Here is a 126,636-nt window from a genome sequence, read left to right as displayed (position 1 = left end):
GTTTCCACATGTTTGCCACCATTAGTTAAAAAAAATAGAGTCCGTGTAATCCTAACATAATATGTACATTAGACCATCCTCCATACGGTGGGACTTAGAAATGTGTCAAGATTCTTGACTGTAATGTAATAGCATCTGTCATCTATGGAAGTTAATGGAGAGTGACAGGGAAGAAGAAAATGTTATTCTTTTCACTATTCCACACAACAGAGAGAATATTTGTGAGAATAATGGAGTAGATTTCTGAGTGATTTGTACCACACACACTGGTACACAATGTACTGCATTGATCTCTCACTCATCTGTGCTGTGAACTTCTTTCCCAAATTTAGTGCTGTAAAACAGATTGCTATGGAAAAAGGGATTAGCATTTTCTTGTTCATGTTTAGGGCACTAAATTCCTACTAAGATGGTTATTGATTGCAATTGCAGTCTTCTGTCATATCCTGCATGGTACAGGAAAATGCTTGACACTTGGACAAATCATACTGTAGACTGAAATTGAAACAAAACATGTCAGATTGATGTGTTTTTTTCCCAAGTGTTCTGTGTCCTTTTTTTCATGCACCTTTATATACACAGCTGCCTCTTAGCTTGTTCATCAATAACTGCAAGCAAAATTCACTTCTAACTACACCTTCATTCACAGGTACTCACACTGTTTTGAGTACAAACCCATTTTCACTTAGACTTTTCTAACAACTGATCTCTAAATATCACAGTTTTTCAACTACACCGCCTATATGCATGCACAACTTAACTGCCACTAGAAATGTCATGCCAGTATCACTATAAATTCAGTTCTCTTAGGACCATCAATGTTCCAAGACTGGCACATTTCCTAAATCCATTCAGAACAGCTTACTAGCCATACTACAGGGTAATTAAGAACCCCTCTTCAGCTTCTGTTCCCAGAAAGTGGAAAGTGACATCCTGTGAGCACCTGTGGTCTCAAAAAAGATAATCCACAAAACATAAAAATAATCCAATAAAAATTCTCTATCCAGACAGTCTTAAAAATGAGCATTCAGCAAGCATATAGGAGGAGGAAAACTTCTAATTACTGTAGATTATTTTTTAAAGAGCAAAATAATATGATGTCTGACTAATAAAATTTATCTTGCAACTCTAGAAGTCTCCTGCCTTCCTTTGCATTTTATAGAAGCTACACTCCTTATCTCCACTGCTGGAGGCATTATGGAACAGAAATGCAAAGAACAGTGTAAGAATGTCTTACAAAGCAATCTTAACTTTTACAGATATCACTCACTGTCAGGTACTTCAGATGCGGCTTCTAGAACTCTGATAGAGCCTTAGGTCTCTTAACATGAGCTAATGTAGCATTTACAAAGGGCATTCATATAAGACCTCCAGCAGTGAGCTCAGCCAACTGTTAGATGAGTGGTTTCTTGTGACAAGTGGGAAAAGCAATTCACATTTCTTGCCCGAAGTCATAAGCAAGATGATGCCAGAGATAAACCTTGATTTTGCAAGTCCAAAAATAGTGCCCTTGCCTCATTCAAATAATTCCCACTGCCTCCAAGAAATGCCTATGTTTTAGTAAGAATCAAGTGGCTGCAGTTTTTCTTTTACAAGGGGGAACAATGTTATTGCAGATGATGAAAAGCTGAAGTACTGTTGGTTTTGAACAGTGATTACGGGCTACAGATCTCTAGCACACCTCTCAAAATCAGCTGACAGTAAAAGGTAGCTTTCAATTGATAGGAAAGGGCTACAGGTTCAGCATCTGTAAAGAATGAAAGTATCTTTTTCAATACATCCTAAAAATCATGTCACTCCATTTGCCAAAATGGTAGGCAACTTTATACAATAAAATACACAGAATAAATAGGAGAATTGTCAAAGTAATCTTTGAGGTGTCCATGAATCAGGCAAAGTTTTTGGGGACAACAGTGGAGAAAGAGGAAGCCAATCAGCACTGCTGAGCTCCACAGGATTGTTCAGCACTGCTATGGAATCACAAGTGGCAGCTATTCCACAGCTGCTTCCCCCACTGAAACAGATCCTGGTAAATACAATCAGAGGCTAATCACTTCTACCCCAGGGACTTTGTGGCTGAACCTTTTTTCATTTGAGGCAGGGTCGGTTGAGCCTGAGCTTGGTTAGTCTCTAATGGAAGCTCTTCTGATAGGTGATTAGCTCTCCTCCAGGAAGTGACTTGGTGTTTGGGCTTCTTGCAAACCCCAGGGTTAGCAGAGGTCAGGGGATGCTGCACTTTCTCCAAGTGCCTCCATGAAAATAGCCACACACACTTTCCATTTACAGCTGATCACCTCCATTATCCCCAAGCTAGAAGGAGATGATCAGCAATTGTTAAGTGCTTGAATCAGACTAATAGCTCACTGCTAATTCCACCAGTAATGGGAATCTAAATTCCTGGTAAACAAACGGACTGCTTTTCACACGCAGGGATGAATGCCAAAAGCCTAATATTAGAGCTCTGGAACTAAAGCTTTTAGAGCAATCCTGTCCACTAGAAGATGTTTAATGACATTATGTACTAAATAATTAGAAAATGAAGGCCCGCTTGGAATCAATGGGTTATTGTCTAATTAAGATGACAAAGGGGCTCTACCCTTTTTTAAACAAGTTTATACTAAAATGGTGTACCTGATAAATGGTTCTGATAACTATGTCTTTACCTTTGGGCAGAACAAGCAGACATTAGGCTAGCACAAAATAATTGTGTGATTTTTGGCTCATCTTTCTTCCCATTGCTCTCACCTATTTTCCTGTAAGGCATGTGATTCAGCTGTTCCTCCCCCATCACATGACAAAATTTATTAAGCAACACTCAGATCACTTGTCCTGATGTAGAGAAAATAATCTTTGCCTTTGCTTTACGGTATGGCCAGAATCACAGAGTTCATACCATGAGATGCCTGAAGAGCTAAGAGGTATGGACTGGACCCTCTAGAAGCACTTTGCAAGAAGAATTGCTAGTGAGCCTGAGAACGCAAGAGAAGATTATTTATATACAGAGATAACTGCAAAAAGACTGAGAAATGTTCTACTGATAATATGGTTGAATCAAAATTGATTAGTAAATCACATAACATCCTTATCTCCAAATTGAAGAGATAAAGGTTTGAAGGGTGGACAAATTGGTGGATAAGGAATTGGCTGGATGGATGCAACCAGAGAGTTGTGGTCAATGCCTCTATGTCCACACAGGCTGAGCAAAGTGTCACTGTACTCTCCTACCTTTCACCTTTTTTTCCCCCCACCAGTCTAGTACTTAAATGACTTTATCTTCAATACAAGTTTGCCCATTAGATACTGATATTATAGGTCACTGAGCTTCACTGCAAGAAACTGGAATTTCTTTAACCATCTGCACACAGTTACTTGTTCTCCAGCTTTCCAAAACATCAGCTTCTTTTTTTTTCCCTCTCCCCAAAGAATCTTTTGATTAACTGAAGTCAATTTTGCTAAGTGCTAGTGGCTCTAAGAAGCTTGTTTTGTCAGTGATTCCCAGAGCTCCATTATGTTTTCAGGGCTACAAAGCAGGAATTGCTCAGTCTTTCTGTAGAAATGTGAGATTAGCAGCTAATTCTTCCAGCCACAAGCTCTTTGGATTTCACACCCATAATTCCAAATCAGAGTATGTGATATGATATGCTATGATAGTTCTGGCAGAAATCAGCTAAGAGATTTCCCATCTTTTTTTCTCAACTTAAATCCATTCTTGTGCAAAAAAATCCAGTTCCACCAATACACTACACAACTAATTGCTATTCTACTCCCCACACTGAGAGCTGCAGAGGTATCACAACAGAAGCTCTGTTGTGCAATGAACACATCATTTTTAATAAGCAAATACAAATCACAATGTAAGTGGAACTAATACAGAACTACAAATCACAGTGAAAATGTCAGTTTTATATACATTTTGAACACAGAAAGGCCCTGAGAGAAAGACTGTGACTTGTCATTAAGCAATTTACTGAAATATGTGGAGTAATATCTGAGCTGTTTTATTCATACTATGCAGGACATAATAGTCCCTCTACAAGCTTGAAATGCTAACACTAAGAGCTCAAGGTTGGCCTGTCTTCTCAAGCATCACTGAGTTACATCTTCCACCTGATAAATCAGACACAATAAAATAGCAATGAAATGGACAAGATGATGAGTTGATTGATTTACTAGTCTATTTTTCATTTGTTTTAGACTGATCTCAGTTAGCAGATATCACCAGGAGTCTTGCTATTACTCATGATAGCATAGTATTGCTCAGGTAGCTACCCAAGTCTGTCTTTAATTCACATTTTCAAGCATGAACTTTTCAATTCAGATTCCAATTGCCTATGTAAGGTATTTTCAAGCCTGAGTCTAATGCCCTGTTTTAATTTTTCTTCCTCAGATGTCATAAGAGAGATGCTCCAGTTCCCACAGCAAGAGAGAGCAGCTTCCTGCAGCACCTGTCACTGGGTTTGAAGCTTCTACAAAGGTAAAAGTATGAGAGAATCCTGACTTCACATAATTTTTCCTGAGACTCCCAACCTTCTCCTAAAGAAAAATGGGCAAACACCTATGTGGCAACAGCACACATAATGAACCCAAACAGCTGCTCAGATGAACTCCTCCAAACTAGTGTCTTTAACTTATTAAATGATCTAAAAAAACATGTATTTTATTTTTTTCATATGTTGATATCAAAGTTTCCCAAACTGAAAAAGAACTGGTGGTTTGTAATTTTGGCGACATGGTTTCATAAGCAGCTTGCCTATTCCAACCTAGCAATGTTTTTAGCTTGATTTAAGTCCCTTACATCTCAGCTGTTTCATAACCTAAACCATACAAAATGACCCATTATCCTCAGGTCTTCATAGCCCATCTTTATCTCAATTTACACCTTTCTTGGCAGCCTCAAATCAGTCAAAGGAGCTAATAGTCCATGGGGAAAGAAGGTGTAGAAAAACACCCAGTCAGTGAACCAGCTCTGGACAGACTTCCCAGCAGCACACGCCCTGGAAAAACAGGCAGAAATGGAGACAGCAGAAAGATAAACTTGCTTTACAAGTTATTTAAAAGGAAAGTCAATCCTTTAGATGGTCTATTTTGCACAGACTGACCTAATCTGGGCAAAATATAACAGAAGGACACATTTCATAACACAAACAAGTGGACAGCTTCAAGCAGGGGGCTCTTACTCAGCCTAATGCAGATGTCAGTTAATTAGAGTAGAAGGTTATATCATTAGCAGCCAAATCAATATAAAAGGAATTAAGAGCTTGAAAAGCAAGCTTTCCTGCTTTCCAGCACAGCACCCGGGGCTGTATTTAGCTAAAATTCAATACACATTAGTAGACAATCAGTGTAGTCTTGTATGGGGATGTCTTCTTGAAATATTTTAATTGGACTCTCTAGCATTATCAGTGCTAAACAAGATGTCAGATTAATGTAGATGCCTTCCCAAATGGGACTGGCAGCCCACAGGCTGGACAAGCACATTTACTTCTACTAAAACCTCACTGTTTTTCCAACACATATTAATAGTATTATTTTCACAGCTACCTTAAGAGTGGCTGAAAAGCATCTTTACATACAGCTGCTCCATCCTGTAAAACTCAGCAGCCCCCATACTGGCAACAGCAGATTCATCCCTTTTTGCCATGTTGGTGCCAGGCTTCATTACTCAAGAGCCCATCAGTCATACCAGACCGACAGTTTTTACTCTGTATTTAACACCTCTGCAGAGAATGCAAATCTAAATTGAAATCAGCAAATGTAAAATACTCAACTGAGAACTCCTGTAACTGCTATGAGATTTGACATGGCAACATTACATGTTTCAGCATACACGTCTCATGACAAAAATTGAAACACTTCCCATTCTGCAGCAACACTATCTTGGTCCCCTAACCAGGAAGTTATTTTTACTGTGTTGACTTTTATCTTTAAAGGCAGCATACAGCAGCCACACTACAAATTTTCTGCACCGTAGAACAGATGTTGCAAATTTGAAAGTCACATCTTTCCTCTGAAATATTCTATGTAACAAGATCAGAAAGAAATAGATCTACAGAAGGATAGTACTCAGCTTAGCAAAAATTCTTAAGTTTATATCAATGAAATCTGTATAGATGTAAAATGTCATATCACTTTCATTCTGTGTCTTGGAAAAAACATGAAGCCATTATTTCTCCCCAGTAAAAAATCATCTAAGCAATCTAGTACTTTCTGTAATGGAAGAGCTATACACTGTATCTTCCATTACCTTCCAGTTTAAACATTCCTTGAATAAATGTGCTTACACTCTTGTGACATGCTACCAGTGCTTCTCCATTTATAAACTGGCTGGATTCAGTCCAGTCATCCCTGCTTATTGTACCTGTCACTCACTGAAAACTCCAGACTCAGTCCTCTTGGACCCTTCTTTGCTAGTTACTGATTTGATATGGGTGTAGAACTGAATTGGTCATACGACCTAGGTACCAACATACCTCCTGTAGCTCACTTCTTTGGAGTGGCCAAGAGGCTGAAGGAGGACAGGACATCAACATTTTTGAAGTGAAACTACTAGAAGAAATTCAATTTATAAGCAGCAACACAGGCACCTGATTTAGATTCAGTTTTCAGTTAAGCAGAAAGCATTGATTCAGTGAGCATGAGAAGCCTCCTTTTTGCCTTTGAATACAGAATCTTCTTACTCATCTCCTTTAACAGTGCAACAGCAGTGTGAGACTTCTGACAAATACTGAGTAATTTTAAAACATGAGTATCCTTCAAATGGCTATACATTTCTAGCCCACTGAAAAACCATGGTGATGTAAGCTAACCTGCTTTGCCTTTAGTGATAACAGATGAGAGGAGAATTTATGTTCAGCTGCCTTCCTTCAGCAGATGAAGGGATATCTTTCAGAGAGGATGTAGTAGCAGTAGTAGTACTAGTAGTAGTGTAAATCACTATTAACTTAATGATATCAGTCATCTGACCAAATGACACTATGCAACCTTGGAAGAGATGGCCTCAAGTGCCATAGAAGTTACTTCAGATCATGTCAACACAGAATGAGGATAAGCAGTAAATCATGTGCCACTGGGAGCAAACCTACATAAAGTGGTATTTTTCTTTCCTGAACCAAAGCAGTGACCAGGAATTGCTGTAATGTTGTATTTTGATATATGCTTATGGTTACTGGGATTCATCCTAACTTTTAACGGTGGTAAAAATGTAATCTCCTTTTATAAAAAAACATCACTACAAATTCCCTTATATTGCATCTCCATTATGGAGATGCAGTCGAGTGAGCTTTGTGGGGATTTTACATTTCCTGCTCTTAAAAGGGAGGGGAAAAGTCATAATTCCATACACATGTTTACCTGGACATCTAGACAAAATTCACAAAACTTTCTCAGAAATAGTTTAAAGCATGAATTGCAGAAAAGAAATACTTTGATGGCTAGAGGTAGCACAGAACATATCAATGTCAAACTGGAAGTCTCTATTACCTCAATTTCTGTTGACTTGTGGAAAATTCATAGGAAGCAATCTGTCACTGAAGTGGCTTTTGGGTTTTTTACACTCTCTAATCCATCATAATGCAGCTAGATATACTAAATTATGTTTCAGAACAGCATCACCCTCAAATAAAGAAAATAAAGTCAATTATGTGAAGAACATACTTTAGAAACACTTAATGTAATTTTCCTCAGGATGACTCGTATCTCATATGATACACTAATACACCAAAGAAATAAATTTTGTGCTTGTATTGGATCCAGTGACAACAGAAAATACTTCTGCAGCAGCTTATCAACATGGTCGAAGTCTACATGTGCACTACTTTATCTTCCATCCAATTTAGTACACTCAGGTAACAAGCTAGCAAATTTAATCTAATTAGCACAGGTTAAAAAAGCCTTGTAATCTAGCACTGCTGGTTACTTGGATACTCACAATGTCCTCAAAAATTCTTCACTTGAGCAAGGCTTGCAAACCATTATGTTCCAAAAGAACTGGTGAAATTCCAGGAGTCATCACAACTATCATGAAAAGTTTACTGAAATTAATGTTATCATCACAACAGTAGAAAATAACTGGCTAAAAACCATTTTAAACTTCATTCTAACAACAGACCTATGAAGCAGAAAGAAAATTACTTACTTAATACATGTACCAATTTATGCTGGGGGCCACCCAGTGGGGAAGCTGTGGCAGCAGCAGCTCTCTGGCCACAGAGAGCAACAGACAACTTTTCCAGGCACTGTCCTGGGGAAGGCTGTGAGAAGATCAGAGAAAAGAATGATAAACAATTGTTATAGTCACTTGCTGCACCCGTTGTTGTTAACATGTGGAATGTGTTACGGAGATTTGTTTACCAAAGGGTGGTTTCTTAACTGGCCAATGGTGACAGTGTTTGGATTCAAGGACCAATTGGGTCCCCTGCATTGTGACTGTCTTTAAGGGTGATGGGTTTCTTAATAAGTATAGTATAATACTTACTGATTGATCAGCCTTCTGAGAATCATGGAGTCAATGCTAATTATTGCCCCTTTGGGGATGCCTGGTTACAACAGGAAGCTGCTTTGCAGGAAAGGATTCTGATCCTGGAGGCACCAGGCTGCACACAAGCCAGGAGTGCCCTTGCTGCAGATGGAGTGGGATGTATTAGGAAGAGCACTGTCAGCAGGTCGAGGGAGGTGATCCTGTCCCTCTGCTCAGCACTGCTGAAGCCACACCTGGAGTGCTGTGTCTAGTTTTGGTCTCCCTGACAGGAGAGACACAGACCTACTGCAAAGAGTCCCACAAAGGGCCACAAAGATGATGAACCAGAAATATTTCACAAATGAAGAATGTTTTTGTAGTAGTCCAAAAAGCCTTCTAAGATACCATGTTTTATACAAGTTTCTTCCTATCACATACTAGTTTTTTCCTGTAGGAGTAAAGGACAACACACAACCCAAGAGCTCTGTTTCATAATCTCTTAAACTGTATCACTCTTGGTATTCATGTAAAAACTGAACATCCTTAAATTAAAACCAGCAGAGAACCACAGAATCATCTAGATTGGATAAGATCATTGAGTCCAACTAATGGACTCAAACAAAAACCAAATACAATGTTTAGGAGCATAGAACTCTAACAGCTGATCCCTCCATAGGGAGAACATAAAAGAGATGGTAAGTACAACACAATGCCTAACATATACCTCATTCTCTCCCTCTTTGCCCCATCCCAGAACACATGTGAAAAGAGCCTCCGATGCTTTTTCTGATGATAAATTTTTGTTCTCATTATGAAGCAAGTCTTAAGCAATTGAATTATTGAACTCAGCCAACGCGAACTTTCCTTCCACCCTCTTCTTGCTGCTTCGAGAGCGCAAAGCGCCATCTTCTGCTGAGCAGCTGGAACCACAAATACTGATTCCGGCAGCAAGAGCGAAATACGTTTTCTCACTGAACAGCTCAGGATGTCACAGCTGCCAGAAACGCTGTTCTTCGAGAGGAGCAGTCATATGAAAAGCTGGATCACAGCTGCCCAGGGCTCACACACACGAACGTGACACAAAGGGTATTTTGTCTAGATTTCAGCAAGAAGTAGCACTTTGTGCATTTTTGCAGCAGGTTCAGTATTTTGTATTGAAATCTCACTTCAAACATATTGTCACAGTTTCCATTGGGAAAACAGCACATAATACCCAGTGGCCCCAAAACTGAAGATAAACAGACCTTAATAAAATTACTTCATAGAGCTGACACACACATACAAATTTCTTTAAATATCACTTTTGGTATTCATGTAAAAACTGAACATCCTTAAATTAAAACCAGCAGAGAACCACAGAATCATCAAGATTGGATAAGATCATTGAGTCCAACTAATGGACTCAAACAAAAACCAAATACAATGTTTAGGAGCATAGAACACTAACAGCTGATCCCTCCATAGGGAGAACATAAAAGAGATGGTAAGTACAACAAAAATTTATCATCAGAAAAAGCATCTGAGGCTCTTTTCACATGTGTTCTGGGATGGGGCAAAGAGAGAGAGAATGAGGTATATGTTAGGCATTGTGTTGGCTAGACCCATCTGTGTAGTAACAACAATAACAAAGAAGTTTTTATTTACGTTTTGGATATATGGGCTGGCAGAGTAATAGTATTAAGTATTTTCTGTCAAAGCTACAATTAATCTAAAATTAAGAGCTAAAGTTAAAATTAAGAGAGGGAAAGACCCCCGTAACACTAAAATTATACTTCAAATAATGGTCTAATTTGCACTGTCTATATGAAAACCCATTGAAAAGTATAAATAACTCATCATTTCCCACTTTAACGACAAACTGGGCATTTCCTATCTCTGTAAACCTTTGTAGAACAATCTTAATTTCAGCAGGTGGCTCCAGATGAAACAGTTCCAGATTAACACAACTTGAAATTTTCATAGTAGTCATCAACAAAGTGAAGGCCAGTGGTAGTCTTAGACTCTATACTGGAGTCTGTGTAAGAATTAGAGTAATTCACAGCTTATCAAAAAACCAAAAATCTTTTCTTACGATAGTAACAAATCAAGTACAATGACAGTGACTCAGCAGTGACGCTCTTTTCATCACCAGTGAACTTGCTGCCAGTTCAAACACTGGGTCCTCTGGCTCAAGTAGTTTCTGCAATAAGAGTGATTAAGAAGGACACTTTCCTACTATAGAATATTTATTGTCCTTATCATCAGAAGAAAAAAATCAAAAAGTGTAACTTGTAAATGACATACGAAATGAGATTTTACAGTATTCTTTCTTCACTTCTGTTTTAAAAGTGATAATTAAAGTTGACATTCTGGCCCTAGAATGAGCACACAGGTATATTGTTAGTTTTCCAGAAAAGCTTAAAAAGTTGTGGAGTACAACCATCCCAAGAAAAGTACTTCAATCTCTGTACTGTTAAAATCAAACACAGACTTACTCTACTTAATGTTTTTAAATTATGTTTTTAGCACAGGAAGTAGCGGTATGTGAGTAAAAATTTTGAAATGATAATAAATGAGGAGGTGTTATCAATACACAGCCAAATTGAAATACCTCCTTAAGAAACAATCAACGGATCTTGAAGACTAGAACCTGAGGGCAGGGTAGCACATAACGAGTATTTCCCCTGCCAGATAAGTCCTAAACGAGAAATCGGGAAGCCTCGGTGTTCCTGGGCGTGGGAGTGCAAGGCCCGAGCACCCCACAACCGCGGCCGGAGCGCGCGCCCGCCGCAACCGGCCAATCAGGCGGCACGGCTCCGGCGCGCGCCCGCCGCAACCGGCCAATCAGGCGGCACGGCTCCGGGGCGCGCCTGGGATTGGTCACGAGACCTCTCGCACTCGTCCAAGCAGACGACTCCGTATAGGGGCGGGGGAACGCAGTGCGCGAGGCTTTGATTGGCCGGGGCGGAGGGCTGGCACGTAGTGTACGGGGCTATGATTGGTCAGACCGGCAGACGGGGCTGTGATTGGCCGGACCTGCGGGCGGGCGCGCAGTGTACGGAACTGTGATTGGCCGGGCCGGCGGGCGGGGCTGTGATTGGCCGGGCCGGCGCGATGGCGGCGGCGGCAATGGTGGCGGCATCGGGCGGCGCCGACTTCTCGGATCTGCGGGAGATCAAGAAGCAGCTGCTGAGCGTGGCGGAGCGGAGCCGTGAGCGCGGGCTGCAGCACAGCGGGAAGTGGTGAGCGGGGCCGAGCACAGCTAGCCGGGCCCCAGCTCGGCGGACCCCGGGCTAACATGTTCTGTGCCGGGAGGGAGGATGGGACGGAGCTAGGTTTGTTTAGTCTCGAGAAGAGGAGTCTCGTGGGTACCTCATAATTTTTTACAACTCCCTGAAAAGAGTTTGCAGTGAGGTGGCAGCCAGTCTCTTCTGCTGCTCCTGCGGGGAGGGGACCAGAGGAAATGGCCTTAAGTTGAGACAGGGGAGATTCAGTAAGATATTGGAAAATGTTTTTGAATTGTTCATGTGGTCAGGCACTGGAATAGGTTTCCCAGGGAGGTGGTGGAGTCACTATCCCTGGAGGTTCTTAAGAGGTGTCTGCATTTGGCGCTAGGTGATGTGGTTTAGGGATTACAGTGGTAGTGCTGGGCTGACGATTGGACTTCATGATCTTACAGGTCTCCTCCAACCTTGATGATTCAATGATTCTAATGCTCTCTTTCCCTCAGGGCTGCTGAACTTGCATTCGCCCTGGAGCCACTGCCACTGAGCGAGCTGCCGCCTCCCCCCGTGCTCACCGAGGTACGGGCCCAGGCTGTGCTTGGGAGAAAGTGGCTGTGAGCTCTAGGAGAAGGTGCTGCAGCTCATGGGGGTGGGCTGTTTAATCTTAACTATGAAGGAAAATACTGATTGCAATCTCCCAAATCCCACGGGTGGGAGTCTGCGCTGGGCTCCAATCCTGCCATAATGCTGGGAAGATCCTTTCCCTGGTGTGTTCAACAGGGCGAGAGAGCTGAACCTGCTTTCCCAGATGAAAGCATTATCTGTTGCTGTGTCCTAAATAAAACACTCTGTAAGCCAAATTTGAAATCACATGCATGCTACTTTATTTTTATTCCTCTTTACTGAGGTCAAAATTTATTTTAATACAAATTATATTTTGCCACTAAACTTGTGCTTGTTAGGACACAAGAGAAACAAGTTGTGTCTCCATCCCCACCTCTGTAGGAATACAGTAGAACTCATAGGTATGTGCCTGTCCTGGTGTATTATAGAAGTATAACATGTCATAAATGTATTTCAAGGTATAATTACCAAGGAAGTGTTCACTTGTATGTTAGCAGATTAATATTCCCTTATGTGGAATTCCTGAGCAGGTTTCTTGTTTATGGTTTTTCATACTAATTGAACAGCTAAGCCTTGCCTTCTGGCAGCTTGCCACAATTTGTTTCTGAAATCTCACCATTTATTTAAAATGTTCTTAAATAGTCTGTACTCATTATTGGAGAACTCTAGAACTGGATCATATGAGGGAGTGGAGGAACTTTTCTAATAGTACTCAAACCATCTATAAAGATGGACAAACTGCATTTTGAGCTTTTGGAGCAACTTCATTGCTGTGTTTGTAACCATGATTTTCCTAAAGTATGTCAGAGCTTCTTGGGTCTTAAAACTCATGTGTGTCCCTGCAGGAGGATGCTCGTGATCTGGATGCCTACACGTTGGCCAAGTCTTACTTTGATCTCAAGGAATATGACAGGGCTGCCTACTTTTTACAGGGCTGCAAGAGCCAGAAAGCTTACTTCTTGTACATGTACTCCAGATACCTGGTAAGGTAGAAAAAAAGGTTGCCTCCTAGCGCTGAACTCCTCTGCTTCCAACCCCTCCCTGGCATATTTTATTTTTTTGCTTATTCTTTTTCTTGGTTCCTGATGACCACCTTGAAGTCCAAATTCTGTGTTGGGGTAAAGAAAGATAGGGCTGTTCTTTTCAGAACTGTGTTGTCTGTGAAAACTCAGTTTACACGCTGCTGCAAGTGCTGCAGCAAACATAGGAAATATACTATTATAATGTAATCTTGGATTTTCTTTCTTTTCCACAGTCAGGGGAAAAGAAAAAGGATGATGAGACAGTTGATAGTTTGGGTAAGTCTCTGGTGTCAAGAAATGCATGATGAGATAATGAAGCTTTCGCCGTTGACTCTTCATGTAATTCATCTTGGGTCTATGGCTTTCCCCTCAATTTTTTGGATAATAGGTACTGTAACATGATTTCTTTCATTCTCTTTCGATTCATTGGCTTAATTACAGGTTGCAGATTTTCATCTATTAGGTCGTATTTTAAACTGGGTGACCAGACTAAGCGATTTTCTTTAAAATGGGGAACATACACACAGGCTGGGAAACCGTCATGTCATGTCAGTGATAATTCTGATTGTACCCTGGACTTGGCATTGCTGTGGTGAGACTCCTTATTGAAAAACTTTCCTTACTGAAACCTAGCTGTGTGACTTTCTCTTCTGGTAGGACCTCTGGAAAAAGGACAGGTGAAAAATGAAGCTCTACGAGAACTGAGAGTTGAGCTCAGCAAGAAACACAAGGCACAGGAACTGGATGGATTTGGCCTTTATCTGTAAGTGTTTGTGTGTATTTCTTATGTATTTGTGTGGATATGCAGAATTGCATGATTCTTATCAACCTGACACATTTTTTTACAGATATGGTGTTGTGCTGCGGAAACTGGACCTGGTGAAAGAAGCAATAGATGTGTTTGTTGAAGCTGCTCATGTCCTGCCTTTGCACTGGGGAGCCTGGCTGGAACTTTGCAACTTGATTACAGATAAAGAGATGGTAAAACTTTGGAGATACTAAGATGTGGTAACAAATCTCAAGAGTTTAGCCTGATTCAGTGACCAGTGTTTCTGTTTCCACAAGACTGATGTTGCCCACTGCTTCATTCCATGAGACACTGTCAGGCAAGGCAATCCACAACTGTAAATTATATTGTAAAATCCTCTTTATCTTCAATTGCTTGCCATGCTGAATCTTGAGAATCTTTATACAGGCACGGCTAATTTCTTATCATTCCCCCACAAAGTGGTTTAAGAAATTTCCAATTCATGTATTTTGGAAGCAGTTGTCACCGGGGTGATCATCTTGTCACATGAAGGAGATCCTCCTAAGAGATGTCCCTTTTTTAGTTTTTCTTAATCTGGTTCTAATTTCTCAGTTATTGAGGACTTCTGTTAGCTTGAAAGGATATACAGAATCACTACGTTCAAAACTGAAAAGATAATGTACAAAGCCACATAGGACGTGAATTGTATCAGAGAAACAAACTTCATATATAAAACCAAAATAGGTTATTTTTCTTTCTGCATGGAGTTTGAGACTACTTCTAGAATTCTTCAGTAAATTCTGGATGATGGAGTATTTAAAACTACTTTTAAAAAAAGTTTAAAAAAGTGATGCAGAAGAGAGTGATACCAATTTGTGGAAAAAGGGAAGTGCATTTTTTATTACATAATTTTGAGTCTGCTTACATAGTTCATTGAAATTAGTGTTATGATATTGATATTCAAACATAGGAGGAAAGTGCAGTCTGAATTCAGTGGCTGAAGCAAGAGCCAGGTGATGTCATATTTGAAGACAATTTCTTCCCCGATTGACCAAATGGGTTTAAGAAAGCGACTGCAGGATAGCCTCCTACCTCAGGACCATCTACTAAGTCATGGGAGGGAAGATAATGGATTCTTTGCCATGTGTAGCTTGTAGAATACTTCTGATTGTCATCTCTTCATCCTCTTCTTGCTAGCTGAAGTTCCTGTCCTTGCCAGATACATGGATGAAAGAGTTCTTTCTTGCACACATTTATACAGAGCTGCAGCTGATAGAGGAAGCTCTCCAGAAGTATCAGTCTCTCATTGATGCAGGATTTTCCAAAAGCACTTATATCATCTCTCAGATTGCAGTTGCCTACCACAATATAAGAGGTCAGTGACACTGAGTAGGAATGACCCCCTTAATGCAAACTTGGCATTTATAGTTGTTGGTGTCCCATATGCTGTTCTTTCTTCAGATATTGACAAAGCTTTATCCATTTTTAATGAGCTGAGGAAACAAGATCCTTACAGGATAGAAAACATGGACACTTTCTCCAACTTGCTCTATGTAAGGGTAAGCATTCTTCCTGTGGCCTGTCCATAGTGATGGTTTTTGTTGGAGGTATGTTAAACACTGGCAAAGCAGCTGATGCTGTCTGGCCTCTCTGAATACAGGCTTTCCTCTTCCCAACTCCGTGGAAGAGAGGCACGGTATGCATTGCTAATTGCTTATTGCGGTTTCTTTCAAAGCATAATGTACTCTCTCTCTCTCATCACTTTAATCTTTTATTCCACTAGAGCATGAAGCCTGAATTGAGCTACCTGGCTCATAATCTCTGTGAGATAGACAAGTACCGTGTTGAGACCTGCTGTGTAATTGGTGAGAGCCAATTCTTTTACATGTTATTTTTACATCTTATTTTGCTGTCTGTAGGCTGTGTGAGAGGATCTTGGAAACACTTCTGGAAGTGAAAAACCGGCAAGGCAATCAAAATCACCACTTGTTGAATGTGGATTCAGGCAGCCTGAAAAGCAGACTAAATGACGGAGTACCCTTTTCCTTCATTTCTCTCTGAAAGCTGCTGTAATAGTACTAGGGTAGAAAGTAGACAAATGTACCTAAAAATACCTTTATAGTCTTCCAACTCCAGTGGAAATAGTTGTGTGTCAGGAGCAGGAAATTGATTTGTTAGATCATGACACTCCACGGCGATGGAATCATAAATTGATTGGTACAGCTGGAAAAGGATTGACCAGAATACTGGTGAACAGAGTGCAGTTGGGTCTCTTGAGGTTTGAATCAGTTCTGTCTTTATTAGGACTCTTTAGAATTTATTAGGAGGTAATAATACACATTACATCATTTTTTCTACTTCTCTATTGGTATAGACTTTTTTTTTTTGGTTGGTTGGTTGTGGGTTTTTAAAATTTATTTAAATATTATGCCTTTTACTTCAGGAAATTATTATAGCTTGCGTTCCCAGCATGAAAAAGCAGCACTCTATTTCCAGAGGGCCTTGAAACTGAATCCTCGTTATTTAGGAGCCTGGACACTTATGGGACATGAGTATATGGAAATGAAGAACACATCTGCAGCTATCCAGGCTTATAGGTACCGCTCATGTACTGCACAAAATGGTGTTTGCTTCTGAAGTAGTATTTTCTATTTTTTCTCAGTGTTTTGCTGGATTTGGTTTTGATCCTGGCTTTCTGTCTAGCTCATCTCCTTTTCATTGACAGGCATGCAATAGAGGTGAACAAAAGGGACTACAGAGCATGGTATGGCTTGGGGCAAACCTATGAAATCCTCAAAATGCCATTTTACTGTCTCTACTACTACCGACGGGCCCACCAGCTCAGGTAGAGTTGAGAATGGAGCCGTGTTTATTGGTCTTCATTCTGATGTGGTTGATACTGGCTAAGGAATTTACATGCAAGAACTAAGCTGGGGAAGGAAAAAAAAACACTGCTGCGTTGTCAGTTAAGTGTTGAGGATGACTGGTCAGGAGTAAGAGTGATGCTTTATGCAAAAGGATGACAGACTGCCAGGTGTAGATTACTTTTTTCCCTTGACCACCCCCCCATCTTCCCCTCACCCTGAGATCAGCTGGCAGTCCATTAAACTACCTGAAGAATTGCTCTTTTACAGACCAAATGATTCTCGTATGCTGGTTGCTCTAGGAGAATGCTATGAGAAACTCAATCAGTTGGTGGAAGCTAAGAAGGTGAGAACTGATGTGTAAGACTTTCAGGCGTCTCCCAGAACACTGGGTGAAATTGCAGCAAAATTATGTAGCTAGTGCTACCTAAACTCATTGGCAGTTACAGTTGGGAAGTACTGCTGCAATATAACTAGAGCAGCTGATAAATAAGGATTTACCTACAGGTACATGCTTTTTTTGCTGACCATTCCTGTAGTTTTTTGTTTCTGATTTGCATGCTGGAGTCATGGGCTGGACTAATTTTTGTGGCATGCTTGACTGACTTTCCTTCTTTGACAGTGCTATTGGAGAGCTTATGCTGTGGGAGATGTGGAGAAAATGGCACTTGTGAAACTCGCCAAGTGAGTATGTGCCCTCACTGAACCGTCAGAGTTGTGTTAAATGCAAGTCACACTTTGATACCTAATGATAAAATACAGAATGTAAACAAGTGGAATTGCTGTTAGCTAGTATTACTTCTGGAGCTGTATAAGAATTGGTATCTTTAGGGCTGTAGTGACTGCAAATTTTGGTGTCCAGCTTTATCTTTGTTTCCATCAGGATAACTAGAGAGGATGATAGCATTATGTCGGTTGCAAAGGACTTCTTAATCCTGCAGTGTTTTGAGCATGCAGTACTAGCAATTGTATTTCTCATATTGCAACTTAAAAGCAGCCCACGATGGTAGGTGATGTACAAAATTGTAGTTTGATTTTATTTTTCCTTTCTAGTATATGGCTGTGACATTGAAAGAGGTCTAATGTGAATACTGTGACATCAGCATTAATTTTTTTTGCTGGGGATAAAGTAATATAAAGTGGGAAAAGCGAAGAGGGGAAAAAAGGGCAAATGAAAAGCGAAACTGTTGTACAAATTTGGGTTGTAGCAGGGGAAGAAGGAGGACAGGAGGAAATAGTAAGTAGAATGGCAAAGGTCTGTTTAAAGGTTTAAAATGCAACAGAATATACAAAGGTCCCTGCTTTGGTTGTCACTGCTTCTAGCTGTCTAGTCACTATCTGACTGCTTCTGTGTCTGTCACCATGAATGCAAACTGGATTATCTCTTTCCACGAGGGGCAGTACATGTTGCATGTCCTGCAAATTCTGAAGGAAAGGACCTGGCTTTAGTCCAGGTCAGGGTGAGCAAGTACGTTCTCATAGACCAAGAAGGTTTTCAACAGTGCAGTCTTGTTCCAATGACCCACTTTTCTCCTTTTGTAGGTTGCATGAACAGCTGAACGAATCTGAACAGGCAGCTCAATGCTACATCAAATACATCCAGGATATCTATTCCTGTGGGGTAAGATGATAGCTTGGGAATAGAAGGAGAAGTAAACATGCTGTAGAACTACTTTGGAAGGCACTTGCAAATGATGTTTTTTACCCCACTCACTGTAGGAGGTAGTGGAGCACCTGGAGGTCAGCACTGCATTTCGTTACCTGGCCCAGTACTACTTCAAATGTAAGCTTTGGGATGAAGCCTCAGCATGTGCTCAGAAATGCTGTGCCTTCAATGATGTGAGTACCTGTGCAGTCTTTGGTGCTTCTTTCTTAAGGGATCTATGACCTTGATCTTGGCTCCCCCTCAGAGTAGAAGGAGTTTTTTATGAAGGAATGAGGGCTGTCTGCCATACAGGTCACAATCCTGAATGGTGGTTGTCATGTATACCTGATCAGTTATGCTGAGTATGGTTGATAAAAGTCATGGAATGTGGTGTAGATAGTGAAATTGAATCATATCTCTTTGGTATTCACTAAGTAGAATAATTTGAAGCTTCACGTGGCAGTCTTAAGGCTGCTAAAAATCTTGGTGTTGAGGAGGTAGTTGAATGGTCACAAACTCCCACACACTGTGTAATGGCAGTACTTCTAAAACTTTTTTTTCCTCATCTTCTTTGTGTGGACAGTGCAGAGAATATAACAGTACTTGGGTTTTGTGTGCAGCTCCATAATCTGTGATGTTATGTATCTGTAAGTGGGCAGTTTGAGATTTTGAATTTCAGCCTAGTGGTAGACACTAACCAATGAGTGCAGGGTTGACCTATCCATGGCAAAGCTGCCTGGAGCTCTCTACAATCTGAATTCACCTTATTCGAAGTTTTCCCAATCTATTTCTTGCTGGAATATTTAGACAGCTTCAGTGGTTGATGGTTCTGTTCTCTGAAATACCCAAGCAACACACCAATCAGGAGTAAAAGGAGGAAAGACTAAAATGAAAAAAAGTGACTTACCTTAACATTTCTAAGGAGCTGAAGAAAAAAGAATTGAGAATAACTTTTACAGCTTCTAGCCTTACAGAATGACATGGTACTTTAAGTTACACTGCTTACATACTGAATTTGACCCAGAAACCATCCATTCATAGTTGTATTGTTCTGTTTTCTACAAATTAATTTCAGACTAGAGAAGAAGGAAAGGCCCTGCTGCGCCAGATCTTACAGCTTCGCAACCAAGGAGAAACATCATCCACAGATGTTGCTGCTCCCTTTTTTCTTCCTGCATCCTTGTCAGCCAACAACACTCCCACACGTCGTGTCTCCCCTCTCAATCTGTCTTCTGTAACACCATGAACAATTCCGATACTTGTAACTTGTGCATTGGATGTGACATTGCAGATGGGACATGCAACCACTTACTTCTTTCTAGGGAAATTCCTCCTTTTGTTGTTGCCCTCACATGAAGGGAAGGAGTTAGCAGAGTCCACAGCTGAAGACAGACGGGTCCCAACAGGGAAAGGGGAGCCTGATGTGAAAGTGCCTGTGCTGCACTGTGAGAGGCTACTCTACTTCTCACCAAGTCATTCCAGTCAGAGGGCGGACATGTCCGACTACACAGGACTGCTCCTAAGTGAGGCATTGGGAAGAGCTTGTCTGCTTGAGTTAAAATACATTTTAAGTTTGATTCTGCCAAGTTACCTCTAGTCTTTACTGCACTTCTTTGGAGGACCTCTTAGTGGTATCACTGCTGTCCTCATCAGAAACTGTTACCTACCTGTCTACGTAATGACTTTTGCTTGTCTTGAACTACACAGGAGATGTTTCACTAAAGCAGTAAAATAGGTACTTAGAGACAGGTCCCATGGGTATGTTAAAGGATTGGCAAATGTCAGAGGAATCCCAAGTAGCTACAGGTGGCAGCTGTCTGAGTTCTCACTGTAGGTCTGATGGATAGTTTTGGCTTTCAGTAGAAAAGCAGTTGGGATAGCACAATTAAAAAAATAATGAAATTACAGTTCTTGGGCTTCTTTATGGTGCAGCTTCCATGTGGACTGTAGCAATGGAATCAAATGAACTATAATGGATCATTTTGTTAAGGAGTCAGGAAGATAATTATGCCTTTGTTTCAGAATTAGTGTCCTTGTTCACCCCTATAAATTTACAGCCACATCCCTATGTCTGTGGCATGACTAAATCATGAACAAAGCGTTTTAAAAACCCTTCCCATTTAGCCATAGCTTCCTGTGTTTCATGAGACCAATTGTACAGGTGGGCACATCAGGAAACCTGCAGGTCACAGCCCTGGGCCCTCTGTACAATGCATTTGCAACATGTCCATGGACCAGAGGGAACCCATGTTCTTAGTTCTGGGCATCTCTAGAAATTCTTGTTTTATGTCCCATAATATCCATTCAACAACCATTTCTACTGCAGATGGTTTTAAACAGTAAAACTGGAACTTGATGTATTTTGCAAGAACTCTCCTAATTCCATGCAAACCTGAGGATATCAATGAGACCATTTATAAAATTGTTGTCACTAGGGGCAAATTGCGCTTGATAAACTTGGTACTGGCTCTCTACATGGGGGTCAATGTGCTGGTGGATAAGCGAAGAGTGACTCGTCATTTACTTGCGCTTGTGCAAAGCATTTGATACTGTTGCTTCCTCACAGTGTCCTTGTCTCTGTGCTGGAAAGACTTGGATTGGCTAGGCGGAGCCCAGGGTGACGAAGGTCACACTCCCAAATATTGTGGCCATTGACGTGCTGTCCAAATGGAGACTGGCGATGAGGTGTGTCCCTCGGAAGTCGCAAGGCCTGGGGCGAGCTCCAGCTTGAGGCCACGGGGACTCCGGACGCCTCGAGTGACCTGTGGTCCGGGGGCTGCGGCCCTTCGCCCTCAGAGGCCGGCTTCAGACCCCGCCGGCAGGGACTCCCGTCGGAGCCGTGCGCTCCGGGGCGCCGCGAGCACTCCTGGGCCGGATCGGCCCGCGCTCCCCGCGGCGCTGCCGGGGCACAGCTGCGGCGGGGCGGGCGGGGCTGCCGCAGCCCCGGACCGGCAGCGCAGCCTCGGCCACGGGGCGGCGGCGGCGGCGGGGCGGGCGCGCGCCCTCAGCGCCGGCGCGCAGGAGGCGGCGGGGCCGGTGCGGGCGCTGGAGCCGCCGCGGCGGCAGGAAGATGGATGCGCCGTGCTCAACCCTCGCCGCTCGGCGTCTTTCCCTGGCGGCACGGTGAGCAGCGGCGGCGGCGGCCGAGAGGGTCGCCCGGTGCCCGCGGCGGTAGAACAATGACCGGCCGGCTGCGAGGGGCCGGGGCGGCGGCGCGGAGAGGGAGAGGAAGCGATGGAGGTGATGGACGGGAGGGGAGAGCGAGCGGGAGCCGGCGCTGGTGATGGAGAAGAGATGGCGGGAGAGGTGTGGCAGGCGCAGCCCGCAGCCGCCTCAGCCTCCCGCCGGCCTTGCACCATTGTATGCCCGCCGGTCATTGTCCGCCCGAAGCGGGCGCGGCGCGCTGGGCGCGGCGACTGGTGCAGGGAAGGGAAGGGATGCTCCGGGGCTGGGGGCGTTCGGCGGAGCCCGGGCTGGGCCTCGTTGCCGCGGGGGAGCCCGAGCGGAGCGAGGCCAGCGCGGCCCTGCAGGCGCTCCCTGCGCTCGTTTCCACTCGGGGCGCATCTGTGCCCGCTCCACCGCTCCCAGGGCGATACACAAGGCTTCCTGCCCAGCAGAATGTTCATAATTGCACCTGTACGTGTCCTGGGCTGTCAGGGCTGGCGTGTCTATGTGTGAGAAGGCATTCTGTCTTGCAAACCCAGACCCCGCAGAATGCATCTCTTTGTACATGCAACGCATGCCTTTTTCACAGCCACTGATGGAGGAAACCTGCCTCTTCGACTGGTGTGCAATTTATGCTTAAATTACTGGATTGCCATTCTTCAGTTTCATTTGGCCACTTACCATGCATCTGGATCCTACATTTGAGTTACCTTATGACACTGAATACTCATTCATAGGCTGTTTCTGGTTTTTGCTGAGAATGCAAATATTTAAAAGATGCTGCTCTTACCTTATATGTTGGGAACATAGAAACTTACATATTTTAAAAATTTAATTTGACCTCTTGTAAGAAAAAAAAAAAAAAACAACCAGAGGTGCATTTTTAAAAAGCATTTGCATTCTGATGCTGTCCTGTGCCTCACTGTAAAGTGACATGTTGGACTCCCATTCTCAACATCTCTGATTTGCTGGGTCAGATTCTGCTGTGGTGCAGATATCATGCTTGGTCTAAGCATCAAGGTAGCCTATCAGGAGAATGTTTTGTTCCTTTTCAGGTAATAATGTGAGGTTTATTGCTTCTGCTCTGACTCAGGTTTTGTTTCTATTGATCTGGCCTACTGCTCTGCATAGGAATTTTAAACCCAGGGCTGCTGTGCTGTAAATGGTACTCAACCTGGCTCAAACAGAACACCTGGTGATTTTAAAAGGTTTTCTAGGAATGGGTACGATTTTGGTGAAATCTGTGAGTGGTGAGACAGTCATTGTTGAAGAGGGCACAAGACACAAGTACTCTATCAGTAGTTCTGTGTCAATCAAAAGATGCCATGGGCACTTTGATACAAGGACATCAAACTATTGAGAGTGGATCCAGAGCAGGGTGACCAAGATGGGGGAAGGTCTTGAGGACAAGGATTAGGAGGAGCAGCTGATGACATTTGCTTTGTTCAGCTTGGAGAAAAGGCTGAGGGGTGACCTCATCACAGTCTACAGCTTCCTCAAGGGAGTCAGCAGATGTGGAGGTGCTGATCTCTCTCTGGTGACCAGCAGTAGGACACATGGAAATGGAAGGAAGCTGCATCAGGGGAGGTTCAGACTGGACAGCAGGAAAATCTGCTTCATTGAGAGGGTGGCTGAGTACTGGAGCAGACTTTCCAGGGAAGTGGTCAGGGCACTGAACCTATCAGAGTTCAAAGACTATCTGAATGATGCTCTTAGTCATGTGGTTTAGTATTAAGTGGTCCTGTGAGAAACAGGGAGTTGGACTCAGTGGTCTTATGGGTACCTTCCAACTTGAGATACTCTGTGATTCTAATCAAGTTGTGTGATTGGAGCCAGTTCCACCCTTACTTCCACAGGAAGCAAAATGCCAAGGAGAAGCCTCAGGGAGGAAAGGCTGGAAAGTTTTTGCTGGGATTTCCATAGGAGTTACCCAGTGGAGGTGGCTGCCAGGAGCTGTTGATGGATTGCCCCTTTTACTTTGTCTCTTTTCCAGAACTGTGGCAATTTGGTGGTCTGCTGGGATTCCCTGCTTGTCAGCAGAACTCCTAGCAGAAAGGAGTAGACTGTCAGTGACATACTGCAACCTTTCCAACTTCCTGCTCTCTGACTGACTGTTTTGGTAGTGCCTAAGGTAGAGAAATATGGCTCTCACCTTGGAGATGGTTTTGAGCCAGGTATTTCCAGTGTCCTCTCCAAGCCTAAGTTCAAGCTCTGTGATACTGCTAATGCATTGACTCAGCCTTCCTTCTGAGCACAGTGCCCCTGTCACCTTTCAGTGGCTTTTGATAATCCTTCTGCTTTCAGAGGCCATTCCCAGCTAAATAATCTCCTGTGTGAGAACTTTGGTATCCTGCATGTTAAGAATTGAACATAAGGTGGGGCTTATGTTTATATGGTTACGCATGGTTGTGTATGGTTGTATTTTAAGGAGGTGATTGGCTATTTTAATTTGTAAATATATGCTAGGTTCTGGTAGACTTTTTAATTTCAAGACTTCAGTGTAGCTGGAAAGATGCTGCATAAGTTCTCTGTCATTACAAAGCATAAGTGACCTCAGGGTATTCAAGTCAGGAAAATGCTGTGAAGTGTAACTGTAGAACGATGCCCAGAATAATTTTCAATTTTGATCTCTATGAATTCATTAAATAGTTGATATTGTGGTTTAGAAAGTTACAAAAATAGTCCCCCTACTGTAACAAAGGTGTGGGGATGGATTCCACTGCTGTAAGGCTGGTATAACTCAGATGTAGCTTGAGCAGTTGAAATCCAAGTAGTTTGTTAATTATAACCTCTGGGGTTTTCCCCTCTTCTTTTCAACCAAACTGTGTAAGCCTGAAGATGCTTTCACTACTCAGTCATGGTAATTTTTAATAGTGGTAAATATTTTGCTTTCCATTGGCTTTGTGAAGTTGTGAGGCAGCAAAATAGCCCTTGCCAGATGCCCGAATTTTGAGTCATTTTCCACTGATGTTGTATCTTCTACGTCCATCAGATTTCTCTTTAATCTTTGTGCATGGCAATGCAATATTTGAACTACAAGACTGCAAACCAAATGTTTTTGTTTTAAAAACAAAATTTAGAAAATATTAATATTATTTACTTGAATTTATAATTACATGTTTGCATTATGTGTTTTGAATAGCCTCCAAGCAGGTAACACCTTCAAAGTCGGGTCTTCATCAGATTATAGCAAATTTATCTTCCCATCTTCAGATATGGATTCTCTGCTACCTTCTCTTTATAGGTCTGTGCAGAGCATCTGTACAGTTCTCTGTCATCAGCTCTCAAAATCCAGAATCTATGAGGGTAGAAAAATGTAATTTTGGTAGTACTTCTAGTTTCTGTATCTTTTAAAGTCTGTTTGAATTTCTCCTTTAAAATATGAGGACTAGAAGGTTGCTCTAGGAGGTAAGGCTCTAAATAGAAGATTAACAGCATGCTAGAAGAACCATGAGAAAGCTCTATGGTGTGACCACACTGAACACTGTCAGGTCAAATGAGCGTAAACACAGCTTCTTTGGAAACGACACAACAGTGTGGATCATAGTCTGCAGTTTGGACTCTGAAACATCCAATGAACTTGAAAGGAAAAATAATACATGCAAGTATTTTCAGGAATATGGGCTTTCAGTTCTTCTCGCTAGAACTGATGATGCTGTATGGTTTGCTTGCCATGCATTTGGATCACTGGTGGGTTGCTGAGAAACCATCACTCATCCTGTAAACTTTAGGATCTGCGCTTTCTCTAGAAGATCATATTTGGACATCACATTTCCCTATGCTGAACAGTGTGCATCAGCCATGGTCACAAAAGAAGCAAAGTGAACTGATATATATGACCATCCACACAGTGGAATTTCACAAGAAAGAGGCACACAAGTGCAGCGCACACTTTAGTACACAGCTGCACAGTGAAACCTTCTTAGTTAACAGTTTTACAAATACCAACAAATAAGGAATGTAAATGAAGATCAGATAGACTACAGTTCCTTTTCCTAACTTTGGATGAAATGTACTCCAGTGAATAATAAAGGAGACTCATGTACTTGAGAAAATTGTTAGGATAGAAGAGCTAGTATGGTATGGCAGATCTTCTTTTATGTTAAAAATGATAATGCAAAGTATAACAGCAACTCAGATTATTTTATAAAAATAATGAATTTTTTTAATTAATTGAGAGCAGCTGATGCTAAAATGCATGTTGGCTCATATTTTCATTTTATGCATTCCTTCCATCTCCATCCAGAAAGTGATAGCTTCACCCCATACTCCATTTCTCAAGCTATTAATTTATTTTTTTTTTAATTCCTTAAAGTGCTTAAGGGAAAGACCTGTTAAACCTTACATTGCATGGACTGTAAACAAGGGGCCTAAATGGAAATTAAAACTGAAAAGAAGAAAAAACAGTTATTGAAAATTGCCTTGAGGTGCTAGGTGGTTTAGGGTAACCAGTAATGAGTGAGCATATAAAGTTGTGAGAAATGGTGGAGTCGGGGCTCTTGGACTTTTTTCCTCTGTATGTGCACTGGTTTGCTAATATTCACTAAGCTGATTTTTTTAATGGGTGCAAAAATACTTTTAATTTTTCATTTCTATAATGTAAGCAAAATCCTAAGAACTCTTAATGTTACAAGTGATAGAAATTAATTAGAATCAATACTGTACTGTTTGGCATGTATTTGGGGTAGGCGTGGTGTACAAAAGTTATAAAAAGACTCGTAATGATGTTAATACATAACATGCACTTGGATTTTCATGAACATGAATGTGATTTTTGATTTATGTTCTGTGATTTGTAGGTAAGTCCTTGAGTTTTTTTTCACTCTATTTATTCGTACTTAATATTTAAGGTTCTGTAAGATGCTCTATTCCATCTCTGTGCATTGATGAGGAACAAAATGAGGTGCAGTCATTTTTTTGAGAATCTGCCTTATTTAATATAGCTCTTAATAATGTCCCCTTTTCATGTCGCCTCACTGACAGGAAATTGTCATCAGTTACAATAAGTCTTAGGTGAACAAAGAGTATGTGGGGACTGTTGCCCTGGAAAAAGATTGGATTATTTACATCTGAAAGAACAATTGTGCTGGTTACTGTTTGGTAGCTTATAACTTAAGGAAAGACTGCGTAATTAATTTGGAAGCGCATTCAAGAACAGACCTGTAAGTTTAGTGTGTGTCCAGTACCTGTTTCAGAGGCACGGTGGAAAGCTGAAAAAATATCTGTGCCTTTGCTGTGATTGGATGACTGCCCCAGCCACGTCCAGCAAGGCTGCTTGCAGATCCCTTCTGCATTATGTCACGGATTTTTGTGGGTTGCAACGTGACCTACATGTTGCTGTTTTCTTGGAATATGCGGTGAATGTCTGTGACCAACATGGTAGCCTATGTTAGGTGAACTCAATGAGGATTTAAGCATTGTCCTTGGAAATTTATGTGAAATTACATACAATAGCTTAATGCTTATTCAAATCTCTCTGAAATTACCATAGAATATTTTTCTGGTTTCGGCCTTAATGAAAAACCGCACATTCTCCTGAATGCCTTATAATTGAAACCTCTTAATTTTTTTGTGCTTTGTCATACCATGTATGAGCCTGTATCTCAGCTGCATCTAGTGGGTGGTGTTTTATGCTTACACCTTCTCCAGCTGAGAAATCAGCTCATCACCTGCTTATATGGGAGGAGAATGCTGCTGCCCTGGTCATCATAATAAAAATGGAAGCTGCTGCTTTCATTTATAAAGCAGCAGAGTTCAGCTAAATATCAGCCTGTAAATTTTCAGGGGTACTTTTTAAATAGTAAATTGTGAGGATAAATTCTACATTTAACATGAGTTTCACTTTATTCTGGTTGTTTATTTGTCAAGTTCTGTTCTTCCCATTTTGAGCAGAGCTACTTAAGTCAGCACGTGTGGTGCTACATGGTATGTTTTCATTTGGTTTGTTTTGTTGGGAAACACAGGCAAAGCATGACGGGTACTTGTTTCTCAGCTGAGCTGTGACACTGGTGGAAAAGATTTCTGTTGTTTCGGACCATTCTTAAAGAGTTCACAGCCTGTAGGGATGACAAAGGAATCTATCTTTCCTCATATGATAGAAGGGTAAGATTCACAACAAGTTGCAAATGAAAAAACCTGTAATTTTTTTTTTGGTAATGTTTTTATTTTTAGAGGTATTTTAAGTCTAAAAGATGTCTAGAAATGACTAATGTAAAAGATGTGTTTACATTTCTGCTAGAAAGTTAATGTGAAGAGATAAACTGCTAGCTTTGATTTTGCGGAACTTCCCTGGTAATGGGAACACCCATATTCTTTTCACAGAAAATGGAAGGAAAAGGCAAGAGGGATACAGGACACGTGAAATTAGAGCAATGTGTACATGAGGTTCTTTAAGGCATTGATGGCAATAGAGTGGGAGAAGAAAATACATTTTTTGAAGCTATATTGAACTGCAAGTTGATAGGAAACTGCGAGAAGGTAATAGTCTGGTTGGAAGTGAGGTATTAAAAAAAAGAAAACAGTTCATTGTAGAGATCTGTGTTGTTAAAAGTGAATGTGGGAGGCCAGAGTACAGATTTTTTTTTTTCTCTTCTGAAACCAATGTCTGTGTTTGTTGGCTGTATCAGGAGCTGAGCTAAAAATGGCAAAAACTTCCAAAGTTAACCTTATTCCTTTAAGTAGAGAAACTACTTAAATATCTGACAATTTTTAGTAGTGAATGTAAGATACCTTCCTCTGGTATCTGTAAGACAAGAGGTGATCATTCATATAGCCTTAGAAGGAAAAGGAAGGGTTTTCAGGAGAAGGATCTGGGGTATGAACTTTCCCACTCTGTTGTTTTCTTGTTTATATGCATTTCAATTAAATAAAAGAGGGTTTTGTTGGGTTGTTAAAATCAAATAGAGGGAGAGCCTGATAGGATAAACTCCATGAATTGCAGTGTTTCTCTTCTAGATGGTGCATGAAATAATGCACAAAGTACAAAACCACTAAAATGTTTTGTTAGGCCCCCAACTTGCAGTGAGCTGAGCAGGTTGTTAGAGCTTGTCCTTGTTCTGACAATCCTGCCATTCCTGAATAGAGCCTCCAGTCAGTATCCATTTGCATCTTATGCTGAAAAGTACTGATTCTGGAAAATGTCCACTTGCTTTTGGGATAGGGCAAGATTTTCTTTATCACGGTTAGTGTTCTCAGTGTGCATTGTGTTATGCCAACTTCTAGGAAAATAACTGTGAGAAAGAGACAGGTGGTATTTTAGCCACAAAATACTAGAATATTGTTTTAACAAATCTGCTTAGCTTTGCTGTGGGTAACAATAATGCTTCTGTACCCTTTTTACTGTTTCCATGGAGTCACCAGCTTGGATAGGGTTTTTTTGGTTCATGTTTTAGAGCAAGGGCCAATGGTAATTTTAGCATGAGCAGCCTAGCAGCACCAGATTCACCCCGTATTCCTTTTGTAGAGCCTCATATCCAAGGCATATTGTGAGCTCAGTTCAGAAGGTATTTTAATATTCCTGAAAATTATTATGGTATTGATTAGAAATCTAACTACAATACAGTGATTTTTGTTCAGTGAAAATCAGAGGGTGGTTAGGATTTGTCCTGAAGAGCTGTTTGTCAAGTCTGGGCTGAGTTTTTGGGTTGATGTTGACATGCTGAATTATGATGTAATACTAAAATAATGTAACTTGTGCTTTTAATCACAATTTTCATTAGTTATGTATTTTGTTACATGTCATAACACACACAGGATGGTATGCAATAATTAGGGGTTGAATTTTATTCTGAAAAAATGCAAAACACAGATGAAACCTGGTAAATAAAATCCAAAGCAAAGACTTAATTTAGGATTCATTCAAATCCCACTAGGCAGATGAGACAGATTTTGGAGGCACATGGAGTTGTATATGGCCAGAGTTCCCATTGTAGCTAACAGAGTGGTGCAGTAATGGGAATTAGCTTATGTGGAAATACTATTTCCTTAAAGTATCGCCTAAGACCGGATCAATGAACAAGCATGAATCCAGTCTGACTACTGGAATTTCCAGCATGTAAGCACTCTTAACTGCTCCTCTAGTTCCAAGGGATTTTCACCATTTTGTGGGAATAGAAAATGCTTCTCTCAGAATTGTTGCAGATTGTTGGCAGAGATGGTGAAGCTCAGAAAGGTCATGAGGATTTGTCAAGGATGAAGAAACTTCTCATAATATTCTCATCATGCTTGCCACGTTCTGAAGTTCTGGTTCTAGAGTCAGGATTGGGATCTAGAGCCGGGGTGCTTGGATCAGCAGTTGTGATTTGGAGCACCCCCTCATGTTAGGGTTACCTAACCTGAATCACAGCACTTTTTTCTCGTGGAGAGTTGGGTCAGCGGGGTTCCAATTTACATGTTAATCATTGTCTTGGCAAGAGCTGAAATGCTGGCTCTGGGCTCAGAGAAAAACAAGTTTAGATAAGAGTTTTTGCTTGTTCACATAGGTAAAACCACTTCACAGTGGAGCCACTCCTTGAGCAGAACCAAGTGTCTGAGAGCAGGGTGTTGGGAGGAACACATGAATGAGTTAGGGTTTCTATCTGCTCTTGCCCTCAGAAAGCAGAAAATTATAACTGAAATTAAAGTATGACCCTTGGTGTAAGCTCAGATGGAGGCAGAGCTTTCCTGTAGGCAAGAAAAATAAAAGTCTCTTTCTTTTAATTGCAACTTTAGCTATACACACCTTGTTCATTGGCAATAAAATTATTTGATCATGTGGCAAGTTCCTCTTTAGTAGAACATAAATGATCACACAAATACACAATTCAAAAATTTCTGATAGTCCCTCCCTAATACTTTAGGTGTTGTTTTATTCCTGTAAACTTCCTCCTGGGTCTGCAGATTTTGGAGGAGTCAGTAAGAGATGCTCTGAGGTGATCAGTTGATCCTTGAAATTGACATACAGGTGCTTGTACTAGCATCCTTCCTGAAGTATGTTCTTCCCTGTAATAGGGACTTCTGTGGAAGAGGACTATCAAATACTGGGTGTAAGTAAGCAAACTTGGCATGTGCCCTGTTTCTCATTGTTGATAGAACAGGTTATATGTATTAGTTCACTGGGCTGTTAACTTCTACACACTGGTAAGAAATGATTGCCAGTTGGGCAGAACTGCATAGTTTGCTCAGTTTTATGTTGTCTGAAACTGCCTCCCTGCTCTGGAAGATTTGAGACCATTGATGCTTTGTTCTTTCTGATAAGTCTCACAGAATCAAGTGTACTAGTATGAACGGTGAGCAGATTTACTTTGTGCACCTTACTCTGTTGCTACAAGGGGAACATTAGCGCTTTACAGAAAGGCCAGTGGGGTCTGGAACCCCAGCTGAGGTTCAGTCAGGTCACAAAATCCAAACCTGGCTAGGGACTGGATAGACAATAACTAAGAGAGGCAGAGTCTTTTCCAGAGTTAGCGTGCAGTGATGACGTGGTTATAAATGTATGTTTGGCAATGCTGACCAACAGAATCCATTCTGACAAGGGTTTGCAGCTTCTTTAGGCTGCTTTCCTTTATCATGAGCAGCAAGTTTGACTTGCAATTGTGTAGGTCAGTTTGAGAATGAATGTAGGGGAAGAGTAGCTGCTATTGATTATGATCTTTTCCTTTATGCTGTAAAATCATTCCTACCAGACAGCCAGTTGATGTCAGTTTTAGTAAATGAATCTTGACAAAACTCACAGGTGGTGTGAACTGAAGCAATAGTTTGGCTGCCATTTTCAACAGTGTTTAATTCGTGAATGGTTTGAAGGAGTTGTTTGGTTTTGACACAGCTGTTTCATTTTTAAGTGTGACAACATATAAATCAAAATAATATTCTCAGCAATGATGGATTGATTTCTCAATATCAGGGCATTTTAATAAGGCACTTCCAATATTTCCAAAAGAAAAATATCAAGGTTTCAATTTATTTTCTGTTAGGCAGGAAAATTCTTAACTTACAAGATTTTTCACACTACACAAATTATGACTTTTATTAAACCAGCTCTAGATTTGGAGACTGTATTGAAATCTACTTAGATTCTACCTCTTTTCTTCCTTCCCCTAGACTGCAGCACTTTCTAATTTTTTTAATGCTGAGAAAGGAAGAGATTTAGAAATTACACAGAACAGATTTGTCTTACAGTCTTAATTATGATCTGGTGTATAATATGATGCGTTCAGACTCAGTAGGGCCAGTACAATTTTAGGAAGAGATGCAACCCTCTGGTTAGTAGGGTGATATTGTGAATATACGGGGCTCTGTGAAAACCTTCATGTGTTGTGCAGATAATTGTCTTTTCTTTATTGATGACACCAAAGTCTTTGGGAGGGAATAAAGAAGTAAATAATATTGATTAGGAAAATAAAGTAAAATGTTGTTAGATTTGGGAACAAAAATACAAGCCTGATCTTTCCCTTTTCCTTGGTAGACTTTCATCCCACAAACAAACATTTCTCAAATATAAAGTTCAGCCATTGTATAGCAGCCTACATGTATTCAGCCAAGGTACACTTCACTTAGTGTGGGCAACATTTATTTCCCTTTCTCTGCTTTGACTCAAAAGGTACTCCATTAATCTCTTAGCTCAGACACCTGCTTCTTGTTTGGAAAAAGAAAGACTGCTGAGTCTGTTCTTGATTGTCACAATAACCCGAGGTGTTCTAGAGACCTGTGCCTGGGTCTGGTAAATCACCACTTTGAACTGTCATCAGGCAACATCTGTCAGTGAATATTTTCTATTCTTCTCTCCAGCTTGTCCTCCACAGTCTTGTCTACTGTAGTCCAAGTTACTTCCATTTGAATCTCAGTCTAGTATGTCACATACCTATGATTACAGTATGTGTCTTTTAACATCCAAGTCTGTGTTAAAGAGTGCTGGAGTGACACTGAAAAGAGCCCAAGCATCCAAACCAAAGAGGTTACTCAGCAGAGATGAGAGTTGGGTACTTGTGCCCATCTTCAGCAAACACCTAGAGTAGATAGCACCTATGCAACAAAGGGAACTGTTCAGTTATGCTTTACTTTAAACTTCATTTCATATTTAAAAGTTAATTGGGCTAAATGGTGCTTCTCTGGATCTTTCTTGGGAAAGAAAATTAAGATGTGTTATTATGAATAGTCTGGATGCTGCTTAACACTGTTGAAGTGTTCTTAGTCAGATCAGAGCTATGAATTCTCAGCCCATCCTAAATACCCATCACTGCAGCATTCTTGTACAATTATGGGGCATTGTTAAAAGCAAGAAGAAGCATGTGTACATTCATTTATTCATTCATCAAGATGACAGGCAGTATGGCTGATTAAGATTCTAAGAGTTAATGGAATTCTGTTTCCTTCTTTTTTTCTGAATCCGCAGGCTCATTTCTAAGTATGTTTTATGGATTTGAGTACCATGGCAAGCATATTGGTCTCCTGTTTCTGCTCCTGTTCCAGTCAACGGCAAAGTTCCCTTTCACTTTAGCACTGTACAGACTGGTAAAGTGGTTTTCAGCTGCAGGCATTTTTTCATATTTCAAGTATGATTTTTTAAAACTGTACTTGGGTTGGCAATTGGATACCTATTCTATAAGATTGGAACTTCTTATTATGAGGCTGGAACCAGTTTTGCAGTGGTTCTCCTGTAAAGTTATTTCACACAAATGTTTCTATGAGTTTTGCTATTTCAGATGCCTCTTGCATTTGGTGGTTCTCATATTGGGCAGCTGTTGCATAATTAGCAGTCTTTCTACTTGGTATAAATGTACAGCTATATGCATATTTTTCTGTAATGAGGCCTGCTGAGAGATGCATTAAGAGTAAAGGACTGTGATGGCTGTGGTACAGAAGCATGGTATGCAGTCAAAATGGACAGCAGCATCTGGTGTTAGAAAAGGGACAGGTTTCTCTGTGTTTTGGAAAGTACTTGGTTCACAGTAAGTGAATTGGATATTTGAACAAGTTGTAAGATTGTTGGGGCAGAGACTACATCTAAAAGTTTTGCTCATACCTCTATGGTATGTAATAACTAACTGGGACAACCTTAATTTTGAGAACTTTTTAGTGTGTGAGATTGCTCCTCTGACTTTGAATGGAAATACTATTGTTGAAACAGAACCTTTTGTTCTGAAAGGCATCTGAGTTTCCCTACTGACTGTATCACCATACATAACAGGAGATTTGTTACTGTACTTTGCCTGCTTTGTGATACTGATGGCAAATCCCATAGGCTTTTCTGCCTAAACAAGGTTTGTGGATGCTCTCGGTTGTACAAACAGCACTGCACAGCTGGAACATGACAGGGAAAGTGGCCTACAGCTCGCAAGTGATCTTTCTCTATCAGCCTTAGTATTAAGCGGCTGTAAAAATGTCCTGATGCTGCCATTGTAGCGCTCTAAAGAAGAACAGGGGCGAGTAAAGTGCTGCAGGAAATGCCTTCAGATGACCATTTAGTTGGATTTACTGAAATAGCCTCAAAATTCCCTCTTGGAACACAGGGACTTAAAGTACTTTTCTTGTCCTTCCTTCTACTGATGAGTGCAAGTTTTTTTTTGAGTTAAAGAGTCTTTCATATTTGGAGGTCTCTTTACTTCTGTTTTAACATGGGTGATTATAATTCTATTTATGTTTTGTACCTAAAGCGAGTAAAATATAAAAAATTAATGTGCAACCTGAAAATAACGGTGGAAAGCTTGCTCGGACTCTAGCACTGGAGCACTAATCATTATTGCTGGAAAGTTTAACCACTACCACTACACTGTGCTCTGTCCTGTTCTTTACAGTCTTAATGTTTCAGTGCTTTGCCCATCTCCAAACTGATATACCAGATCTCCAAACATTCTCTCATCTAGTGGCAACAAAAGGGAATAATAATGCTATAAAATTAAAATGATTACAGGGGCAATGATGATGTTTGTCCAGAATTTTATTTTATACTGTTAATAACCAGATGTTAAAACCCCAGTTGGTAGATTACAGTGTGATATTGTCATTTCTTGCCTCATTTGTAAATTAGGATCTTAATCCTCCAAAAGGCATAGGCACTCATTTCTCACTCCATGCGGACAATTTCTAGTCTGAACAGGCCCTTGCATGTTATTCGTTTTCTGCTTCCTCAGAGACCTTGAATGCTGGTTGAGGACTTCACTTGCCTTTTCCTCTTGTGGCAGATGGTAGCAGTGTTGTGGAGAGTCTTTGAGTTTGGCACAGGATCTTGAAGAGGATCAGGGGTTGGGAAGGGGATGAGAATGATATTTTTGGTAGATCCTTGAGACTAAAGCATCTGGTTTGTGGTTACCTCAGACTGCAAGGATTGGAGTAAATCACCTGTCCCTTCCAATCCCATACTCTCAATAGCACTGATCTTTATGGTAAATGAACACCTGTCTTCAATGCATAGCGCCCCTTTCTGAGAACAGAAAAGGGCAAGCATGGAATTCCCACAAGTATGCCAGGCTGGTGTTCAGAAGCATAATTGTGCTGGGATCTGACTTGTAGATTTTCAGACAAAGATTGCAGTGTTTTGGAGATGGGAGTGCTCTGTTGTGTTCTGTAAGTATGTGAGCTGTCCAGATGCAGTGTCCACTGACAGATAATAGTATGTCTTATTTCTCACAGGGCTTCCAAAGCAGCTGAGTCTAGGACCTTAAGGAATGTCACGCAGTAGTTGCTGAACTAACTGATACTGAAAGGAACAGAAAAAGATGGCAATCCATATTTGAAATAAACACGTGGACTCTCAGATAAAAAACCATGTCAAAAAAAGGACGGAGCAAGGGCGAAAAGCCTGAGGCGCTGATTGTTGCCCTACAGGCTGCCAATGAGGAACTCAGGACTAAGCTAACAGACATTCAAATTGAGCTGCATCAGGAGAAATCTAAGGTGAGAGAGAGTTTGGTTTTAAATAAAAGTGTCTGCTGAAAAAGACAAACATGTGGAAAAAATAGTAGCACAGAATTCAACAGAGGCCAAACAACCTAAAACATGGGTCTGATTCTTTCCCAACTTACAACATTTGCTTATGTCTTATGGCTTCTGTGGAAAAGACTCCATTTTACTGAACTACAAGTTGGAGAAATCTCTGGCCCTCAAATGGAGCAGTATGTGAAAGTTATAGGAATTTTGATTTTTCTGAGACTTCCAATTTTCTGGTGAATTTGCTGGGTTAAAAAACTTTTAGACAAATGCACACATATATACGGAGTCTTATTTTGTAAGGAAATATTAAAAGTACATGTAACATCATTGTGTGAGGCAGGACACCTGGAGAAGAAAGGGGTTTTTTTGAGTAAAGACAGTGCAATCTACGTGAATACCTCAGCAGCTGCCCTATATTTTGTTTTAGGAGTATGGAGGATTGTCTGGGGTCTCAGCGGGATTTTTTCTCAATTTGACATGGATGTGTCTGGGTGGGCTTGTTTTGATAATGTTACATTGGCAGCAGATGACTTTCATTTTGTCTCAATGTAGGTTGCTAAACTCGAAAGAGAAAAGACTCAAGAAACGAAGCGTATCCGCGAAGTGGAGCAACGCAAGCAGACCGTGCAGATCACAGAGCTAAAAGCCAAACTCCATGAGGAAAAAATGAAGGAGCTGCAGGCTGTGAGGGAGAACCTCATCAAGCAGCATGAGCAGGAGATGACGAGAATGGTGAAAGTCCGAGACAGTGAAATCCAGCGCCTGAAGTCGGCACTGTGCGCACTGCGGGATGGGAGCAGTGACAAAGTACGGACAGCGCTGACTATTGAGGCTCGGGAAGAGGCCAGGAAACAGTTTGACTCTGAGCGCCTTAAGCTTCTGCAGGAAATTACTGAACTGAAGTCTGCCAAAAAGCAGGTAGATGAGGCCCTTAACAATATGATCCAGGCTGACAAGATCAAGGCAGGCGATCTTCGGAGTGAGCATCAGTCCCACCAAGAGGCCATTTCCAAAATCAAATGGGAGAGTGAAAGGGATATTCGACGCCTGGTCAGTAATCAAAACAGTTTGTGTGTTCTCTTAGGCTGCACTGAGTTTGCCTTTTGTGTCTCTTAGCTTTTTCTGCGTAACAGATCTCTGCAATGCAACTCACTTTGAAAAAGTATTACAGATTTCTCACTGTCATTTATCAGGAATAAATAGATCACAGTGAGTCAGCTATAACACTGTTACGGCAGTTAACAGCTTAAATTAGGAGAGTGATTGGCCTAATCCATAAGGATTTGGTTCTCTGATTTGTTAATACATGCAAGGTGCAAAGGGTTAGATAAAGAGCATTTGCATCTGCACTTGCAGTTTTTTGGTTTCTCCAGCCTGTGTTATGGTATCCTAAACACAATAAACCATGGCAGGAGAGGAGATATCTTTTGGGTTGGCCTTGGTGGAGCCTTCAGTAATTACTGTGGAAAATGGACAAAAAGAAGCCCACACCAGAAAAGGTGCCAGTTGCTTTGTTTCCCTGTGTCGTGGTTTAGAAACTTCCCGATTTTGCTCCCACTTAGACTTTCCAAACCATACTGGCACTTGCTCACTCCCCATTCCCTCAGTGGGCTGGAGAGGAGAATTGGAGGCGCAAAAGGTAAAGATGAGATCATGAATTGAAGCAAGACCGCTTGACTGGAAACAGCAATGAGATATGTACTTGAGAGAGGAGAGCGGCTTACATGCACAATGCTCACCATGGAGCCTGTGACCTGACCACAGCCATGCTACCCTCACCCAGAAGGGAGCCCTTCCCCCATCCCCAGAAAATGACATGAGATGATATAGAATAACCTCTGGCTATTGCAAAAATTAACCTTGTCCTGGCCAGAACCAGGTCACACTGTCATGTGGAGAGCTGGACCTGCTTGTAATGGGAGAAAGTTTAGCTTGAAAACTGGAATTCAAGAATTTGCAATTAAGTAAAATAAATGGGAATTTAAACTGTCAAGAGTGATACCCCCTACCCCCACCTCTAGTTCACAGTCTTCATCCTAGAGGTGTATTCTTGTGTTGCCAAAATGCTCAATGAACGTGCTCCTGTGCCAAATTATGGGTATGACTCAGACTGTGTTGTTTTACAGGCCTGGTACAGTATGGTAGAGCAGATTTGAGGGGTGATCACTGCTCTTAAGTAGATCATACAATACAAACTGGAGAAGTGCTGTTGCCTTCACACAGTAATATTGTTCTGGTGTTTCTTTCATTCAGATGGATGAGATCAAGGCTAAAGACAGGATCATATTTTCATTGGAGAAAGAACTGGAGACACAGACAGGCTATGTGCAGAAGCTGCAGCTGCAAAAGGAAGCTCTGGATGAACAGCTGTTTTTGGTGAAGGAGGCAGAGTGTAACATGAGCAGTCCCAAGAGAGAGATCCCAGGAAGAGCTGGAGATGGTTCGGAGCACTGCAGCAGCCCTGTATGCAGGTTTTACCCATCCCTGCAAAACAGTAGCATGGATGTGTGTTTCTTGCTGACATACCTTCTCAGGCCCTAGGAAAACATTCCCACTCATTCACTGCAGACAAGTTAATGTCCACAGAGTCTTCAGAGGGCATGCTAGTTGGACAAAACTTTGTACTGCTGGTTTTCATCAGTTGTTCTAGTCACAAATATAGCACATCCTAAATAATCAGTGACTCTTTGAAAGAATAATTGATGAACCTAACTACCTGGATAACATACATCCTCAAAACCTTATAGAATTACAAGGATGAGCAGGGAGGGGCAAGGAAAACACTGGGTGTGGAGAATCTGTGAGACCCTTAGGAGATCCTCCTCTTTGTTTCCCACAGACAGCCCTTGGGTGTCATTCACAAAGCACACAAGTCACCCATTGTGTGACTAAACGGAAGATGTATACACAAGCAGTGCATATTTAAAAGCATGTTTACATATATACAAATGAGAAATAAGAAAGTAAATGTAATTGATACAGAAAGGGTTGTCCTGACTTTTTCACCTGAGGTAGTGGCTCAGCAAATAGAAGCAATCTACAGGAAAAGGCAATAAAAATTAGAATCTTTTAGCTTTTTTATCTCTGTCATAAAAAATTGTCATCTGTTTGGTTGTTTTATCCTAATTTTTTAAAATGGCTTAAAATTTTCAATTAAAGTATCCCCAAACCAGATACTTCCTCCTAAAAATATAGATATATATATATGTATATATATATATTTGCCAACATATTCAGTACTGTAAAAGTCCCTAAAGATAATTTATTGATGATGACATAACTGTGTGACATTGCTGCCCATGCACAGGACTTGCGCAGAAACCAGAAGAGGATAGCAGAGCTGAATGCCACCATACGGAAGCTGGAAGACCGGAACACGTTGCTTGTTGATGAACGAAATGAGCTGGTATGTGAGCTTTTGCACTGGCAGACAGAGGAGGTTGAGAGCCATGGGGAAGGGCAAAGAGGGGGAGGATCCAAGGATAAAGCTGGTGATGAATATGCCTTGTCCATCCATCAGGCCCATCACTCAGGAGGCTGAGGAGGACTTCTTATCCTAGAATAAAACAGTAATTTCATTGAAATTACCTGAGTACAAAATCACAGCAGAGGTCGAGGCAGCAAGGCTTGTAGGATTCTGTGTGAATGCTTCTGTTCCCTCCTTTTAAGCAACATGTGCTTGGTGACTTACCTTGTGCATGGTGAGACTTACCTTGTAAATGAAGTAATGTCTGTTAGGTCTGTAGTCCAGTATTTGACCAGGTTGAAAATAGTGAAGTACTGAGTCTAGGAAGAATTGACAACTGTGAATTGGTCCCTTTATCTGATTATCTACTCTGTGGTGATATCTGTGTGTTGAATCAGGACCCTGGCTATTTAACCTGTTTATATTCCTACTTCTCTGCTTAAGGATGAGGGTCATAAATTGAACTCTTGATAGTCTTTTTTATTCCTGAGTTAGAAATCTTAATGCACTGCTTTCATATCAGTTTAGCCAGCTTCAGTGTTCTTTATGTCATAATTACAAAACAGATGTCAAGATTGTAAATTACAAGTATATTCACGTGTCTTTCATGACAATTATTAATTGCTATTATAATCCAGTTGAAGCGTGTCCGAGAAGCTGAGAAACAATGTAAACCTCTTCTGGAAAAGAACAAGTGCCTCACGAAGAGAAATGATGAACTTATGCAGTCTTTGCAGCGCATGGAAGATAAACTCAAAGCAGTCACAAAAGAAAATATAGAAATGGTTGGTACTGAACAGCAAAATGAGTATTACTGGAGGATCTGTGTGTTAGTGGCCACATCTGCATAGTGCATGAGTATATGAATAGAGAATATGCATTGTATATAATGTGTAATACTATTGCTAAGATACAGCCATAATTTGGTCTGTATTATAGATTTACGTACCATAACATTGTGTATTATGCATACACGGGCAATATATTTACATGAATGTGTAATCACAGTCTTTAATTTTATTTTCAAATTTGTTTCAAAAAAAAAGAAAGAGGAAAATGCTGTATCATTGATGCATGTACTACTGGGCTATTTTTTATCTGGAACTCAAAAAGGAAGCTGTTAAGAGTGAATTTTTCAGCCAGAATTATGTTCTTGCATCATGTACACTTTCCTTTTAGAGCTGATGATGACAAAGTAAACTTCTGGTAAGGCACTAAGCACATAGAATCTTTCCATAAAACATACGCATGGTAGGTGGATATGGGAAAGGGAGAATGGTGGTGTTTAAATTTGGTTAGGACTATACATTTCCCATGTCAGGGCCATATGAACTGGGGTCAAAACAGTTATGTCTGTATATCCTTCAGATGGAATTGCCTTGATTATCAGTCTGCTTCCAGGCCTTATGTTCCTACACATGCACTGATGTGGCTTTGGCATTAATGAAAAAGGAGGTGGTTGTTCCGGGTTGCCAGATGTAAGCTGGCAGACTGAGATGACTTCCCCTGCTAAAGGTGTTCATGGACCTTGCCCTGACCTGTAATAGCCACTCCTGAGCAGGCTAAGTGCCCTACAATGGGAGCAGCTTTCCTGCTGATTAGGCAGAGGCAATCAGATTCACTTTTCTGTCCCACAGAAAAAGGACTTTAGTGTTACACAGTTAATCCACTTAAAGACTCTGCAATTTACCCACACCTAGAAGACAGATAAACTTATTGCAGGTGTCAGGGGTCAGAATTATTCTTCCACAGCTGTGGTAGTGCAGATCACAGTCCCTTAGAGTCTCCCACATCCAAGAGAAAGGACTCGGGAATCTGCGTGCATTAGGCATCAGTGGGCAGCACCACTGGTGCATATCTGTGGACACAGTGTCCATGTGCTCAGTTAGCTCCCTGACATCTGCTCTTCACACATTATGGATGCCCAAATCACAAAAGTTGACAAGGTGTCAGTGGCTAGAGCAATTCTCACAGGTTTTAGCCATCTCCTTTCCCACATATGCTCAGGAGCAAGCAGGATATTGACCTGTGGTTAAAATAGATCTGTTACCACAGTTTTTGCCTTTCCTCCTGGTGTGACTTGGATGCATGTTTTTCATGTGAGTAAAGTATGTCCATTGCCTCACTGTGTATGGTCCTACACTGAATATCAGTAAGGACATGGGGTTGTGAGAGTAGATACTATTTGCCTACCCACTGGACAGGTTCAACTCTATTTGCCGCATGTGGGAGCATCTTGATGCATGGCCAAGGAAGAACTGTGGTATGTGACCTTTAATGACTGTAGAGGCTGTATTTTCACATGGTAACTAATTAGATAAAGCTTTGTTGTTCTGGTTGAAGAACTCAGCCTTGCTCTGCTATTTTATTGTTAAGAAGTGCTGATGGACATGAATAAAAAAATTGTGTAGATGAAGCATATTTAAAGATCTGTATAGCTTAAATGAAAGGTGATGCTTAGTTTTTAACTGAAAGGTGGTCTTTTAATTGCTGAATCTTATTTTATCTCTTTTATCTTTTCTTTTTATCACAGAGAGAAAAAATAACATCACATCCTCCTCTAAAGAAATTAAGATCTCTCAATGACCTGGATCAGGCTAATGAGGAACAAGAAACTGAATTTTTAAAGCTTCAAGTTATAGAACAGCAGAACATAATTGATGAGTTAACAAGGGTATGTCCAAAGCATAAGGAAATTAGGAATGATTGCTGTGTACAGTTTACCACTGACAGTATCTCTTATAACTAGAGGTCTGAGCATTAATACCTTACCTGCTTTTAACATCTGCAGATGTTTAGCTGTAGGTGTGCATGTGTGCAGTTTACTGAATTTCTAGTGGAGCATCAGCCCCCTACAGCTCAAACCAATACACTGTGAATTGAGCTCCAGAAAGGAATACAGACTAGGAGCTGTGGAGCTTGGGAAGGTACCTACATGTTCACAAGGTGGGGCTGTGCCGAGGTGTGTTACCATTATAACCAAGTCATGCTTAAAAAGCTCTCATGCTTTTTAAGAGCCCCTTAACAAGAGGCTGGCCCACAGTGCCATATCTTGTGCTGGAAAAGCATGTACAGCTAGACAGTGTGTTTCCAGTTCTTCTGTCATTTAATGCTGACAATTCCTTTGTCAGTGAACTTTGTATTATGATACTGAGGAGAAGGAGAAAGATTCCAAAACAGGCTGTTGTCTCTTCTGAGATATCATTGCTAGGAATGGTGAGATCAACACTCCCATCATTTAATGATTTTGAGACAGCATCTCCTCATCAGGGAAGGCAGACAGCCCCTTGTACAGTGCCCAAACCCACGCACCAGGCCTCCCAGTGATTTTAGAGGGCAATCCATCAGCTCCTGTTGTTTGACAGCTGCTCAAGGCAAATGCACAAGGGCTTTTTTCAGGTGGTTTTCAGCTGACACACATACAGATTTGGAGATTAATCCTCCCTTCTACCTGGAATCAGATTCCTGTTTGAACATAAGGAGAGAGTCACTGGAACTTCTGTTATTTATTTCCTCCGTATATTTGGCCATCTGTCAGCTGCAAAGAAGAGAAGAGAGAGTAACTTTTAAATCTTACTTTCTAGGACAGGGAGAAACTCATTCGTCGGAGAAAGCATAAAAGGAGCTCAAAACCAATCAAGGTAAGATGAAAAATTGTTTCTTATTTACAGTGTTCAAGTAGGCTGTGTAGGAAAACACACTTTAGCAATCTGATTAAAGAGAGCTTTGTGGATTATAACAATCTGCTTTAGTGATCAGGTTTATAAATTCCTTAGTTACTTTGGGAGAGCTTTTTAAATCCACTTTGAAATTCTGTTAAGGGTGTGCAGCTATTTTATTTTCAGCAAAATGGGGCTCCTGTCCTACCAGTCGTCCTTCCCACAGCCCCCCTGCCTCAGCCCCACCCCCCTACCCCACCCAGTGGTAATAATTGTCCTTCCATTTGGTTTCTATAGGTATTGGTCTCAGGGTCTGTTATGCTGAGACGTATTTACATTATCAGAGACCTTCCCATTTTTTTTCCTGCAATCTATTTTTCACAGTACATAGGGGCTAAAGCCAAATCCTTGTGCATCTCTATTCTTCAGGCGGAAATTTCTGCCTGAGATACTGTGTCATTCCTGCTTAGTTCCACGTGCCTTTTACTAACCTTTGAATCACCCTGAATTGGGTTAAGTCCAAACCTGGTATAATTTACAACAATTTTAGAGCTGAGTAGTCAGGACTAGTTTGCACAGCTCCTTAATCAGCTAGATGTGAAGCATGAGTTTGCAGCATTCACGTCCCATCTCCAAAAAGTGGAAATATGGGTTACTTGGTTGCACTCAGTCCTCCAAGGACATCCCTTAGTGCATCAGCCATGTTCTGTGGAAATCACACAGCACTGTCTACACACTGGAATTTCAGTAAATCCTAGCTGTGTCATCACATTGTTTCTATGTGGGTCATGAAGTGGTGTTCAGCAGACACAACAAGGACCAAATAGTATTTTCATCAGTAAATTTTATTTCTAAACCAGAGACTATAACATTGGAGAATATGGCAATTGTTTTCACTTGACAACACAATGAGCAAAAATTTTAATATATGCAAAAGCTAATTGGCACCTTTGGTACATGTTTTTTGTGTGCTTCAAAGTCCAGGATTAGAAGGTTTTAACCTGTCAACAAAGTGAAAGATGTTGCTAAGAAGAAGTGTGTCTTAATTGCTCATTGATCAATTTGTCTTCAGAATTACCCATAAGCCGAGTATTTAAATGCTCAAATCTGTACCCTGAAACCAAGGCTGCAGGGTCAAGCATCTGTGTCTTCACAGGACATGTCTCAGAGTTTTCATTTGATTTAATTCAGCTACGAAATTGGCAATAGTGACGTGTCAGGCATACAACCAAACTGTGGAGCATAAGCAATTGTTTATAAGGTGTGCCAGTTACTGTAGTCCTGGAGAGGTTCAATAAAAGTTCCTTCACGTTAGTTTTGGATTAGCATTATGGATTAGCTTTCACTCATATGGTCCAACAGCAATATCAGCAAGAGAAGCACCCAGACATTAAAAGTATCAGCAGTATCTGTGAGAGAAGAAGGAGGGCTGCCTATTCTACACGTGTTCCCAGCTCCTTATGGCGTAACCTTTGCACACTACACTACACTTTGCATTTTCATTTATGTCTTCTGAAGAGCTTCATGGTTAACAAACAATTCTCCTGCCTTCCTGCAAGGGCAAAGACTTTTCCTCTGGCATGTTGCTGCTCACAATATGTTTTCCAATTAGACTGAGACAGACCCTCAGAAAAATTATTCAGAAAACTTATTTTCTACCAGCACAAGACCTGATCTTCAGTGGGTTTCCTTTGAGTTTGTTTGAAGATGGTAATTGCAGGGGTAGCCCACTCTTCACTTTCCACACCTCATCTTTTAAGTAACTAGCAACTCGCCCCTCTGCTGCTCTCTAGAACACATGCTACAAGTTTACATGAAGGTTCAGAAATCATGCTTTTCCTTCTATAGAGACATGTGGTGGATACAGTTTTTGGATATGATGATGATTCTATGGACTCTGAAACATCCTCTGTGGCCTCATATAGAACAGACAGGACACCAGCAACCCCAGATGATGATCTGGATGAGGTAAGATCTGACTCTTTCCACAGACAAGTTACAGGTTTTCAAGAGATGACTTTGAAAACAAGTGGTCAGGCTCTCAAGAACACTTAGGTTTTTATAGTGCATACTGAGTCATAAATACTTTTTAAGTTTGACCTTAATTTTGGTTACTCATATGCTAAAATGCTGAGAGTTTCTTCCACAATATAGTCCGTAGAGTCTATGGGTATGACTGCCCTGCAATTTGATGTGTGTTTTTTTTTTCCTCTCCTCTTTCAAGGAAACAAACCAATCACATTTCTTGTAGTTTAAAGACATATCAAAGAGTTACAGTGAATGGGATGACATCATACTGGTGACCAGTCATTAGTGGGGTTTTGCAGGGCTCCATCTGAAGCCCTGTGCTCTCCAATTTCATCATAAATTACTTGGACACGGGACTGGAAGGGATACTGAGTATGTTCTTAGCTGATGCAAAACAGGGAGGTGCTGTTGACTCCATCAAAGACAGGGAGGCCCTGCAGAGAGACCTCAACGAATCAGAGGGGTAGGCCATCACCAACCAGATTAAGTTCAACAAGGGAAAGTGCCAGATTCTGCACCTGAGATGAGGCAATCCTGGATCTACAGACAGAATGGGGAATGAGACGCTGGAAAGCAGTGCCTGGAAAGGGACCCAGAGGTTATCAGAAAGTTGAATATGAGTCAGCAGTGCCCTGGCAGCCAAGGGGGCCACCCATGTCCTGGGGTTCATCAGGCACAGCATTGCCAGCCAGTCAAGGGAGGGGATTGTCCCGTTGTCCTGCTCTGCTCTGTGGTAGTCTCACCTTGAATATTGTGTGCAGTTTTGGGTGCCACAATATAAGAAAAATACTAAATTGCTAGAGAGTGTTCAGAGGAGAGCAACAAAGATGGTGAAGGGCTTTGAGGGGAAGCTGTATAAGGAGCAACTGAGGTCACTTGGTCTATTCAGCCTGGAGAAGAGACTGAGGGGAGACCTCATTGCAGTCTACAACTTCCTCATGAGGGGAGGAGGAGGGACAGACACTGATCTCTTCTCTGTGGTGACCAGTGGCAGGGCCCGAGGGAATGGCCTGAAGTTGTCTCAGGGGAGGTTTAGGTTAAATATTAGAAAAAAGTTCTTCACCCAAAGCGTGGCTGGGAATTGGAATGGTCTTCCCAGGGAAGTGGTCACAGCACCAAGCTTGATAGAGTTCAAGAAGTGTTTAGACAACACACTCGGTGATTCTTGGGGATGGTGCTTTATAGAGCCAGGAGTTGGACTCAATGATCCTTGTAGGTCCCTTCCAACTCATCTGATACTGTGATATAAATGCTGCATAATCTCCCCCCTTTTTTTTTTTAATTTCAGATCACAGCAAGCTCACTGTGATCCAAAACGCTATTCAAATCAAGACCTGTAAACCAACTACTGTGCTTAACAAATCACTTTTGCATTCTTTGCTTTGACAGTGCTTTGCTCTCCGTGGCTTAGACATGTCCCTTCTTATTCTTCAGGGTTTAGCAGCAGAAGAGTCAGAGCTGCGGTTTCGACAGCTGACAAAGGAGTACCAGGCCCTGCAGAGAGCATATGCACTGCTGCAGGAACAGACAGGAGGGGTCATAGATGCTGAAAGAGAAGCCAGGGTCAGTATTTGTTTGAGAGTAACAGTATTTCATTGCTGGCAGGACAAGAAACCCCTCAAAGGGACATACAATGGAATGGTGCTACATACAGCATCCATAACACTGAGAAATGTCTGTTCACTCATTTACTGAGTACATTTTGAAAGAGAATGACCATTGAGAATGGACACAATCACTCAGTTTACAGGAAGCTGTCGTCCACCTGAACCTGAAAACTCTGCAGTCAGGCAGGCATGCCAGAGCAGACAACTCTGCAGCCTGACACAGAATCACAAGAGTTTTCTCATCATTTGTCTAGGTGTGATGGGGGTTGGGTTTTACAGGCAAGTGAAGGCCTGTGGGTTTTCTCAAAGGCACACATTGCACCAACTTCAGGAACATCTGAATGTTTCTAATAGATAAATGCAAATTACATTTAAATTTTAATGTGATGCAGGCTACAGTAAACCTTCCAAGGCTAAAAATGTCCCTCTAATAAAATTATAGAATCATTCAGGCTGGAAGGAACCTCAGGCAGTCTCCAGCCCAAATTCTTGCTCAAAGCAGTTAGCTGTGAGATCATATCAGTTTGTTTAGTATTTAGTTGAGTCAGCTCTTGAAGAACCCCCTAGCAGTTAAATTTGCCTCTTCCCACTACCTGTTGCCACTCTGATCTGCTAAGCACTTTTTTTTGTAATTTAGGGATTGCCCCTTATGAGGGTCTTGGAGCAGAGCACCCCAAGTACCTGAGCTTGTGTTTTGCTGCTCCAATGCAATCCATGGTGGAACAGGCTTGGGTGGGGAGTTGGGGCTGATCCACCGCTCTGTTCCCTTGTGTCATCTGTGTGCCAGTCTAAGGGGTGACACAAAACATCACCAAGTCAGAATCTTTCTAATGGTTGCTCGCTCAGTGGAACTGACAGCACGAACCTAGGCTCTGCTGGTTTTGTTTTCCTTTTAATACCAGTCACATTGTGGATTTTGTTACTCTTTAATGTGGTGCTTGATTTCAACAGGCTCAGGAACAACTTCAAGCTGAAGTCCAGAGGTATAAAGCCAAAATAGAAGATTTGGAAAAAACTTTGGCTCAGAAAGGGCAGGTAAGTAATTTTTGTGTGTTTTTTTCCCTATTTTGTATCTTACCTGCTCTGCTTACAAAATACCAAGCACAATTTCAGTATAAACTTCCATGAGATGTAATGTCGCCAGTCAGTAAAGAGGCAGATCTGGCAAGTTCAGAAGCCTTACTACACCTTGGTAAACTTAAAATGTTGTTGTTCTGTAAAAGACAGCTTGTTCCTGTAGGATGTTAAAGCCTGAAAATTGTGGCTTTAATTTTCAATAAATGTGCACAGCCTTATAGAATTTGATTATTCTGTAATACTACTGCTTCATCCAACAGGACTCACACTGGGTGGAAGACAAGCAACTTTTTATTAAGAGGAACCAAGAGCTTTTAGACAAGGTGCGTTCCGAAGGTTTGCATGTTCACTCTGAAGGGTTATCTGGATCCTGTGAAACATCTTAAGGGTTTAGATTTTGCACAGCCTATGCTACCTCAACTACTACTCACCAAATTCTTCATGGTTCTTGTAACAGTCACACAGGTCATGATTTTACATGTTTCTGTTAGATAGAGAAAACGGAAGCAGAAAACAACCGTCTGCACCAGGAGCTGCAGGATGCGCGAGACCAGAACGAGCTGCTGGAGTTCCGCAACCTTGAGCTGGAGGTGATGGATGCGCTTCTTACAGTAGAGCTGGTAGAAAATTAAATGACTGCACTTGCACTGGACACCAGCTTTAATCAAGGATTTACACAAGTGTTGTAGCAATAAAACAGTCACAAATCAGGCCCAGCATTTTTAATTGTGAGCTAGAGTATATCAGCTCTAATATCCTGGAAATAGTAAGCACCATACCCACCTGGTTCACTTCAGCCTGAGCCAGGTGCACAGTGTGCACAGGTAAGCTTAGCTGATTAACATGAGTGTGCCTCTTAGCTGCCACACCTGTGGGCATGACTTGGAGACACCTGTCTGCCGATGTGCAGGTGCTGTTCCTTTTGCAGGCACTGGACACATTCCCTGTTGAACAGCTCTCCTGTGACCTGCAGTGGGTGCAAAATGTCTCAGGTGACACTGGACATTGATGCAGGAGCTTCAGAAGCCTCTGCAGGACCTCAAGCTCCCTCTTCCCAGACTGCCTCTAGTTACAGACTCTTCTTTGGAGTGCCAGCCAGCCAAAACTTCACCGGCTCTCTTCCCCAGTATAAGATGGTTTATTTTACATTTGTTCTTTTCAGTTGCTGTCCAAGGGCAAATACTGCCACACATAGCCTTTTCTGGTTCTCACAACTTAATGCTGTGTCAGACTTGCCCCTTATTCATAGAACTGTCCCACAGTTTTGCCTAACAGCTGTGTTTTCATATGGCAGGGAGCTGAACTGATCAAATGAATTACATGTTCATAAACCAAAAATGTGTGTGAAAGTGAAGTTTAATCTTTACTTCTGTGCTTGCCTGAATACCTGAAAGGAAAGAGAAATAGCATCTTCAATTTTTTTTCTTGTCTCTGGTCCTTTAAAATTGGACAAATATTTGAAAATTTTAATCAATAAAGGCCTATAAATAGCTAAGTTGATCAGTTTTTTGAACATATGATTTTCCACAGATGTTAGAATGTACAGCATACCAGGATGAGGAAAATGTGTAATCTGAGTCTCCCAATAGTCTGAAGTCAACACCTGTTTCTAAAGGGAGTATTTACAACAGTGTAGAGTTGTTCAACACTTAATAAAACAAATCACTTGAATCTTAGCTAGGTGACAGCCTTTCCACAGCCAGTTTGCAAATTGACATCATTTATCTAATAATATCCTGTTAAACAGTTACCTTGGATTTAGCATCCTATCCCACTTGGCTCACTTTTTCAGACTAGGTCTACATGTTTCTTTCCTTGGCTTGTAGAATGAAGAGCTTGGCTTTGCAAGCCAAGCATGATATAAACAGCAGCTATGGCATTCTCTATGTGCATCTCCTTCATTCTAATAGATTCTCTAGCATATTTTCAATTAATTTGCAGGAAAGAGAGAGACGGTCCCCACCATTTAATCTCCAGATTCACCCATTCTCAGATGGTGTGAGTGCTCTACAGATCTACTGCATGAAGGAAGGGGTTAAGGTAGGTCAGTTGTATACAGCAGTGCTTTTCCCTAGAGGAGTGGTGAGTGCTGCCCCTATAATCCATTATGAATAACTCCACTAGACTTCAGGTATTTAAACTTGGTGTAATGTAAGAGTGTGGTGACAGACACAGTTCAATTAAACTCAAAATTCTCTCCATAATGATAAAATCTGGTTCAAAGGCAACTGAAGTCAATGTGTGAGGCATTTCCAGAGGATAAAACAAAATGGCTGACTTCCATGTGGTTCATAGGATAGATGGATATTGCAGCCATGATAAAAGGTGGATGCCATGCCTTTACCTTACTCTCTCTTTGCAGGATGTCAGCATCCCAGACCTTATAAAACAGTTAGACATCCTAGGTGATAATGGGGTAAGTTGAAATGGAAGATACTTTGTCTTTACAAGCTGCACTTTTTACAGTGCAGTAAGTGTTATGTATAGTTATGACTGTTTTCAAAGATACTTGTTAAATTATGCATCTGTTACATATGGTTTAGCAGACTGGGAAGAGTGTCCAAAGACCACCAATATTTGGGGCTGGTCCTGACTGCACCCTATTCACTCAGGAAAACACATGAAAGAGTTTGGCAGTCTAAGTAAACCACTCTTCATCAGGTCTAGGATTATTTCTAGCAGTTTCATAAATAGGCAAGAGTTATCAAATTCCCTGTGGCTTTCTAAGAGGGCATAGCTGCCCATGTAAAAGAGATGCTGGATGTCTAGCCAACATTAGATATGTCTTAAAAAAGTTTATAAGAAATAAAAACAAAGGATCATGTGCTTATGTAGATCAGCACTATTTTTACAAAAGCTTTAATGGAAATTCAGCTTTGTAAAACTAGCATGAAGACAAACAAATGGGTGTAATTTTAGTCTACATTTCTCTTAAGGAATGAATGATACAGTTAATCCATATAATGTAGAAAGGCAAAACTAGTCGTCTTCTTAATATGTGAACAGACTCTGAATATTTCAGTGGAAACTGAATACTCAGTACTACAGAGATACTCTGAAAACTGTGGACCTGGTTTGTAGGCTGGATTATCTTTGTTCATGAAGGAAACTTCTGCCAATTTTCCTCTTTCCTGTCTTTCTCTTCACAGAATTTAAGGAATGAAGAACAAGTGGCCATAATTCAGGCTTCCACGGTGTTGTCCTTGGCAGAGAAGGTAAATTGTGTGCTAGCTTTTCTCACGTGTTATCTAAAGCCTCATCTAACACATTTTCTGCCCTGTTGTTGTCATCAGTATCATTAAACTTTCTACTGTTGGGAGTATTCCCCAAATAAAATAAACTGTGCCAGCACAGTCCCAAACACCTTGCTGAAGCAGCAAAAATAACAAACTGACCTGGCCCAAGCTGTGCAGTAGAAAAAACTACAAATACAAAAATAATATGAAACAAATCTTGCAACTGAAAAGTGAATGAGAAATCATCAGAAATTTAAGCTGTAATTAGATAAAGTTTGGGATTTACAGTCCTGAGATTTCTAAAGCTTCCAAAAGCATCTGTATGCCAAAATTTCACTGAAAGTATGTGTCTACATTTCTTGTTTCAAAAATTAAGAAGAAAGTAGGGGTTGGTTAAAACTGCTTTCTAAGGCTCAAATGCAGCACAGTGATTTTTCAACATGATGGCTTCCAAGGACTCTGCACAACAATGCCTCTGCTTCAAACACAACTGCCATAAAGCCAACTAAGCTATATTTGAGATGCTATAGCCCCACTGTGGGCCTTTATCCGTGGGATGAAATGGGTTCCTTGTCCATCCAAGGGTGTCTGCTTTTCCATCTTCCGGTGACCCAGCAGTGGTAATCCTCTTTCTTGCTTCCCTGCCAAGTGCTACCTGCAGACATCATGGCCTCTGTCACAAACAGCCTCAAGATGAGCCCAGCAGCAATAGGCTGCTAAAAACAGACTAACAAGATGCTGTACATATCCCACTTGCCACTGCTTGTGTGCTAGAAAACAGAGCAGGTTACAGGTCTCATTGTCTTCTCTCCAGTGGATCCAGCAGATTGAGGGAGCTGAAGCTGCTCTGCATCAGAAGATGATGGAACTGGAAAGTGATATGGTAAGAAAACTTTCCTTATTACATGTTTTAGGGACACTGATTGTGTCACACTTACTTGATGTGCCAAAGAATAACTAGAAAAGTGTATTGACAAATGAACTAAGCAGCATTTCTCTGATTATTGGTGAATCCATAAAATTGTTCCTGATCCAGTTCACGTGCAACAGCAGAATAACAGTAACAGAAATAGTAAAAGTTTAAAAAATTCCTCTCTCTTTCTACGAGGATGACTATTTATTAACAAGTACAGAGGGTTCAAAGGTTTCTCAATAATTTTCAGAGATGCATGCATTACTTGTCTCATAAGATTCACAGCCTAAACATAAGCTGTTGTATTGCATTTTAGTCAGGACCAGCATGTGAGAAACTGTTGAACTGAATAATAACACTGTTGGCTTTCATTACCTACTAAGTAAAGTTAGTACCTTACCCTGTTCTTACTCTAGTTAATGGCAGTAGCCTACAAGATGAACAAACATAACTACAAGAATTAGACAGCTGTAGTGGCTTGTGTTTTGTTCCTGTGGTATGTCTGTACTAAAGTCTGTTCAGCTTAAGGTGGAGTGATGAGATAAAGCACAGCAGGTGCCCCCAAGGAATGTGAATGTGAATGTATAGTTAGTTCCTGTTTAGTTCGGTCCACTTATACATCTCCTCCAAAATAAGAGAAGGCACAAAAAGAGTGATTCCTGATGCCAGAGGAAGTATCTCTAGAAAAATCACACAGAACACCCTAAATTTCACTACTGAAATGCCAAGCAATACCACTGAAGCCAACAGAGAGGATGGATTTAGTTCCATGTACATCAGATGTATTCGCCTGCAAGAGCAATCTACAGCTATTTGCCCTTCCTTCTTTTCTAGTTGAGTCAGATACTAATAACTCTGCTGAGTATCAGTTGAAAACCAGTCTCCTCATCCTGCTGAATCAGTAAATTATTTGATAAAACTTCCTAAAGTATTTGGAGTAACTAATTTGTTTTTCTGTCCAAACGATCCTTCATTGTAGGAGCAATTTTGCAAAATAAAAGGTTATTTGGAGGAAGAATTGGACTACAGAAAGCAAGCTCTTGACCAAGCGTACATGGTATGTACGAAGGAAATTCGGCAGCACGTACTGGCCAACTCTGCAATAGCAAATAGACTTTTGTAGAATCAGGAGGAGAGATTTTTGCTTTTTTGTTAGGATTGGTTTTTTTTTAATTTGTTCTTTCCTTATTCTTCTGATGTACTAGCATGCAATCTGCACAGCTTCAACGCAATATCTCACCTTTGCATGTTATAAAATGGCACATCTCCTGAAGTCTGAAGTGCTTTGTCAGTTTAAGGCAGATATTGCTTATTAATATTGGCTTGTCCAGCTGGAGTTATTTAGCACAACAGGAGGAAGTTTTAGAATTGGTGAAATAATTTACACTTCAGATAGGAACATTCCATCCAACTCTAACTCCATAAAAAAGATTAGAAGTGAAGGATTTCAGTGAAAGTTAATATTAAAATATTTTTAAAATAAAAGTTCCTATCCTTTTTTCAGAACATAGAACCATTTTCTGAGTTCAGTTTTTCACCTTTTTGCACACTTAAGCACAGGGACTGCCTCTCATGCAGGGGTCTGAATCTGCCACCAATCCCCAGTTTCCAATGTGGTTTAAACCATGTTTCATCTCTAACTGACTTTTGGTATTGCATCAACCAGAGGATCCAGGAGCTTGAAGCCACCTTGTACAATGCTTTGCAGCAAGAAACAGTGATAAAGTTTGGGGAACTACTCACTGAAAAACAGCAGGAAGAGCTGAGGACAGCAGTAGAAAAGCTAAGACGTCAGATGCTGAGGAAAAGCAGAGAATATGATTGCCAGATTCTTCAGGAGAGAATGGAGCTGCTGCAGCAGGCTCATCAGGTAAGAAGAAGAAACCACACACATGTGATACCTACTAAGCCTTTCTGTGTAAGAACACAATCTGGGCTCAAATCTAGGCAAGCTGCAGGCCGTGAGGAAGTCTGGCATCTGGCTTTTTGAATTGTCTCATACTTTGTCTTTTCTGTGCATGCAAGCACACGTGATACTAGTTTGTGCAAGATTGTTTTGGCATATTTTGAGTTTTAAAATTCTAGCCTAAAGTTTTCATCCAGAATTCTGTCTGCATAGTTCTATCTTTGTAGCAAAAATGCTAATCCCCAGTTACTGGACTGGGCACAAGAGAACAGAGTAAATGCTGCTGGCTCGTATGGCACAGGAGAGCTGTCTGTTTTTCCAGATACTACTTGTCCCTCCCAAGTGGGCATTTGTACTTTTCACTGCTGAGATAAGGTACTGCATTTCACCTTAAAAGACTGATGTTTGCTGCTCTGCAAGCTGTGAGATCCCAGAGCAAAATGGCAAATGTCACAGCACATTGAATAACATGAAAGCTGCACCTTGAAACAGATCTGACTCAGATATTTATGGGAGTAAGACAAGAAGCACATCCCCAGTGGTTAGGGGGATTTGGTTCACAGAAAGGCTCTCTTCTCACAGTCTTGCCTGATTCTGAGTTGGGCACTTGAGACTGGGTCACCCTTACCTTTTGTTGTCAGGCCTTTGCTGCATGAGAAGCTTGGTTTTAAACATGACAGCTGCCCCGAGGGACACTGCTCTGAGGGACGCTGCCACAGCAGTTTCGGCTTCTCAGAATGATTCTGAGCCAGCTTCATTTGCAGGCATGGTTGGAAGTGGCTGAGAGGCAAAGGAAGGAGGAGGTAGCCAAGCAATAGGACAGGAGGCTGTGGGCAGAAACTGTTGTACAAGAGGTTCCACCTGAACATGAAAAAGAATTTCTTCATTGTGTGAGTAACCAAGCACTGAACAGATTACCCAGGGAGGATGTGTAGTTTCCCTCCCTGGAGATACTCCAAGGCCATCTGGATGCAATCCTGTGCCATGTACTCTAGGACGACGCTGCTTGAGCAGGGAGGTGGGACCAGGTGAACTGCTGCGGTCCCTTCCAACCTGACTCATTCTGTGATTTTGCGGTTCCATAGAATTTGAATTTGCTGCCATAAGCTAGTCATCTCATCTCCAGACATTGAGAAAGACAGTCACAGGCCACCTCTTCCCAGGTACTCAGGCCTTCAGGTGTTTCCTGCTTTGCCTCTTTGGATTTCTGCCATTTGCTGGACAGCTGTTTTATGACCTGACTTAATTTTAAAAAAGATATTGAGATTCAAGGCTTCATTTCTTACACTTAGAAGTTCTGTTCTGGGGGATCTCTCCTGCCAAGCAGGCAAAAGTTTGTCATGGTACATAATTTTTCTTAAAGCACCTAGCTCTGCTAAAAATACACACCTTGTGTATAAGTTACATGTATGTCAGTCACCACAGAATCAATACATTCATAGTATTGTATACATTCATAATTTTGGACATAATAATAACACTTTAATCCTCTTTCAACACACCAAACTGTGAAAAATATTAAAGAATCCTGATAGAATTCTAAAGATTATAACCATGATCTTATACTTTTGATCTGTTTAACACAGGATTACTAAATAGATAATGTGAAGACACATCAATCATTGATACTAATTTCCAGCATTTAAGGATCCAGTTACATATATGCAGGATCATATTTTGAGCAGTTGCACACATGGTAAAGCTGTGGTTTGGCGGGATGAGTGGATGGAGTCGCAGTATGACACAAGATTGTCCCTGCCACAGAAATGGATTTGTTGATTTCTAGGCTTTTGGCACTTGGAATATTAAGCTACTTGTTCAGCGGGATAGATTTACTGAGAATTTAGTGTATATGCTTTCTTTTCTGATTTCCAGAGGATCCGAGATTTAGAAGATAAAACTGACATACAAAAGAGACAAATTAAGGATCTGGAGGAAAAGGTTGGTTCTGTTATCCTTTGAAGCACACTGATTAACTTTGTTTTGAAAGTAGTGATCCAGTTCTCTTGAACTATATGACCTTTCTGTTCTGCTCAGTCAGCTGCACCTTTTGGTGGTGGTCCACTGTCCTTTCTTCTCAGTTTGTGTCAGTAGACACAGACTTTAATCTTAAAATAGTACATTACATTATTAAACATGTAATGGTGAGTGTTTGATATGGGTGTGTCTAGGTGCCTACAAATATACATGTGTGCACATATATATATTTATGTATTTATATATCCAGGCTATTTCTAGCATGGATTGCAGCCACTGTCTTTTAACACGCTTAAAAATACTACGCATGCTATTTTTGTTATCCAGCTTTATGACTTGTCAACCCATGGGGTATCACGATGTGACAGTTACACCTCAGGCTTTCAATATGGTGCCAATTTTAATCCCTCACCAAAATTATTTGGATCTATTTTCTAAGTCTGGGAGGTGGTGTGGTACTTACAGAAGTAATGAGGGAAATAACAGTGTTTTCTGAATGAATACATATTCTAACTGTTCTACAGAGTGCAAAAATAATTATGATGCTTACAATGCCATTACCTTTCATTTTTACACAGTCTTATTTTTCTTCTGCAGTTTCTATTTCTGTTCTTGTTCTTCTCTCTTGCCTTTATTCTTTGGCCTTGATGTCAATGTGCCTCTTGGAAAGGTAAGACTGTTTTATTTATTTCCTCAAAGCTAGCACTTGCACAGAGTGGAGGATCACATCCTTGTGTGTTCTTGTGGATGGTTGGAGTCAGCAAATGCAGCAGGTTGTTGTGGCTAGCCACTTCCAGAACAAGGATGCTGGGCTAGGACAATTTTTCTTTTGATCCAGGATAACAAAAGTAGAACATATCATAGAAAACATAATGTTAAAGTCTCAAGAACATGTAATGACAGCATAATTTTCTGATCTGGGGACAGACCCATACCATTACATTTCTCAGTCTCTCTTGGCTCTGGCTTCAGCTGTGTCAATGAATAATTCCTCTGCTCTCTACTTGAGACAAGCTGAGATACAGCTGTGGGAAAGATGTTGTGGCATGCCCTTCCATCATTTGTACCAGCTCATTCTTTATTTCCAGATACAGTTCAAGGTATTGATTATAATTAAGTGGCATGGATCCCGTTTGGTGGGTTTTCCTTTTCCCTTTAAGGAAAAGCCCCTTCTTGTGTTTCATTTCAGCTAGATCAAAGCTTTCAGTTTTGTGCTGATGCAGAGACAACTCTCAGAATTATCCACATCAACTGGAATCCATTGTGTCCTTTTTTGGCCAGACCTCAAATTGAACGTTTCTATGGGCTGAGGCAGCAATATACATGGAGGTTGGCTTGAATGGGAAACAACCCATAGAGAAGAATTAGGAGATATGTGGACAGATCAGTGATCACAGCTCTTGTGAACAAGAGTCAGTATTATTATCAAGTTGCTGCTGTTTAAAACATACTGCCTTGATCCAGTGATTATGAAACACATTAAGTTATGACTGCATACTTAATTGTGTTGCTACTGCAGAATTTCTGAGAACAGCATGGTATAGCTGTGAGATGTTTTAGGTGGCTCTGACTGGTGAAAGTTTGACCTCACATTTTCTTACTTATTCCTAATGGAGAAAAAAAGTCATAAATTCTTCTGAAGTGACCAAATTATGGACAGAATAATTTTAAGAAGCCAAGATTTTCACAGTATGCAGTAGTAGCAAATAACTTTATATGACTCTGTCTTTTACTGTACCACAGAATCGTGAGTTTAGAATAAGCAGTCAGCCTAGAGGGAGATTCTAAATAAAAAAAAATAAATTGGATTTTTAAGGTGTACCTTGAAAAATCACAGGAACTGGTAGTGACAGTTGTGAGAATCTGCCTGCATGATTTTTTTCCATTTGCCTGTACTGTTGTCCTTTTTCCATTCCTATCACAACTAAAATAATGTCCTTGTGCAGCATATGAGAAAAACTTGGGCAATAAGAGGTTCAGAGTTTTCTATATATACAGTTTGCACCTACATTTCCCACCAGTGATTGTATGGCATTGGTTCTCTAGTGAGTATTTGCCTCTTCTAGTACAGCTACAGAATTGGTAAGAAGCTTATATGTCCTAGTATTGCCAATACCAATCTCCTAATACCATTTGCTGATAACACTTACATCCTTTTGGCCTAATTTGAGGGCAGGTATTGGCTGGTTAGGAAAGCTAACGAGTTGCTTAAGGTCAGAACTCCATATTTTTCCTAAGTTCTAGGAGGCTTGCTATTTTTCACTTGGAGTCATCCTGCCTCCATGGGCTGCTGGGTCCTGTTCAGTTCTCGCTCTTCACGGAGCTGATGCACACCTTGCTGTTGTGTTCATTGAACAGGACTAATAGTCAAAACAACATAAACATTTCTGTGCTGTCTTTAGGGCTGACATGACTGTCCCAACTGCACAATTGACTGATGTCATTGCAGGGGAATTTACATGGATCCCTTAGGGCCTGTGTCAGGAATTCACTTCCCTTGCCACACCCCTTCTCTCCCCACCCTCCACCCCCATTCTGGTCCAATCTCCTTCAATGGATTTTCCTCTTGTTTTACATAACATCTAAGGTTTAGCAGGTGTAAATCCCTTGGAAATCACTTTGTTGAGCCCAGGAATGCTGCTCTAACTACAATGCCAAGATGAGTTTCACTCACTGAAGTCACTCTTGCTCCATAAAGGCTGGTCCCTGGAGCACACAGGGGTCTAGTTCCCCATAGAGAAGATGAGAAGCATCAGCAGGAGCTGAAATGTGGGTTACAGCCCCATAAAGCCTGCTAGGCAGTTGTGGCACTCCTACGACCACCCAGGAGATGAAGGGTTCTTTTGCCTTTCCCATCCTGCTTTTACAAATTTGGCTTTATGAACATCAGGTAGGGATCAACAAGATGGATTACGGTGAGCTGAGTGACAGAGGAAAGAGCCATGACAGTGGCGGAGATACAGTGATTTAGAGAATCGACATTGACTATGAAGGTGGAAAAATCTTACGGGTGAGGTGTGTGTGGGGGATATATAAACTCAATGCTTTTCCAGAGGATCTGCGCTGCTGTGAACTCCCTTGAACTGTAAAGACAGCTGCAGCAGGCCCAGCATCACAGCACGCATGATACCTGTAGAGTGTTTTACCAAGGCCAGTCACTCCACAGGTGCAAAGCATCAAGTCTTGTAGCAGTTCCTCAAAAACAAGGTAATGGTAAGCTCCTCATCCCCTGCCTTCACCCCTGCATTTTCCTCTATGGGATCCTCTCCCCTCAACACCTGAGGGGAAATCTCCAGACACAAGCAATTTGGGAATGGTGTTGGCAAGATGGAGAGGGATTTTAGCAAACTCATATTTTCCAAGGCTGGAATACATGGAATTGGAAAGAATAACTAACATTGATTTGTGTTGCCCATTCGTGTTAAAAAACACCTGCCTACCCAGGTGATTTAATTCAGCAAAGGTGAGCATGGCATGGGGAGTGTGCCATCAACATTTCTTCTTACAACTACTGAGCTGTATATTTTGTAAAATTGTTTACTTCCACTGGATGCAAGTGAACTGTCTTAGCCTTGTCATAAGGGACTTCATACAGATCCCTGACAAAACAAATAAAAAGCCCAGCTCATCCTAGGGAACCACTTGATGGTGAAAAATCTTTGGTTTTGTTCATGCGTTGGTGCAGTTTATCCTTTACCGATCTTTTAACCAGGAGAGAGAAACCCACAGTGTCGTCACAGATGATACTTTCTGGTTTCCTTCTCACCCAGAGTGAACACTTGACTCACTGCTGTACTCAAATAACAAAGGACAAGAATGTGCAAATGAAGGAAGCCATGTGCAGCAGATACAGTATCCAGACCAGAAGCTCTCTAATTCCTGTTTATATGGGATTTTCCTACCTGCATTTTCTCTGTGCTTGTGAACATACATATTCACTTGTTTGTGATCACATAAGGAGGTGTGGTCTGTGTGGATTTTGCACCTAGTGATTTTTACTATGTAGGCTTGAATGCTGAGATAACAAAAACAAAATATGCCCTTTTTTCCCTGGTCTCAAACCTGAGAACCAAAGTTATTTTCCATAGGTAGGGTAGGCTTTCTTAGGACAGCAGCAGCTTCTGTTTGCTTCAGTGCTGCATTAGCCAAAATTCCGGGCTTGCTCTGACACCTCAAGGATATTGCCTGCTGCCATGGCTCTTGTTACAGGTGAATGTAGGCAGCTTTGGTTCAAGAGTCATTGAAACTTATGCATACTACTCATGTGAACATGCCCGTGGGGACTTTTATGCACCACAGGGTTGAACTTTGTGGGGTTTAAATGGACAAGCTTATCAAAATACACAGAATTCTCACAAGTGCTTTTCATACAGACAGAACAAGTTTCACACTGATAGCTATAAGTACTAGCCTTTTCAGCTTCCTGACTGATTGTATCTTGGCAAATCTGGGATGGGTGGGTAGAGGAACAAACTTACACCTTATCTGATACAGATGTTCTTTTTTATTTTTTTTTTTTTTTTAACATTTAGAGTGCCCGACCACACAGATAAGTCCTTATAAAGGCAAAAGCTTCCACCCCTTGATGAAGAGAATATTGTTTACACCTATTTTCAAAAGTATAAAAATGAACAACCTGTAGCCAAGACTGCAGCCATCTTGTATTTTGAAGCCATCACTCAAAATTTGTTACCTGACAATTCCTGTCTAAAACTATTATATATGCTGCATCTAATGAAATCCTGTATGTTGAAATTACAAAAGGGGAAGAAAAATAAACTGACAACCTACATCATCTAGGAAGAACGTAAAGGGAAGGAACCACTTTCAGCTGATAAAGCCAGTGTGTTTTGGGCATGGAACCAAAGTTACAATAGAAAAATCTATTCCTGCTGTGCAGGGCAATCATTTAAATGTCACCCTGTCATCTGACAAATGGATCAAAAATGAGCAGATCAGAGTAGGAGAAACTCAAGAGATGCTGACAACAAAGTGCTCAATTTGAAGTGTGTGGCTTTCTTGCTGCAGGGACTCCTGCTCTCCCTCTTTGGTTTTAACCTCAGGAACAAATGACAGCTGCAGTATGGAAGAAAGGAAAAAAAAAAGCCAGTCTGCACTATTGCAGGATGGGCAGGACAGGTCACCATGTTTGGTGCTTGAGATCGTTACACAGCACCACCTGCCTTGGCCAAGGAATGGAAGAAGAGGGTGAATGGCATAAGGAGGGTTTCCAGTGGAGTTGAAGCCATATCTCTCTTCACCATCCCTCCATGAAGAACAGCCTGTCTATTATCAGATACTTTTCATATTCTTTAAAGACTGCCATTGAGGTAATAATGATTATACTTGGTTTCACTATAGAGTAACCACTGAGGATCACTGAATTGGACCTACAGAGTAGCTTCTGAGAAAGAGAAGAAATGTTGGAAGACAGGGCACGGAGGAATGCTTATCCCCTTATCCATGTGACATGATTCATAAAGCATCAGCTTCCAACTGTTTTGTCCCAGCTTGGAAAAAATGTTTTGGTTCAGCTTGTCAGCTGACTTTGTTAGTTGGCTTCCTGATCAATGATACATAGACCGAAAATGGGGAAAAACATTGTGAACACAACCTTATTACAAATAAGAAATACTGCTAGTCTGTTTAGATTTTTCCACAGGTAAGAGTAGCTAAAGGTAGTTTTCATTTGAAAGCATTACTTACCTCTGTAATCACAAAGCCTGGAACCCAGCTGTGCTGCCTCCCTGGGGTCATAGGTCCATGCATGCAGTACTTTGTCAGAAATGCAGGTGCATGCACCCTAGTACTCTTTCAGAAGAGTACTCCCTGAGGAACATAATGCCTGCAGCAATCACTGTGAGGGTCCTGTGCTGAGGGAAGCAGTGCAGCTAGCTGCACCCACCCTCCCTTTCTCACTGATGGGCTGACAGTACACTTCTCAGTGCCTCTGGTTTAATTTCCTGGGGAATGGAGTCTTGCCTGTGCAGACTTTGGATTCCTGTGGCAAGGCACTGTCTTCTGCGATGGAGCCTTAATTTTAACTGAAGAAATGGATTTCTGTACTAGAAACTAGAAAATTAAGGACCAGAATACAGCTTGTGCATTACTTACACCTTCAAAGCAGGGATCACATGTACCAACATCTTAAACACATCAGAAGCTTCTAAGGAGCTTTTGAAGAGTTTTTCGAAGAGCTTCTCCTTCATATGCATGCAGGTATTGCATCCCCAAGGGTTCAGGGTGGGATGGGTGCTGGTAGTCTGACTGCAGCAGACCCAGGTCTGCAAACTTTTCAAAGATTGTTCTTCCCTCCAGGGAGCTGAACCACCGCTGCTTTACTCTCCTTGCAGCGTAACACATGCCATGCCTAAAACACACATGCTGATGTGAGTTAATACAAACTTTCTGCTATCAGCTAGATCAAAATGAGTTTCATGTCTGTGTATATATATATATACACACATGTATCTGTCTGTATATGTACATATATATACATATATGTGCATATCCTTACCAATTCCCTATTGTATATAGAAATTATTGCTGTAGCTTATGAAAGTATACTTCAATCTAGGCATGGGGAACTGAATCAAGATTGTTTAGCTGCCACAGCTGGTACATTCTTCCAGATTTAGTTTCATGTGTCATGGGCAGCTGATTTTTTGATTCTTTTTTTCTGGACCCTCCGCTCTCGTAGGACTGTTAATCCTGGGCTTTCTGCTGGTCCTGATGTTCATTGAAGCAAAGGTTTGAGAATCCTCCCTCAGATTAGTCACTGCAGCCAACCTCCCCTCCCCAGAACCAACAAGAAAAATGAAAATCAATTTACTGCAGCCTTTGAGGACAGTGAATACAGCCCTGGATCCTTCCCATGCATCCCTTCAAGGCTGTTTAGGAGTAGCAGCACTCCAGGCTATCCATCCTGCCAAAGCAGGAGGTGAGCCACAGAAGGTAGTACAAATCAGCTTGACCACAATTTGACTTGCTTTTTTTCCCCCAATGACCAAGTTATGATACTTTGAAGACTATTTTTTGAATTTAAGCACTTCAGATGAGGGCCTGGTTACATGAGATGAATTTAGGCAGTTGGGGTTGCAGTAAGGAAATGGTACTTCTTGCAGTGTTACCAGCTTGGCTCACAGGTCCATCCTCTCTTACTGATGTGCCTGGAGGACAGTGGAGAATTTCTTTTAGGTGTTGTTCACCTTCCAACCGCTTACCTTTATCTCAGTGGGAAACATCCTCTGAAAGGCAAAGCTTTCAGTTCTGTGGCATCCCATGAGGAGTGTCCAGGCCAGGCTCTCCTGACATGAGCAGGGCTCAGAGAACAAACTGCTGGTGATCCAAAGGGTTTTCTCTTCCCCTGCCCTCTCTCACATCAGCACCTCTGTGGTTTTATATATACTTTTTTGTTCCAGATTTTTTTGGTGTCTATTCCAGAACAAAATTGTAAATTACTTGGCAGAATGACCCTTTGATAAACACTGGACATGTACCTGTACTATATGTATTAACGTGTAGGAGAGAATCCTTAATGTATGTAAAGTTTTATGAATGGTTATTTTTTAATTTATGTATTTAATATAGGATTCAATGACCTCTGGTGTTTTAGTTTGTATAAAGAAAATAAAACAGCAGCATTTTTAAAAAAAAACAACAAACCAAGACTTTACATTCACAGAGATATTCAGCATTATCTGGAGCCTGTTCAGAGTAATCACGTTCAAGCTGAGCTACGGAGGCACATGCTGGGGCGCGGGGGGCTGGGACACAGCGAGGGCTTGAGGGGGTTACGTTGGGGTGGGGAGTACACCGATTAAATAGTGATCGACATCCTGGCGTGATCACTGGGAAAAGGGACGGCAGGTAGCGGTCCCAGCGGGGGCCAAGGGTGAATTTACTGCTGTTTGCCAGCCCTGTGCAGAAACCGAAACTTAACAGCAAGGTGCTGCCTTTCTGGAGCCCGCGGCGCAAGGTCTGGGAGCTCTCGAAGGCTCTTGCCGCAGTTTTAAATACAAAAACCGCTGCCCCCCGGCTTCCGCTGGGGCCGGGCCCGGGGCCGAGGCGGGGCGGGGGTTTGTGCCGAGGCGCGGCCGAGGCTGAGGCGTGGCAAGGGCCGGGGCCGAGGCGGGGCCGGGGCTTGGGCCGAGGCTGAGGCGGGGCCGGGGCCGAGGCTGAGGCGGGGCCGGGGCCGAGGCTGAGGCGTGGCAGGGGCCGGGGCAGAGGCGGGGCAGGGGCTTGGGCCGGGGCAGAGGCGGGGCCGGGGCTTGGGCCGGGGCTGAGGCGGGGCCGGGGCTTGGGCCGAGGCTGAGGCGGGGCCGGGGCCGAGGCTGAGGCGGGGCCGGGGCAGAGGCTGAGGCGTGGCAGGGGCCGGGGCTGAGGCGGGGCCGGGGCCGGGGCCGAGGCTGAGGCGGGGCCGGGGGCCGCTCTCCGCGCGTGCCGCCAGAGGGCAGCGCGGGGACACCGGGCCCGGGGCGGACAGAGCGGCTTGGAACGTCTCAGTAGAAGCGCCAGGGATGTGAGCGTAACTCTCTGAAGTGACCGTAACCCCAGAGCCGTAACGGCGGTGACCGGCTGTAGGGCCGCAGCTGGCTCGCTTCTGTTTCACTGCGGGGTTCAGCACCACACCTTCGGCCCTTTACAGCCTCAGATTCTGGAATTGCCTCCCTCCCCATCAAATCTTTGCAATTTCTCTGCCTAAAATGAATTTTAAATCATAGAATAATTTCATTTTGAGGAGTGGGTCAGCAGTGCACAGCGGCAATCGTTGTCAAAGAGACAAAATGCTCGGCACCTCCAGTCCGAGGGCACAGGGAGCTGTGTGCGCTGCCAAACAGCCCTTTGGGATGAAAATTGTCAAGAAAATCTTAGAAAGTAAATGGGAAGAACATTTGGAAGTGCAAACTTGAAGCCAGGTATTTATACCTCTCTCGTCCTTTTTGCACTCAAGAAATCTAAGCTAGAGACTATCAGATTGTTACAGAATAGCCCAGCACATTATTGTATTTACTAAAAAAACCCCCAAACATTATCTTTTCCAAGATCCAGTCCCCAAGAACTGCAGTTCATATCTTTAAAGTGCTCTTAGAAGACTGAAACACATGAAGTGGGTCCGAAACACAGAAATTTGGATCTAGATTTAGTTATCTACTATTAGAGAGTTCAAATATATTCATTTCCCTTGCACAATAATCTTCAAACAATGAGTGAATCAAAGAACTTGAGCCAAGCAGTCTTGTTTCCATTGACTGGAAAAAAAATGGAAGGAGCATTTAATAATAAAATACACTAATTTAGAATTAAAGATAATAGATATGCAATATAAAATATATGTGTGCTACAGAGCCTGTGGAATGAGCTCAGCTCAGAAGGACTTTGAGGATCCTCTCTGGATAAGGCTGTGGGGTACAGCTCATTTGCCTATAGAAACATCCCTTACACCAAATGATGTGCAACACAGTAGTTGCTCAGTGACCAGACCAGGAGGCATTCACTTTTCTAAAAATCTTTAATAAAATTAGAAATGTATTTCAGGGAAACTGCTGGTAATGGGAGTTGGATCAGTAGGGATGTAGAAAAGCTCCTGCATGAACTCCCAGCCTGAACACCTGCTGGAGTAAACCAGGAGTACTTTGTGATGGAATGAAGCTACAGTGCAAGAAAACCTGCATCCTGTACAGATACAGCCCAGAATGGTAAGCCTAGGTGTTGTAACATCTGTTATGTCTGATTCTGCTATCTCCTGTGTACACATGGAAGCATGGCCATCCAAGGGATCCGTTTTATGACAATAACAATAACTCTGCACCAGATTTTGGGTCCAGAATGCTGGGTGTTTCTCTGGGACAGCTGCAAGGTATCTTCAGCAACAAGACAATAAAATGATGGGAAAATGCAAGGGAGTTGCAGACTGTCCTGGGACAAGCCATGGGCAGGCCTGGTGTGAATCTGTCCCTGGTACATGACAACACATCAGCCTGCCCCAGGCAGGGTGTATGGTGATCATAGGAGGCCCAGGTTGCAGCTGTGTGGGCCATCCTTGAGGCATCTCCATTTTGTCTGGTATTTGATCATAAAACACTTTGGCAAGCAAGGGACTAAGCCCTGTCCCAGACTGAACTTTTGCCAGAGCAGGCACAGTGAGTGCTCATGGCTAGAGTGAAGTCTGACTATGCATTGGAAGATCTCTGGGTTGTCTCTGTAGCCCCTTTGGATGGCAACAGTTTTCCATTGTTTGGGATATTATCTAAACATAGTAAAAACCCTAAAAACTGGCAATGTGCCATCTGCTTTGTGTTGAGGGGGGCTAAGTCTGAATATAACCAAAATATACATTTCAAAGCCCTGTTCCTGCTTGGGCAGAGATGCATCCCATAGCTTGTGCTAAACTGACAAGAGGCCATTGTGCTACATCTGCTCCAATGACTGGACAGCAAGTGCCAGCCATGAACAAGCTGCTTTGCACGACAAAGAAAATCCTGTGAAAACCATTTTATAAGCCTGAAACAGGACTGAGACTAGAGATATAATGATTTCAGTGTGTACAACAGATGGAGACTTTAGAGCACAGAGCCACTAATCTATGGATTACAGACTCCTTAATTATAGACTAACATTACCATTTATGAGAGGCACTTCTGCCAAGGGAGGGATCTTGCAGGTCAGTGCTCAACAACTGAATGCCATTTTAGCGATACCTAGGGAAAGCACGGAGATTGGAAAATGTCACTGTACCATTTTCATGGTCATTTGTATCTTCAAATGCTGCATGGAGTTCTGGTCCACTGCAGATCTTGAAACTGGAACACGCCCGGTGGGCTTGATGTGCACTCAAAGACAGGACCCCCAGCTGCAGGAAACAGGCTCCTCCACACCAGGCACTCCCTTGGGGATGGATTGGTTGTCAGGGAGTCACATTTCTCAATATAAAGAGGGAGCCTCCAAGAACCACTAACAAATCTTCAGCACCTCCAAATACAATCCTGAACATTGACCATAATACTAATCCCTGTATGGTCTCATCTTACTGAGTTCTGGCCTTGGAGCAGATGAAAAAACTATTCTCACTCATTTGTGCCTAATTCCCACTCATTTGTGCCTAATTGTTCCCAGTCAGTTATATAACAAACAATATAGTGAGAGGTACAGAGCCCACACAACTAGCACTACACTCTACTGATACCTGTGAGCCCTGGGACACAAGAACTAAAAGCAATCAGCAACCAAACAGGTGACCCCATTGTCATGGGCCAAACAAGGGTCATCTATTAACTGAGGTCAACAACTCTTTTACTCCAGATCCCTAACCCTAAAAATCCTAATCCCCACTGTCATTTTATCCCTGTGTCATTTATTGTTTCCAGACCTAGCTACATGATAATGACTGGGAGAGAAAACAGCTTTGGCATTGATGAACCTGGAGCGCCTGGCTGGAGCCAGCAGGGCTTTGAGTCCAGAGCCCTAACTGAGACCCTGTCACCAACCCTGCTTCCTGTTGTACCTAAATTAATGATAACTCTTTGGTTTACTTCTGACTTTACTCTACACTACTTGTACAATGCAGAAGTTAACCTAATGCTATAAATTGCCCATATTCCCCAACTGCCTCAGACACAGGAAAACCATGCATATTTAAGCCACGTATGGCACAATCAGAGAAACAAAGCCACTCAGTAAAGTTTCGAGTCCCCAAGCAAGCGAGACAAACTCTCTCATGTGCTGGGATATCAGCTGCTAACTCAAGTGCTTTAAATGCTCTGGTCTTGAGCAGACCATTTCCTTTAACAACAAACTGTGATAAAAATGCAGTAAGGATCATCTTCAGCAAGATCCTTCTGCAGTAAGAATCAGTGACTCATTAATTCTGATTTCTTTACAATAGCCATGGTTATGTGCATTCAGAGATTTGAATGGAACTGGCAGTCTTTTGTTTGTACATTCTTTGTATCCCAGAAGTTAAGTCATGTTAACGTGACACAAAACATACTTTATCAAACAAGATTATTATTCTGCTTTGCATGGTCCAGGGGAAACATAATGAGCTTCACTTCCTCAGATAAAGGAGACAGATAAAGGAGACAGATAAAGGAGGTCTGAGACCTGGCAGAAGACAACATATTTCAACAGCAGTTTCCAAGTTAGTGATCTGAACTCCTGTCCAGGCATGCAGAGAATACAAGTGGATGGTTTTTAGGATTAATGGAGAGACTACACTGAAAAAGAAGGTGGGAAAATGGCAAATTTGGAAGTGCTCAGCACACAGGAAAATCAGTGTGTTTTCATTAGTCATCTAAAATAGTTTTTTATGAATGGAAGCCAAGGAAATTCTACATGATCATTTTGACAAGTAGCACTGGATGCAGTTATATTTTAGGTCCCGAGTTTGCAAGCTGTGATACTCTCCTTAATTTAAATCCAGAGAAATATTCAAAACTACAAAAATATCATTAGTCATCAGTGTAGAATGTGTGAAACAGTTTTTCATGAGGAGAACCTGTCATGGTTTAACCCCAGCTAGCAACAAAGTACCACGCAGCTGCTTGCTCACTCCTCCACCAGCAGGATGGGGGGAAGAGAGTCAGAAGGGTAAAAGATAGAGAACTCATGGGTTGAGATAAAGACACTTTAATAGGTAAAGCAAAAGCTGCACACACAAGCAAAACAAACCAAGGAATTAACTCACTGTTTCCTAATGGCAGGCAGGTGTTCAGCTACCTTTAGGAGAGCAGCACCTCATCCCATGCAGTGGTTACTTGAGAAGACAAATGCCATCATTCTAAATGTCCCCCCTTCCTCCTTCTTCCCCCCATGTTAGACACTGAGCATGGCACCATATAGTATGGAATATCCCTTTGGTCATTTTCGGTCACCTGTCCTGCCTATATCTCCTCCCAGCTTCCCATGCACCCCCAATTTCCTTGCTGTTGTGGCCATACAAAAAGAAGAAAAGGCTTTGGCTCTGTGTAAGCCCTGTTCAGCAATAACAAGAACTCTATATTATCAACTCTGTGTTCAGCACAAATCCAAAACATAGCCCCGTTCTAGCCGTTCCCGGCAATGCTTCCTCAGTTGCATACCACTCATGGATGCCTGCACTGTCCCCAGCACTCCAGTTTGGGTTGTTCCATAGCTGCCCTTGTCGTTAGAGCTCTGCCAGGAAAATCTGGTCCTTTCTTTATTGTTGTGGAAATTGGTAGTGATACTCAAAGGAAAAACATGAATGCATTAGAAACTATTACTAAGCAAGTTTCAAACAAAGTTAATTACAGAAAAATTACAGAAAAGGTACACACTCCTTAACACAATTAATGCATACGTATTACATGTCTATAAGACAAGCCAGAGGAGAGCAGTGGGCAGCTGTATGAGCTGGAGGTCAGACCCCCTGCAGCATTAGGAGTTCCAGAGGTGATGCTGGGAAAGGCCTCTGTGTAAACCTCTTAATTCAGAACCAAGACACTCTCTCAAAATAGACTCTTGATTTTGAATACAGATAGAAAGCATTTGTGTTAAACTTTCACTTCTGAGAATTAAGAAGAGAGAAGAACAGCAAAATCAACCAAGTATTATAGTAAAAACCTACAGAAGTTTGGGCTTTTTTGTAGATGAAACAGAGAACTTTTTAAGTGGCCAGTTCCCCCAAGATCCTTCTTTAAAAGCCTCAGGTAAGTCAGCCAGTACTTACAATTGCTTAACTGATAGGGGCTGTGAGAAGAATTCAAGAATTCCAGCTTGGCAGGAAAGACAAACCTCTGTTTTTACATTCTCAGCACAGACACTTCAGAAGTTACTGTGGTATCTCTTACTTGGATTTTTATCAGCTAGCCTAGTCACTGAATGAAGGATTTGAATATTCTGAGCAACAGCCACTTAGTCTAAACCTGTAAGAACAAACAATGGATATGGTACCTAACACTGTTCAACCTGCACCTAACCTGCACAAATGTGTGGGTGACACACACAGGTTCCCACTTCTGCATCAACATATACATCAAAAATAATAGAAAGGTAAATCACTAACAGTGAATCAGAAGGGGCACAATGCAAAAGTAACCTGCCAGGTTCTTAGCCATGTTCTATCAAGAGAAATCTCTTGCTCCATAGCAATGGAACAAGTACAGGGAAAGGGAAAAGGATTTTAGCTTCACAGAATGTGAGTGGTTCATTTGGCAGTTATGGGTCTGAAATTCTTAGAATTAAGTATGTTTTATGGATGTATAAAAGCTGCATTGCAGGTAAGGCATTAGCACATCTGGGATGCAGATTGATTTCAGTCTCAGGCATTCAAAGCTTATCATAACAGATGCAACATTTATATGCATGCATAGGGAAATGACTAACAAACTGCCTTTCACATTTTCCCAGTCCAAAACACCTTACTGTGATTTGAAAGTTCACAGCAATTGATGCTGATAGCTCACCCATGCTCTGGAAAGGACCAACATCAAAATGCTGCAATTTGACCTTGGGTTCCAGCCTCTCCATCAAGAAAGCATCTGGCTCACTATCTGTTCTCTCTTTGGTCTTAATTTTTTCATACTTAGTAAAATTCATAAAGCAGTGACACTCAGCACAATGGAATTTTGTGATGCACAATTCCCTATTAGACAGCCTGCAGTCTGATGAGTCATCTCAGCTCTTTCCACCACTGTCTGCCCAAGGTGTGGCACTCACTGTCCACTGGTTTAGAAGTAAAAAGCAGCTGAGATGAAAGAACCAAGTCAGAAGTTAGGAAGTTAGGAAAAGCAAGGAGCAAAGGTGGCTATGAGCACAAAGACAAAACCTTGATTTTAATTTAATGTCTGTGCAACACAGTAATCCCATAAGGTAAGGTAAGGATTTCCCTGGGAAATAACAATGAAAGGTAGTCTGAAACTGGCACAACCTGCTCTTCTCGGCCTTTGGGTCTGTCACGGGCTGACACTGACCTTGATGTAGCAGGCTTTATTTGGAATTAAGTTTCCCTTTTTCATGTGATTTCTTCCAGGTGTGTTTGATGCAGCTGAGATTGGGTTCTGGCCTTCAGACAGTCTTGAGTTTCACATAAGAATCTGAAAAAGAGTTGAAGGAACAACCAGTCCCAAGACTGCTTGCAAAAGAGTAGTCTTACAAAGGAGTGGAGGGCAGGCTGTGTTGGGGTGATGGATTTTGGTAGTATAGAAGTCTTTTTATTCTATTCCCAGAAAAAGGGGGACTGTAAGCTGTGCCTGCTTTTCCCTAGGACATACTTAGTGAGCAACATAGATGGACATTAACTATTTTAACATCTGTGTGGAAGGGATAGCCCACCAGTCCTTAATGGTAGGACAGCTTAACACTGATTTCAAAGAAGAATTTGGTGGGACAGTGAATACAGACCAAACACAATTTCTAACATAACTAGATCAGCTGGAGGTATGAAAATTAAGTGAAAAATTAAGAAGTAGTCCCAGCCGTGGCAAACACAGGTTCTAGCTCCTGCATAGCATCAGTCACTCCAGTTTACAGAATCCTCCAAGCAGCAGCAAATAGACTGACAGGCAAACAGACTAGGATCTTCACTCACAGCCTGGTTCCTGCAGTACTTAGAGAGCTTCTTTCGTGCATTATCCAGGTTGTGCAGGGCCATGACAAAAAATGCACAAATGGCAGCTCTGTTTCCTTCACCAGCCTAGCCAAAGTATATTTGACTGCTTGCTTCCTCACAGTCACAAGAAGCCATATAAACAAACAAGCAAACATAGTAGCTTTAAATCCACTGTAATTCTACTCTGCTGACATCTAATTATTCGTTATAGGCTTGTAATCACTGGCACATAATCACTAATTATCTCTAGATACACCACCTGTTTTTGCATCAGTGTGTTCCCCTGAAGCCACAGGTTGAAGGAGAGAGAGGTTGAAAGAAAGGACACTTTAGGTCTGCAATGGTTGATTAGGTCAAGTGCAACACCATGGAAACAAGGAAATCTCAGCTTAGTCCTCCAAATCATTTCTGGGAATAAAAGCAGGCATGGAGGAGAGTAGCTGGTGATCCCTAAAATAAGCTAGAATGAGAGTAGTCACAATAGCAGATATGCTTGGAAGCAAGTCAGCATTTGCCATCACAACAGAGGCCAAACACCTGTGAGACCAGCCAAGCCAGGATTCACAGCTTAGGGAAGATGCTGGACGATGCCATACAAGAAGCAGGGAAGAAACAGGACCAGGTGGAAAGAGACTGATTTTGAGAGGTAAAACATGAACTCAGAGGAAGTGGGCTGACTGCTCTTGAAGTGATTCTGGTGGCACACATCTGGCAGGATATCCTGGGCTTCAAACTTACACGGAATGCATGTTTTCTTATGTACATCCATCTCATCCAGGTCCTAACGGTCCATGCCATACCAAGCCAGACAGCTGTTACAGTGGCTAAAATCTCACTATTCCTGAAACTGTGATCCTGAAGGTACCCACTGACATGCAAACAACAGAAGATGTCTACAAGTTTACTTGGCTATTACTAGAAATCTGGAGTGACATCTCTGGGTGTGTCCATCTTAATAAAAGGTGGCTGGAGCTCATCTGATGTGCAGAATCTCCTGGGTCACCACCCATTCCTCCTTGTTAGTTCTGGTGGGCCCAGCACACTTCAGCCAGGTTGGAATATTTGGGGTTTCATACTGATGCCAGATCTGTGCTTCTGACCCTCTTGGAAACGTTACTTATCTCTGGTGCCTTATGTCCCAAACAACTTTGTAATTGACTCAGTCTGCATCTGACTGCGAGGCCTGCAGTGCCATGGGAGTCCTTTGACACTGAGAAGATAGTAGTCCTTCCTTGGAGGAGCCAGTGAGGGAGAAGGAGAGTCCAGATTCCCCACAGAAAAAATTTCAGAACTCTTTTTCCACAATTACTATTTCTTAATGTTTTGGCTACCAGCTCATTTTAGGAGGAAAAAATACCCTATGTGTTGAAATACTAGAATGTTCCATAGGGTTTTGCTCAGCACTGAACAAATCTGGGAGCAAAAAGCATTACTGCATTTCAGAAATATTCTTGGAATAACCAAGCACAGAAGATTATAACTTCCAGCTGCTTATCAGATTTGTGGTCTCTGTTAGTATGACAGACTGACAGCATGCTGAAGTCAGGCTCTGTGTGTTGCTTCAAGTTACTCCCTCCAACAATACAATAGCATTCTGCAGTAGAAATTACCACACTATTAACCCACTCTCCCTGTGGTTTTGGCATGAAATACTGAACAAGCTTTTGACAGAGTCAAATGCTTTGCCATTCTGACTCTGCAGTGGTTTGGCTTTGGTAAAGGATTTCACCAAGTACAACACCCTGTGCACAGCAGTTCCCCAGGGACTGACATGCAGAGCAGCCTGGAGGATCACAAAGGTCTGTCTCATCTTCTAACATGCCTATCTCTGAAAATTTAGAAACTGGAGTGTGGTGATGCAGGCATCAGCCACTGGCCCTCCCCAGCTGATTGAGATATCAGGCTCATCAGTCACCTGCCCTTCATAAACATGCCTTTTCTGAGTGAACAAAGAAGCCCACCCATCTCTGACCTCTGCTTCTAAATGTAAGTGGGACAATCAGATTTTCTTGACTCTTTCACTGTTTCTTCTGCATTTATACTTAGCCTGACTTTCCCTGAGACATGTGAAAGGCAGTGCCAGGGCTGTCCTGACTTTGCTGCAAGAATAGTAGTAGAACAACCCTGTTTATCTGTCAGCCTCCAAAAACAGGACATGCTTGTAAATCATGACTGCAGAGTGTGAGAAGGCAGCTCTAACTTTGCATGAAACAAGACAACTAGGACTTACTTCATCATTGCAACTTATAATGCATGTAATAAAGGGATGCAGCTTTATCAAATCCTGTAGGAATCAGAAGAAATCAATGTTAACCTGCTACTACCACTAGTCCTGCTGCTTCTCCAGATGAACCCACAGACATTAGGAGAAAACAAGCTATGAAAGCTGATGTGCATTTATCCTGCTCACAATGTTATGCAGTCATTACATCACATCCTTTTCGCATGCAATTAAAGACTGCTGCCTCCAAACTCACAGGAAAATCAGTGTAAGACCATTCTGTATGGATCTGACATCAAGGAAGGAAATGTTCTCACTCAGGACATGGCTCAAGCTTGTCAGCATTGGTGAAGGAAGGGGTCAAATCCCACCTAATGTCAACAGTCTATTTCCTTCAAATAACACAATATTCTCTGAGTCTAATAAGCATTGTAGTGACAGCTATGGAACCTGAGATGCTTCCTGGTGTAATGAGCAACTTCCAGTGACACAGGCAGCATTACGTGAACAACATGTCACAATCTGGGACAAGCTTCACTCTTTTAAACCATTTTCTATTTTTATTACAGATAGAATGATGTTGCACAAACCATCCGGGAGCTGGGAACCAGCACGGAAGTTTGCCAGCAGAGGATGTGGAGTTTTTCCATTTGAGAAACTGCCCACTGCCCTGACATATGGAAAATAAATTAGCAAAGTCATCAGAAAATGCCTATTGGAGGACAACAGTGTCTTGGCAGTGGCAGGCAAAATGACCTAATTTGACTTCTCTGTCAATACCTTTGCTATTTGAATGATTCAGTTGGCAATTTGAATTCCTCTTCAAACATTTAAAAGATCACAGTAAGTTTGATGGCCTCATGAAGAAAATGCTTGAGAAAGTTACACGATAGGTTGTGCCTCTCAGTGGATACTCTCAGGCTCGGGAGTTTAGAGCCTGTGATTCCCTGCACACGCTCTGACAGGAACCCCAACCGGTGCTTTGGCAGCAGTCAATAAGGACAAAGAAAAAAACAGCACTGGGGTTTTGAGAGCACAGAACAAGAAAATGCGCACCCCAGATGGGGTGATTATGTCCCATCTTATTAACTAATCCTTTTGCAGAAAGGGATTTGCTTAAAGATGACTTCCCAGAAGGCCGCACCATTCCCCCATTCATAACCAGTGCGGTTCACCTTGTAACATGACTGGTTTCCATTTCTCAGTGTGCCTTAAACAGTTCTTACTCAACTAGAAAGACATGAATTAGAAGCTTGCCATTACAGAATTTCCCATAAAATAAATGCTGTTCACTAGATCAGAAGAGCAGCCTATTTCTATTCCTTCATGAAACAGCCAGTGGTGCCCATCTGTCAGGCTCAGCTCAGATGCCTGACCCACGAGGACCAGCAATTCTGTTTTGGGGTCAGGATGTGAACCCGGCCCTTGAACTAAGGAAACCCTTGCAGGATTGATGGTTGGCTCTAGTGGGTCCCGTGGCAGCACAAAGCACGTGAGCTCACATGCCTACCATCTCCATCCTCCCTGGGCTCAGGCAGGGGAAGCAGCCTTCCCACTGGATCTCCTCCCTGATTTCTATCTTCAATCTACTTTGTACAGAGAAGTGAGAGGAGAGCTGCTTTGCCAGCAGGGTTTGAGGTTGCACCACTCATGACTGTTTGCCTGACAAACATTTTTGTCCATGAGCATATAAACATGTGATTTAAAGAAGAGAAAATTTACTTAACTACAGGAGGCAGACATTTTGTCATTGTATAATTAAAAGCTTAATGTCTGATCCAAGACATACATATACAGAAATATAAATAATGCCTTCTGCAGGGCTCAAAAGCAACTGTGCTGTGAACACACACTGAATACAAACTTCTATTTTTGTGGTATTCTTGAACTAGCAGCCTTACAACACCTAACAAAAAAGATCTTAGAAGTGAATGGCAATTTGAAAAGTATAAATCAAGAACTATCTTTTATACAGGGAAGGATTTTCATTAGAAGTCATATTTTAAAGCCTTCACTCCCCAGAAGAGCCCCATACTCCTTTACTGGTGCAGATAATTTCAGTGCAACCATCTACGCAGCAAGGCACTAGGAAAGATAAACATTGGAATCAGGATTTAAATAAATATTGCTATTAAAGTACAATGCTGAAATTTTTGCATGTTTGCCGAATCAGACAAAGGCCAGGCCCTGTTCCAGAGAATTTTAATTCCCCATAAAGTTGCACAGCTATACGGACATGTCCCAGCCAAAACAAGGGATTCACTCTAACTCCACGGTGGTTAGTGCACACAGGCACGGGGCAGGGCCACGCTGTCCCTCTCAGGAGAGGCTCACTCCTCGTGCTACTGCTTGGCCCTGAGGAGCTCACTGTGTGAAACATGCCAGCCGCCAGCTCCACGATCAGCACATCCCACTCACCAGGGGCAGAAGCTGTCTGAGAGGGGGTTTCATCTTCTACTCAGTGGATCCCACTTGCAGCAGGAGGATTATTTCCTTTATGCTAAGGCAGTCCCTTAGGAACATAAAGACCTGGTGGGCAGCCACTTTGTGTGCATTTGCTTGGCCAGTACTGCTGGTCTTGCTGCTAAGCATCCAGTTACAGAGGAGGAGCATTTGCCTGGAGAATAGGAGTAGAAAAAACTCCGAAACAAACGCTTTCTGGCTGTTTGAAGGGATACTTCCTTCTCTAGCTGCCCGACACTGCTGCTGCCCCTGCATCTGAAACGTGACAGTGCTGGGCTCTTCTGGCACATCCTGGTCAGGTGGCAGTGGGGCTCTGGTGCGGGCATGACACTCATGGTGCTGATGCATCATGAAGCCACAATGCTGGGGCAGCTGCATATTAAAGTTCATGTAAGAGCCCAAGAACAGCCAAATGCAACCCTCTCTGGTGCTGTTTTAGAGAAAGTAAAGGCAGACACTGACCAGTATTTCACTGTGCTCTGTAACTCAAGGCTTTTAAAGTAGCTCTTCCAAGTTTACAGACACAGCCTGTATATATTTAGTCCATCCTCTCTTCTCCTAACCCTTTAGACCTGAATAATTGTTCAGAAGTTCAAGTTACTGTAGATTATTCCACTTCGATGGAGAAAAAAATGGATTCCGTTAATGACACTGGTACAAGTCCAGTTACAAAAGCAGACTGCTTCCCAGTGTGCAAAAGGAGGGAAATTATCCCAAACCATTTCCTCCCACACAGCCTCAAGCCTCAGTCAGCCAGTGCCCCCAGACTGCCTCTCCAGGCTTAATCACAGGGTCATTTTTCTGACCCATGATGGGTCAGGCTCCATGTGGATTTTCCTTAAGAACCACCAGTCCTCGGAGGACTGGCAGAGATAATGGCACTGTTTTGTTTTTGCAGAAAAGGTTGAAAAAAGCATGACTGACAATATAACACAAAAATGTGGTGTGAGGAATCACTTGACAAGATGTAGAGTGCAGGTACTGTGCACGCTTGTTCTAGGTAAAGAAATGAGCACTTGGCAAAATGATTTTAGTCAATTCTCCAGTTTTGGTGCTTACAATAGATTTCACAGGTTACTACTGTTATACAGCCATTAGCATTTGTAAAACCCAGTCTTGGCTGTCTTTCTGTCCTTCGGGCCTCCAGTACTTTTGAAATGAAGTCGCAATGGAGCTCTCAAAGCAACACATTAAACCAGCCAACACATGGAGCTTGTTTGTGCGGCCAGTCAGGAGCACCCGTGGTCGCGTTTGGGAGCAGAGAAGCCTTTGTGCAGGGGACATTGCTCGTGTCTGGCTGTAGCGTCCACCTAACCGCAGTGCATCTGCAGGGACCACGGCCCAAGCGGAATGAGGTACGGCCCCGGGCCCGTGAGCAAACGCTGGTTTGTGGGCTGCACCACGTGCCGGCGGGGGAAAATTGACACGCGGCTGTCGGGGCTGCTGCCGGTGCGTGCGGGCACGGCCCATCTGCCGAGCGCCCGGCATGCTCAGCAGCGAGGCGCCCGCGTGTCTCCGCTCCGTCCTCACGGCTGGAGCGTGCCAAGAAGGCGGCCGGTGGCAGCTCCCCGCACAGCAACGGCCAGTCCGGAGGCCACCGGAGCAGCCGACCCCAAGTCCGACCGAGCGCCACCCACCCCGGTCCCACCGCCCCTCAGCCTCCCGTCGGGTCCGCCCCGCCCTGCGGCCCGGGCCCGCCCCATCCCGCCCCGGCCGTCCCGTCCTGGCGGCGCGGCGGGGATGGCGGCGGACGGGCGGCACGAAGACGAGGAGCTGCCGGTGTACCTGGCGCGGCCCGGCACGGCGGCGGTGCCTCGTCAGAAGCGCGGGGGTCTCTTCTGCAACGTCGAGGGCGCCTTCGAGAGCAAGACCCTCGACTTTGGGGCACTGCGCGTTGGGCAGCGCCGCGCCCCGCCGCCCGCCCGCCCCGGCCCCGACCCTCCGCCCGGCGCGGCCCCCGGCCCCGGTCCGACCACTGGCGACCTCCGCGCCACCTCCGGCGAAGAACAGCTCCAGGACGCAGCCCCCGCGGACGACACGGTAGGGGCCGGCGGCGCGGCGGGGCTGGGCCGGTACCGGGACAGCGGGGCGGGGTCTCGGGGGGCGGTGTGCGCCCGCGGGTGGGTCCGGCCGCCGCTCGCCCCCGGGGCCGGCCCTGGAGAAGACGCTGGTGGTGCTGCGGTGGCTCCTCCGGCCCGGCTGCCCGCAGCGTCCCCCGCCGCCCCCGCGGCAAGGCACCGTCGCGGCCGTCCCCGGTGCGCGGAGCTCCGCCCGCCGAGCGGGATGTCGGCGGTCTCGCCGCGGCACCGGCAGAGTCAGAGTCGCTGGCTCGGTTTGCTGCAGGAGCTCTTTTATACTTTTATAAAAGAATAGCCACCGAACATGGAAGAAGAACCGAAACAGTGGGGATTTTGGAGCTCCTGCTTCAAACCACGCAGATCCTTGTCTCTCATGGACACAAACTAGAAGTACCAGCAGTGGGGGGTGGCACATTGATCTGGAAGTGACAGCGTTGAAGGTATCACTAGGCACAAAGTTTCTCAACTTACACCAAAGTGAAAATGATAAACTAATCCATCCAGCTCCACAGTATAGTCCTGCTGGAGGGTGAGATGGCTTGCTGTGCTGGTTCTGGTCCTATTTGCACTAGCAGTTGGGCAAGAAGATGATTAAGTTAATAGTGTTGAGTGAATATCTTGTTTGGGATTTCAGTGGTCCTGTGGCTCATTTTTGCATGAGGCAAGTCAGGCTATTCACTGTTGTTGGTCAGTAAGTTTGTTAGGAGCTGAACTTTTTAATAGCCATCTTAAGGTCACTCTTTTTCAACTATGAACAGGGGCAAACCTCCTCCCACCTCCTCATTTTTGAAGATAGAATAAAAAATCACCTGCATCTTAGCACAGAGGTGTAGTGGTTGTGTTGGCACTTTGCAGAAACCTCCACTTGGGTCTGGAGTGCAAACCCTGATTAACAGCAGACATTGGTGATCTGGAAGCCTAACCTCACTAGCTTGAGCCTAGTGGAAGCACAGCAATGAACTGTCGTGACTTGAGCTGTCTCGGTTTTGGGGAAAAGCATCAGGCTGTCCTAAGTGTCCACTGTCTTCTATAGGAATGTCTAGCTAGACAATGCTTAATTTGAGGTTTCTTCATTGCACTTTAATTTCTTCAGCCTCTGCTTTTTGGTTTCTTGCTGGCATGCTTTTCAGTTCGTGTTCTTGAGCTTTGCTCCTTTACAGCTGTTTTACAGAGTCAGGAACAAAATTAACATTATTCCTGTCAGTATCAACCTTGTCCACGTGGTTTAAGTAGCAGCTGCAGAACTAACCACTGCATTAACAATTTTATGCTGCTGCTTGTTGGAAAAGGAGCTGAAGCTCCTGACAGCCTGTCTACATGCTTTGCTGTGAGCTTTTCTTTATTAGCTGTGCCAAAAATTCAAAAAAAGCCTTGTTCCCTTTTAAGGTCTTACGTAGACCATTATCTACGGTGTTTTGTAGCTGAGGATTTCCTTCAGCAGCTCCTCTCTTCCTGATGATTTCTGCCTCTAGATTTCTTACTCTGAGGCCTTCAGCTGATAAGCATTGGGAAAGTAAGGGTCAGTAAGTGAGCAACCCCTTTTATCTGCACATCTTGCCTAAGAGGGTGGGCAACTTCATACATGTGTTTTTGTGTGTGCATAGCTAGAAGGAATTGTATGACTTGGTACTGTGGCTTTCAAGCTTTGGGGTGACCCAGAATGGGACAGTGCGATGGGAAATGAACTGTGCGCGCTGAGCCCCATTGCCTTCACAGCCATGGGGAGTTTGCCTGTCTTGGACTCTGCAGATTCAGGGCACACAGAGGCCCTTTTGTCAAGGCAAATTGAAATTTGAATAATTTCACAGATTAAGAAACAGTGAGAGAGCTCAAGTCATCTACTCTTGCCCAAGAAACTTGTTTATTAGAGAAGCTGAAAGAGCTGAAAGTAAGAGACTTGCCTTTGCCCAGGACAACAGACAGAGATCTGTCTTCTAATTTTTGCAGTGAACAGTTTATTGGAAGTACAACAGACCAACACACCTTTTGTTTTTTTTTTTTGTTTTTTTTTTTTTTTTTTTTTTTTTTGTTTTTTTGGTTTTTTTTTTTTTTTTTGGTTTTTTTTTTTGTTTTCCTGTAATGACATTAATTACAATTAAAGCACAAACAATTAAAGCAACAACATTTCTACAGGGAGACAACTCCAGTGAATAAATGCCTGGTGATAACATGTGGTGTCATGCAACTGGACAGCATAATACAGACCCAGGCACATGGTCCAACCTTGCTTTGTTTTATCACAAAGTCTCTTGGAAGGACAAAAGCTCAGCTGTATATTGAAGTGCATTGAAGTCATAGTGGGGATATAGCTCAAAGCAGTTGGGAGCTGTGCCTTTGCTCTGTCAGTGGGAGTTTGAGCTTTGCCAGTGGATTTAGGGACAGAGAGTGACAGTCATTAGGGTAGGGGCCCAGGGGACTACTGTGGAGGCCATGGCTATGGAGAGCTGCCTCTGTGGGCTGGTGGGCTTCCTGGGGAACAAGAGATGTGCCCTTCAGGTGCTCTTTGCTCAAAGCAGGAGGTTCATTTCCCTGCTACTGAGTTGTGCTGCAGTGAGAGTTTTTGCCGCACAACACTTAAGATTTGGAGGAACAACACTGGGGGGCCAGATTCAGTGCTGATCTGGGCTATTCGCAGAGACCGTTTTTAATAAGAGTGATTGAACTCAGTGCAGGTTTTCATCAGTAATAGCCAATGTGGACTCTACCCTTCTGAAGTGTCCTGTGGTTTTCTTTGAGAGCTGTCATGCCATTTGTTTAGCCAGAGTGGATTACTGTGTTCACTTTACTATCATGGAGTAAAAAGAGGGTTTCTCTGTAGGTCACAGACAACACCCTGTGAATTCCTGTGACCAGGATGTTCATGGAAGGCTGGTGATGTGTGTACAGGTACTGGAGAGCCGCAATACTGGGCATCTGGAGAGGCAACAGGGCTTTGAGGAGCAGGGAAGGAGCCTTACACTTGGTGCCTGGGAAGGTCAGCCAGAAGCCTGTGGAGGCATCCTCCACATTCCTCCTCACTGCTGAGCCATGCAGAGACCCTGCATTTTCACCCGCCTGTGCAGTCACACAGGCAGGAGCACGTGGTGCTAACCCCCAGACACTTGGTCCTCCCTGCTGCATGGTTCTGCAGCTTAAATTGTCATTTCCAATGCAACTGGCTGTGGTCCCACAAACTTGGGATTGTGGCTTCACCTCAGGCTGGGGCAGCTCCATTGACTGGGGAGGAAGGGGAAAAGAAATGCAAGGGAAACTAGCGGGCAGTGAAAACAGGCAAAGAGTTCATCCCTTCCAGAAGACCGGCAAGAGCCAGTCCTTTGCTTTTTCCTGGTGTGTGTGATACCACTTGATGTCTAACTTGTGATACACCCTGGAAATACAGGCAGGGCTACCTCAAATGGAGAACGAAGCTTGGACTAACTTGATTCTCTCTTCGTTTTTCTGACACTTGTAAAATGTGCTCTCAATTCAGCATTCAGCTTTTTGGTTTCCAATGCCAGCGATTTATAGCAGGAACACCAAGCCAACAGCAGTCGGTGCTTCATGAGGCAGCTTGGCACAACCTGAAGTTGCAGTTGTGCACTGTCTTTAGCCATTTAAAATCCTGAATTTGTGGAAGGGGTCCTAAAACGCTTCAATAGCATTAATTCATTGCCTCAATATCACCCCATTCAGCATCTGTGTTTTGATTTTACTTGTTCTTTTTATAAGAGAATAATTTGGAGTTACAGCATATCTGTTACTTTTACAAACAATAGGAACAAATCCAACCCACTTAAATAGTTCCTACATAACAAATGCAACAGTTAAACCTGCATTACAGTTTGTGGAGTTGAATACTAAATATTCAGGTCTTTATTGAAAAATACCCCACATATATGTGTTTGTATTTTTTAAGAAATCTGATGCCTGAAGCACAGCAATAAGAGTCAGTTCTTTGGCTGCCTGTGCTAGGACAGAGGTTATTGGCAGCACTTAAGCAAAACTGTTGAGTTTGTTATCCCAGCCCCCTGTTTAAGAAGACAGATATTGGATTCCATAGGAGTTATGCAGCAGGGCTAGATTTCCAGAGAAATTAGGGATTCAACTAAAGAGTTCCTGCTTGCTGCAAAGAGCTTATGTTTTACCACGAAACTTACCCTAGCATGGAAGTAGTTTGATTTTTCACACTACCTTGTGGCAATAGTCCTTGGTTTCATTCTGTCCTCGTTCTCAGCTCTGGATGGTCCAAGCTTTGGAAGTGGCTGGCCCCGGTGTGTGGGCAGTGCAGTGGGGCCAGGGAGCTTGCTGGCAGGAGTGGCCTCTGGGGTACCTGGCCATTGCATCTGGGGCACTGAGGTGGCAGGCCAATCTTGCACTGCCAGGGTTTTGATATGGTGCTGTGAGTGTTATGTGGTCTTGAAAACATCACGCTCTTCTCAGGACATATTGGTCATTATGGAATTTGTTAGCAGAAAAGAAACAGGGTTTTGCAGCCGGGTATAAAACAGATAGCCAGCCCCTCATTGACACAATCTGTTTTCAGCCTGCTTGAAGCAGATATTTCCAGGAACATGGCTGGGGCTCTGGGTATCCAGGAACTGTTCTGGGGGCACAGGTCTTCCCACTTTGGTGCAGGGATGGTGTTTCTGTCCCTTGGATTCACTGCCTCTGAGGTAACTTAACCCCTGAAAACTCATCTGCTAGGAGAGCAGAGGGGATGGTTTCATGCAAAGAATGTGTATGGGAGGAGGAGATTGTATGCATGGGGACAGGCTGGCCTGGCAAATCTGCTGAACATTATGACATTTGAGTCCAGATAGTTCCATGACCGGTCATATCCACTGAATGTAGGTTGTGCCTGTATAAGAGTCATTGGTCATGGACACATAGGGCTGGTGGGATCTGCTTTTTACCTTTGCATAACAGTCTGGTCAGAAGCCTCCTGGTCCCTGGAGAGGGAGGTTGAGCCAGGCTGCTGAGCATAGGTGGGCCACAGTCAGAGCTGCATTTGTTTTGGTGCCAAAGTCCTTGCAGCAGCATGGGCCTTTTATTCTGTTTTCACACCACTGGTACTCCTCACCCTACTCTTCTCATTTGTGGCTGTCTACAAACACTTGGAGCCATGAGGGCCTTTTGAGCTCTGAGGATTGCCATTTTAAGTAACTTTCAGATTGACCATGTTTCTCATAGAGGATATTTTGAAGCATGTGAATAGCGCCTCACACACCGCACCTGGAAGAGATCCTATGGAAAAAGTTTTTTTCTGTTTTGAATGTTTTGGGCCCAGGGCAGGGTGTTTGATTGTATTTGTGCGAGTGTCACATAGCAACCATGAGGAAAGCACATCACTTAAACGAGGGGTCTGAAGTCACTGTGGCTGGCCAGCATCCAGGGGGCTGATGCAAGCTCAGCTCTTGAAACTGTCCAAGTGTTGAAGTCAGCAGCATCTGCATAGTCATTTATCTATTATTAACTAATTAACTGCTGCTCTTTCTGTTACTGAGTCTAGACAAAGTTAATGTGACACCACCAGGCATGGGGATACTCATAAACTTTCCAGAAATTGTGTGAGTGAAGTTTTGAGAAGTTTGGTGATGGGAGCTGAGGCTGTTTCTCACCTCCCAGACCCAGCCAGTCTAATTTCAGTAGAGACAAGGACCTGTTCTTGATGCATTGCAGCGTTGTGACAAGAACAGTGTGGTCTGCTACCTGATCTTCTCCTGACAGGCTTTTAGTTGCAGAGGCTCTGGTACAGCACTGCTCCCCCATTCCCTGCCTGGTGCTTGCAGACATCCCCTGCCCGTGGGTCTGCCGTGGAGGGGAAGGTTTCCAGCCATCTCTTGCTGACTACAGGGGTGCAGCAGTGGCATAGTAGCTGGGACAGGGAAACAGGAGGGCCAAGCAGCCCTTGCAATTTTGTCAGTATTCTCACAGTCTGGTAGTAATAAGTAAGTTGTTGAGCATCTGCTGACTTTGGCTTCAAACTGGTGAAAGGTTTTTGAATTTAGAATAAATACATATTCAGTAAAACCAGCCAAGAACTTCAGCAGAAGCACACAGAGTAACAGACTCAGTGGGTAGTAAAAGCTTTAGGCTGGGTTACTGCAGAGCACGTGGTACTGACAGTCCATGCTGCTGTCATCCACTTCTCTCAGGGCTTCATAGCAGTCAAAGTTGGCTGCAGTGTCAGGGGTTGTGCTGTGAGATGGCTCTGCCTGTGCACACACTGGTGAGCAGGGTGCTTGTCAGGCCCCTGATGCCATTGCTAGGTTCTTGTTCAGAAAGCAAACTGGAGGGAGGGTTTGGGTGTTGATCACCCAGGTCAGATGGCTTGTTTTTCTGCCAGGAAGTAGAATTGGATTTACAGCAATGTCCTTGCCAGGTGTGGCTGTAAGATTTTCCTAGTGGAGCTGCCTGGCAGCAGGATCTGTAGGAGCATCTTACTGATGGTTTTCAAAGCTCTGCACAAGAGTGGAGTCACAGTTGGCCTGGAAGAGAAAGCAAGGTTCAGGGTGGCCATGGGTCTTAGGACCTGCTGGCAACAAAATGGATTGTGGCAAGCAGGAAAGGGTAGACAAATTTGTCCCGTTGTGGTACAGCTCTTGCTGGCATGGTCTGGGCCAGCTGTGGGCCAGGCTCAGCATCGTCTCTTTCAGCACATGCTGAGTACTTGCAAACAATTCCACCATTTAAACCTTCCTACCAAAGTCACAGCAGAGAAAAGGGAAGAAGTCCTTGGAAGAGTCCTTGCCAGCACTTGTAATGTTTGTGTCGCATGTAGGATTCCTGGAGCCAGATGTGTGGTGTATTTTATTATTTTTTAACGTTTCCAATTCTAGTGCATGTGAAAGAAAGTTGAGGTGATGCAGGTGCATGCCAGCAGCCTGAGACAGCCTGTTCAGTTACAGGCCTTGTTAATTCTACTTGCCAGTGCTACATGGAAAGTCTTGGCCAGCACAGAGCCCTGATTGTGGCCGTTCCCATGGGCCATCCCTGCAGGCTGGGTGGAGACGCAGACCGGACAGCGTTGGTGACTGGGCCGGTATTGGTGCTCGTTGCTGGTGCTCGTTGCCGGTGCCCGGGGTTGGTGTCGGTGCTCGTTGCCGGTGCCCGGGGTCGGTGCCGACACCTGCCGGGCCGGGCCGGGCCGGGCCGGGCCGGGCGGGCGCGCCCTGCGCGGGGCCGGGCCCGGGCGCCCCCTGGCGGCGGCGGGCGGCGCGGTGGGCGGGGCGGGCGGTGGCCGTCCCGGTGCGGCGGGCTCGGTCTCGGTCTCGCCTTTGTGAGGAGCGGTGCGGAGGCAGAACGGGCGGCGTCGGCGGGTCGGGCCGGACCGTGCGGCGTCATGTCGTACCAGGGCAAGAAAAACATCCCGCGCATCACGGTGGGTGCGGCGGGCGGGGCAGGGCGCCCCGTGGGGCGTGGGGGGGAAACTCGGTGTCGGCGTCCGGCGTTCCGGGTCGGAGCGGGGCGGCGGCGGCGCGCAGACAAAGAGCCGCCGCCCGCGCAGGTGGCCCGGCCCCGCTGGTGAACTGTGCTGGGCAGAACCCGCGCCCGAGCGGGCGCCGCGCAGGCTGGAGCGTCTGCGGTGCTCGGTGCGCGGCGATGCCCGGCGGTACCCGATGCCGGCGGGGTGTTTCCCCGTGCGGGGCCAGAGGGGGCGGGCGGTTGCTCCAGCCTCCCGCAGGGCGCTCCCCATGCTCGGTGTCCCCGCCGAGCAGCTCCTCGGTCTCGCCGTATCAGGTGCGGCGGTGCCGCTGCAGCGCTCCGGGACCCGCCTGGCCCGGCCCGCCCGGGAGAGGCGGCGGCTGGCGGGTTGGTCCTGAAGCTGCGGGAGCCCCGGAGCCACCGGTGCCCTGCCGTGGCCCTCCCTCTGGGGCTCTCCTGCTCTGATCTCTGCCGTGGCAGCTCTGCTCCACGGCTCGCCCTTCGGAGGCGGTAGAAGGCTTGCTCCTGGGAAGGCAGTCTGGTCTTTCATCTTGTTAGCTTTTCGCTGGCTTCATTGTAGCTCCTGATTTTTCTATTGAGGACAGTTCTGGCCCTCTGAAGCAAAAGGAAAAGCAAAGCTTCCATTATTATTTTTACAAATGTGAACAAAATGCTCTCAAAGAAGCATTAAGATCTTGACCACTGTAAAGAGAAATTCCTTTGTCAGCCTAGATTCAGATGCTTTCACAAGCAATATTATGGCTTTACACATACTGCCTTTTCTGTATCCTGAGACACCCCAACTGCTGCTGCAGGTGGATTTCTCTCATTCTCTGGGGCTTTTTCTTTATGATATGCTTTATCAATATGCAGGGCTTGTGCCTGCTCCTCTGGGATCCAGTGGCAGCTCTCTCCTCTCAGTGGTAACAAAATCTTCCAAGCTGCTTGATTTATCCCTATTAAATCCTTTGCTTTTTTGCTGAAGCTGAAAATGGTGTGCTTCTGTCACCCAAGCAATGGGCAGGTTGGGCTTTCATGAGGGATGTATTGAAAAACTGGGTATTTGTACTTCCCAACAGCTATTGTTTCAACTGCCTAGTGTTTTTCTGGAGATGCAGAAACGATCCCTCCTGGTTCCTCTTGTACTCAGCAGTGCTGCAGTCAGTATTTGTAGTTGGTTTCTGCCAGTAACATCTGAAAAATCAGAGTTTGCCTATTGTATCTGTTTGCAGCAGTTTCTCATCTTTTCTAGGACAGCCATTTTAGTGGAGAGGCCAGGAGCATGAGTGAGTGGTGCATTTGTTAATGTGAGATAAATTTCTGTGCAAATTTTTCCCAACGTGAGTTGTAAAAGCCTGGTCAAAAGCTGTATGTGACAGGCAAGACTGTAGTCATTGATGGAAGGCTGGGAAGTACAGGCATGTCTGTCAGTTGTGCTGTGGAGGAAAAACGTGGAGCGGGAGGTTAGCCGAGGCTTTGGCTTTCTCAGTGATGGCTCCATCAGCTTGTTATGAATGTGTTGCTCCTCACTGTCTTGTGTTGTGCACCATGCATCAGAGACCACTAAACACGGTATTACTTTTCACATGTGTACTGATGCTAGGGTGCCCAGCTCAGGAGAATAGTAATTTCAGATCTTGTATGTCTGTTGAGAGACTTTTTATTGGTTCCTTTTCTTTGGCTGTTTGGAAAGGTAATCAAAGTATTTCCCCTCTTGCTGTCCACAGTATGTTTTTCTGCAGGAAGAGAGGTGGAAGACTAAAATCTTGTCCTGATTTTACAAAATACCTGTTAACAGAACTGTTGGTTGAATCAAAATTACTCAGTGTTTGTGCTTTTGTCATAAAATCCTTTCCTAAGCCAGGTAGACTGGAGATCCCATATTTTTTCTTGGTGTGAGCTATTCCCACCCTAATTCCCTTGCCAGAGCCCACAAACACCTTCTCTGTGATGTCTCTGCCACCTCTAAAAACAAGGAGGTCTGTATGGTGTTGGCCAGTATGTTGTATCAGGTACACATGGAGAAGAAGGCCTCAGTTACTGACTAGACAGGCTTTGGTGAACTGGTAGCTATCAGTATGTCATTTCTAAGCCACAAACCGTAGGGAATCACAGTGTAGCTGGCAGCTATCTCTCCTTATGACACTAGCCAGAGGTTCTTCCATGCTGTTGTGTGGTGCATTAGTAAGGAGGAAACGCAAGCTACTGATGAAACACCTCTGCAATTAGTGTCTCTGCTTTTACAAGGGAAAAAGCAGTAAAACACCTGCTTCTGTGCTCTCCTAATTATGCCCTTGTGCTTTGTAAACAAGGTGAGCACTGCTCTTGGCTGGGTTCAACAGCCTTCTGGAACTGCTGCCTGCCTTTCTTTCTGCAGCATCACTCTGAAAAATGTTAAGAGACCACCTGATACTTTGGCATCTCAAAATGACCAGATGATGCTTAAGTGCATCAGGAGCAGCGTTATGGGCATGAGGGAATGGGTAATGGGTTTGAAAGTTTGATCCCAAATGCAAACAGGCAGAGAGACAGGGAGAGTTCTGCATAAAGACTTATCAGCATGGAGAGGTGTTGAGGGCTGGTGGTGAATCCGGCAGGTTTTGGCAGAGCTGTGCTGGAGGGAAAGCTCCAGGCTTGGCCTTGTAGGCATCCCTTGTGCCTGCAGAAATGTATACTCACAGAAAGCACCACAGTGGTGGCAGATGAGCTGTCACTGGCTGCCCGAGTGCTTTGGAGGCACTGTCAGCAGTGGAGGTCAGGCCAATGGGCCTGACAGGACAGTGCCGGTGGTCAGGCAGAGCCGCGTGCAGCCATGGCCAGCGCAGCATCTTGCACTCGTGGCTGCTTTGGCACCCTTTGCCCAAAGGCTGTGCTGGGCACTGGCTGGGGCTTGGGCACTGGCTGCTCCCCACCTGGCCATGCCCCCATGGCTCCTGCTGCAGGAGGGCTTTTCCCTCTGCTCAGAGGCTGATGACAGAGCCTGACTCTGGCTGGCAAGAGCTGTGGTGGGTGTACAGAGGCACAGTGAGCCCTGATATGGGAACAGTGCATTTATTGTGGTCTGGGGCTGCTCTGGTAGCATGCTCTGAAGAAGCCTGGCTATTAAGTCAGGCTCATTTCCTCATAACTGCTTCATTCTCTTCCTTTCTTCTTTCCCTGCCTCTTGACACCTGAATGATGCCAGAGCCTGTAGGCATGTAATTTGGTTTTTCCTTATTCAACTTAATTGCATTTTTTTCCTTGCAGTCAGTGGGTGGGTGCTGGTGCAGTCCCTTCGCTGTCGGGTGGACACGGTGGGTTCTAGCAGTGCCTGATGTCCTGAATGGATGCCTTGTTTGTGCTTCAGCCACTGTGGATCTCTCAGTGTTGTGTACTGACAGAGTTAGCACTGAGCAGCCCTTCACATCTACCACAGAATGACCTCTTGTGAGTGTGGAGCAGGCGTATTTCTTGAGCTCATATTAACACTTTATTCAGTAATTGTCAATGTGACTGTCTCCTGCACCTGTGCCACCTCTGCCTGACTCCCTTGGCTCCCTTCAGTCTGATGTGCAGGGAAGGGCAGGCTAGCATCAGTATTTACTGATGCTCCCACACTCTAGTAAGAACCAGCTCCAGGAATTCGAGAAAGCAAGTTGGGGTGGGCAAGACAAAAAAAATGGAGGGCTGTTAGTGGATCTGGGCAGGGAGATTTTTTTTTTTTTTTTTTTTTTTTTGTTACCGTGTCTGTGCTCAGGGTCCTCAGTCCCAAAGCTGAGCATTACCCAGCATGTGCCCCATGGGGAGAGGCATAGCGCAGCTGTGCTCTGGCCCAAGCACCTGGGACTGCCAAGCCAGCGCACACCAGCTGTCCTTGTGCCTCAGCTGCTCGTGAGAGGTGGCTGTGGTCCCCAGGTCGCTGGTTAAGATCAGGATCTCCGTGCGCTCATGGAGGTGCGTCAGTGTCTGAAGGAGCTATGCATGGGGGGCTGTGACGTGCCCTTGCTTCCAGGCCCCCCTTAGCGCACTTTGGGCAGACCTCTGCCCCATGTGTTAGCTTGGGTCAGGGGAGAAGCGGGGCTGACCCCGGGTCTGCTTGTTGGAGAGGACGGTGCATGGTAGGAGAACCGGGAGCAGCTGAGCTGAGCTCTTTTCCTGGTGGAAGGAGAGGCTCCCTGTGGGCTGTGCTGGGCGGGGAAGGTAAATCCCATTTGCCGGGGGGTGCCAGCCGTCGGCAGAGCCGTGGGGCAGCCCCGCCGTGGGGCAGCCCCGCCGGGGCAGTGCGGGAGCCCGCGGCTGTTTCCCCTCGCCGAGCTGCGGCGGGGCTGAGCGCGCCGGCATTCCCCTCCTTTCCCCACCCAGTTCCTTTGTCTCCGCTGCGTGTGGATGAGATTGCTGTAAAAACGTACGCGGGGCTCTGGGCTTTGGCTGCTGCCGGGATGCAGGAGTATTCTTTGCATCCTTCTGTTGACAGAAAGGAAGCTGCAAATTCCCACCATGGTGGCGATACTTCAGAAAAGGCCCCAAGGGTGGCGGGTGGAGAGCAAACCCATTTCCCTGCAGAGCAATTAACCATGCCAGAGCCGTCACAGGGTGAGGCTGGCATGTGAGCCCTGCTGAAGGCTCTGGTCGGCCCCTGTCCAGTCTCAGACGGTGGAAGGGGAGTGTATTTACATAGTAAAACCCGGGCTGTGGGCATCAGAGAGGAATGTAAGGTGTGATCAAGAGTTGAAGAGTTGTTGGAGGTGTTTTAAGCAGTCAGGTAGACAACATGTTCTCTGGCACAGCAGTCAGCCTATGTCACCTGAATCCATGGCAAGCATATGTGAGATCAGGTGGTTTGCCCCTGTACTGCCTGCAGCTGCTTGTGTGGACTTGTGCAGGTGGAGGTAGGTAGAAGAGCAGGACCTCAGCCATCCCAGTTCCTCTGGACAGGGTCTGTTCCCCACAGAACAGTGCCCATCCTCTCCCATCAGTGTATGCTGAGTTGTCTGGTCCAAAAGTGTGAATGCAGGAAGAGCATAAGGACAATTCTGGTTGGGGTGTTCCTCCGTTTTCTGGCTGTGCTCCTTTGGAGAAGGCTGCTGGCCGCTTTGGTCAATAGAAAGGAGAACAGAAGAGGTGCTAAATCATGAGACTAGAGTGCAGTTCAGTGCCTCCTGGTTTTTGTATAGACCTGTGAAATGCCTCATAAGCATTACCCCAAGCACAGCAGGAGACCGGCAGATTAACAGCTGGTAGCCTGTCCTGTTGGTGGTTTTTGCAAGGTGGTAACTGAGAGAGAATAACTTGTCTTCTTTAATGCAACTTACTTTACGTGGTATCTGGATAAGATTTAGAGACATGCCCTTAGTACATACTTGCTCTAAATGCTGGTGTGTGGCTTATGCTGCCTGCTGAGTTATGTGCATAACGTCCTGGCGTAGGAAACTTTTAAGTTCTCTCGATATTTTATGGAAGCATATTTGCTGTGTCCCCAGTGACTCTCCCTTGTGCTCAGTCTGCCTCAGTGGTGTTTTGTGGCAACCCCCTCTCCCACTTAGGAACAGCTTTCGGAGTATGACATTTTCAATCCTTGCTCTTGTACTGTTGTTTGGAGTGTTGACACAGGTCCAGTGACGTTTCTGCAGCATCGGTGGTTGAGGTGAGCAGTGGGAGAGTGCCTGTACAGAGTGCTGAGAATCAGAAAATCATAATATATTAAGGGGCTGGAATGAACCTTAAAAGATCATGTAGTCCCAGCCCCCTCTACTGGGACACTTCCCACTTGACCAGGTTGCTCAAGGACTCAACCAACCTGGCTTTGAATACTGCCAGCACTGGGGCATCCATAACCTCCCTGGGCAACCTGTTCCAGTGCCTAACCACCCTCTCAGTCAAAAGTGAATGAAGCATGTGTGTAACGTGCTACTGACAGCTGCTGTGCTCTTCCCTTTTCAGAGTGATCGTCTCCTTATTAAAGGAGGGCGAATAGTCAATGATGACCAGTCATTCTATGCTGACATTTACATGGAGGATGGCCTCATAAAGTAAGTATTGGATTTCTCTTGTCTTCATCTCCCCTTAAACCAGCTTCAGGTTGGGTGGTTATTGGCTTTTTGTGGATGTGGTCTGTGCCCAACTTGCCAAGCAGTAAAACTTGATAACTCTCTCTATTCAGAGGCTCAACTCTCTGCAGTGTGTGTAAGCACAGATGTGGTTGTCTCATGTGTTTTCAGAGGAACTCCAGTGACTGGATTGCAGTCGGGCTTGTGGGATTGTGATACTAAGTCCATTGTACAGCAAAGTTGAGTCTAATTGCACCAGGAACAAGGTTTATCTTTGACTTCTCTTTTGCCCTGTGTTAACCATATTAGTATGAATGACCCCACACAGGATCCTGTTTGTTAGCACTTACAAGGATAGTGCTGTGCTGCAAGTCATCTGCATCTTTGAGATTTCCAGGAATTGCAGGGAAACCTCTGGGTTCCCCCAGCTTGTCTGTGTATGTCTCAGAGCTGTAGGAATAGCTCAGTTGTTTAAAGGCTGCCATTCAAACTTGGCAAAGGTATTGTGCTGGGGCCAGCTCCACACTCGGTGAAGTGAAAGAACTATGATAATTTATAGCCCTGAGACTTGAAAAGGCATTACTTGCTCTATGGTAACAGTTATATATCCATACCCAGGATGGTATATGTTAAAAATCCAGCAGCAGATAAATACTTCAAGAAGTGTGATTGTATTTTTATCTGGTGGACAAGACCATTTGTGATCGACAAGAGCCTGTACACAGGCAGGGATCAGAGCCAGCTTTGGTGTTGCTGTGGGGCATGCTTTCTGAATATCCTTGGACGAATCACTGAGCCTCATCTACAGACTGGAGGCCACAGAATTTCACTGCCTTGGGAGCTAAATGCTCTTACAAGTGAATTCTGTGAAGAATACAGTGAGCAATTAAAAACCTTTAGTGATGGATTCATCTCCGTAAAAGCAGTGGGAAGAGCTGCTGATTCATTGCTGTGAGGACACTAAAGTGAGCAGTTCTGTCCGCAGAATTTTTGTTACACTAGGGGAAAAAAAACCTGCAAAGTGACTCAGCTTGAATGAAATGCAAAAATGGAATTTGTTTCTCATTTTTAGCTCCCCAGTGTGCCAAGGAAATCAGAAGTTTTCCACTAAAACCAACTTACCTTTAATCTTGATTTCTCAAGGAGCACTGAGAAAGGCTTGATGAAAGTAGGATTTCTGAAGGAAGAGATTTGAAGGCTGAGTTGAACATATGGACACATAAAGGGTTGAGTGAACAGGGGCTGAAAAAGGGAATGCTGAGGTTCAGGTGACTTGGCCTGCAGGAGGGCTGGATACGTCAAGTTGTGCTCAAACAGGACGGGCTTCAAAGCACTATAATTGTGTATTAGGTTACTAGTGCATTTATGCTGGAACTCTCTGGATTTCCTGTTTTCAGAAGACATTTTTAGGTACTTGTGATTTTAGCTGCCTTCACGACAGTGTGGCCCTGCTGATAGCAAAGCTGTCCTTCAGGGTCACAGAAGAGACAAGGTGAGAGAGGGGAACTGTGCACTTCTTGGGAAGACAGTGAGCCCAGAGCTTGCAGGTTGTGCCATGAGCCCAGCAGGCTGCAGCTAGTCAGGCTGGGCACTTGCTGAGCTATTTCCCAGCTTCCAGGAGTCCCTTCACTCTTGGGACTTTGTGCTGTGAGCAGCATTGCAAGTCCCTGATAAGCCCTGAGCTGGCCTAGCAGCTGTGGCATTACAGTGGAAATCATCTTTATCTGTAAGTAAGCTCAGATCCTTACTTAAGGTGGGCAGAAGGACAGGAGACAGGAGAGATTAGGGGTGTCACTCACTTGGAAGCAGGGCTGGTGTCAGGTTTTGTGAGCGTGCACCCTGGGTGAGCAGTTAGGGCTGCTACGCTGGAAATGCATATGCCGCAGCCTGTTTCGTGAGCCTGTATGGGATGAGATGTCATAGGCAGTTTCTCACCACACACTGCGGAGGTCACCATCAGACCATATGCCCCAGCTACCCCAACCCAGTGTGTGCACCAGGCAGCAGGTGCCATCCAAGTCACCTGCAGAGCAGCTGGACAGATGGCAGCCACCCCTGGACTAAGCACAGCATAGGTGTAAGCAAGCCAGACAATCCTGCATGTTGCTGCAGAGGGATTTTGCTCTGGCAAGCCTGGGTCTGGGAGCAGGACAGAGTGGGGTGGTCCTGCCAGGGAGCTGCCCTGGCAGTCCCTGGCTGAGCTGTTCAGAGGTTATGTTGTGGTAGGTTTTCCTTTGTGAGAGTATCTTGGTGTGATCTCATCAGGCAGATCGGAGACAACCTGATTGTTCCTGGAGGGGTCAAAACCATAGAAGCCAATGGGAAGATGGTGATCCCTGGAGGAATTGATGTCCACACTCGCCTGCAGATGCCATACAAGGGAATGACCTCTGTGGATGACTTCTTCCAAGGAACAAAAGCAGCTCTGGCTGGTGGAACCACCATGATTAGTAAGTGCAGCAGGCATGGCCTGTGTGTGACACCACCCAGCACTCCTGCAAGATCACCCAGTTCTTTGTTTTTAATGTGCTTTTCTCAGTCTTCTGTGTTTTCAAAGTCCATGCCAGTGTATTCATATTTTCTGCGATCTCTGTCAATGCAGTCTAGGAAGTAAGGAGTGGGATGAATCTTTTAATCCTTAGTAACAATGAAGTTATAGGACAGGAGATGTGCATAGGACCCCTTGCCCTTGGAGATCCTGTGTTCTGCAGTGCTTGTCTGCAGTCACTGTTGCCTCTGGAACCCTCAGAAAGGAACAATGGCATAACTTCTCTGTTAAATAACAGTAGGGCAGCATGGTGCTCAGAGCAGAGGAACAGAGCGGTGTGTTGGTATCCCACACTGCTCGAAAATAAACAGTGCTAACGAAAAAGGAAAGGGAATTCTGAGGTCCTTCCCTGGAGGAAGTGCACTGGTTTCAGGTCCAGGTGTTGTCCTGTGCAGTGGTTACAGCTGTTTGCACTGCAGGGTTTCTTGGGGTGCAGGAGCAAGTGTTGATCCTTCCAATAAAGGACTGGGTTCCTTGTCCTCCCCCCACCATTTTTCCTTCCTCAGTGCCAAAAAAACTCTTTTGTGAAATGGTCTGTGGCAAGGTATGGAGATTTATTGCACATGCTGTACAATAAAAGGTGCATTAGTGTTTCAGTGTGGCAGGAGGCTGTGGGCTAATGGGGTGGGAGTGGGAGTGAGGAAAGACAAGGCCCTTCAGCTTTCAGACAGTTTCTCAGCAGAAGCATGTGAAAACCCCTGATCCTGTGCCAGAGGCCATTAAACAAAGGCTCTGTGCCAATCAATGCACTTGAGGAGCCAAGGCATGTTGTGAAGGTGACAGGATCCTCTTGGGAGCTGCCCTGAAGCTGTTGAAGAGGCCAGCCTGGGGTGGTGGAGCTGCAGAGTGGAGTGATTCCACCGGGCCATTCAGCGGTGGAATGGCCTGGCTGGGAAGCCCTTGCCCAGCCCCTTGCTCTGCTGTGCCCCTGCAGTGGATCACGTGGTGCCAGAGCCGGAGTCCAGCCTGGCCGAGGCGCTGGAGCGGTGGCGGGAGTGGGCTGATGGCAAGGCCTGCTGTGACTATGCTTTGCATGTGGACATCCCACGCTGGAGCGACCACGTCAGGCAGGAGCTGCACGCCATGGTCCAGGAGAAAGGTTTGTGTCTTGTGGCTCCCTGCCTGGCCTTGGCCAGCCCTGTCCCCTGGCCAGGGAGGGCAAGAGGTGGCTGTGCTGTTGGGTGTCTGCAGGGTTTTGCACAGCTGCCAGCAGGAGCTGTGCCCCACAGGGCAGCTGATGGGGAGGGTGGCCAGAGCAGGCAGCCTAACCTACCCAGCTCACCTCTCTCTCCTCTCTGCCCTGCCCCAGGTGTTAACTCCTTCATGGTGTATATGGCCTACAAGGATTTGTACCAGATGTCCAACACTGAGGTGAGATCCCCTGCACCGCCATGGTTGTGTTGATTCAAGGAGCAGTGTGGGGTGACAGCCATGGTAGGCATGGGGCAGCTCATAAGGCTGGTGCCTACTGCCCCTGGCCAGGCCTTGCTGCTCCTCACCTCTACCTTGGCTGCCTGTGCAGGGCTGCCCCAGGCTGTGCTGTGGGCTGGCTGGGCTCCTGTACTGCAGGTGGAGGCACAGGTCTAGTGAGGAGATCACCAAGAATATGTGTTGGTGACTGCATCCTTCAGAGAGCTGGTCCCTGCACAGCCAGAGCTCTCTCTGGCATGGCTACACTGCGTCCTGCTGCTGCCAGTGCCATGGGTGGAAGGACCATGAGGGGTGCCAGGGCTGTGGGCAGCCTGCTTAGTAATCACTTCTTCTTGTCTCTCTTTTAGCTGTATGAGATTTTCAGCTGCCTGGCAGAGCTGGGTGCCATAGCTCAAGTTCATGCAGAAAACGGGGATATAATTGCACAGGTAACTAACTACTTCTGGCATGCAAGAGCTGAAAGTCTGTATCAGGCAGATTTGGTGTGGGGCATGAGCAAAATGGCTCTGAAGCTGGACATCTTGTGCAAGGTGATATCTTTGCTGTTCGGCAGCAATATCAAAGTTAGCAAGATTTTTTGTTGTGAATACCTTGTGCATAAGCGAATGTGAAATGGTGCATTAGCAATTACCTAAATGGAAGTGAGTGTCTATCAAGTATGGTATGTTTGCTCCAGCTGCAGCTGCCTTCAGTCTGGAGAGGCAGAGACCTTTGCCTTGCACATAACAAACCAGGAGAGGTAAAGTCCATTAAGAACTGCCTTGGCAAGAGAGATTTTCTCCCTGTAAGCAAACAGGTGCTAATGAAGCTGGATTCGCAAGGCAGATGTTCTGAGGGATGTGGTTTAGTGATCAAGGGGGTACTGTGTATTGGCTGCTGTGTTGTAATTGGTGCTGGCTAACAGAAGATCCAAATGTTTTGATTCTCATTAAGACACAGAAGACATTGCTCAGTTAAGCTCTGCAACTATTTGATTTTTTCTCTCTGTTGTTCTTGGGAGTTGAAGGAACATGAACCAAGAGGTCATTCTTTGAGCATCTTTTCAGACTACAAGAGTTAGATTTTGTTTGGACTTTGTAGAGCTGCAGTGCACAGTTGGATGGCTCCTTCACATGAGAACCGAGGGTCAGAGGAATTGTATTGGCCAGGGCTTATTTCTATTTTAGCACCTGCCTAATCATAAAATGCCCCAAAATTACTAATTGGTAGCACTTCACAGACCTGGAAACTGGAGAGTATGGGAAGTTTTGTAGCCCTTTTTTCTTGCCACATTGTTCTTGTTTCATTGAAGTGGTTTAACTCAGTGCTTGCCCTCCCATTTCCTCATGTTCCCTCCCTCTCTTTCAAATCCCTTGAGGGTACAGCAGCCTCTCACCATGCCCATGCCTGATGGTCCCACAGGACATAGGGTGTTGATGGTCCTGAGGGAAGGGCTTGACACAGAAGGGATCTACTTTTTTTGTTGTTAGTTTCAGTCCTGTAATATCCCTCTGTTCTTTTGATGTCCTAGGAACAAGCCAGGATGTTGGAGATGGGAATAACAGGCCCTGAAGGCCACGTGCTGAGCAGACCTGAAGAGGTAAGACGCAGTGGACAGTTGAGCCTTGCTTCACTGAAGGGTTTTCCCAGTCACAGTAGGGCTCAGTGTGTTTAGTGGCACCAAGCAAGCATCAGAGCAGGGGAGAGTGTGTGTACCCCTGGATATCCAGGGGTATCAATTTTTACAGGCACTGCTGTCTTTTTCATCATCAGCCCAGGAAAGAGCGAGGTGCGTGTTTGTGACAGACATTTCTTAGTTGTGCTTGAGTTGCCCAGCAGAGACAGAAGCCCTTGTTCTGAGTCTCACAGAGAGGGATCAATCAATGAAAATGTCTGTATGGCTGTAGCAGTCTTTGAGGCTGCATTGGGGCATTTGTTTTATATAGGTGTGGGAAGCCTAAGAAGAATCTACTGACAAGTTTTAGAATTCACTGTTCATATTTAAGTGCTGACAGATTCCAGCCTTTCCCTGCTTTATACCCATTTAGTCTCTAAAGTGTATTTCAGAGATATATGGACAAAGCCATTGTTTGAAGGAGCGGGAGGGAAAGAGAAGGGGAATTCCCTGGTTACAAATCATTGTCAGAACACTAATGAGATTACTTCTAATTTTAGCTTGTATGGATTTTTCTGTTTGGTCCATTAATATGAGTTGAGTCTAATTTTAGATAGGTTCCCTTCACATAACTCCCTGCTGAGAGGTGCCTTGACTTCCCACAGCATGTGAAAGAAGAAAACAATAGGAATTTGGTACAATAGCAAAGTTGAGCAGGGAAGCACAGGGACAGATTTGTACTTCAGGGCCTGCTGAAATAAAATCAGTAGGCTTAAATTAAAAGTGTAGGAAGTTGGCTGGATTTGGGCTAGTAGCAACATAAATGGCCTAGTGTAATAACAGTACTTCCTATCTTTGAAATACAAGAGTGTAAAGCATTTTCCAGTACAGGGAAGAGTCTCAGTGTCAAACACAGTGGCTCAGAGTCCCTCTTATTTTTATGACTCTTAACCTGTTGCCACTAGTTGGCAAGCTAAAGTGCAATTATGGGAAGCTGTGGTTGTGCCCAGATTTGAGAACTGTCCTGTTACCATAAGTAGTGCAGATCTCATCCAAAGCCAATAAAACATTGTTAGGTGTTTGATCTTGAAATGACATTAAAGTATAAAGAAAGTATAAGAGAACAGTGCAAGGCTGTGGATATTATTCATTCAGCCAAATCCAGATCTCATTGCCTTTGAAAATAAAGAGTGTCCTTCTTCCAGAACATACTCTTCCTTGGAAAATGTTAGGTGGAGCACAAATGACCCTGCTACCGCATAAAGCCTGCAGGCAGATAGCAAAGCATTAGGAGAGTGGTCTGTGTCTCCGTGGGTCTTGTCTGTCTTGGAGGGACCTCAGTGGGGGTTAAAGGCATGTTCTTCTGCCAGGTGATGGTGGTGACTTGGTAGGGCAGGATGATGCAGCTCCAGATTGTAACCTGCTCTGAGGTGTATGCAGTGATGGCTGTTTGCTCCTGTCCACATGTTAAACCCCATCAACTACTACAGCCCATAAGTATGGTGATTAAAAATCACTTCTCGCTTAAATTTCTATTTAAAGTGTCTTTAAGAAGAGAGAAACCTCTTTTCACTGTACAGCAAATAGATCTGCAGAAGTATGAGAGGAGTAGAAGTGCATGTGTGTCTGGATGCAGTGCTCTGCTTCTCTGCCCTGGGACATTTTGGCTGGCATGGTCCCAGGCATTGTCCTGGGGGCTGGATCATTGTGTCTTTTTAAGGCTTCTGTTTTGAACTTTCTCAAGCCAACTCTTGAAGCCAAATTGTAGAGCTAACACTTGGAGAACTCGGGGGCTGAGCTCAGGCTGATGTAATGATCCAAAGATATCCCTCCTGGTGGAAATCTACCCTCCAATAACAGCAGGATGTGAGATGGGGTAGCTGTCAGCAGGCTGGGGCAAGTAGAAGCTGCACTACAGGATGGCCAGCCTCAATGACAAGCAGCCTGCCAGCATGCAGCCCTCTGCACCCTGCCATGGGGGTGACAGGAGACATCTGGCTAAACCTGCTGCAGCTGTAGGACAGCCTGGAGCAGGGGAGTGCTATGAAAGGGTGCGCCTTCCCACTGCCTGGCATCAGCCTGCTAGCTGTGCTGGCAGGCTGGGCAGCAGTCCCTGGGCTCCTTGGGCTGTCAGGAGAGCTGGAACCAGGCAGTGGAAAAAAACAGCAGATGCAGCTCTGCTGGCCCCTGAGCAGGGTTCAGGCAGTGCTCCTGTGCCAGGCATTGTGTTACTGTAGCCTGCCTTTGGGCCAGGCCCTGGGAGACGGAAGCTTCCCCCCTCAGGTCTCCCTGATAAAACTGTCCTGGGGGAGTCAAGGGTAAAAGCGAGGGCACAGGGTGTCCGCAGCAATCAGTGATGTGTTGAGAGTAACAGGGGCTCCTCCCTGCCCAGCCAGTGCTCCTCTGCAGCTGTGTGACATCCTCTCTTCCAGCTGGAAGCAGAAGCTGTCTTCCGGGCCATCACTATTGCCAGCCAGACCAACTGTCCTCTCTACGTGACTAAAGTGATGAGCAAAAGTGCTGCTGACCTCATCTCACAAGCCCGAAAAAAAGGTGAGTGGCAGCTGGTGCTACACTCGGCCCTGCTGCTGCCACCAGGCTGCTGGATTATGTAGTCCTCATGTCCTTGTGGTTGTTTTGCCAAGATCAGCACTGTGCTTCAAGTGCTGTCTAGTGCTTCCCCTTCTGCTAGGGAGCAGTTAGATTAGGAGTTGGCCTGATTTGTGAAGGGCAGGGTGACACTGCAGTAGGCCACATGGAGCCACCTCCTGTTGACAATCAGGTAACATCAATACGTGGGGCACAGGTAGGAGCAGTGTTTTAAACACCACAGTTTGTCTGCAGCTGTGAAGGGCTCAATGAGGACGCTTGTTCAATGCATGTGGGTTGAGCTGCTGCGTATAGCTCTGGCCTCCCTTTGAAATGCTGGCCCCTTGTAAGTGCTTGGGTGCCTTTTCAGGTGGCTGGGAGCTCCATTTGTCGGTGGTGCTGGAGCACAGAGATGCCCCACAAGTGCAGGTGTGTGGACAGCTCTGTTCAGTGGGCTCTGTGCCCCTGTCCCAGGAGGTGTGAAGGGGGATTCTGGCACAAGGATTTGTGCCCTTGAGCAGGAGGACCCTATGGTGATGGCATGGGTCTGGGTTTTCTCAGGACATTGCAGGCTCTTGGTAGTGCTGTGGAGAATGCCACCAGGCTCCACCAAAACACTGTTCTTTCTGTGCCCTTCTCCAGGCATTGTGGTGTTTGGTGAACCCATCACGGCCAGTCTGGGGACTGATGGAACGCACTACTGGAGCAAGAACTGGGCGAAGGCTGCGGCATTTGTGGTCTCTCCACCACTGAGCCCAGACCCAACCACTCCTGACTACCTTAACTCCCTCCTGGCCAGGTGAGTGACAGCTCTGCTGGGGGTACTGCTAGAAGAAAGTGGACTCTGGATAGGGAAGAAAGGTTAGTCCAGCCTTAACCACTTCACTGTAGGTATGTAATGAACTGAGCAGTGAAATGTCTCTGACTCCAAGCCATGTTGGTTTATCCTCAAGAGTGGAGGGAGGACACAATAACCTTAACATCACTAATGAGAAAAATACCAGTCGTCATGAACCATTTAAAAGGCTCTGAAGAAGACAAAGAAATGAGGACAAGCTAAAACAGGCTTGTCAACAGAAGGATTCACTGAGCTGGAGAAGTGGGGAATGGATGCTTGGATTGGGATGCTGCACCAACGTGGAGAGTGTTACAGGTTAGACAGGCTGCTGGGGACCCCAGTCAAATACAAAGCAGATATATTCACACACCTATACAGGTGAGCAGTAGCAGAGCCTGCAGAGTGCAGGAGACCTTCAGGAGCAGCTCCTGCACATCTGGCTGGGATGGCAGGTTGTTTTTTCATCCTGAAGGCAAGAAGGTAAAGAAAGGATTTTTTGAAAACAAACAAAAAAAGCACTTCAGCAATTTGCTATGACCTTTCACAGTTACAAGCCATCCTCTCACTGGCAAGGCCAGTGCAGCAGCTGAGGACACTGCATGTTCCTGCCCTGTCCGTGTGCCATGTGTCTGTCTCCTCCACTCTCAGCCCGTGTTTGTACATCAGTTGTGCATGTGCTGCCCAGTCTGTTAGCCAGGGGATGGTTGACACTGAGGGGATTGTAAATGGAAATGTCCTTTGAGGTAATGCTGGAAACATCTCTACCAACATGAACAAGGGATGGGGAGTCCCTAAGAGATGTCTACAGCAGGGCACGTTAGGATAAACCTGGCTTGTGCCAGAGTGGAGATGCTGTGTGTGTCTGGCTGTAAGAGAAGTGCCAGTGCATTTGCAGTCTGAGTATGCAGCTCACCCTGCATTTTGCATGAGGTGTTCATTTGTCAATGAACAAGAGATACCTCAGCGCATACTGGATGTATGATATAGGTGCAGGTCTTAACGAGTGGTAAGGAAATGTGGGCCCAGCTCCTGAACTGGTTTTCTATTCCTTACCTTCCACTGCCAATGTAGCCCAGACCTCAAAGAAGACACAAGCAATTCTTGGTCCCTGCAGCTCATAGGTCTCTCCTGACACCTTTGCCATACTGTTTTCTGTGAGGCTGCAGCAGGAGGAGAGACTGTGAGGTTCCAGCTGGGCTGAATGGCTTGTTTGTCTCCAGCAGGAAGCATGTTGTGTCATCATTCTGGGCCTCTGTCTGTACAGCTCATCAGACATATGGCAGAAGTGATCAGAGGAAGGCGGAGATTACCAGTGGATTAGGGCAGATTTGCAACTTTAAGGAGAGTCACCGTGTTTGCACTGTCCAGGTGCTTGAGGCCCCTTGCCTCATGCAGGCAGTGCTGGGAGCTGGCCTGCCTTGGTCTGCTTCCTTTTGCCTGGCAGCAATGACTTTCCAGTTGCTGCCTGTCCAGTGTTACCTGAGGACTGAACAGCAGCTGTGTGACTTCCAGGGAGCCATGGACAGCTGCTCACCCTGCCTTGACTGTGGGCAGCTTGCTGGCTCTTCCTCTTTCCTAGGAGCAGGATGGGTCAGGGTATTTCATCTGTCCAGGTGCCCCTTTGGGCAGATGGTGAAGAGGCCTCAGTGAAGGATTTCTGTGCTTCCTGCAGAGAGCTGCTTCTGGGCAGTCTGAACTCCCGGCATCCCACTGCAGCAGGCTTCCATGGGGTGGGGGAGGACTGTGCTGGCCCTCAGCATGCAGGAGTTGGCAGTGCACAATGTGAGGCTGGCTTGTGGGACTGGGAGGCAGCCCTGGAGTTGAGGCCTCATCCTCCCTGTGTAGCAGAAGGGTTCTCTCAAGCAGACCTGACAAAACTGCCAGAAATGGAGTCTAGTGTGAAAGGACATCTTCTGGCCTGACACAAAGACCACCCTGTTCCCTAGGACCTAAACTGTTGACTTTTCTTTTGTACAGGATGCTGTCCATGCTCAGGTGGGTAGCACAGCATGGCAGAGGTCTCTTGCCTCCATGTGACACAGCTGCCCCAGGGGCTGGGTCAGGTGGAAGTCTTCAGGCTGAGGGACTGTGGAAATGAGGGTGCAGAGTAAAAAAAAACTGAGCTGGGGGCTGCTCATGGCCAGAGGAAATCCATATCCCTCATGTCTCTGTTGCTGTCTGACTGCAAAAGGACTGACAGTGGGTTTGTTCCATCTCTCTTCAGTGGTGATCTGCAGGTGTCGGGAAGTGCTCACTGTACCTTCAGCACTGCGCAGAAAGCCATTGGAAAAGACAACTTCACGGCAATCCCAGAAGGAACCAATGGCATAGAGGAACGAATGTCTGTCATCTGGGACAAGGCAGTGGTGAGAGTCCCACCAGGGAAGGGGCAGAGTGGGAAGAGGTGGTTGCCATCTCACACACCCATGCTACTGCCCTGTAGAGCTGGGCACCCAGCTTGTTCCCTCTCTGGCTTTGAGAGTCAAATCAAGCTGGGGCACGAGAGGTGGTTGTCGCAGGCTTGGGGTGACCATCCAGAAGCTGTAACTGTGTCCCCAGTTCTTGGTCTGTCTGGCTCTAGTTAGTAAGATCAGCCTCAGAAGCTTGGGCCCAGCCAGCCAGCACCTTGTGTGGGAGTAAGGATGGTGCTTCCCAGGGCTCTTACTCACCCTTTCCCCATAGATGGACTTAGTTCTTTGTGTGTGTGCAGGCCACTGGAAAGATGGATGAAAACCAGTTTGTGGCTGTGACAAGCACTAATGCTGCCAAAATCTTCAACCTGTATCCACGAAAAGGGAGAATAGCAGTGGGCTCGGACAGCGATCTGGTTATATGGGATCCTGATGCTGTAAAAATCATCACAGCAAAAACCCATCAGTCTGTAAGTCCTCTGCTCATCTGTGTGAACGCTGGAGGGTGGCGTGTGAGTAGTTTTGTAGAAAGGTTGCCTGGCTGCTGGGAGCTTGGTACTGTCCTGCTTGGCTCTGAGGAGGGACTGAGCCCAGGCTCTAGGCAGTGCTTGTTGTGACTATGGGTTGAATGTCCATGAGCCCTAGGCACATGGGGCTTTTTTCACCCTGCTTGAGTATTCCTTCTCCTGACCCTGGCCTATGCAGGTGGAAAGACACACATTTCTCCTTACCTTGGTTCCTCTTCCAGGTACAAATATTTTTCCTGCCATCGCCACAGTGCTTTGTTCATGCCTTTGTCTGCTCTAGGAGTTCTTCCTCACACTGAGCTTCAAACCAGCAGGTCCTGGTTCACACTGGAAGCTCTGGTGGGCTTTTATTGTGATGGGCTAGTGAGCTACAGGAGGCCTCTGAGCATGCAAGGCTTCAGAGGTGTCTTCTGCCTGCATTGGTGACTCCAGCAGTGAGGTGTGGGGACTGACCCACCCTGAGTGTCCCTCCTGACCATCATCCTGGGGTTGCTGCAGGTGGCTGAATACAACATCTTTGAGGGGATGGAGCTCCGTGGGGCCCCACTGGTTGTCATATGCCAGGGGAAGATCATGCTGGAGGATGGCAACCTGCATGTGACCCAGGGGACTGGACGATTCCTGCCCAGCAGCCCTTTCCCTGACTACGTCTACAAGCGCATCAAAGCCAGGAGGAAGGTGAGGAGGTGGGGATGCCAGGAGACAGTTGGGTTATTACCCTTTATACTGTGGGACAGTTAGCCCACATTACCCTTAATAACTGGTTGGTTTTCCTTTGCTGTTCTTGCTGGACCCTGTAAGCAGTGTTGCAAATTGCAGGTGTATTTTGAATGTACAAAATAACTGAGGCTTGGATAGGGAGCCCTTTGTGATAGTGATGTGCCATGGTGGAGACAGATGCTCCTTAAGGTTAGCAGTGGTAATGTCTCTCTTCATCCTGTCCTGCTGTAGCAGGAGTCTGGAGGGAAACACTTTAAAATGAAGAGATCAGCCAAAATCGCCTTCTCCTCCCTGATTTGTGCAGCATAAACCCCATCTGGATGATAGCCTGTTGCACTGGCTCTGCACACCTTACAGGGCAGTGGGGCTGTGCTAGGCCTCAGTGCTGCAGGGTACATAGCAATGTGACATCCTTCTGCAGGAGGACTGAGGAGCTCCTGCACGGCGGGAGCATGATGTTCTCTGGGCTCAGAGAAGTATCATTGTCCTCTTCTCTCTGGTGACAGATGGCAGAGGTGCATGCTGTGCCCCGGGGCTTGTATGACGGACCAGTGTTTGACCTGACCACCACGCCCAAGGGGGGCACCCCTGCGGGGTCAACTAGGGAGTCCCCCACACGTCAGACACCACCCGTCAGGAATCTCCATCAGTCTGGATTCAGCCTGTCAGGTGAATACATGTGGTGGCTGGGCTGGGCCAGGGGGCAGTTAGAGGTGGCCTGCAGCAAGGTAAGCACAGGAGTGGATCATGGCAGGGCAAGATCCTGTGTGTCCCTTAAAGGACATGGCTGGAGCTGCACCTTGCAGTAACAGCCAGGCAGACTACCTGGAGACCACTGTGGCCATGGAGGCCAGCACAGCATCCAATGCTGTTCTTGCTATGTGGGTCTGTTCACGAAGCATCTGCAGAGACTTTAAAGCCACTGCAGCTCTGAATTGCTACTGGAGTTGGACAGGGAGCAGGTTGCGGTAGATAGCCTCTGGGGGGCCTTGACAAGACTCCAGGCTGCCTGACTGCTCAGTTCTGTGAAGAAGATGCTCTTAACTTTACTTCCCCCATTCCCTTTGTACTTTCTCATCCTGTCCCAGGTACCCAGGTTGATGAAGGCATGCGCTCAGCAAGCAAGCGCATTGTCGCACCCCCGGGAGGCCGCTCCAACATCACCTCCCTGAGCTAAATGTCCTGGCTGAGGAGGAAACAAAATCCCTGTTCAAGCAAAGGAAGAAAAATGGTACATTGGTGTTGAAGAATGAAAAGAAATAGACCTGTTCTGAAGAATCAATAAGCCTCAAGCCTTATGTTTCACAAATGCTACTTGCTACCTAGCTTTAAAGATGTTGCTTCATTTTGTTTTTGCATAGCCTTAAAGTTCTGTTGTTGTTACTGTTGTGGGTTTGGTTGGGTTATGTTTTGCTCTTCCTCTCTGTATGCATGCTGCTCGGACAGGTTGCTCGGTTCAGTGTTATTGGTGTTGAACGTGTGTGGGATGCCATGGTGTGGGACAGTGGGAATGGCCCACAGGCGACCCGGCCAGGCAGGTGAGGGGGCAGGGTCTGGCCGGAGGCAGGATGTCAGATGGGGAGGGCAGGTGCACTGAGCTCGTAGGGAGAGGTGGGTCTGTCACATTCATCTCCTTCATCTCCACCCAATGCTCTGGAGTTTCATCATGAGGCCTGTGGGGGAGCTCGAATCATCTCTGTAACAGCTGTCACAGCACCTTGTGTAAGGAGTTTTACTACTTTGTACACTTTATTAAAAAAAAAGTTGTTCCTTCAAACAGCTCATGTTGTCGGCTGGCTCTTCTCTTCCTCAGGCCGCTGCTGCTTGGCAGGGGCAGTGCCCAGCTGCAGCCACAGGGAACGGTGCTGGGGCAGCAGAGGGGTTGTTTAGCATAGCTGAAACTGACCCTTAATTTTTGTAATCTTTAAACAACAATCACTTTTTTTACATGCTTTGCAAGCTTTAAAGGACAGTGCCTCTCATTCTAACAGACAATGCCTGATGGAAGGGGGAGCATTTCACTGACAGGGGTCCACAGAAAACAGCCTCCAAGGCTGTCCAGCCAGAATGACTCCAAAGCCGTGCCCAGGCAGTGCCATGTGGAGCCGGTCCCTGTCAACACACAGAAGACGGGCACAGCTCTTGCCAGGCATTCACAGCCCATGGTGGCCAGGCCAGGCTCAGAGACTGCGTGGACAAACTGAACAGCTGTTACAAATACTTGCATTGTGCTGTTTTGCCAATACCTTTACCTTTGCCTGAGAAGCTACACCAACACCCTGACATGTGCCATGAGGAGGTCCCCTGCAGGGGCTGAGCTGTTCTCAGAGGTTGTTGGTCTGCTTGTCCTCCTGGTGTGGGCCTCCACTTTTTGCCATGGTCTCTTGGATGCTGTCATGGTGGGGTCTTACCCTTGGGGATAGAAAAGGATGATTGAGCTGTGAGGGAAAGCCCAGGCAGTGTCAAGACCCCATAGAAGAACAGCTGCCTTGGAGCTCCCCACTGCCTGGCATGAGCTCCCACTCATTCCACAGCTCCTGAGTACCCCAAGCTCCTCCAACACAGGGCCCCCACAACCCCCCTCGCCCAGGTCCTGGGCCCTGGGCCCCCAAAAACTGTCAAAGGCTTTGGCAAGGGCCAGCGCCTCTTCTGCTGCCTCTGGATCAAAACTTACTTTTCTCTGTTGAAAACAATGAAGTCCCTCTGGAGCATTTCCAGGTGCTTCTGGAGGTGGCTGGCCTTTCACATTGGAATGGAAAAATAAAAGAGGGAATAAATTTGCAATATAGATAGGAAAACATTGCAAGGACAGTTTCAATGACAGTTTCAAGTTTCAATGACACATGGCAATATGTTTAGGCACAGAGCATTTTTAGCGCTGCAGTGGGGAGAATGGCATTAAGGCTCTCCTCTTGCAGTAAAGCAGTGCATACACATTCTGCCCTTCACCACAGGAAAGATGGGGAGAGTTTTAGAAATAAAGTTGGTCACAATGGAAAAAAAAATTCTGTTCAGTTTACTGTGGTCTTGTTAGATGGCAGTCATTGAAAAATGAAAATCCTCCTTGACCATGCTTGTACCTGTTTGCTCTCACCTGGAATGAGTTACTTTTGCTTGTGTCTTTCTCCTTCTTAGCCAATCGCTTTTTTTTTTTGTGAAGAGGTTTGGATTCCAGGATCATTTCTTCCAGTTCAAAGGTTGGGTCACAGTTCAGTCTGCCTTTCTGGAGGGGAGAGAGAAGTGGCCTTAAGTGATCAGAGCCTGTCTTAAGGAGTCTCTTATAACCTGGACTGCATCTGGGAGCTGAATTTTGTAAAAAAATATGCACTAATTATACTTGCACATGCAGCCAAGAGCACTGGCTATACTCCTGATATACTTTATCAGTTCCTTCAGCTACAGGCCATATTCAAGTGTCACAGTGGCTCCTTTTGTGCTCCTGCTTCTGCCCTGTCCTTTGTCTGCTTTGGAGTGGCAATGAGGATGAGGACAGTGTCCTGGCTGGGTTGTGCCTTTTTGAGAGTAGCACAACAACCCAGTGGAACTGGTCTTCAAGCAATACAGAATCGTACCCACCACAGAGAAACCCAGCAACAAGGGTGGATATACAATTAACAAATATTCATAGTTTTGCCCAACCTCTGCTGAAAACCAGTTGGAGTAGTTGGACTATTCTTAATAAGGGTTATGTTACTTATGTGCTGTTTTAATTCAATTTTAAAAGGCCCATAAACACAAATCTAGTGTATGTGCTATTTACTGTTAACAATGAGCTTGCTGGGAGAAGCATTGCAGGAGAAAACAATTCCCATAAGATGGTGCGAGGTCTCCAGGCTGCTGCTGAGTCTATCCTGGTGCACTTGGTTTTTGGATGTGGGGAACAGCATTGCTCAGAGCATGGGTCAGCACGAGAGGGCTCACAGGCACTGCCCATCCCACACAGATGCACAGCCCAGTGGGCTGTAACACCAGTTCTGCACCCAGAAATTCCAGGAACATTACAAACAGGGCATATCAGTTTTGGGGCACCCACACTATAGTCTCCCTCCATTACTCTTTGCTACACACTCAGGGAAGAGACAGCTCTGCCCTGGCCTCTCTTTTCCCCTTGAGACACCTGATGCTTCAGTGGAAATTTGTCAGAATGCCCCATGTCCCAGTGCTGGGTGTAAGGAACCTTTACACTCAAATGGCCTTACCATGGGAATGAATTCTGGAATTATTCTTTTCTGGAGAACAGCATCCCAGTTCACATCAGACAGATATGGGCAGGACTGGATATCCTTCAGCTGAGAAAAACGTTTCTGGGGATTCAGCTCGAGCAACTGCAGCAAGAGTTAAAGGGAAGAGGTGAGACCATCCCCACAGGGCACACATTCTGTGGAGCATGGCTGAGGACACATGGTGCCAGAGACCCTGCATCAGTGCTGGCATTTGGACCAGTGCCTTCCCTGCTCTGGCTCAGAGTCCCTGCACCAGGGTATGTGACAGGCTCACAAGCTCTGCCTCTGTTTATTCCCATTTTTACGAATTACTTTTATCTCCATTGTAGAAGCAGGCAATGGGGCAGTACAGTGGCATTAAACAATTTGTCCAATGTTAAAAATAAGCATTTGTTTGGAATGGGGAGTTCCACTCAGGTGTTTGTGTTCTGCTTTTAATACTGGATCAGTAAAACATCCTATTTTCTCACTCTACTAAAGTAACATTCTTATTCCAGTGTGAAAGTATGCCTTCACACTGCTTATTTTCATAATTTTTTATCATTGCTGTAGGGATGACTTGTGTGGAAGAAAAGGGTTGAAGTGGTCTCTGTTCAAGGATTATACATTGCAAAAACTCCTGACACCTTGCACTCCTAAAACTCAGCAGGAAAAGCGGATGATCCAAACCCTTTGGGGGATTTATAGGCAAGGTGACCCGCACAGCCCTGCTCGTGCTGGCGTGCAGCCGGTGACCAGCACTGTCCCCAGAGCCCAGCTCCCTCTGCAGAGCTCTGGACTCAGCCCAGCTGTGGCTCCACGAGGACAAACATCTGCCTGGGCCGGTAATAAATACAGAAATCCACAGGGGATGGTTGAGCCAGGAAGGAGCCACAGTTGGCTTCATATATAAGACATATGGCTGTTAAACCAAATGCAAAGGGGCACTGGGAAATTTAAATAATTGTGACATTGTATTATTTATTCACAAGAGAGCCTCCATGACTTGTGGCCTGCTGTGGTCCAGGAAAAAACTGCCAGCATAACAACACATAGGAGATCTGCAGCAAATATTCCTGTATTACTGTTAGGCTTAATGATATACTGGCTTCATTGAAATTTCAGCAAATGGAGCTATTCTGCCATTTTCTTCCTGGAAAATACACCATGATTCTGTCTCAGCAAAGAATTGACAGCCTCTTTTTGTTAAAATGTTTGATCGTCTATTTCATTAGAAATTACAGAATTCATATATATATATGTTATTTGGAACAAAAAACAGTTGAAAGCTACATGAAGTACTACTTCATTGCCCACACTTATTTGAAATTAAAAAATTATTTACATACTTCCCTAAAATTTGCTGCCAGTGCTGCTATGCAGGGTGTAAGTGCTCAGCTTTGTTACCACTGTTAAGCCGTTGTCTTGTTTATGGAAGCTATGGCTTCATTTCAAATGAGATTTCAGCTTCAAAATTATTCCAGTAATGATTTTGAAGCAATTTTTATAACAGCTTTATTGAAAAAAAAAAAAAATGCAGTGATGCATAAACCACACAGCATCAAAGGATTTCAACAGTGTCAGCACTTCTTGTAAATATTTCCGTTAATGGGAAAAAATGTTCCTTGAGAATTAAAAAAATGTGATTCTTGGACTAAATTTATTGACACATATAAATATCTGCTTCTAAGTCAGTTAATTCCAGAGTGCAAAGTTATAGAGGAAACTCTGGAAGCCAAGGCTGCCATGTCCTTAGGAAGGTGCAGCACCAGCGGTCGCCACGGCCAGCCCGGGACGCAGCGCTGCTCGCTGCCATCCCCTTTGTGCAGCTGACATTTACACAGCGTGCTCTCCAAGTCACTGCCCTGGCCCTGACATTTGCAAGTGCTTCCCACCGTGTGGACGGAGGCTGCGAGCGGCAGGAGCACCGGACACTCACAGTCCCCTCACCTTCCTGATCAGCGCCACCGTGTCTGGGCCCCACGCGGCCGGGTACCTCACCGTAGCTGTCTTCAACACGTGAGCGATTTCAGCTGTGGAAGTGCTGGACCGAATGTGATACGGCCTCTGTGGGAAACGCCGCAACACAAGCATCAATTTATCTGCTTTTCAGACTTCTTGAGAAATCTGGTTAGAGCACAGAAGCTTCACACAGTCTCACTGTCCAGTCCCCAGCCTCCTGTGGGACATCTCTCCCTGTGTGACCATGGCTCAGTCAAAAAACCAGTATGTCAGCAAGAACTACACTAATAACTGGGCATTTAACAGCAGGACAGGCAGGAGCAAACCCCAGAAGTCAGAGTTATCAGCCAGTGGGAATTTGCTTGGTCTTGTCAGTGTTTTTATCTTACAAGGCTGTGACACATAGTGCTGTGGTTAGAGCACTCCTGATACTCCCTGTAAAACATGTTTCACTCATGTTGGGGACAATGCAAGTGAAAAGGAGACAAATATCCCCCAACAAGAAAATCAGTTCAGAAAAGGATGTCCCAGGAAGGGTCATCAGCCTCAGGTGGGCATCAGGACGCAGGGTAACAGTCCCTTTTGCCCTGTGGCCACTGTCGTGTCACTGGGACAGGTGAGCCATTGCAGAGGAGTACCAGGGACTCCTCCTGCATCAACAGGCAGTGTACAGCCAGTGAGTGACACAGTGACACATGCAGTGAAGCTCAGGTGAAGTCACCTCCCTGTTTATTTTTCATCTACAATTCTGCTGATTTAGCTGGAGAGAGAACTTAAAATGGCAGAGTGTTTCTGTCTCCAAAGTTTTGATTCACAGATTTTTACCTTATTTTGGGGGGAAGAAGGCAGGAGCATATTAAAAGTACGTTTAAAGAATAGTAGCTATAAATAGTGAGATCAGATCAGGTGCAGTGTGCTTGACATGTGCCAGCACTAGATGGACCTCAAAGCCTCCCTTCCCTTCCCCCAGGTGCCACCACCTCGCCACGGCTGTGCCATCAAGTATGAGCACAAGACAGCATTTCTGCTCCTGCCTTTCGAAGTGCCATCAAGTCAAAAACCAACGTGATGCACAGTCCTGCAATTCATTTAGCATTATAGGTGGAAAACTCAAATATTACGTTAGGATGTTTACGGAGGGTACATTGCTTCAGTTACCCAACAGGTCAGACAGCCACATCTCCTCAATGTCTGCTAAACTGATCGCTTGCAACTGAGACACACAAATTCAAATGAAAAAAAATCTGTTCATCAAAATGTCTTCTGCAAAGACTGATGATAGAAGTTTTAAAAACCATGTTTTGCATACTCATACTGAAAGAAGCTTCTGACCCTGACAAAATCTTAAATGTTCCTCTTTAAAATTACATTCTGTTTTTTAGAATAATGTAATTTTTAAAATTTTGTCCCACTTTTTTACACAACACTTTAAAAACAGTGATGTATTTGTCTGTCTACAAGGCTCCCAACCTTGCCCAAGTCAGCAGCAGAGCCCTGATGGCACAGGCAGGGATTGGGCTTTTCCCATCATTTGCTCCAACTGCTCAGTCTTGTTACAATAGCAGCAAGTTTTTATTTTTTTCAAGTTTTATTTTTCCTTGTAGGATAGAAGCTCCAAGTAAAGGATATTGCATCCCAAACTTCAGGACTTGTTGCTTGTTTGCCTTGCCCCCTTATATCAACCCAGAGGCCCTCAGCTGCACAGGGAACTGCCACAACATGCTATTCTGTATTGCAGCAGCTTCTCTGAGCTCTTAACCATGATCACAAGAACCCTGGTGAAGATGTGATCTCTGCTTCCTCTGCTGTAGTAAGTCCTAAAGCCTTGAATTCAGCTTGGCCATCTCATCTCTGCTATAAAGCATTAACCCTCCCAGCAGCATGTCCAAGGGCAGAGCAGGCCAGGCCACGAACCACACACATACCCGAGTTCTGAGCAGCTCATAGACAGTGACTCCCAGCGACCACCAGTCCACGGCAAAGGAGTAGCTGGTGGGTTTTGTGGAGCTAAACATTTCAGGTGCTGTGAAATACAGGGAGAAAAAAAAATGCCTTGCTGCAATCCCAAGTGGAAATGAGCAACACAGAACACCTGAGCCCCGCCCTTCCCGTGCTTCCATGCTCCTGCACCAGGGCCACCCAGTAGCCCCACAGTCCTCTCCACATGAAACTCTCTGTGCTTCTCTGCCCCCAAAGCCCAAAAAGAACAAATTCCTTTTACTGACCCAAGAGTTGCCTACCATTCATAGTAAATGTGCTCCAGAATAAGCACATCCACTCAACCTAGGCATAAGGTGGCCTAAGTATCTCTTCACCTCCCCTGTGAAGAAGCACATCCACATTCCCCAGCTGCACTGAGGCATTCCTGGGGAGGCACTCCTGTCCCCACCCTGCATCCCTTCTCTGGGGTGCTCCTCACTTCAAACTGTGCATGTTTTGATGTGGATCAGGAAGAAAAGAGGCTCATCTCTAACCAAAAATGTCTTCACCTGTGTCCCACTACAGCAGTCCACCCAAGCCCACAAAATGGAGATTCAAGAACATGTAGCTGCCATTGGCTCTCACCCATGTAGGGCTTTGTGCCAGCGATGGTGGTGACAGGGCTGTCCTTCGTCAGCATCGTGGCAATATTGAAATCAGTGATGTGCACATGTCCTGAAAGACAGAGGCTAATGTGTAACAAGCTTGGCTTTAATTTCACACAAGAAACAGCTCTGAATCAGAAACATAAAGTAAAACACTCAATGGAAAGGAGTTTCCAGGTAAAAAAATCTAGTGGGAGAACTGATAGAAAATACTTCAGCTTGCAGGCTGCTTGCAGATGTGTCTTGTTTCAAATATCCCCTTATTTTCCCTCTGGGGAACCAGAAAATATGAGAGTTCTCCAAAAAGTAATTTAGTGATGATTGTTTTGTCTTCCTATATTTTAGGGTCAGTCTGGGGAAAAAAAAATGAACTCTGTGTGTGTCCAAATCTTTCTTAGCTTTTCTAAGTTTGTCAGAAGACAAATCTTTGCTGCCATGGATGAAGAAAAGGAATACTACAAGTCACAGACAAAAGGACACTGGAGCCAAGGGTATGTCCCCAGAAAAAACACTCTGAAACCTCTGCAAGAGAGAGTTAAAAAAATCACAGTGAGCAGAGAATAGACTCAAAATTCATCCCGAATTGTAGCATCGTTATAAAAGTTAGTAGGTTGTGTCTTCCTGGGCTGCATGCAGCTGCAGAGACGAACAGAGCCTTTTCCTCTTTTTTTTCCCCTCTTCAGGGAGTGCTGACCTACATTCCCATGGCCATGGTGATCCCAGCTCCTCTCAGGAAGCTGTGTCATCCCAGTCTGAGCGGCACAGAGTTCTGGGAGAATGGTGAAGGGTCACCAAAGCATCCAGCAGTGAGGACTGACCTGAAGCAGTCGCACACAAGATGGGCAGCTGGAGCCCCGGCAGTGCCGGGTCCCGACGCTTCAGGGAGGACAGGGCTCTCCATAGTCTGTGTAGGGGGCAGCAGCCGAAAAAAGACGGAGCAAGGCAGGACAGGGGCTCCAGCACCTGAAGGCAAAGCCACTTTGCTGCCAGCTCCTAAATAAGTAATCAACCAGTGCTCTGAACTTAGAGGTCATATGCAAATGGACCGAGTCTGGGCTCGGTGCTGCCAGGCAACCTTGGTCACACACACCCTGTCACAGAGCCAGGCACTGCCTCCCTCGGGAGCTGCAGCATCTCTGCTACAGCCTCTGAAGTCATAAAAAATGCAGGTATACCTTCTCCCTGCACTGACTTTTTCTCTTCAAGCACTTTGCTCTAGCTGCTAATGAAGATTTCTTACAACAAGACAGTATTTGGCTTTAAAAAAAATTATGAGCTAAAAAAATGCTTCTCTAATGATTACAAATTAAAAAATATCAGACAATTCTTCACTGCTAGATCTTTGCCAGGAAAAAAAATGTGACTAAAGAGCCAGACAAGAATAGTCAAGAGTTTTGCCTAAGAAAAACTATAGTAAAACCGATAGCAACATTTGTAACATACCTAGCCCCTAATCCTCTGCAGAGCTCCCTCCCCAAGCCAAATGCTCAAGGAAAAAGAAAATACATGCCCAAGGCTTAGCCATTGCACCATAATTAATTCTGTTTGTGCACAAACCCTGCAGTGACACAAGCATTTCCCTTCAAATGATGCATTTTCAGTAAGTTTTAAACAAGAACCAAGAAAATGCTAAAATCGGGTGTGCTGGGCTACTGACCCAAGCAGCACCAAACGTGGTCCCTGCCAGTGAGGGACACCATCAAGTCAGTCAGCCAAAGGAGGGGTTGGCTAAAACACCAAGGCAACCCCAGAAACACCACAGCATCACAGGGTAGGTAGGTCTTGAAGGTACAAGACACTGCTGCTCAAAAAGCAAGAGACAGCAAGTGGAGCACAAAAGGATGGGATGATCCTGCTCCCAGCTGGGCTGAGCCACACCAGCAAGCACCGAGACTGCAGCTTGTCTCCTGTCTCCGACTGCTTCTAGACATATGCATGACCACAGAGCACCTGGCACTTACCACGCTCATCCAGTAAAATGTTGTCGGGCTTGATATCTCTGAGAAACAAAGCAGAGGAGAGACAGCCATTAGCCTAGAGAAGTGATAGGGAACACGGCTGCTGGCACCGCAGGAAAGCCAGGCTCTGGGACACTTTCAGAGACTAAAATAAAGATCACTGCATCCCCAGAGCTTCAGGCTTCTCAGCTCCCATGTTCCTGTTTGATTTGGGCATCAGAGAGTGATAATCAACCAGCACCAGCAGCACTGGGTACGCTGCCAGGCTGCAGGGTTTGGGTGAGCAGCACTCAGCTAAGTCCACCCACAGTTAAGTTAGAGAGTCTTTTTGTCATTTTCCTCCTGTTACTCTTCAATCTATTTCAATACTGTATGAGAAGGGGTCCCCAGTACAAATTAAAGTATTTTAACATATTTGTGCTAGATACAAATGGGTTACCCACAGGTTTTATTCCTAAGTAAAAGGACCCCACAAAATAATACCTATAGCAATGCTGTAAGGAAATACTTTAACTGAAGGGAGAAAACATTCACCTGATACTCTGACTCAGCCACGGTGTCCACCTGAGTGACTTTACAAGCCATTACCTGCCTTTAATGAGCTCATTACACCAGTCCCCGTTGAGCACCTGGCCAGCTGATGCCTCAGAGAAAAGGTCCCAGCCAGGAGGCAGACAACAGGTGCAGTGACCCTGTGCCAACTGGTGCTCCCCCACCAGGTCCAGGAGCAACAAGTGAAGAAATGAACATGTTTAGGATTTTATCTTTAAAAATTTAATCATTAGGATACAGTTTGAATTCTCCAAGTCACCTGGAATCAAAGCCCCACAATATATCTAATTGTCATCTAATAGCTTACAGTTTTCTGGCATCTTGTTATCCAAACAACTTCCAGTGGGTTATAAACACTGGTTCCCTTGCTGGTGCCATCCCATCATACAGGTGAGTATAGGGACAGGCATCATTAGCAGAGCACAGGGCAGTGTCAGGTGAGCAGCTGATTTCCCCCCTAAGCACAGTGGAACTGTTTCCATGTTTTTTTTTAAGTTATTACTTTTTAATTTCTAGTGTGGCTGTTTCTGATCTCCCTCAGTCTGGCATACAGTCTCTGAAATTGTACCAGCACAGTAAGACCATTCTCAGGATGCAAACAAATACCAGACATAATTCTGGTTATTGTTCATTTGTATATTTCTTTTTTTTTATAAGCTGGTTATATAATTTCCTAACCTAAAAGATATTAATTTTCCGATTCTTTTACATCTAGGTGGGAAATAATTACAGCCCGAGTTTGCTGTCTCTGCACAGCTTTGTTCAGCCAAACAAAGCCATTGCTTCTCTGTCTGCTGATGTTCCCAATTACAGCTGTTGCAGTGTAATTGCCTCAGCTGAATCACTTTATCAATCAAATACTATCCCACTGGGTTACCGTGTTAATTAAACAACTTGCATTACAGTGTTAATTAAATAACTTGCAAATTTTACAGCCTGCCATACATGTTTTGTTGTACTTGATTTACCTTAAACACATGCAGCTGTGTGAAAAGCACACTGCAAACTCATCTGCAGTTTCTCCCACTCCTATTCACATTGGGGTAAAGATCCATGCAGTAAAGCACAGAAGAAGCAATATGAAAGAGGAGACCCTGAGGAGGTGGGAGCTGTCCCCCGGGCCTGGCCTCGACTGCAGCAGAGCAGAACTGCTCCAGGCTCTTGTGGCTGCAGGGACAGGCAAGGGGTCATTCTACCCTCATGCTGGACATGGCAGCTGGACACTGTGGACAGGAACAGACATTCACCCTCACCAGCTCCTCACCAGTGTGAGCCTTCCCCACTAACAACCAAGACCACTTCAATTTTACGCTTTCCATGCTTAATTCTTATACTGCAAAAGGATGCTCATCTGGAGTGGTATTTCTAAATGGTGTGACCTTCTCCCTGCAATCACTGACCCTCATAGACCTTCCCTGACAGCAGCTAACTTGGCTAAACTCTTGGGCCCCTGAGCTCTGCGCTGCCCATGACAGCAGCAGAAGAGCCATGTGTCTATCCATCCACAGCCAAACCCTGCTTCCCAGACAGGGGAAACCTCTGCCTCCTCTGCTATTCTGCAAGCCTTCAAAACTATGGGAAGATCTCATGCATTTTTTTCACTGGCCATGAGAAGTTGTGGTAGCCAAAAAGAAACTCTCAGCACTTCTAAAAAGGGATTTACCTCATATAGGAAAAAGATGTGTTTTGGCCCAGTCCTCGTATTTTGGTGCAATACAGAGGGGTGCAAAGTGAGACACCTTCAAGCATGAACACAGGAGTTCTGAATGGTGACACCTACTCTCCCTGGATGAAGATGGATATTAATGAGTTAGAGCTAATTAAAACCTATTAGAGACAAATTTTTGCAGGATCAGTGGGCAATCAAAGATGCTGTTTCACAGCTATCCCAGAGGGACAAATCAGATGGTCTCTGCTGTATATGAAATACTTTTCTGGGGGAAGCCTTGTGTTTCACATAAAAACAAATACACATGCAAATCCAAATATGTTGTTTATCACTTAAGCTCCTATTTTTTATTTCATAGCAAGGAGGAACAAGCCTGCCCACAGCACAGCCTGTGGCCTGGCTGACCTGTGGATGATGTGCCTGCTCTGCAAGTAGTCAAGGGCCAGCACCAGCTCACAGATGAAGAGTTTCACAGTTCCCTCTTGGAACCGCACATTTTGTTGGAGATGGTAGCGCAGGTCCCCCCCAAGCAGCAGGTCAACCACCATGAACATATCCTCTTCATCCTGGAATGAGTACCTAAAACAGCACACACATGTTTCAAGGACAGTAGCATTGAAAATGACAGGTAATAAAGGAACATGTGGTATCTCTGGGAATGCCCATAATTTCTTGGAATTTTTCACTCCAAATTCCATGACCTTTCCATGCTCCATTTCCCACTATTGTCACACTTGTGACAACAAAAATTTAGTCTCAGATCCATAACAGAATCATTGCAGATCGCACGGACAACTGAGGATGGGCATTCTGCCTTCTCCGAGCACCAACAGGAAGTGACCCCAGGATCAACGCAGAGGAGCCCGGACCTGCACCCCTGCCCAGACCCGAGCACTGGAGGTCCCTTTGTCAGGCACCTGTGACCGCATGTACTCAACACAACAGGGGTGCAGCTGGTCTCTGCTGGTCCTTATAAGTGATGTCATTTGATGAACTGTGTCTCTCTGAGAGAGGCTGACAAGCAGCTATGAGCTCTTTCCTCATGGACTTTTCCTTGTCAACACACTGACTGCTTGATGGGATCACCAGCACCACAAGCCAGACCAGTGCTCCACATACTGTTGTAGTCTGTGTATCACCCAGAGTGCAGGAAAGACTCAGGAATGCTAAAGGCATCCTGAAGCCAGGGATGGCATGGCAAGAACAGAGGCAGGGGCACTTGGATGGTTTGCTCTGTACAGATCTCTACATGGACACACATTGGTCAGCTTTCAGCTGCTGAGTGAGCTTTGCCTGGAGCTTTGTGTTCAAGCAGAAAAGACAAGTTTGGAGATGTTATATGGGAGGTGTAGCTGCACCTTTACCATTCATACCCCAACAACCACTCTAAATGGCAAAAGCAGCAAAATACCAAGAGCTCACTGAACTGCACTCAGGTTACAGGAGATTTCAAAAAGGAAGAATTATTCAAATATTTTTAATCTTCAATGTATTTTAGACTTTTTTTGTGTGTGTGTGTGTTTAGCATATATAATTTCTACTTTATTCTAAAAATAAGTCTAATTTCCAATAAATGTAATTACCCATGACCCTAGAGGAATACTGAAACTATAGGATATTGGCCACTTTATCATGCAATATGTGAGCTCACACCCCTTGGAATGTTACTGGCATCCTAATAAAATTAAGAAGAAAGAAATGTCAAGGGACAGCCAGCAAAGACCCCTGCCTGGCCATCAAGCCCATGCTGCCAGAAGCTGCTGGTGATTGCAAAGAGCTCCTTTAAATACAGGTGGGGTTATGGTGATAGCCAATACCTGCCTGGGGGACACTGCAAGGGGACACATGAATAAACTCTCTTGTGCTGTCTGAGGGGACAAGCAAGATAACTGCTTAACTAAACAGGAGTCCCCTGAAACAAGAGCCCCAGTCAGTGGAACACACCAGTTGCTCCCAAGACAGGCTTGAAGCAGATAAGGAGGGTCTGATCTCAAAAGTGTCTGTAATTGACTCAATCAGTGAGCCAAGGCACCACATCTTACCATAAATTAACCAAGAAAGGGTGTTCCAGGCCCCGCATAATCTGCAGCTCCTTGAAAACATTTCTCACTTCATTACGCTCCACACACTTCTGTTTGTTCATGTATTTCATGGCGTACATCTTCTTGGTGTCAGTCTTTTGCACCACACAGACCTAAGAGAGCAATCAGGGGATAGAACAGAGTTGATTTGTCAGCAAATTTGGGTAGGTAAAACCCAGTGACATGAGTGTTTTCCAGCAGCTTTGGCAGTGCTGACACTGCCAGGGCACAGCTCTATCCACCAATGCAACAACACTGGACACTGCCTGGGAATCTCTTGGGAATTTCACCCAAAGAGAAATTATTGGGGGAAGATGAGAGGAAGGAATTTATCATCACAACATGGGAGACAGGGAATCACAGAGAAGTCAACATTTTATTTCATGTCATTCACTAACCATCATGTCCATTCCTCCCCCACTAGTTGCTGCTGGGAAGAGCCCCCTCCACCACAGAACTACAGGTCAAACACTGGGAACAGCACCTGATCCTCACTTTCCTGAGAAGCGTTACTCAGTTCATCTTGGGCTTTGTTTAAGGGGTACTGGCCTTTGATTTATGGCTACAGAATGGATAAAGATTTGGGCTCTGATTCCTTTCTGATTACCAGGAATTGAAGGTCAAGTCTCTCTGACAGTTCATGGGCTTTGGTTCTGAACTCTCATGTGAGCCTTCAACTCATCTATTTGCACCCAGTTACATCTCCAGCTGCCCTCATGGTGATTAGTTTCCCAAACACTCACTTTTCCAAAGCTGCCCTTCCCAATAGCTCGCAAAATCTCAAAATGGTCGAAGGTAACTGCAAGAAAGAGCAACATTTCAATATTAAATGGCTGAGCAAACATTTGATGACATCATGTTATTTCTACTTTTTATCCCTATGAGCTGAGAAAAATGAGGGATACCCCAGAAATGTTATGTTCCTTTTGAAGATTTGGGTCTTGTTTAAACTTGTGTTTAACAGGTTTTTTTTTTTTTTTTTTCTCTCTATGGTTCAGCCTCAAAGGCAAGTTCCTTAGGTCAGCCTCTGTCAATGGCAGATCAGGCAGGAGATCACCAAGTGAACGTTCTCACTCTGCCCTCCTGCACTGTCTGTTAGAGACATTAGCCTCACTTTGCTCCTGCTGAGACCAAATGCAAAGCTGACTCCATAAAACCCTTATATCATGTGAAGATATTGCCATTATCTTTGCAGGTAGGATGGCACAGTCTAATCATAGCAAAGATGACAGTGACCAGTTACAGCACTTGGAAGGAACACAAGCTTTTAGGCACAGATGCCCCTTCTCAAACCTGGAACAGCTGTAAATATCAAAGTAAATAGAAGCTGCTGATTGAGTTTAAACAGATCTGTTTACCCATGAGACCATCTGGGAGAAGGGTGGTGGATACCTGCAGAATAAAGAGGGAGAGTGAAGATGTTTATCACCTGCAAGGAAAGATGAGAGTGGTGCTTGTGGGAGAAGTCAGCTGCCATAGCCCAGTGCCACAACCCACAGCCACAACTGTGGGGAGAGGTGGATGTCTGGTCCCTGGCACTGGGACCCTATATAGAGCTCTGCAGAGCAGGGCAGACCACAGCATTAACAGCTGGGCAATAACATCTGGAACAGCTGCAAATCCAAAGGAGTTAGGCCAGCAGCTGCATTTTATATGTTCACACACTTTATCCCTATTGTCCTTTACAGGAATGCTTTCAGGAGCATGTTCACACCCTCTGCCTTCTTGTTGTTTAATACTGAGCTGGGTGTAAGAAAGCTAAGTTGCATACTTTATTAAAGATTCAAACTGGGTACAAGCACATTTGAACTTCTCGCTAGTTTAGCTTTTCTACTAGCCCCAGCTTTCACAGGGAGCTAATCTGGAATCTTGCTCCTAAAGAACACTGAAATGTGTGGTGTCCAAATCAGGAACCAAACATGTCGTGCTCATTCTGAATCCACACCCACAGACAAGCCTCAATTGTCTGTCTGATGGCACATAAAGAAAAAGCCAAGGCTTTTGCCCTTCAGGGACAAAACTCATGTGCTCAGCTCAAAACTCACCAGCTCAGACAAACTGGTTTAAGAAATGCAAAGAAAGATAATACAATTGCCACAAAGAAGCAACTAGTGTATAACCATGAAACACTGTTTTGTAAGCAGAGGTCATATTTCTAAACCAAGGTTTAAGGAACAATGTTTAGATAAAAAATACTGACCTAACCAGCCACAAAAAACATCCTTAGCAAAGACCAGTCAACACTGCTGAAGTCCCCAGGCTCATCTGCCAGGCAAAGTCAAAGCTTTGAGGCTCAGGTTCCCCCATCCCTGCTTCTCACCCCAGCACAGCCAGCACAGCACCACATGTGGTCTGTTACAACTCATCTTCCTTTTCTCACTGTTATTTCCCCAATTTTCATTATATTCCCTCGCTCTCTCTCTCCTCCTCTGCTCTGCAGCTTCAGGAAAACACTCTGCTTGGTCCAAGGGTGATTTAACCAGATCAGCTGCTGGTAGCTGGAGAGGACACTGGCAAAGGCCCACAGACTGATGTGTGTCCTTCTCAACCCTCCACTGTCCTCACCTACTACCTATTTCTTCTTTACCTTGCAGCAAACTTGGCCAGCTGGGGGGAACATCTAGCTGCCATCCCCCAGGACAGTTCCCACACCCTTCTGCCCAGGAGCAGCACAAACAAAATCTGGCTTCTTGTATGGTCTCATCTTGACTACACTGGGAATCAGATCACCTTGTAGCCTTGAATCTTCTGTCTGGTTATTATATTTTCATTTCACTTGCTTATTATCCATAACTGTCTGCTCAGAGGAAATGCTGAGAGAAAAATAATACTCTCACCCCACTTCAGCTGAAGGTAAACAGAGCCCTTCAAGAAGTTCAAACAGAAATTGTGGTGCTACAGAAAATAGTGAAATTATAGCAACAGCAATTTGGAAAAATATGCAAGAATTGTTAGGAGTGGCACTGGAGCACTTACACAACTCATGCTGTTCCACTGACCCTCACAGGTCCTAAAGGAAAAGTGTCCCTGTGGCACAGCTGCAGAGGGGATCAGTGCCCACCATCTGCTGCCTGGGGAAGGGACCTGCCCGTGCCATGGAGCAGTGTGTTTCTTACTGTACCCAGAAGCTCTTAATTAATTACAATTTTAATTGAAATCAGGACGAGGACAAAATTGTGGCATCTGAGGTGATATAGCCTTTGGTCACCAATTTGCAAGATAATGGAAAATTCCCCAGGGGACATCTCTGTTTCAGTTGGGTTTCTCTCCCCTCAGTATATTAAAACATGACTTATTAGAGAAAAAAATGCACTACTGCTCTTTAAATTTGTGCAGGGCCATGGAAACAGAACTGCACTACTCTGCACACTCTGTCAGCATGCAAGAGTGGCCCTGAGCCCACTGAAACCTAGCAAACTGACAGTGAACCACCCAACACAGTCAGGACAGGGCCTTTCCTGGCATTGTGTTTTTCAGTCACAGATGCTGGTGCTGTATGAACACTGAACCCAGAGAGAGAGACCCAGCAGAGACCAGCCACTCCTAGGAAAATCCCACACCACCCTGAGGAAGGTGGTCAGGAACAGAACTGCTCATTAACACAAGCAAGCATAAGTGGTTGCTTATGAGAAATGCCAATACTGAGCATTTAGATGCACCAGGAATAAAATCTTCAAGAAAACTTCACAGCACAGATTTATTTTGCACTACAGAAATGGAAAAAATATGAAAACCAAAGAAAAACTGTAAGCAGTTGCATTAATAATTTGGAAACTGAGGCTGGTTTTGCTGAGCAGCTGCAGACTGGCAGTGGCACCACATAGCACATTGGAACAGCAGCTGATGGGGTAACCAGCTCTTTGTATGTTTTACGTTTATTTCTATGTATTTGTATTTATCTACATATACATATTGTTGTTGTACCTAGGTGAAAGCCCATATGGCAGTCAGCAAGCTGACTCATGCAACAGCAAATATATTTATGGAGCAATCTTTTAATGACTGTCTGTAATCTTGGCAGCACAGGGACCCTGGCCTCCAATGCTGCTCCCAGCAGTAGTTTTCCAATTCCTTTTCCAGCCAACCCAACCTGCAGGCTTGGCCTCCCAGTGCCTGCAGGCAGTCCTGCCCAGCTGGGCAGCCACCAGGAACACCCATGGGAGCATCCATCGCTCCAGTCACCTCCCCACCATACTTCCTAGCACTCCTCCCTACACTGGGACCTCCAGAACAGACCTCTCCAGCCTCCAGAGCTGCAGCATTTTGTCCCTGCCTTCGAGGTGCCTGGCAGGGTCCCAGGGACTCCTCAACACCAAACCTCTGCTGACAGTTTTGCTTTCAGAGCTGCTGGGAGGGGAGGCAAAAGGGACCCCAACACCAGACTGCAGCTCTGCAGAGACCACGGGCACGCTGCTGCTGCTGACCTGCACACACCTCTCCTGGCCTGGGACACCCAGGCATTGGCAGCCTCAGCACAGGTGCTGGCTGGCACCCTCACAGTCAGTCTGCACTGGAGAACTCTGCAGCCCCAGACAACAACAGGAAAAGTTCTTACCATCCTCATTCCCATCAAAGGGTGGTGACTTGCTGGAGGTGTTTGCCCCCATGGTGTGCTCAGCCCAGGCTCAGCAGCATCTACTTCTCTGGGTTCTGCTCCCACACTCGAGGCCTCTGGTACAGTTCTGCTGTGGGTCAGTCCTGCCAGACCTTGGCAATGTCCTGCTGACGCATCCTGCAGAAGGCAGGAAGCAAAAGTTCATCGTTTACAGCTTGCAAATATCTCACTGGAGGTCCTCTGCTCTGAGGACAAGACGGACAGTCAGGAAAAAGCACATTGCAGTGGAGCTCACTAGAGAAACCAGTAACACCATAACTTTGTAACTCAGATCAGGACTGCTGCCCACTTCAGGAAGGGCAGGAACAGACCAGCAGACCCAAAGATCCAAGGATCTGGCTCATGCTTTCTGTATCATCTAGCCTGCATTTTGTAGCTTCAGGGGTGACTAACTGTAGTGAGGCCAATATTGAAAATAAATGGACATACTGACTTGTCTAAATAAACCCAAAAGCCACTTTTGACTAATGAGGTCACGTTGAAGGGTAAAATCTACGGAAGAAGAAACTCAGTGTCAACCTTTTGATTTAAACTGTTACACAAGTCTTTCATTTGGGAAGAAAATCATACCATTCTGGTATTTTAAATGGAAAAGATTCCAAGTAAAATCAGGGTATAGTTACCACTCAGTTTCTTCAGACTTTTTTTTGGATACGAACGATGAACAGAACAGCAAACCTGATTTATGGCTTGATGCCAGCTGCAGTGACTGGATTTCCTCTCCCACTGCAAAGGGACAGGTCTGTTCATTAGCAGGGAGCATGGGAATTTTCCAGTCTCTCCTGACATGTATGGGAATACTGAAGTGTAGAACTCTGTAGAGTTTACTGACACTTGAGAGAGCCTGAACACTCTCTGTAAGATACAGCAGCCACTATATTTTTTAAGCATTCACATGAAATGCACCTTTACGTGCTTGTTTTTGATACTGGCACCCAGTGACAACTTTATTCCTTGTTTTGAGTACAAAGCCTTAAAAGAACAAAATGAGGGCGTACCAGTGCAGCAAGATCTGGACTGGGTCCAGCCCAGAGCATTCTCCAGGGCATTTGTATGTTCACTGAACATTTTCTCAGATCTACACTTTGGAGACGCCTACTAACTAACTTCACTTCTTTAAATTAACGAAATTATGGTACTGAAGCAGAAAGGGGAGGAATCATAAGAAAGATGTTGGAGAAAAGAGAATTACTGGGAACTGGGACTGTCATGGGATACAATGAGTTACCCCACCAGCTTCTTTTCTCCAGCTAACCAAACCAAAATCTTAATTTCCCATCTCAGATCTGAAACAAGATCCAGCAATAAAACAAATGAAGCAGCAAAAGTTTACGATTCCCATCGGTGCTTCTGGCAGGAACAGATCAAGCCTTCAGTTTCAAACAAAGCCACAGCAGTAACTCTTTTTGAGCCCCAAAACTTACTCTTCAGAAAAAAAATAGACCTTCAGATGCAACAGCCATAAATCAGGTTCCCATATCACAGGTTCCCAAGGAAACTTCCTTGCACAGCAGTTTGGAGCCAAGTTCATTTTTGAAAATACATCAATACATACAAGCTCTGAGGAAGGAGTGCAGATATTCCTTGAAGTGAAGCTAGCCTGAGTAATAATTACAAGGATTTGCACCTTTACAAAGTGTAGCCGGGCGATGGAAATGATAAATCTTTTACTGTTTCACGCTGCAAAGTCACAAAACTATTAAAATCATTACTTTTCCTTGGGCCCACTTTACTAGTGCTTCCACGCTAACATCATGCTCATTCGGACCCTCCTTCCATCGGCAGCGGTAGCAGCTCCACTCCGCAGCTCTCCCGGGGATTTTACGGGAAGGCACTGCTGGGCAAGCCCGGCTGCCAGCCCCGGAGCCCGCAGCACACCCGCACATGGCCGAGCACGCCTTAGTCACAACAGATTCACGGAAACCCCATGCAAAACAGGAATGCAGCCGCCTGCGTGGCTTGCACTCGCGCGGCGAGCGGGATGTGCTCCGGGGGGGACGGGAGCGCAGGGGGACTGAGGGAAGGACTGGAGGCTCAGCCGAACGACGGGCACCGGCAGCACCGGTAGAGACATCCCTGATGGGGGCTGCCGAAACCCTGGAAGGGGACGGCTACCTCCAACGCTTCACAGACAATTTCTCTCACCACCTCTGCACTAGCCGAGCGCTGCTCCGCCGAGGAGCTGGGACTGGGCGGTGACACAGCCCGGAGGGACATCACCCTGAGTTTCGGTCCCAGAGGAACCAACGATGACCCTGAACTCCCCCGCGGCCACAACGGCCTTCGGGTAGGACGAGGGGAGGCGCCCCGAGTTTCACCATCAGTGCACGGGGCATCTCCTACGGAGCTATGGGTGTCTTCTGCGGTTCTCCTCGCCGCAGCCAGGTCTCCGGCAGCGCGACCCCCAGCCCAGACGCGCTGCGGGCAGCGGCGGAGCTGCCGCCGGCGAGCCTCGCACGTCCCGAGCCGCCGCCAGCAGTGAGCGACCTCCTCCTCTCACCCCCCGCCCAACCCACCGGGGACAGCGGAGCAGAGCCCGCTCCGGGCAGCAGGACCGGGCAGGCGCCTACCTGGGGGCAGCGGAGCGCAGGGACCGAGCAGCCGCCGGCCCGGGCGGCACCAGCCTGCGGGAGCAGAGGAGCCGGGGGCGGCGGGGCCGAGGAACCGGCGGGCCGGGCCCCCGGTGGCGGCGGGAGGAGCCTGCGGCACCGCGAGCGACACTCGCGTGGGGCCGCGCCACGGACAAGCCGCGCCGCCAGGAAGGTGTCCCTGTCCCTGTCCCCGCCCTGCGGCGAGGAACGACAGTCCCTCTGATGACTCCACGGCCCGAGCCCCTCTGCCGCCCCTCGCTGCAGGGTTATTCTTTCTCTTCTGTAAGCCTCGTACCTTGCCCTCCGTTGTTTTTTGAAAGGGGGATGCGGGCTCCGCCTCCCGTGCCCCGGTGCATCCAGTCCCCCGCACCCGCCTCGGGGGACAGCTGGCAGAGGGCGGTCCCGTCGGAGCCTCGGTCAGTCAGGTCTCGGTAGGGCCGGGGTCACGCTGCCTCCCTGCCCGTTCGCATTCTCCCTGAAAGGATCCCATAAGAAGAGAGACA

General features: G+C 44.8%; 4 protein-coding genes and 1 long non-coding RNA gene across 7 annotated transcripts; 3 read left to right on the top strand and 2 right to left on the bottom strand.

The window, feature by feature from the left end:
• Positions 1-11,487: 11,487 nt before the first annotated feature.
• On the top strand, positions 11,488-19,956 carry CDC23 (cell division cycle 23). Its single transcript, XM_068206286.1, has 16 exons — positions 11,488-11,676; positions 12,165-12,237; positions 13,128-13,265; positions 13,538-13,580; positions 13,962-14,067; positions 14,153-14,285; positions 15,250-15,427; positions 15,514-15,611; positions 15,836-15,917; positions 16,496-16,649; positions 16,778-16,897; positions 17,187-17,262; positions 17,539-17,600; positions 18,459-18,537; positions 18,636-18,755; positions 19,637-19,956. The coding sequence occupies exons 1-16, from the start codon at positions 11,549-11,551 to the stop codon at positions 19,805-19,807; spliced, it is 1,761 nt and encodes a 586-aa protein (XP_068062387.1). The 5' UTR covers positions 11,488-11,548; the 3' UTR covers positions 19,808-19,956.
• Positions 19,957-35,333: 15,377 nt separating this feature from the next.
• On the top strand, positions 35,334-60,171 carry JAKMIP2 (janus kinase and microtubule interacting protein 2). 2 transcript variants are annotated; one of them, XM_068206284.1, is made up of 21 exons: positions 35,334-35,595; positions 36,184-36,681; positions 37,885-38,094; positions 38,939-39,037; positions 39,736-39,882; positions 41,631-41,771; positions 42,682-42,738; positions 44,605-44,724; positions 46,219-46,347; positions 47,343-47,426; positions 47,729-47,791; positions 47,960-48,058; positions 49,410-49,508; positions 49,831-49,884; positions 50,618-50,683; positions 51,519-51,587; positions 52,597-52,674; positions 53,284-53,487; positions 55,399-55,464; positions 56,098-56,170; positions 60,033-60,171. In XM_068206284.1, exons 1-20 carry the CDS (start codon positions 35,467-35,469, stop codon positions 56,146-56,148), a joined length of 2,463 nt encoding a protein of 820 aa, XP_068062385.1. In that variant the 5' UTR covers positions 35,334-35,466; the 3' UTR covers positions 56,149-56,170; positions 60,033-60,171. The 2 variants fall into 2 exon arrangements, with proteins under 2 accessions (XP_068062385.1, XP_068062386.1); XM_068206285.1 differs by lacking the exon at positions 60,033-60,171 and adding an exon at positions 58,554-58,672.
• Positions 60,172-69,158: 8,987 nt separating this feature from the next.
• LOC137483299 (uncharacterized) lies at positions 69,159-74,098 on the bottom strand. Its single transcript, XR_011004417.1, has 2 exons — positions 73,661-74,098; positions 69,159-70,553 (listed from the first exon to the last, which is right to left on the bottom strand). It is a non-coding gene; the product is annotated as an uncharacterized lncRNA (long non-coding RNA).
• Positions 74,099-77,461: 3,363 nt separating this feature from the next.
• DPYSL3 (dihydropyrimidinase like 3) lies at positions 77,462-105,697 on the top strand. Of its 2 annotated transcripts, none has more exons than XM_068206282.1 (14): positions 77,462-77,792; positions 91,154-91,242; positions 93,526-93,710; positions 94,743-94,907; positions 95,118-95,179; positions 95,587-95,667; positions 96,750-96,818; positions 99,266-99,386; positions 100,065-100,221; positions 102,485-102,626; positions 102,971-103,141; positions 103,697-103,876; positions 104,425-104,587; positions 105,007-105,697. In XM_068206282.1, the coding sequence occupies exons 1-14, from the start codon at positions 77,493-77,495 to the stop codon at positions 105,093-105,095; spliced, it is 1,974 nt and encodes a 657-aa protein (XP_068062383.1). In that variant the 5' UTR covers positions 77,462-77,492; the 3' UTR covers positions 105,096-105,697. The 2 variants fall into 2 exon arrangements, with proteins under 2 accessions (XP_068062383.1, XP_068062384.1); XM_068206283.1 differs by lacking the exon at positions 77,462-77,792 and adding an exon at positions 85,034-85,190.
• Positions 105,698-106,204: 507 nt separating this feature from the next.
• Positions 106,205-123,739, bottom strand: STK32A (serine/threonine kinase 32A). Its single transcript, XM_068206281.1, has 12 exons — positions 123,483-123,739; positions 119,671-119,726; positions 118,889-119,040; positions 117,252-117,425; positions 114,629-114,666; positions 112,648-112,737; positions 112,008-112,105; positions 110,071-110,187; positions 108,118-108,243; positions 107,013-107,141; positions 106,593-106,657; positions 106,205-106,330 (listed from the first exon to the last, which is right to left on the bottom strand). Exons 1-12 carry the CDS (start codon positions 123,532-123,534, stop codon positions 106,243-106,245), a joined length of 1,185 nt encoding a protein of 394 aa, XP_068062382.1. The 5' UTR covers positions 123,535-123,739; the 3' UTR covers positions 106,205-106,242.
• Between the last annotated feature and the right edge of the window lie 2,897 nt (positions 123,740-126,636).

Source organism: Anomalospiza imberbis, chromosome 15 (assembly GCF_031753505.1).
Source record: "Anomalospiza imberbis isolate Cuckoo-Finch-1a 21T00152 chromosome 15, ASM3175350v1, whole genome shotgun sequence".
Taxonomy (NCBI): Eukaryota; Metazoa; Chordata; class Aves; order Passeriformes; family Viduidae; genus Anomalospiza; species Anomalospiza imberbis.
The sequence above is the reverse complement of the archived record's forward strand: the minus strand, read 5'-3'. Positions and strand labels throughout refer to the sequence as shown.

Excerpts from the sequence above, each read along its gene's own strand:
- CDC23 (XM_068206286.1), top strand. The coding sequence starts at position 11,549 with ATGGCGGCGGCGGCAATGGTGGCGGCATCGGGCGGCGCCGACTTCTCG. Across the intron at positions 13,581-13,961 it reads TGAGACAGTTGATAGTTTGG|GACCTCTGGAAAAAGGACAG; the intron begins GTAAGTCTCTGG and ends CTCTTCTGGTAG. Across the intron at positions 15,918-16,495 it reads TGAGACCTGCTGTGTAATTG|GAAATTATTATAGCTTGCGT; the intron begins GTGAGAGCCAAT and ends CTTTTACTTCAG.
- JAKMIP2 (XM_068206284.1), top strand. The coding sequence starts at position 35,467 with ATGTCAAAAAAAGGACGGAGCAAGGGCGAAAAGCCTGAGGCGCTGATT. Across the intron at positions 49,509-49,830 it reads GCATGAAGGAAGGGGTTAAG|GATGTCAGCATCCCAGACCT; the intron begins GTAGGTCAGTTG and ends CTCTCTTTGCAG. Across the intron at positions 51,588-52,596 it reads TGGAACTGGAAAGTGATATG|GAGCAATTTTGCAAAATAAA; the intron begins GTAAGAAAACTT and ends CCTTCATTGTAG.
- DPYSL3 (XM_068206282.1), top strand. The coding sequence starts at position 77,493 with ATGGCGGCGGACGGGCGGCACGAAGACGAGGAGCTGCCGGTGTACCTG. Across the intron at positions 100,222-102,484 it reads CTTAACTCCCTCCTGGCCAG|TGGTGATCTGCAGGTGTCGG; the intron begins GTGAGTGACAGC and ends ATCTCTCTTCAG. Across the intron at positions 102,627-102,970 it reads TCATCTGGGACAAGGCAGTG|GCCACTGGAAAGATGGATGA; the intron begins GTGAGAGTCCCA and ends GTGTGTGTGCAG.
- STK32A (XM_068206281.1), bottom strand. The coding sequence starts at position 123,534 with ATGGGGGCAAACACCTCCAGCAAGTCACCACCCTTTGATGGGAATGAG. Across the intron at positions 110,188-112,007 it reads ATGAGCTGCTCAGAACTCGG|AGGCCGTATCACATTCGGTC; the intron begins GTATGTGTGTGG and ends CGTTTCCCACAG. Across the intron at positions 106,658-107,012 it reads GCAAAAGTAACTCATTCCAG|GCCAGCCACCTCCAGAAGCA; the intron begins GTGAGAGCAAAC and ends CCAATGTGAAAG.